The 121,896-nt window shown below is 43.6% G+C and overlaps 7 protein-coding genes and 1 long non-coding RNA gene across 10 annotated transcripts; 3 read left to right on the top strand and 5 right to left on the bottom strand.

Moving 5' to 3' along the window:
- Positions 1-16,961: 16,961 nt before the first annotated feature.
- Positions 16,962-25,558, bottom strand: LOC115599899. The gene is made up of 3 exons (XR_003988681.1): positions 25,492-25,558; positions 17,516-18,151; positions 16,962-17,103 (listed from the first exon to the last, which is right to left on the bottom strand). It is a non-coding gene; the product is annotated as an uncharacterized LOC115599899 (long non-coding RNA).
- A 5,541-nt stretch (positions 25,559-31,099) lies between these two features.
- LOC115599861 lies at positions 31,100-38,313 on the bottom strand. Its single transcript, XM_030466828.1, has 5 exons — positions 38,304-38,313; positions 36,702-37,280; positions 35,035-35,205; positions 33,213-33,337; positions 31,100-31,293 (listed from the first exon to the last, which is right to left on the bottom strand). Exons 1-5 carry the CDS (start codon positions 38,311-38,313, stop codon positions 31,246-31,248), a joined length of 933 nt encoding a protein of 310 aa, XP_030322688.1. The 3' UTR covers positions 31,100-31,245.
- A 1,363-nt stretch (positions 38,314-39,676) lies between these two features.
- LOC115599880 lies at positions 39,677-58,150 on the bottom strand. The gene is made up of 8 exons (XM_030466989.1): positions 58,029-58,150; positions 57,708-57,842; positions 53,441-53,595; positions 52,439-52,561; positions 48,852-48,934; positions 44,463-44,600; positions 42,326-42,518; positions 39,677-39,752 (listed from the first exon to the last, which is right to left on the bottom strand). The coding sequence occupies exons 3-8, from the start codon at positions 53,567-53,569 to the stop codon at positions 39,720-39,722; spliced, it is 699 nt and encodes a 232-aa protein (XP_030322849.1). The 5' UTR covers positions 53,570-53,595; positions 57,708-57,842; positions 58,029-58,150; the 3' UTR covers positions 39,677-39,719.
- Positions 58,151-58,216: 66 nt separating this feature from the next.
- LMAN1 (lectin, mannose binding 1) lies at positions 58,217-75,200 on the top strand. 2 transcript variants are annotated; one of them, XM_030466986.1, is made up of 13 exons: positions 58,217-58,524; positions 59,897-60,051; positions 60,154-60,261; positions 61,959-62,020; positions 62,721-62,820; positions 64,530-64,653; positions 65,012-65,070; positions 65,662-65,794; positions 66,759-66,955; positions 67,062-67,132; positions 70,289-70,442; positions 71,180-71,301; positions 72,250-75,200. In XM_030466986.1, exons 1-13 carry the CDS (start codon positions 58,314-58,316, stop codon positions 72,284-72,286), a joined length of 1,533 nt encoding a protein of 510 aa, XP_030322846.1. In that variant the 5' UTR covers positions 58,217-58,313; the 3' UTR covers positions 72,287-75,200. The 2 variants fall into 2 exon arrangements, with proteins under 2 accessions (XP_030322846.1, XP_030322847.1); XM_030466987.1 differs by having other exon boundaries at positions 66,762-66,955.
- A 2,169-nt stretch (positions 75,201-77,369) lies between these two features.
- Positions 77,370-88,574, top strand: CPLX4 (complexin 4). The gene is made up of 3 exons (XM_008502910.1): positions 77,370-77,536; positions 80,238-80,325; positions 88,347-88,574. The coding sequence occupies exons 1-3, from the start codon at positions 77,370-77,372 to the stop codon at positions 88,572-88,574; spliced, it is 483 nt and encodes a 160-aa protein (XP_008501132.1).
- A 7,084-nt stretch (positions 88,575-95,658) lies between these two features.
- RAX (retina and anterior neural fold homeobox) lies at positions 95,659-97,293 on the top strand. Its single transcript, XM_030467649.1, has 3 exons — positions 95,659-95,935; positions 96,054-96,283; positions 96,841-97,293. Exons 1-3 carry the CDS (start codon positions 95,659-95,661, stop codon positions 97,291-97,293), a joined length of 960 nt encoding a protein of 319 aa, XP_030323509.1.
- A 5,447-nt stretch (positions 97,294-102,740) lies between these two features.
- GRP (gastrin releasing peptide) lies at positions 102,741-106,947 on the bottom strand. Its single transcript, XM_030467686.1, has 3 exons — positions 106,803-106,947; positions 105,457-105,707; positions 102,741-102,949 (listed from the first exon to the last, which is right to left on the bottom strand). The coding sequence occupies exons 1-3, from the start codon at positions 106,945-106,947 to the stop codon at positions 102,896-102,898; spliced, it is 450 nt and encodes a 149-aa protein (XP_030323546.1). The 3' UTR covers positions 102,741-102,895.
- A 2,396-nt stretch (positions 106,948-109,343) lies between these two features.
- On the bottom strand, positions 109,344-117,841 carry SEC11C (SEC11 homolog C, signal peptidase complex subunit). Of its 2 annotated transcripts, XR_003988702.1 has the most exons (7): positions 117,672-117,809; positions 116,459-116,568; positions 115,108-115,257; positions 114,200-114,319; positions 113,650-113,707; positions 111,470-111,579; positions 109,344-109,906 (listed from the first exon to the last, which is right to left on the bottom strand). XR_003988702.1 is itself a non-coding variant. In XM_030467695.1 (6 exons), the coding sequence occupies exons 1-6, from the start codon at positions 117,711-117,713 to the stop codon at positions 113,181-113,183; spliced, it is 534 nt and encodes a 177-aa protein (XP_030323555.1). In that variant the 5' UTR covers positions 117,714-117,841; the 3' UTR covers positions 113,022-113,180. The 2 variants fall into 2 exon arrangements, 1 of the variants encoding a protein (XP_030323555.1); XM_030467695.1 differs by lacking the exons at positions 109,344-109,906; positions 111,470-111,579 and adding an exon at positions 113,022-113,234 and having other exon boundaries at positions 117,672-117,841.
- Positions 117,842-121,896: the final 4,055 nt, after the last annotated feature.

Genomic DNA, 121,896 nt, shown 5'->3' on the forward strand with positions numbered 1-121,896 from the left:
GAGACAAAAAAACCCAAATCAACAAAACAACAACAACAGAAACAAAAAAAGAAAACAAAACAACAACCAAACACAAAACCAAACACCACGTGCCACAGCATCTATTTCTTATGTACAGGCTTTCCCAGTCTTTCTCAATACTTTACAGAGTACCTGAAGAAACACCACAAAAGTTCCTCTCCACTTTCAGAAGTCAAAGAGTTGAAAGAATTTTCAGAACTTGAAAAGCACTTTTATTTAGCTGGAGAGGAGTGTGATATGTGACAACACTTAGTGAGAAGTTATTGCAAGGGCTTCTCGGACTCAAGCAGAGACTCAGGCAGCCTCAGATGTCTCCTCCAGGGCTCAGCAGACATTGATTTTTCTGCCCTCAGACATAAACTGGAGCCCAAATATTTCAGACCAAAGGCACTGTTCCATCACCAGAGCTGGGCAGAGCAGGGCAGGAATGGACAGGAAAGGAATGGACAGGAGGGAAAAAGAAAGGAGAAAAGGGAAAAGGGACAAGGGACAAGGGAAAAGGGAATGTGCAATAAAGAGAAAGTGCAGGAACGGGCAAGTGCAGGAACGGGCAAGTGCAGGAACGGGCAAGTGCAGGAACGGGCAAGTGCAGGAACGGGCAAGTGCAGGAACGGGCAAGTGCAGGAACGGGCAAGTGCAGGAACGGGCAAGTGCAGGAACGGGAAAGTGCAGGAACGGGAAAGTGCAGGAACGGGAAAGTGCAGGAACGGGAAAGTGCAGGAACGGGAAAGTGCAGGAACGGGAAAGTGCAGGAACGGAAAGAGGAAAGGGCAGGGAAGGAAAGTGCAGGGCAGGAATTGACAGGATGGGAGAGGACGGGACAGGACAGGGCAGAATGCTTTCAACACCTTGTTGAAAATGAGAAAAAAAAACCCAACAAGTACTAAAAGGAAAACCCACCAAACTTCTTGTCTTTAACTTTGCTTTTAACTTGATAGTTCGATGCAGGCCATGTTCCCTCCTAAACTGGCAGTATGGCAATGGGGCAGGAGCAGATGTGGCAAGAAGAGCTGGGGCAAGGTCACCTGTGTAGCAAAAGATGAACAGTTCAGGGGGAAGCAGCTTCGTGTGGAAATACACTGCGGGGCCGAAATGCACCAGCACAGAGTCCAGCACACATTTGACACGGTGCCCCCCTCATCTCTATCAATCGCCACAAGACTTTTGGCCTCCCCGGCCGACACCTAAGAGCATTTAAGACAGCTCCACGGTTCCTTCACATCACCAGAAATTTACTGCCAAAAGCAGACAAAACCGGCGAGCGGCAGCCCGTGACAGGACGGGGCTCAAACTCCCCGCCGGCTCCCCCCCCGCCGCTTCCGGGTTGGGGGGGTCGCTCCATCGCTCGCTCGCTCCCGGAGGCGGGCGGCGCGGCGGAGCGACCGCAGCCGGCGCCCCCCCGCCGGGCTGGAGTTCCGCGCCCTGCCCGCCGGCTCCGCCAACAGCGGCGGCAGAGGCGGCAGGAGCGGAGGCGGCGGCTCCGCACCCGGCGAGAGGCAACCGCGCGGCAGCAGCGCCGCCATCACCCCGGAAGCGGCGCGGCATCACGCCCCGGCAGTGACGATTCCCCAGCGCCCAAAGCGGCACCGCAGCCGCGCAGAGCCCCAGTGCCCGCGCTGTGCCCGCAGCCGCAGCCCCGCGCTCTGCACCCGGGAACGGCCGCGAGTCAACAGAGAGCTCGGCTCCGATGCCGGTGTCTCTGCCTCCCTGCCTGCCTGTGTGTGTGTGTGTGTGTGTGTGTGTGTGAATGCACACCCGAGGGCAGGGACCGCCGCGGTCCCGAGCTGTGTCCGCAGCGCACACACTGACTGTAAAACCCCTCCCGATTTGCACCCTGAAGAAGAGAGTGGATCAGGCCAAACTGTTTATGTGAATTACTTAATGAAAAATTAAGACTTGTAATATGTGCTAATGAATTTGTGTTCATAACTACTAATAATTCAGGGTTAAACTGAGAAAGAAGCTAACAAAGCAGCCGAGACATTTCACTTTCCCATACAAAGCAGCCGAGACATGTCATTTTTCTACTAGAACAATGTAACCAACACAAGGTCCTAACGGGATTAATTTCTAGCTTGCAAATAATTAAAGTGTAAGTCTTTTCTTCTGTAACTCTTTTCTTAAAACAAGTCTTGTTCTAAAAGCAAGGTACTGCCAAGGCCAGCTGGACACTAAAGGATGTGAACATCCGCACCAGAAGGCTATAAAGATATCATCACCAAGGGATAAGAAGAAATTATGGCTGGGGTCTTGTAACAATATTGCTTTGTAACAACCTAATGAAGTCAGCAAGAACTGAGAATGTAGTATTGTTGTAACCTCCCCCTTTTACTGTATAAATACCCTAACCCCTTTTCCCTTAACTCTTCAGAACTCTTTGTCCGGCCCAAGCAGGGGGTTCCCTGGATCCGAAAATAAATCCCTTTGCTGTTTAAAGACTCAAACTCTGTCTCTAAACAGTTTTGTTTGGCCTTTTCTGGCTTCACAGGGAAGGATAGTGCAGGGAAGGATAGTGCAGGGAAGGATAGTGCAGGGAAGGATAGTGCAGGGAAGGATAGTGCAGGGAAGGATAGTGCAGGGAAGGATAGTGCAGGGAAGGAAAGTGCAGGGAAGGAAAGTGCAGGGAAGGATAGTGCAGGGAAGGATAGTGCAGGGAAGGATAGTGCAGGGAAGGATAGTGCAGGGAAGGATAGTGCAGGGAAGGATAGTGCAGGGAAGGATAGTGCAGGGAAGGATAGTGCAGGGAAGGATAGTGCAGGGAAGGATAGTGCAGGGAAGGATAGTGCAGGGAAGGATAGTGCAGAAAGGATAGTGCAGGGAAGGATAGTGCAGGGAAGGATAGTGCAGGGAAGGATAGTGCAGGGAAGGATAGTGCAGGGAAGGAAAGTGCAGGGAAGGAAAGTGCAGGGAAGGAAAGTGCAGGGAAGGAAAGTGCAGGGAAGGAAAGTGCAGGGAAGGAAAGTGCACGAAAGTGTAGCGGGAGAAGCCATTCTTGCACCTGAAGCTCAACGAGCTGCTGGTCTCTTCCAGGACTCCAGCCACCACACAGCGCTTCCAGGGTAGAAGTGTGGTGGGAAGAGCCTTTCTTGCTCCAGAGGCTCGACAAGCTGCTGGCCTCTCCATGCCTAGCACCAGAGTGAGCTGAGCTGCCTTCTGTGGGTGTGTGTCCCACCTTTATTGGCCCCCTGGCCTTGCTCATGCCCAATAGGGGCCTGTCCTAACCAGGCACAGGTGGACTCACACCCACTCACTGGCAATTCGAGACACCTGGTTGACAATGTCTCTCTACAACAAAGGATAGTGCAAGAAAGTGCAAGGAAGGAAAGTGCAAGAAAGGACAGTGCAAGAAAGGATAGTGCAAGAAAGTGCAAGGAAGGAAAGTGCAAGAAAGGACAGTGCAAGAAAGGATAGTGCAAGAAAGTGCAAGGAAGGAAAGTGCAGGGAAGGATAGTGCAAGAAAGGATAGTACAATAAAGGATAGTGCAGGAAAGGATAGTGCAAGAAAGGGCAAGGAAGGATAGTGCAGGGAAGGATACTGCAAGAAACGATAGTGCAAGAAAGTGCAAGGAAGGAAAGTGCAAGAAAGAATAGTGCAAGAAAGGATAGTGCAAGAAATGATAGTGCAAGAAGAAAAGTGCAAGAAAGAATAGTGCAAGAAAGAATAGCGCAAGAAAGTGTAAGAAAAAATAGTGCAAGAAAGGATAGTGCAAGAAACAATAGTGCAAGAAAGGATAGTGCAAGGAAGTGCAAGAAAGGATAGTGCAAGAAGAAAAAGTGCAAGAAAGGATAGTGCAAGAAAGGATAGTGCAAGAAAGGATAGTGCAAGAAAGAATAGTGCAAGAAAGGAAAGTGCAAGAAAGGATAGTGCAAGAAAGGATAGTGCAAGAAAGAATAGTGCAAGAACGGATAGTGCAAGAAGGAAAGTGCAAGAAATGATAGTGCAAGAAAGAATAGTGCAAGAAAGTATAGTGCAAGAAAGGACAGTGCAAGAAAGAATAGTGCAAGAAACAATAGTGCAAGAAAGGATAGTACAAGGAAGTGCAAGAAAGGATAGTGCAAGAAGGAAAGTACAAGAAAGGATAGTGCAAGAAAGAATAGTGCAAGGAGGGATAGTGCAAGAAGGAAAGTGCAAGAAAGGATAGTGCAAGAAAGAATAGTGCAAGGAAGGATAGTGCAAGAAAGAATAGTGCAAGAAAGTATAGTGCAAGAAAGGACAGTGCAAGAAAGAATAGTGCAAGAAACAATAGTGCAAGAAAGGATAGTACAAGGAAGTGCAAGAAAGGATAGTGCAAGAAGGAAAGTACAAGAAAGGATAGTGCAAGGAAGAATAGTGCAAGGAAGGATAGTGCAAGAAAGAATAGTGCAAGAAAGAATAGTGCAAGAAAGGATAATGGAAGAAAGGATAGTGCAAGAAGGATAGTGCAAGAAAACGACAGGAAGGATAGTGCAAGAAAGGATAGTGAAAGAAGGGATTGTGCAAGAAATAATAGTGCAAGAAAGGATAGTGCAAGAAAACGACGGGAAGGATAGTGCAAGAAGGAAAGTGCAAGAAAGAATAGTGCAAGAAAGGATAGTGCAAGAAAGGATAGTGCAAGAAAGAATAGTGCAAGAAAGGATAGTGCAAGAAAGGATAGTGCAAGAAGGAAAGTGCAAGAAATAATAGTGCAAGAAATAAAAGTGCAAGGAAGTGCAAGAAAAGATTGTGCAAGAAGGAAAGTGCAAGAAGGGATAGTGCAAGGAAGTGCAAGAAAGGATAGTGCAAGAAGGAAAGTGCAAGAAAGAATAGTGCAAAAAAAGGATAGTGCAGGGAAGGATAGTGCAAGAAAGGATAGTGCAAGAAATAATAGTGCAAGAAAGGATAGTGCGAGAAGGAAATTGCAAGAAAGGATAATGCAAGGAAGAATAGTGCAAGAAAGAATAGTGCAAGAAGGGATAGTGAAAGAAATTATAGTGCAAGAAGGGATAGTGCCAGAAAGAATAGTGCAAGGAAGTGCAAGAAAGGATAGTGCAAGAAAGAATAGTGCAAGAAGGGATAGTGCAAGAAAGGATAGTGCAAGAAAGAATAGTGCAAGAAAGGATAGTGCAAGGAAGAATAGTGCAAGGAAGTGCAAGAAAGGATAGTGCAAGAAAGGATAGTGCAAGAAAGGATAGTGCAAGGAAGTGCAAGAAAGGATAGTGCAAGAAGGAAAGTGCAAGAAAGAATAGTGAAAGACAGAATAGTGCAAGAAAGAATAGTGCAAGAAGGGATAGTGTAAGAAAGAATAGTGCAAGAAACAATAGTGCAAGGAAGTGCAAGAAAGGATAGTGCAAGAAAGAATAGTGCAAGAAAGGAAAGTGCAAGAAAGGAAAGTGCAAGAAAGGATAGTGCAAGAACGGATAGTGCAAGAAAGAATAGTGCAAAAAAGAATAGTGCAAGAAACAATAGTGCAAGGAAGTGCAAGACAGGATAGTGCAAGAAGGAATAGTGTAAGAAAGGATAGTGCAAGGAAGAATAGTGCAAGGAACTGCAAGAAAGGATAGTGCAAGAAGGAATAGTGCAAAAAAGGATAGTGCAAGAAAGAATAGTGCAAGAAATAATAGTGCAAGGAAGAATAGTGCAAGGAACTGCAAGAAAGGATAGTGCAAGAAATAATAGTGCAAGGAAGTGCAAGAAAGGATAGTGCAAGAAAGGATAGTGCAAGAAAGAATAGTGCAAGGAAGTGCAAGAAAGCATAGTGCAAGAAGGTATAGTGCAAGAAAGGATAGTGCAAAGAAGTGCAAGAAAGGATAGTGCAAGAAAGGATAGTGCAAGAAACAATAGTGCAAGAACTGATAGTGCAAGAACTGATAGTGCAAGGAAGTGCAAGAAATGATAGTGCAAGAAGGAAAGTGCAAGAAAGGATAGTGCAAGAACGGATAGTGCAAGGAAGAATAGTGCAAGGAACTTCAAGAAAGGATAGTGCAAGAAAGGATAGTGCAAGGAAGTGCAAGAAAGGATAGTGCAAGAAAGGATAGTGCAAGGAAGTGCAAGAAAGGATAGTGCAAGAAAGGATAGTGCAAGAAAGGATAGTGCAAGGAAGCGCAAGAAAGGATAGTGCAAGAAGGAAAGTGCAAGAACGGATAGTGCAAGAAAGGATAGTGGAAGAAACAATAGTGCAAAAAAGAATAGTGCACGAAAGAATAGTGCAAGGAAGTGCAAGACAGGATAGTGCAAGAAGGAATAGTGTAAGAAAGGATAGTGCAAGGAAGAATAATGCAAGAAAGGATAGTACAAGGAAGTGCAAGAAAGGATAGTGCAAGAAAAGGATAGTGCCAGAAAGAATAGTGCAAGGAAGTGCAAGACAGGATAGTGGAAGATGGAATAGTGCAAGAAAGGATAGTGCAAAGAAGTGCAAGAAAGGATAGTGCAAGAAAGGATAGTGCAAGAAATAATAGTGCAAGAACTGATAGTGCAAGGAAGTGCAAGAACTGATAGTGCAAGAAGGAAAGTGCAAGAAAGGATAGTGCAAGAACGGATAGTGCAAGAAAGAATAGTGCAAGAAGGGAAAGTGCAAGAAAGGATAGTGCAAGAAAGAATAGTGCAAGGAAGTGCAAGACAGGATAGTGGAAGAAAGAATAGTGCAAGAAAGGATAGTGCAAAGAAGTGCAAGAAAGGATAGTGCAAGAAATAAAAGTGCAAGAACTGATAGTGCAAGAAATAATAGTGCAAGGAAGTGCAAGAAATGATAGTGCAAGAAGGAAAGTGCAAGAACGGATAGTGCAAGAAAGGATAGTGGAAGAAAGAATAGTGCAAAAAAGAATAGTGCAAGAAAGAATAGTGCAAGGAAGTGCAAGACAGGATAGTGCAAGAAGGAATAGTGTAAGAAAGGATAGTGCAAGGAAGAATAGTGCAAGGAACTGCAAGAAAGGATAGTGCAAGAAATAATACTGCAAGGAAGTGCAAGAAAGGATAGTGCAAGAAAGGATAGTGCAAGAAAGAATAGTGCAAGGAAGTGCAAGAAAGGATAGTGCAAGAAAGAATAGTGCAAGAAACAATAGTGCAAGGAAGTGCAAGAAAGGATAGTGCAAAAAAGAATAGTGCAAGAAAGAATAGTGCAAGAAGGGATAGTGCAAGAAAGAATAGTGCAATAAAGGATAGTGGAAGAAAGAATAGTGCAAGAAAGAATAGTGCAAGGAAGTGCAAGAAAGGATAGTGGAAGAAGGAATAGTGCAAGAAAGAATAGTGAAAGACAGAATAGTGCAAGAAAGGATAGTGCAAGAAGGGATAGTGCAAGGAAGAATAGTGCAAGAAAGGATAGTGCAAGGAAGTGCAAGAAAGGATAGTGCAAGAAGGAAAGTGCAAGAAACAATAGTGAAAGACAGAATAGTGCAAGAAAGGATAGTACAAAAAAGAATAGTGCAAGAAACAATAGTGCAAGGAAGCGCAAGAAAGGATAGTGAAAGAAAGGATAGTGCAAGGAAGTGCAAGACAGGATAGTGGAAGAAGGAATAGTGCAAGAAAGGATAGTGCAAAGAAGTGCAAGAAAGGATAGTGCAAGAAAGGATAGTGCAAGAAATAATAGTGCAAGAACTGATAGTGCAAGGAAGTGCAAGAACTGATTAGTTGCAAGAAAGGATAGCGCAAGAAAGAATAGTGCAAGAAACAATAGTGCAAGGACGTGCAGGAAAGGATAGTGCAAGAAAGGATAGTGCAAGAAAGAATAGTGCAAGGAAGTGCAAGACAGGATAGTGGAAGAAGGAATAGTGCAAGAAAGGATAGTGCAAGAAATAATAGTGCAAGAACTGATAGTGCAAGAACTGGTAGTGCAAGGAAGTGCAAGAAATGATAGTGCAAGAAGGAAAGTGCAAGAAAGGATAGTGCAAGAAAGAATAGTGAAAAAAGAATAGTGCAAGAAAGGATAGTGCAAGAAAGGATAGTGCAAGAAATAATAGTGCAAGAACTGATAGTGCAAGGAAGTGCAAGAAAGGATAGTGCAAGAAGGAAAGTGCAAGAACGGATAATGCAAGAAAGAATAGTGCAAGAAAGGATAGTGCAAGAAAGAATAGTGCAAGGAAGTGCAAGAAAAGGTAGTGTAAGAAAGGATAGTGCAAGAAAGAATAATGCAAGAAAGGATAGTGCAAGGAAGTGCAAGAAGGAAAGTGCAAGAAAGAATAGTGAAAGACAGAATAGTGCAAGAAGGGATAGTGTAAGAAAGAATAGTGCAAGAAACAATAGTGCAAGGAAGTGCAAGAAAGGATAGTGCAAGAAAGAATAGTGCAAGAAATAATAGTGCAAGGAAGTGCAAGAAAGGATAGTCCAAGAAAGGATAGTGCAAGGAAGTGCAAGAAACAATAGTGCAAGAAACAATAGTGCAAGGAAGTGCAAGACAGGATAGTGCAAGAAAGGATAGTGCAAGAAATAATAGTGAGAGAACTGATAGTGCAAGGAAGTGCAAGAAATGATAGTGCAAGAAGGAAAGTGCAAGAACGGATAGTGCAAGAAAGAATAGTGCAAGAAAGAATAGTGCAAGAAAGAATAGTGCAAGGAAGTGCAAGACAGGATAGTGGAAGAAGGAATAGTGCAAGAAAGGATAGTGCAAAGAAGTGCAAGAAAGGATAGTGCAAGAAAGGATAGTGCAAGAAACAATAGTGCAAGAACTGATAGTGCAAGAACTGATAGTGCAAGGAAGTGCAAGAAATGATAGTGCAAGAAGGAAAGTGCAAGAAAGGATAGTGCAAGAACGGATAGTGCAAGGAAGAATAGTGCAAGGAACTTCAAGAAAGGATAGTGCAAGAAAGGATAGTGCAAGGAAGTGCAAGAAAGGATAGTGCAAGAAATAATAGTGCAAGGAAGTGCAAGAAAAGGTAGTGTAGGAAAGGATAGTGCAAGAAAGAATAATGCAAGAAAGGATAGTGCAAGGAAGCGCAAGAAAGGATAGTGCAAGAAGGAAAGTGCAAGAACGGATAGTGCAAGAAAGGATAGTGGAAGAAACAATAGTGCAAAAAAGAATAGTGCACGAAAGAATAGTGCAAGGAAGTGCAAGACAGGATAGTGCAAGAAGGAATAGTGTAAGAAAGGATAGTGCAAGGAAGAATAATGCAAGAAAGGATAGTACAAGGAAGTGCAAGAAAGGATAGTGCAAGAAAGGATAGTGCCAGAAAGAATAGTGCAAGGAAGTGCAAGACAGGATAGTGGAAGATGGAATAGTGCAAGAAAGGATAGTGCAAAGAAGTGCAAGAAAGGATAGTGCAAGAAAGGATAGTGCAAGAAATAATAGTGCAAGAACTGATAGTGCAAGGAAGTGCAAGAACTGATAGTGCAAGAAGGAAAGTGCAAGAAAGGATAGTGCAAGAACGGATAGTGCAAGAAAGAATAGTGCAAGAAGGGAAAGTGCAAGAAAGGATAGTGCAAGAAAGAATAGTGCAAGGAAGTGCAAGACAGGATAGTGGAAGAAAGAATAGTGCAAGAAAGGATAGTGCAAAGAAGTGCAAGAAAGGATAGTGCAAGAAATAAAAGTGCAAGAACTGATAGTGCAAGAAATAATAGTGCAAGGAAGTGCAAGAAATGATAGTGCAAGAAGGAAAGTGCAAGAACGGATAGTGCAAGAAAGGATAGTGGAAGAAAGAATAGTGCAAGAAAGGATAGTGCAAGAAAGAATAGTGCAAGGAAGTGCAAGACAGGATAGTGCAAGAAAGGATAGTGCAAGAAAGGATAGTGCAAGACAGAACAGTGCAAGGAAGTGCAAGAAATAATAGTGCAAGGAAGTGCAAGAAAGGATTGTGCAAGAAGAAAAAGTGCAAGAAAGGATAGTGCAAGAAAGAATAGTGCAAGGAAGTGCAAGAAAGGATAGTGCAAGAAAGAATAGTGCAAGAAAGGATAGTGCAAGAAAGGATAGTGCAAGGAAGTGTAAGAAAGGATAGTGCAAGAAAGGATAGTGGCAAGAAAATAGTGCAAGAGGATGTGTAAGAAAGAATAGTGCAGAAGCAATAGTGCAAGGAAGTGCAAGAAAGGATAGTGCAAAAAAGAATAGTGCAAGAAAGAATAGTGCAAGAAGGGATAGTGCAAGAAAGGATAGTGCAAGAAGAAAAAGTGCAAGAAAGAATAGTGCAAGGAAGTGCAAGAAAGGATAGAGCAAGAAGGGATAGTGCAAGAAAGAATAATGCAAGAAGGGATAGTGCAAGAAAGGATAGTGCAAGAAAGGATAGTGCAAGGAAGTGCAAGAAAGGATAGTGCAAGGAAGTGCAAGAAAGGATAGTGCAAGAAGGAAAGTGCAAGAAACAATAGTGAAAGACAGAATAGTGCAAGAAGGATAGTACAAAAAAGAATAGTGCAAGAAACAATAGTGCAAGGAAGTGCAAGAAAGGATAGTGCAAGAAAGGATAGTGCAAGGAAGTGCAAGACAGGATAGTGCAAGAAGGAATAGTGCAAGAAAGGATAGTGCAAAGAAGTGCAAGAAAGGATAGTGCAAGAAAGGATAGTGCAAGAAATAATAGTGCAAGAACTGATAGTGCAAGGAAGTGCAAGAAAGGATAGTGCAAGAAAGGATAGTGCAAGAAAGAATAGTGCAAGGAAGTGCAAGAAATGATAGTGCAATGACGTGCAGGAAAGGATAGTGCAAGAAAGGATAGTGCAAGAAAGAATAGTGCAAGGAAGTGCAAGACAGGATAGTGGAAGAAGGAATAGTGCAAGAAAGGATAGTGCAAGAAATAATAGTGCAAGAAAGGTTAGTGCAAGAAAGGTAGTGCAAGGAAGTGCAAGAAATGATAGTGCAAGAAGGAAAGTGCAAGAAAGGATAGTGCAAGAAAGAATAGTGCAAGAAAGAATAGTGCAAGAAAGGATAGTGCAAGAAAGGATAGTGCAAGAAATAATAGTGCAAGAACTGATAGTGCAAGGAAGTGCAAGAAAGGATAGTGCAAGAAGGAAAGTGCAAGAACGGATAATGCAAGAAAGAATAGTGCAAGAAAGGATAGTGCAAGAAAGAATAGTGCAAGGAAGTGCAAGAAAGGATAGTGCAAGAAAGAATAGTGCAAGAAGGGATTGTGCAAGAAAGGATAGTGCAAGGAAGTGCAAGAAGGAAAGTGCAAGAAAGAATAGTGAAAGACAGAATAGTGCAAGAAGGGATAGTGTAAGAAAGAATAGTGCAAGAAACAATAGTGCAAGGAAGTGCAAGAAAGGATAGTGCAAGAAAGAATAGTGCAAGAAATAATAGTGCAAGGAAGTGCAAGAAAGGATAGTGCAAGAAAGGATAGTGCAAGGAAGTGCAAGAAACAATAGTGCAAGAAACAATAGTGCAAGGAAGTGCAAGACAGGATAGTGCAAGAAAGGATAGTGCAAGAAATAATAGTGAGAGAACTGATAGTGCAAGGAAAGTGCAAAAATGATAGTGCAAGAAGGAAAGTGCAAGAAAGGATAGTGCAAGAAAGAATAGTGCAAGAAAGAATAGTGCAAGAAAGAATAGTGCAAGGAAGTGCAAGACAGGATAGTGGAAGAAGGAATAGTGCAAGAAGGATAGTGCAAAGAAGTGCAAGAAAGGATAGTGCAAGAAAGGATAGTGCAAGAAACAATAGTGCAAGAACTGATAGTGCAAGAACTGATAGTGCAAGGAAGTGCAAGAAATGATAGTGCAAGAAGGAAAGTGCAAGAAAGGATAGTGCAAGAAAGGATAGTGCAAGGAAGAATAGTGCAAGGAAGTGCAAGAAGGATAGTGCAAGAAAGGGATAGTGCAAGGAAGTGCAAGAAAGGATAGTGCAAGAAATAATAGTGCAAGGAAGTGCAAGAAAAGGTAGTGTAGGAAAGGATAGTGCAAGAAAGAATAATGCAAGAAAGGATAGTGCAAGGAAGCGCAAGAAAGGATAGTGCAAGAAGGAAAGTGCAAGAACGGATAGTGCAAGAAAGGATAGTGCAAGAAAGGATAGTGCAAGAAAGAATAGTGCAAGGAAGTGCAAGACAGGATAGTGCAAGAAGGAATAGTGTAAGAAAGGATAGTGCAAGGAAGAATAATGCAAGAAAGGATAGTACAAGGAAGTGCAAGAAAGGATAGTGCAAGAAAGGATAGTGCCAGAAAGAATAGTGCAAGGAAGTGCAAGACAGGATAGTGGAAGAAGGTATAGTGCAAGAAAGGATAGTGCAAAGAAGTGCAAGAAGGAAAGTGCAAGAAAGGATAGTGCAAGAAATAATAGTGCAAGAACTGATAGTGCAAGGAAGTGCAAGAACTGATAGTGCAAGAAGGAAAGTGCAAGAAAGGATAGTGCAAGAAAGGATAGTGCAAGAAAGAATAGTGCAAGAAGGGAAAGTGCAAGAAAGGATAGTGCAAGAAGGGATAGTTCAAGAAAGAATAGTGCAAGAAAGGATAGTGCAAAGAAGTGCAAGAAAGGATAGTGCAAGAAATAAAAGTGCAAGAACTGATAGTGCAAGAAATAATAGTGCAAGGAAGTGCAAGAAATGATAGTGCAAGAAGGAAAGTGCAAGAACGGATAGTGCAAGAAAGGATAGTGGAAGAAAGAATAGTGCAAAAAAGAATAGTGCAAGAAAGAATAGTGCAAGGAAGTGCAAGACAGGATAGTGCAAGAAGGAATAGTGTAAGAAAGGATAGTGCAAGGAAGAATAGTGCAAGGAACTGCAAGAAAGGATAGTGCAAGAAATAATACTGCAAGGAAGTGCAAGAAAGGATAGTGCAAGAAAGGATAGTGCAAGAAAGAATAGTGCAAGGAAGTGCAAGAAAGGATAGTGCAAGAAAGAATAGTGCAAGAAAGGATAGTGCAAGAAAGGATAGTGCAAGGAAGTGTAAGAAAGGATAGTGCAAGAAAGGATAGTGCAAGAAAGAATAGTGCAAGAAGGGATAGTGTAAGAAAGAATAGTGCAAGAAGCAATAGTGCAAGGAAGTGCAAGAAAGGATAGTGCAAAAAAGAATAGTGCAAGAAAGAATAGTGCAAGAAGGGATAGTGCAAGAAAGAATAGTGCAATAAAGGATAGTGGAAGAAAGAATAGTGCAAGAAAGAATAGTGCAAGGAAGTGCAAGAAAGGATAGTGGAAGAAGGAATAGTGCAAGAAAGAATAGTGAAAGACAGAATAGTGCAAGAAAGGATAGTGCAAGAAGGGATAGTGCAAGGAAGAATAGTGCAAGAAAGGATAGTGCAAGGAAGTGCAAGAAAGGATAGTGCAAGAAGGAAAGTGCAAGAAACAATAGTGAAAGACAGAATAGTGCAAGAAAGGATAGTACAAAAAAGAATAGTGCAAGAAACAATAGTGCAAGGAAGCGCAAGAAAGGATAGTGCAAGAAAGGATAGTGCAAGGAAGTGCAAGACAGGATAGTGGAAGAAGGAATAGTGCAAGAAAGGATAGTGCAAAGAAGTGCAAGAAAGGATAGTGCAAGAAAGGATAGTGCAAGAAATAATAGTGCAAGAACTGATAGTGCAAGGAAGTGCAAGAACTGATAGTGCAAGAAAGGATAGCGCAAGAAAGAATAGTGCAAGAAACAATAGTGCAATGACGTGCAGGAAAGGATAGTGCAAGAAAGGATAGTGCAAGAAAGAATAGTGCAAGGAAGTGCAAGACAGGATAGTGGAAGAAGGAATAGTGCAAGAAAGGATAGTGCAAGAAATAATAGTGCAAGAACTGATAGTGCAAGAACTGGTAGTGCAAGGAAGTGCAAGAAATGATAGTGCAAGAAGGAAAGTGCAAGAAAGGATAGTGCAAGAAAGAATAGTGAAAAAAGAATAGTGCAAGAAAGGATAGTGCAAGAAAGGATAGTGCAAGAAATAATAGTGCAAGAACTGATAGTGCAAGGAAGTGCAAGAAAGGATAGTGCAAGAAAGGATAGTGCAAGAAAGTGCAGGGAAGGAGAGTGCAAGAAAGGATAGTGCAAGAAAGGATAGTGCAATGAAGAATAGTGTAAGAAAGGATAGTGCAAGAAAGTGCAAGAAAGGATAGTGCAAGAAAGAATAGTGCAAGAAGGGATAGTGTAGGGAAGGATAGTGCAGGGAAGGATAGTGCAGGGAAGGATAGTGCAGGGAAGGATAGTGCAAGGAAGTGCAAGAAAGGATAGTGCAAGAAAGGATAGTGCAAGAAGGGATAGTGCAAGAAGGGATAGTGCAAGAAGGGATAGTGCAAGAAAGTGCAGGGAAGGAGAGTGCAAGAAAGCATAGTGCAAGAAGGGATAGTGCAGGAAAGGATAGTGCAGGGAATGATAGTTCAAGAAAGGATAGTGCAAGAAAGGATAGTGCAGGGAAGGAAAGTGCACAAAAGGACAGTGCAGAAAAGGACAGTGGTGAAAAGGACAGTGGTGAAAAGTGCAGGGAAGGATAGTGCAGGGAAGGAAAGGGCAGGGAAGGAAAGGGCAAAAAAGTGCAAGAAATAAAAGTGCAAGAAAGTGCAGGGAAGGAAAGTGCAGGGAAGGATGATAGTGCAAGGAATAATCTGGCTACCACTTTTGTTTTTGTACCACTTACCTCCAATATCTGACCCCTCGGCCTCTCCCCTGATGTTTCACAGTGGGGCTCCAAAATTCACCCCTCCTCTCCTTCACTGTATTTACCTGGGATGAAGGAGCCTCACCTGCAACCCACCTGAGAACATCACACCCTAACCCTAAGCCCACCCCCTATCCCTCCCCACTCCCCCTGCCAAGAGCTGCAGTTTGACCCCTGGGGCTATGGAAAGACTCAGGCCACAGAGAACCAGAAAATGTTCACTAAAGCACATCAGAAATTTCCTGCAGTGGGATGGGGAAAGGAGCAGAGTAATATGGATTTCTTAAGGCTGAATCTAAGGTCACCTGCACCATGGATGGCCAAAATCAGAAAGGTGCAAATCCAATGGAGTGTCATACCTCCCCTGGCATGTCTATTTCAATCCCAAAGTCCCTGGAAACATATTTTTTTATACATTTTCTTGATTCCCAACCTTGTCCCCTCCATCCCACGAGCCCTCTCCCGCACCCATCCCTCTACTTGGCTTCCAGGAGGATGCAAGTCTCAACCCATGACCGGCACAAGGAATATTAAACAGAATATTAAAATACAAAATATTTAAACACCCCAAAATATCCCACAGAAAGCTGCTAACAGGAGAAAAAGATGAGGGCAAGAAACGCCCTTCTGACTGCAGACTGCTGACTCAGAGGCTCTTGCAGAAAGCTGATGCCTCTGTGTCCATGACCTCCCAAAAACACTGACCCAGTGAGCTGCAGAGCTGTCACAAACTGCAAGAACAGCAGAGTTCTGACCCCAGCACAGCACCAACACAGACTGAGAGCCCTGGGCAGATGTGGGGGGTTTATGTACCTCAGGCACCACCCACAGACTGTCCCACCACCATCTGGGGAAGGGGCAGTGCCAGGAATAAAGGGGCAGGAGGGCATACAGCTGGTTCTGTCAGCTGCTTCTGGGGACACAGTGGAATTAAGTGAAAAACACCTGAAAACTGAAAGGGTTTTGACATAGCATTATCAGTTGGAGTGTGTAGACCTCAGGCTGCAATTCAAATGAAATCGTAGCTGAACTCCTGTGATTTAGAGTTAGTGAGACTTTCACTCGTCCACTTAGAATAATAATGGCAGTTTGTAGACTGTAAATACTCAAAATAACCACGTACAGTGGGAGGATGCATTGACTGAGACTGAAGTTGGAACAATTGGACTTCTGAAGAATTATCCTGATGAGAAGTGGTTGATGGTGAATGGGGATTCGGGTAGAGGACAGACCCAATCATAAAAGGGAGGCCTCATCATCCTGGGAGATAACTGGATGGACAGTCACATGCATGTCGTGCAACCAACCTCGAAGCCACACTGAGCTCCAGCTGCAATAACCCAGTTCTGGGACAGAACTGAACCTCTCAGCTGCAATAAAGAGCAAAGCCCTCTCTTAAATCTTCATTTCTTTCTAGACAGCTCCTCTCAATGCTAATGCTTCGGGAAAGAGTCCAAACAAAACATGTCGAGATTTTAATCTCTAAATCAGGAGCAACTAAAAGCAATTCAGTGTTCCATTAGCACTGATAAAAAAATTCTCAGAGTAAATACGGCAGCTCCAGTGTAAAGCAGAGGGACAGCAGAGGGCTAAGGAGTGCTATGTGAGTGCTGCTGCCCTGTGGCTGAAAAGGGGCACTGCAGCTGGCACTGCTGCTTGGAGTCCACCCATGTGCACTGGCACAGACTGGCATTCCAGGTTTGCACACGCACAGTAGGACACACCAAATCCACGGCCCCCAGCCACATTTAAAGCCCATTTTAAAAGCCCTACTTGCAGCCCTTTCTGCCGGTACCTGGTCCTTCAAACTAGGTACTGTGGAATCTCACAACAAAAACAAAGTAGCCTTTGAAAATAAACTAAAGAAAAAAAAAGCAGAGAAAACTTAAAACATTTTACACAGTACAAGTTTTATTTTACACATCTGTATTGACACTGCTTTAGCAAAAAGGGCTCTTATTTAACAAAAGCACTCTGCAGAAGGCCACTCATCTGCTCTTCACACCCATTTGCACCACACCGCCCAGGCAAAGCCAGCTGCAGCCTCTGCCCTGCACCTGACCACGTCCAACAACAACTACCTGCCAAGAAACCAGCCCTGTTTGCAGCCTCCAACACCACAACGCTTCCCTGTTCTCCCCTGACACAAGCTCACACAACAAAGCCTTCACAGAGCCACCTGCTCCTCCTGCACAAGGGCTGCAGCAAACATCTACCTCAAGGCTCCTGCAACAACGGCCTCCGCCACCAACACTTCCTCTGTCTCCACAGGAGACTTCCCTAAGCTGCCTCCTGACAAACTCGCCCTGTCCTCACCAAAGACACACACCACTACAACAACAACAACAACAACGACAACAACAACAACAACTCCTGCCAAGACAGATTTGCATGTGTGGTGGGCGCAGGTGTGAGCTAATGCAGAGCTGGCCTTGGAAATGGCAGAGTGCACAGCCTGGGGGCTTTATCTAAGGTTTTATTGCATCATCTCCCTCCCCCCCCCACCAAACCCGTGGACGAATCCTCCTCTTCTTCATCCACTGCTGAAGGTCCCCCGACGTCCTCGTTCTTCTTCAGCCTCCGCTGGCAGGTCCCCCGACGTCCTCATCTTCTCCTCCCCGCCGTCTTCTGCTCCCAGGCTTTCTCCTTCGTGACCTGTCCAGAGAGATGCACAAGAGGTGAGCTCTACACCAACCCTCTGGTGCCGGCCCGTGGCCGAGTCCCAAGGCTGAAACCTCCCAACCGCCCCCCCTTGCCCTCTTCTTCCCTCCACTCCTCTCTGTACCCCAACCCTGCCCACTCCCAGCAGCTGAGCTGACCCCACACCAACAACAAGCCCGCTTTCCCCTTCCTCCCTCCCCTCCCAAGAGCCCAAACCTTACACCAGGCTCTTGCCCGGGCTGCACCCTTTGGTCTCTGCCCGTTGCTGCTGCCTTCTGGGGGGCCCGGGACACAAGGACACCCCTCTGAGCCATCTCTGCACCCTCCCCTCCAGCCACCCCTCCCACCTCCCGGCCCCCGAGAAGCCCAAAAGCCCAGGCAGCAGCCCCTGCTCCTCCCCACTCACCAGCCCCTGCTGCTGGACACCCCGTAAAGGGCCAGGGAACGTGCCTGTGGTGGCCAGATTGATCCCTAGCTTTAAGTGCCCTCCAGAAAAGCCCACTCCTTATCCGCTCTTGGCACCCTTTGCGCCACACCGCCCAGGCAAAGCCAGCTGCAGCCTCTGCCCTGCACCTGACCACGTCCAACAACAACTACCTGCCAAGAAGCCTCCAACACCACAACGCTTCCCTGTTCTCCCCTGACACAAGCTCACACAACAAAGCCTTCACAGAGCCACCTGCTCCTCCTGCACAAGGGCTGCAGCAAACATCTACCTCAAGGCTCCTGCAACAACGGCCTCCGCCACCAACACTTCCTCTGTCTCCACAGGAGACTTCCCTAAGCTGCCTCCTGACAAACTCGCCCTGTCCTCGCCAAAGACACACACCACTACAACAACAACAACAACAACAACAACAACAACAACAACAACAACTCCTGCCAAGACAGATTTGCGTGGGCAGTGGGCGGACCCCAGGTGTGGGCTAAGGCAGAGCTGGGCTTGGCAATGGAGGAGGGCACAGCCCGGGGGCTTTATCTAAGGTTTTATTGCATCATTCTTCTCTTCCCTGGCACCAGTGGATGGATCCGCTGGGGATGTCTGGAGGCATGAGAGAGAGAGAGAGAGAGAGAGGGAGTGCACTTTAGGAAGGACTGATCTTCCTCATGTGTAAGAGAAATTGTGGGGTTTTTTGCCATAATTTTTTAAGACTTTTTTCAGTACTCCACCTTTAAAAGGTTGGTAAAACACCACAGTCTAGTTTTTAAAGAATTTTTTTTAATAGATTAACAAGTATTTAGTATAGGTGTTCTTGATTGGGGCTGCAATATAATTATTTATTGATGTAAGGGTTAATATAAAATGTGTGCTAATAATATTCTTGTAATGATACTGACACCTGGTTTAAGCTAACACAGAATGCTTGTTTAAGAGAATCTAAGGAATTGTTTACATTGTCACTGTGATAATTTACATATAGTTATTTTTTTTTATTTAAGAAAAAAGGTGTGGGCCGATTATACCCATTACAAGAAATAACAATTAGAGGATATGTGGTCATGCCCGTTAACTCTGAGGACGTTAGAGAAGTTAAAAAAGAGATGAGAAATTTATTGGAAGATCCGTTAGGAGTAGCAGAATAGGTAGAATAATATTTAGGCTCCTATGTGTTTACCTGTGATGAGTTTACAGTCAGTTTTAAGAATGATCAGGAGGGCAGGAATGAGGATTTGGGATGAGCAACATCAGCAGGGTCCTGCAGCAGATATTAAGTGGCCCCTACAAAAGTCAGACTGGACTAACCATGATCCAGCACATAGGGGGCATATGTAGGAGCTGAGAACAATATTATTCAAGGTAAAAGAGAATCCGTCTCACACGGACAGAATATTAGTAAAACATTTTTTTATACAACATCAAAAGAAAGATGAAACTCCTACTGAGTGGTTAGAAAGGTAAAGAATGAATTTACAGATGTTCTCAGGGCTGGACCCCAGTACTCCAGTAGGAGAAGCTGTATTAAAAACTCAAGTTTGTGGCTAAATCTCAGAAGCATATTAGGAAAAAGCTGAAGAAATTAGAGAACTGGCAGGATAGGGGACTGGATGAATTGTTTAGGGAGGCTCGGAAAGTGCGAAGAAGGAAAGTGTATGTGCGAAGAGGTGAAGAGGCAGAGGAGCGAGCAGTGAAAATGATGGGTGCTGCTGCTGTGCGAGGGAGTCAGAGACCGGCAGGTCAAAGGCCAGTGGGGTGGGAGCTGGTTGAGCCCAAGGGACAGTATCAGAGGCCTGGTAAAGTTCCAGGGCCACTTGAAAGGACTAAGAATGTAGTAGTTTGCTATTACTGCAAAAAGAAGGGTCATATGAAGAGAGATTGTGGACAAAGGAAGAGGGATGAGAGGATGTTTGAGGAAAATTAGGGGCTTTACTTGCTAGGGACCAGAGAAACAAATGAGCCCTTTGATTAAGAAAAAAACAAAAAAAAGTTGGTTCCTAGCAACAGGAGGGAGAATTTTCAGTGGACTTGGGGGAGGATGGTAGACAGCTTGTAAATTGTGAGCTGTCTTGGGAATTTTACCGTTGTTGGGGGAACAGAACTGGCATTGTTTGTACTGGCTTAAGTATGCATATTATGTAGTACATATTTTTTGAAAAATTTTTTGAAAAAAGAGGCCTAATTAATTAACAAAGGAAGGGACTTATACACAGGTATTGCGAGCCCTGCGAGAACCAGCAGGAATAGCAGTAGTACATGTAAAAGGTCACTAGAGGGAGCTGGGTTTTATAATCAGGGATAATAACATAGCTGATCAGGAAGATAAAAGGATAGCCTTAATGACCATGTAGATGACTGACAGTCAATGCAATGAATTAGATACAAGTAATCAAAAGCTGTTAACCAGAAGATAAAATGTATTCATTTTTTTTTTTTAAGATTTAAAAATTAAACCTTATTTGTTACAATTAATGAGTAGGCAGGAACAATAGGGAGCTAAAGGGTTTAAGTAGTGCAACGACCACCATTGGGTTTAGTGATACATAGAATAAAGACTGGAGATAAAATATTAAGTCAAATCCTGGAAGGATTCCTCTTTGACTTCTCGCTGGGAAGTTTTTTTTTATTGTTTTGCTTACTACAGAGACAGACAGCCCAACTTCCAAATGAAGATGGATAGATGCCAGCCACGTCAGGGGACCAGTTAAAGTGGAGTGGAGGACCATTCCAGGAGCAGATCTTACAAAAGTCATCAAAAACTGATGTGAGATAGTTGATGAAACCTCTAGGCAAAGGGAAATAAAGAGTAAACACCATACTATAAGAATACTTAGACCTTCATTAAAAGACTTAGTAGGAACTGTAAATTGATGTACAAAAATTACATTTGCTATGCTTTACATGGCATCTAACCCAATTTTTTTGCCTAAAAGACCAATTGCAATATAAAATAAGCAGAATAAGGGGCTGATATTAGTATATATAAGGTAAATTTCTCCTAGGTGGCTACGGAGGTACACTTGTCAGAGTGAAATGCAGTGTTGTTTGTTTTAGTGATGTAATTGTGAGATACGTGTCTGATTTATTTTTTATTTTAGTAGCTGCTTAAAACTCACTTAATAAATAACCAAAACACAACTAGCCAGAAATGTTATTAGTGTAGTATTAGTGGGCAAAAGCTACTTTTTGTTATAATTGAAAACAATTATAAGATCTGTATGGACAAAGAAATAATTAGATAACACATTTAAGTTTGTTCTGTAGCAGAATTTTAAAGTAACCTTATTTTTCAGTTTCATTACACTCAGCCTTCAGATACTTTCAGAACGCTCTATTCCTTAAGAAAATCCTCAGCTGTGTTCTAGGCTCTTGCTCTTCCCTCATATGTAGTTAAAGGCTATCAGCAAGACTTTGCTGCCCAAAGGATGAAGACTAACAGGTTATCAATGTTTTCATCTTCACGTTTTTTTGCCCTTAATCTTTGAACATCCACAGTATGAAACATTCTGCACATCTGCCTAGGACTCTGCCTGCTCCATCCCCATCCTGTCTGACAGGTCATGATAGGAGCTGTCTCAGAGATGGAAATGAAGGCAGACAAGGTGGAACAGAGATTTTTGTTGTTAGAAGCTGTGACTTTTCTGAGCCTTTGTGTAAATTCATCTTCTAGTCTGGCTCCACCTAAAATCCAAATCAAACTTAGAAAGAGCCAGGACAGGGATTTAAACAAGTCCATGTCTGTCAGGAAATGCCCTTCCACTGTGAAGTGAATACTTTTAGCTCTTGTGGAAAGAACCTCTTTGGGATTGTTATAGATTCTGGTTGGATTTAAGCATGACAACCATCTCATTCTGTCTGACAAAGAATAGAGATTCATACTGCCATTAATTCAGGAAAGACTGCTTCTTTGCTCATTTGCCTCTCATTCTGCCAATGTGTTCACACTAGTATAGTATTTTAAAAACCTTCTTCCTAAATTTACTTTGGACTTGGAAAAGATCCTAGTGGGAAATAATTAAATTAGTCCTCTAACAGGGGAAAACGTCAGATTTAGGTCTGATCCAGTAATTAAACTGACCAACAAGTATGTCCATTGATAGCTTGTGGTATTTGAAGAGTTTGCTATTGACCAAAAATTCAATCCAGAACTTAAATCTTTTAAAAGCTTTCACAAAGGCTTTCACAACTCTCCAGAAGTCATTTAACAAAGGGCTGTAAAGAATTTTCTTTAAACTGCCAAGTGTTTTATAGCTATTATTGTCATTTCCATCCCAAACAGGTTATGAGCTGCATGGTGTGAAAAACCTACCAGAAGGACCAGCCATTCTTGTGTATTACCATGGAGCTATTCCTGTAGACTACCTTTACTTTTTGTCTAGGCTGTTTCTCTGGAAGAAAAGACTTTGTCTGTTGGTAGCCGATCATTTTGTCTTTCGTTTGCCAGGTAAAAACATATCCTCTTGTATTAAAATATCCTGGATGCACTCGACCTATCACTGCTTTTGGTGAAATTTACATTCATTACCCTTTCAAGACATCCTTTAAACTGAAAGACTGGTTTTAAACTTTTAAAGTAAAAGCTGGTAGATGCAGAAGGACAAACAGCATAGAATACCCTGTCTTTTAGGTGAAAGTTTAAAAATATTGGTAGGGTCTCCAGAGACAACAAACAGAAATTATATAATCCCTTTGGAATGAAATATCATGCCTTAGTGGAAAGTGCAGGGTAGGACTTTATTAATCACCCAGTCCTGGATGGTCATCTATTGTCTATAAGTGCAGAAGAGCTCAGTAAATGATAAGGTATCAATTACTTACTTGTTCTCTACATTGGGTAGCCATTATAGGATGGGATATGACATAAAATCTACCTTTTGATAAAAGGAGAGATTATTTACAGGCACCTTTCACCACTTACATAAAAAATTCTAAGAGGAAAGGAAGCTATGTACAAGTAGAAAGCCATTCTTCAGAAAAGGAAGTTGTGTCCATACACTGGAAACAAAGAGCACAGACTCAAGCAAGTTAGATTCATGAGCATATTAAAGCATCCCGGGAAAGATGATGAGGAAGAATTTGCTAGAAGCATACTTAGTAAATATTTTGTAGTACTAAACCCATCAAGAGATGATTAATGCTCATCAAGAGCTTATTGGCTTTTAAGACCCTATGAGGAGAGGCTGAGAGAGCTGGGGCTGTTCAGCCTGGAGAAGAGGAGACTCAGGGGAGACCTCATTGCTGTCTACAACTACCTGAAAGGAGGTTGTAACCGGGTGGACATTGGTCTCTTTTGCCAGAAGACTCTCAGCAAGACAAGAGGGCAGGGTCTCAAGTTGTGCCAGGGGAAATTTAGGTTAGATATTAGAAAGAATTTCTTTACGGAGAGAGTGATCCGGCATTGGAATGGGCTGCCCAGGGAAGTAGTGGATTCTACGTGTCTGGAGATATTTAAAAAGAGCCTGGATGTGGCACTCAGTGCCATGGTCTAGCAACCGCAACGGTGGTAAAAGGGTTGGACTCGATGATCTCTGAGGTCCCTTCCAACCCAGCCAATTCTATGATTCTATGAACTGTAAATAATAATAATAAAGTGTTACTAAAAAATATAGAACCCCCACATCCTCTGAAGAGCACTACCTGCTGCTGAGAAGAGACACTCCCAGCGCTTTTTGCAAAGAGGCGGCCGAGGCAAAGGCAGAGCAGTACGAGGTGTGAGGTGACATATAATGGGGAACCTAATATTAATTACCTTGATCACTTCAATCCTGCTGGCCGAAGGTTTAGGAAATGAACACCACCAACCCTTTGAATGGTCCCTGATATACCTTGAAAAGCTCACAGGTAACACCAGGGGCTCCAGATTTTATAGCCCCCTTATGTAATTTGATACAAATATCGGATCCTATGGCACCTTGTACTGAGCAAAAAGCATATTATTTTTGTCCTGCTCCTGGAAAATCTTCCTCCATGCCCAGATGACAATTAAAATACTATTTAATGAACTATAATATTTTTCTAATATACACAGATTGATTTTCTGGCATCCTGAAGAACCAGCAGGTGGCTAGGTAGCTTGTTGGGTCTGTCCTGCTTTGAACAGGAAGTGTGAAAAGCACAATGTGACAATTGTTAAAGCCAAAGCTTTATGCATGGGAATCAACAAACAGGTTCACATCAGGTAAAATAAATACGCACAACTTGTGTTATGTCTTTATTAGGAATTTTTACCTGCTAACAGATTTCTGAGCAAATAAGTGCATCTGTGCTTTTCAAAACAATGTGTGAGTTGCTCATGAGACCTTTTGTGAATATTCACTCTCAGTGATGCTTTCTCTGTAATGCCATATACGTAACATTCTCTTTCCAGAGTAACACTGCTTTTAGTTAGGAGCATTGCACAAACAGGTATTTTTTTCAGGCTTTCATGTGGTCATCTGAATATAAACATATATAAAATATATTTTTGTGTGAAAGTTATATTAAATCAATGTATAAATCCATGTGCACATCAATATGATTGTATGAAATCGTTTATTAGCAACTTGCACTCACTTTATATAGAGAAGCCTTGTTTACATCATCTTATCATGCAGGTGGCCTTGTACTCCAACCACACATACCATTCTCACGGGACCTTCTTCCCACATAATTATTTTCCTCTTCTGTTGCCAATTAAGTTATCTCTTTCCCATTAGCTTATTCTCAGGCCTCTAACTAGGCCTCAGTAAGTATTAACCCAATGTAGCCTAAGTTGAAGTAAGTCAGGATTGCTCACAACCTGGATATTTCTGAACTGTTTCCCCAACAATTTGTTTTAGGACTTACCTGTGGGCCTAGTATTTTCAATAAAGTAATTGCAGTAGTTAAGAGTCGTTTAGAAGCAGCCCATCTAATGCTTGTGCGTGCCAGATATGAACAAATACCTTCTAATAAATCTGAAATGGCAGAAGTTTTTGTATCACGCTGCCAAGAACTGCAACAGTTCAATGAACAAAATCCAAGATAAAAGAAAAGGGAGGATTGTAATAATTTACATAATAAAGTTATATTTGTTCATTTAACCTATGTAACTTTGTTCACAAAACAGAAGTATTAACAGCAAAGTTACATGCCAAAAACACAGTGGTACTGTAACAATTTGTAATAACTTATGTTTGTTCATTTATCCTAAGTAGAAAAGTTTTAGTGTATTTAGGCAAGACAGAAACAGCGAAAGGTAAGGATGTTAACTGCAGAATGTACTTGAGAAAGAAAAAGTGTATTGTGACAAAATGCTGTGTAATTATGTTTAAACGTTCTTATAGACAACCTCTGTAGAAAGGGGTTAACCAAAACACACGATGTGTCTACATAAGAATAATTATTGTAGAAAAGGGTTAACCAAACACAAGATGTGTTCAGAAGAAGAATTAGTATTGTTGGCTGTGTCTGCTCAAGAAGAGTTTGTATCTCGACACATTTTGAGCTTTCCCAGCAACATTGGGCTCACACGGCCATACAGGACTATAAATACCTAAGAAACTTTAAGGAAGCGGTGCTGTCCTGTCAGAGCAGAGACTCCCAAGCACCCAGCGCTGTTTTTGCTTGCTAATAAATTCTAATTGGTTTTCAATTAACGTGTCCTGGTCAATTTTTTGGACCCTCTTCTAATTTATAATTGTCGTCATCTTTTTAAAGGAAATATATTTGCTAAACTGAGAATTACAGTACCTTGAGTTAAGAAACAGAACATGGCTGAAGACTGAAGAAATGCACATCCCCAGAGAAGAAGAGGTGAAAAATTAACATCTAGAAAAATCTTTTTTTAATTTTTATTTCATACCCACATCCCTTTTGACCACTTCCAGGAGACACCAGGATTTCTCACAAAGTTCCTGCTATTCCTGGAACTGAGGTGCCCAGAACTGGAGACAATATTCCAGACGTTGCCTCACCATCCCACTTACCAGTACCTGCCTAGCCCTGAAGAGCAGCCTGGAAGCTGGGATGCAGAGCTACTGGTATCCTGAACCTAGGGGAGAAAAGAAGAGTATCAGTCTGAGCATTAACTGTACACCTGGAAAGAGCTGTGCCTAAAAACTTAAACATTTCAAAGTTTTAAAATAAACTTAACAAAAATTTTAAAAATAAAATTAATAAATGTTATTGCAAGATTAATTTTAAATTAATAAAAATTACTTCAAATAATTGTTTTAATGATGTAAGTTAATAATCAAACAAATACATCTACACTAAACTGTTCATCACATATACTTATTAATGTTTAATTCCATTATAAATAAGCATTGAAAACTAGAATAAAATTTAGTATTATTTTTGAAATTTAAATATCTTAAATGAAAAAAAATTATTTTAAAAATTTTATGCAAAAATACCATTTAAATCTTAGAAAATAAAAATCACATGATAAAAAGCTGGGATAGAAAATAAAACCTGGGAGTTAAAAATTTTTTAATAAAAAAAAATTAAAAATTAAGATTTTAAAAAGTAATTTTAAAAAATTTTACTTTTTATTGGAAATTTAAAAGTCCACGGTAAATATCAATAATTAGGTTTTAAATTTATCTGAAACTTAACCCATTTAATTAAAAGGTAATTTTAATTATTCGCAACAGTAAAAATATGTATCATTAAAAATATATATTAATTAAAAGTAAATTTTAATTTGAAATAAGGGTAATAATTTTTAAATATAAAAACTAAAATTAAATTAGCTATGTTTTAAATTTAAAAGAAAAAAATTTAAAACATTAGATTAGAAAATTAATATTTTAAGTAGAAATAAACATTACAAAAATGAGAAATTACAAATTAAGTCTAAAAATAAGGCTAAATTGTTAAAATCGAGTTAAAGATTTAAATTCGTTATATTTATTGTAAATAAGCACTGATAATTAAAATGAAAATTATTATTAAAATTGAATTATTTAAGCTAGAAAAAAAAATACTATTATATTTAAAATACTTCCTTTTTAAGATACAATTAAATCATACAAAGGTAAAAAAGCCATGACAATAACTTGGGGAATAAAATAAAACCAAAATGAGAAATTATGACAAACTTTAAAAAATTAAGCTAAATGTTAAAATAGTTAAAAGTATAGCTAAAATTTATTGTACTTGAGTAACATTTTAGTATTAGAAATGAAACATAAAAAATGTAAAAAACAATTAAAGTTAAAAGTAATTAAGAAAAAGCAAATAAAAATATCAATATTTTCTAAATATTTAAAATTACATTTTGAGCACTTAATGTTAAATAAATATTAAAACTATATTTATTATTTAATATTAATTATCAATAAGGTATTATATTATATACTTTTTTATTTTTATATTTTATAGATGAATTATTTATATTCGTATATTTATATAATATAGTATTTTTATGTATAACGTGTGTTTACATTAATTATTAATAATTTTATATAAATTATAAATATCTAACACTGATGTTAGTAATTATTAAAATATTAAATCTTAATATCGAAAATTTTAATTTCATACTAACATGTTAAAAACATTAAAAAATGAAAACTCATAAATGCAATTAAAAATATTTACGTTTAAACATAGATTCAGAAGTTACACATTGGAAATTCGATTTAAAATTTAATTAAATTTTAAAGATTTTTAAAAAGCAAAAATATTAAAACTATATTTATTATTGTTAATTATTAATATTAATAATTACATTTAAAATAAAATTATTTAAATAGCTAATAGAAATAGATATTTACATATTTGATTTATTATATTTTACATATTTTTATATGTAAGTTTTATTATGTTATATACTTAATATTTTTACATTTTATAGATGAATTACTTATATTCATATACTTACTTTTTATATTTATTTAGGTATAACGTAAGTTGTTTACATTAAATACTATTGACATTTAGTATTATATAAATTATAAACATTTAACACTGATGTTAGTAATTATTAAAATATTAAATCTTAATATCGAAAATTTTAATTTCATATTAACATCTTAAAAACATTAAAAAATCAAAACTTATAAATGCAATTAAAAAATATTCACGTTTAAACATAGATTCAAATATTACACATTGGGAATTCGATTTCAAATTTAATTAAGATTTTTAAAAAGCAACACGATCTTCTGGAAACAAAGCTGTCGGTTTCCTGTCAGAAGTTAAAAGTGATTAAAAAAGAAAAAGCAAATAAAAATATTTTCTAAATATTTAAAATTACATTTTAAGCCCTAATGTTAAATAAATAAATATTAAAACTATATTTATTCTTAAGTGTTAATTATTAATAATTACATTTAAAATAAAATTATTTAAATAGCTAATAGAAAAATATACTTTACATATTTTATTTTATATTTTTATTTGTAAGTTTTATTTTGATGTTATATACTTAATGTTTTTATATTTTAGAGATGAATTATTTATATTCATCTATTTACTTTGTATATTTATTTATATATAACGTAAGTTGTTTACATTAAATACGATTTATATTCAATATTATATAAATTATAAATATCTAACACTGATGTTAGTAATTATTAAAATATTAAATCTTAATATCGAAAATTTTAAATTAAAATATTAAATATAAATTATAAATATAATTATAAAATATAAATATAAACTAATATTAAAAATATTTACGTTTAAACATAGACTTAAAAAAGTTACACATTGGAAATTTGATTTAAAATTTAATTAAATTTTTAAGATTTTTAAAAAGCAACACGATCTTCTGAAAACAAAGCTGTCAGTTTCCTGTCAGAAGTTAAAAGTGATTAAAAAAGAAAAAGCAAATAAAAATATTATTTTCTAAATATTTAAAATTACATTTTAAGCACTTAGTGTTAAATAAATAAATATTAAAACTGTTTTTATTATTTAGTGTTATTTATTAATATTAATAATTACATTTAAAATAAAAATATTTAAATAGCTAATAGAAAAATTTACATATTTATTATATTTTACATATTTTTTATATGTAAGTTTTATTGTTATGTTATATTATATACTTAATATTTTTATATTTTAGATATGAAGTATTTATATTCATATATTTACTTTGTATATTTATGTATAACGTAAGTTGTTTACATTAAATACTATTGATATTTAGTATTGTGATAAATTATAATTATAAATATATATAATGTATTATAATTATATATATTATATATAATATACATAAGAATACATAACAAATAATACATAATATATAATATATAATATAATAGAAACAATTACTTTACATATTTAATTTATATTTTACATATTTTTATATGTAAGTTTTATTGTTATATACTTAATATTTTTATTTTATAGATGAAGTATTTATACTCATATATTTACTTTGTACATTTATAACGCAAGTTGTTTACATTAAATATTATTGATATTTAGTATTATTATAATTATAAATATATTTATTATAATTGTATATAAAATATATAATATATATAATGATATAATATATATTATATAATATATAATATATTATAATATAATATATATGATACATATTATAATACATAAAAATATATATGTAATCTAAAATACATAGTATATAATATAAATAATATATAATATACATAAAAATATATATAAAATAATATATTATAATTATAAATTTTTATAATTATAAATATTTAACACTGATGTTAGTAATTATTAAAATATTAAATCTTAATATCGAAAACTTTAATTTCATATTAACATATTAAAAACATTAAAAATTTAAAACTTATAAACGCATTTTAAAAAATATTTACGTTTAAACATAGATTTAAAAGTTACACATTGGAAATCGCATTTTAAATGTAATTACATTTTCACAAATCAACACGCTCTTCTGGACACAAAGCTTTCAGTTTCCTGTCACAGTGTAACAGGATCAGAGCCGCAGCCGCCATCTTGTCTCCCCCTTTCCCCCCCGAGCTTCGGTCCCGCCCCTCTTCTTTCCCTAAAATGGCGACCGCGCCATTTCCTCCCTCACCGCCTCAGCCACCCCTGACGAGCCTTGACGCCCGGGGGGGGGGGGGGCAGTCCGTCCACTCGGCTCCCGCCGCCATTTTAGGAACCTTCGCTTTTTTTTTTTTTTTTCCTCCCAAAACCAGCGTTTAAAATAGGTGATTTTTAATTGCATTAACGACACTTTTTAAAGAAAAACAGATCTGGGGGGAAACCACACGGTACAGACCAGATCGGATTAGTTAAAATATCAACAAGTCACTCAGAACACTTAAAGAGTACAAAGCAGACACAACTCCAACATCGGACAACCCATGCGCGCGGCCGCCAGCGATGCCGTGATCCAAACCCCCTTTCGCCCCCCCCCTCCCTCATCCGCACCCCAACCCCCGCTCGGTCTCTCGGACCCCTCCGGAACCACGCGGAAAAATCCGCGGGTCTGCACGCACAGCGTAGAAACTCCACCCCGCGCACTGGAACTTTTGGGCATTATTAACTGAGGAATAGTTTAACCGAACACGGGTGCGAATATTGAGGTAATTTTCAAGTTCCCTCTCACCATTTTCAGTATAAAATAGGACTGGAATTCCAGGAACCTCTTACTGAGGTGAGGACACCGCCTCAGAGCGCAGGAATGGATATTATTGCAAATTATTACTGCTCCGAGTGCGGTTTGGCCGATAGCAAACAGGGAACCGAAACCGAATTTGGGTCTTAGACGCAGCGACAACCCCCGCCCCCCCCCCCGAGTTACCTCAAGCCCCAGGCCCCGGCCGCCGCCTCCCTTCCCTTCCCTTCCCCTCCCCTCCCGCGTTCAACACTTACCTCATCACCTCAGAGCAGTCGCCTCACAGTTCGCGCCGTGCTGAGGGAACGCGAGGCAGCATGCCCTTTATACCCGTGCCAGCCAATCGCGTTCGAGCCCGCCGCCCGCTCCGCCCTCCTCCCCGTACCACTGGAGGACGTTCCTGTCCATCACCGGCACCGGTTCCCGCGCCTGCAGAGCACGTCACCGCCCAGCCTTTATCCCAGCCAATCAGCGCCCGAGCTGCCCTTAGCGCCACAGTCCCTGCAGTTCCGCCGAGCGGCCGCAGGGTGGCAGTGGCGCTCCGTAAATCCTAACCCTAATCGCACGGCCCGGCGTATGATCAGCTCCTGAGCATGGAAACACTGCCGGAGCCGCTTCGTTTGCTTCCAGGGTATTAACAGCCACCACGAGAAAGGCTTCCATCCATGAGCTGCTTTCTGCTGCCTGAAACACAATGAAATCCCTTTGCAGAACCGAAAAAAAGTGTGGAGACATCTGTTCAGACAGATGTGCGATTACAATTTTTTAATTAAACCAAGTCTTGTCTTTTTTGCATCAAATGGATAGATTCTTCATTTGAATTACTTGATAACACCATTTCTTAAAGAACACAGTTGCTTAGGTAGTCAACCATAAAATGAGGTAGAGAAACTTGCTGCTACTGTCTGCAACACAATAACCAGTCTTCATAAGCATCTGCTTGTGTATAAATATATATTTATTAACATTTCAGTTTCCTAATGCATTACACAGCCCTCTTGCCCTCATAGATGATACTTTACAGGATAATGTTTTCCTCTTTCCAGAATGAAGCAAAAGGGTGATACATAGAATATACAAATCGTGCTTCAAGATACATTTGATATATTGTAGCACACCTTGGACATACACTGATACCACATTTTCATTATCAGTTTTAGAATCTCAAGGGTGCATTCTCCAGTGCTCTTTGAAGTTCTGCTTCCTAGAAAAAGAAAAAAAATAGCAATTTCTTTTTTTTGTGGGGAAATTAAAACCCAAAACAACAACAAAACAAGCACATAAAAAATATCATCATTCCTCGCTGTCTCCAGGTAGATAGAGTGTCAAGCACTTCACACAGCTTTTCAGATGGCTGAGTTGCAGATTCCCTGTCCCCCCCCAAACCAGTCCCCCCGATCTTGTCAATCGACTCCCAAATGGTAAAACGTTTGGGCATTCAGCAGACATTTGGGCTATCACCACCTTTGACATTCAACAGGTCACCTACTCATATGGAAATTAACCCCCCCCTTCTTGCAGCCACAACTACACCATCCGAATTTCCACAGGAGGAAAACTTTGGGGGTTGGGGAGGCACAGAAGGGTGGAGGGGGGATGGAGGGGTGTTTATTTAAGGAAATTTCATCACACCAGTGCAGAGGCGAATTTGGACTCTGCGTTATTACAGAGGGGACCTCAAATTATTTAGTATTTTCCCCTTTCTCATTTAGGCAGCCTTACTGACACTAAATGCAGACCCCCTCCTCTGAAAAGGCCCTTTACAATGTAAAGCCAAGCCTGCCTTAAAAAGATACAACAGTACAAATGTGACATCAAAGACTGTCGGGGAGACAGTCTCCCAGTTAATGCTGCTTTTTTAAAGCGACATACTGCATCATGAGCCACGAACTGGAAAACAAATCACAAGCACCTCAGCTACCAGCTTGCTTACTCTCCTGAAATGCACCATTATAAAGGACTGAGACAAGATACACGGAGTCATAGAAGCACTGACCGATTTTATTCAGCCCTGGAGTTTAGCCACAACTTGATGAAAATTGATCACCTGGCACACATTGTGCTCTTGCGCTTGCAAAAGCCTCTGAAACAAGAGCTGCAAGCTGCGGAAGGAAAAATTCTTACTGCAAAACACACAAGTTTTTAGCCCATCAGAACCATTTACCAGACACTGGCTGATCTCTCAGAACTGGAGCCTCAACAACTCAGCACTGGATACCTCAGTGGTCAGACTCGTGTCATAACGCTGATGCTAAAAAGCCACAAACTTGTGGTTGAGACAAAAAAACCCAAATCAACAAAACAACAACAACAGAAACAAAAAAAGAAAACAAAACAACAACCAAACACAAAACCAAACACCACGTGCCACAGCATCTATTTCTTATGTACAGGCTTTCCCAGTCTTTCTCAATACTTTACAGAGTACCTGAAGAAACACCACAAAAGTTCCTCTCCACTTTCAGAAGTCAAAGAGTTGAAAGAGTTTTCAGAACTTGAAAAGCACTTTTATTTAGCTGGAGAGGAGTGTGATATGTGACAACACTTAGTGAGAAGTTATTGCAAGGGCTTCCCGGACTCAAGCAGAGACTCAGGCAGCCTCAGATGTCTCCTCCAGGGCTCAGCAGACATTGATTTTTCTGCCCTCAGACATAAACTGGAGCCCAAATATTTCAGACCAAAGGCACTGTTCCATCACCAGAGCTGGGCAGAGCAGGGCAGGAATGGACAGGAAAGGAATGGACAGGAGGGAAAAAGAAAGGAGAAAAGGGAAAAGGGACAAGGGACAAGGCAAAAGGGAAAACGGAATGTGCAATAAAGAGAAAGTGCAGGAACGGGCAAGTGCAGGAACGGGCAAGTGCAGGAACGGGCAAGTGCAGGAACGGGCAAGGGCAGGAACGGGCAAGGGCAGGAACGGGCAAGGGCAGGAACGGGCAAGGGCAGGAACGGGCAAGGGCAGGAACGGGCAAGGGCAGGAACGGAAAGAGGAAAGGGCAGGGAAGGAAAGTGCAGGGCAGGAATTGACAGGATGGGAGAGGACAGGACAGGACAGGGCAGAATGCTTTCAACACCTTGTTGAAAATGAGAAAAAAAAACCCAACAAGTACTAAAAGGAAAACCCACCAAACTTCTTGTCTTTAACTTTGCTTTTAACTTGATAGTTTGATGCAGGCCATGTTCCCTCCTAAACTGGCAGTATGGCAATGGGGCAGGAGCAGATGTGGCAAGAAGAGCTGGGGCAAGGTCACCTGTGTAGCAAAAGATGAACAGTTCAGGGGGAAGCAGCTTCGTGTGGAAATACACTGCGGGGCCGAAATGCACCAGCACAGAGTCCAGCACACATTTGACACGGTGCCCCCCTCATCTCTATCAATCGCCACAAGACTTTTGGCCTCCCCGGCCGACACCTAAGAGCATTTTAAGACAGCTCCACGGTTCCTTCACATCACCAGAAATTTACTGCCAAAAGCAGACAAAACCGGCGAGCGGCAGCCCGTGACAGGACGGGGCTCAAACTCCCCGCCGGCTCCCCCCCCGCCGCTTCCGGGTTGGGGGGGTCGCTCCATCGCTCGCTCCATCGCTCCCGGAGGCGGGCGGCGCGGCGGAGCGACCGCAGCCGGCGCCCCCCCGCCGGGCTGGAGTTCCGCGCCCTGCCCGCCGGCTCCGCCAACAGCGGCGGCAGAGGCGGCAGGAGCGGAGGCGGCGGCTCCGCACCCGGCGAGAGGCAACCGCGCGGCAGCAGCGCCGCCATCACCCCGGAAGCGGCGCGGCATCACGCGCCGGCAGTGACGATTCCCCAGCGCCCAAAGCGGCACCGCAGCCGCGCAGAGCCCCAGTGCCCGCGCTGTGCCCGCAGCCGCAGCCCCGCGCTCTGCACCCGGGAACGGCCGCGAGTCAACAGAGAGCTCGGCTCCGATGCCGGTGTCTCTGCCTCCCTGCCTGCCTGCCTGTCTGTCTGTCTGTGTGAATGCACACCCGAGGGCAGGGACCGCCGCGGTCCCGAGCTGTGTCCGCAGCGCACACACTGACTGTAAAACCCCTCCCGATTTGCACCCTGAAGAAGAGAGTGGATCAGGCCAAACTGTTTATGTGAATTACTTAATGAAAAATTAAGACTTGTAATATATGCTAATGAATTTGTGTTCATAACTACTAATAATTCAGGGTTAAACTGAGAAAGAAGCTTACAAAGCAGCGAGACATTTCACTTTCCCATACAAAGCAGCCGAGACATTTCACTTTCCCATACAAAGCAGCCGAGACATGTCATTTTTCTACTAGAACAATGTAACCAACACAAGGTCCTAACGGGATTAATTTCTAGCTTGCAAATAATTAAAGTGTAAGTCTTTTCTTCTGTAACTCTTTTCTTAAAACAAGTCTTGTTCTAAAAGCAAGGTACTGCCAAGGCCAGCTGGACACTGAAGGATGTGAACATCCGCACCAGAAGGCTATAAAGATATCATCACCAAGGGATAAGAAGAAATTATGGCTGGGGTCTTGTAACAATATTGCTTTGTAACAACCTAATGAAGTCAGCAAGAACTGAGAATGTAGTATTGTTGTAACCTCCCCCTTTTACTGTATAAATACCCTAACCCCTTTTCCCTTAACTCTTCGGAACTCTTTGTCCGGCCCAAGCAGGGGGTTCCCCGGATCCGAAAATAAATCCCTTTGCTGTTTAAAGACTCAAACTCTGTCTCTAAACAGTTTTGTTTGGCCTTTTCTGGCTTCACAGGGAAGGAAAGTGCAGGGAAGGATAGTGCAGGGAAGGAAATAGGAAAAGGAACAGGAAAAGGAAAGGGCAGGAGAGGAACGGGCAGGGGAGGAATGGGCAGGCATGGACAGGAGAATCCCCTCTGGGCTGGGCAGCAGCTGTGACAGCCCAAGCCCAGGCTCTCAGGGACAGCTCACGCCAGGCTCAGAGCAGCCAAGCAGCTCCTACCTGGGCATGCAGAAGGTGACCTGTCCTGGGCAGTGATGTTCGTGTGAGGGAAGGAACCCAGGAGCAGCGGCAGCAGAGCCTCAGCCTCTCTCAGCAGCCATGTTGTACTGAGCGCCATGAGCAGGAGCACTGTGATTGTTCCATGAGAACACTCGTGGGAACCACGGGGACCTGAGGGGACATCAGGACTGGGGGGAACAGAACGGCCACGGGTGAGCAGCAGGGAGAGCAAACACCTTTCACTGGGACATGGAAATGCAAAGCAGAAATAATCCATTGCAGTGAACAGTCATCCCTGTTTAAAACTCATGTATCCTCCTTGAACAAGCTGTGGTTTAAGGCCGAGTGATATTATTTCATATTCTATGACCTAAGAGAACACATTTATTTATGTGTGACTGTACAACTGTGTTATTTTTAGAAGTTACTTCATTGAAGTCGGTGACCTTTTTATGTCTCGTGTGTATTTCTTACACAGTCACAGAAAAACTGACTGTAAACCATTCCACATCAAAGCACCTCCTCTGAGGTCCCTCTCCTGGGCCTGCTGCCTCAGCTGAGCACCCAGCCTGAGCAGTGGCTGCTGCTGCACAGCCAGCAGAGCTGGGAAACTCCTCACCCTCTCGTCCTCTGCAGGAAAACGGGGCACCCCGTTTTACCTGGTACCAAGCTGCATAATGTTAGTAAAACTCAATCAAGATGTGCCTGTGATTTCCAAGTTAAAACTGCATCAAATCAGCTGCAGCAAGAGCAGGGGCTACGGGTGAGGATTTAGAGGGAAAAGACATTACAGTTTCCTGCCTGTGCCTGTGCCATACAGCTGTATTTTTCTTTACAGTCTCGAGCAAACCTCCTTAAGCAGAAATTATGGGTTTTACATATAAAAGCAACCACGTTCTTATAGCAATTATTTTAGCAAAAGACAACCAGTAAAAACTATTTATCTCAAGAATTTAAAACTTGCTTCTGCACGTTTCTGCAAGTTGTGCTCTTACCAAAAACGTGTGCTTTACTCAAATGTTATTGAATGTCTTAAGGCAAGGCTACCCGGTGGTTTCTTTCCCATCATGATAAAGATCATGAGAAGCTTAGCAAGTCTGATGAACAAAGGTAAATAACTCCCCAGGTGCTACTCGGTACTCATCCTCTTTGGATACCCTGATTTTCATTAAGGTGTCGATCGAGCACTGCAACCCCCAGCATCAGACCTCGATCTACGTGCAGTGCAAATACAGAATTACAGAACCTCCTCCTCCTCCCCCCCCCCCAGAGCCCCGCGCAGCAAGTTCCTCGCCTCGGAGGCACCGTCGAGCAGGAACCGGCACAGGACGGGGCTGCTCCCGCACCAGACCCGCAACTCCCCGCAACGAGCGTCCCGCTGCAGTACCGCCTTTTCACCGGGAGGCGCGACGAGAGACGGGAAAGAAAGAAAAAAAAAAAGAAAAAAAAAAGTTAAAAATAAAAGAGTAAAGGAGCGGCAGGGCTGGGGAGAAGGGGCTGGGGAGAAGGGGCGGGGGCACGGGGAATGGTCCCGGGGGTCGGGGAACAAAGAGAGGAACGCGGAGGTGGGAGGGGAGAGCCGCACAGGGGAAAGGGACACGAACGGAGGCGGCGGCGAAGGGCGAAATTACTCCAGTGCTGCCGAGCCACAAACAGCCTCGCCTCACCTCTCCGCTTAACATCTCCGCACCCGCGCAGAGGGCGGCCCCGCGCCCAGCACCGCTCTTCATTCATAATTCCTCCTGTTTCCCGCCGGGAGTGCTGCTCATGCGCAGTAGCGCCGCAAGAAGCCGAAGGGCACCCGGCTGCTGGGCAGCCCGCGTAAGCGCTGCTCCGAATGCCAGTAGTTGCTTCTGCGCATGTCCCGGAGGACCGAGACACCATAAAGATGAAACCTGGAGGACTGACGGGCTCCCTGGAGGGCCAAGCCACACCCGAGATGGCCGCTGCAGGACTGACTGAAGGACCCGGGCCAGCTGCCCCGCCGGGCACAAACGCCTTCACTTCCCCACTGACGCCGTGCCCCTCCAGTCCCCGATTAACCCCCACCGTCCCCGCCGCTCCCGCCCCAACAGCGGCGGAGGCGGGAGAAAGAGACGCCGCAGTTCCGTACGGGGCGAGCGGGCGCCGCCATGATTCCGTAACGGGAGCGGGTGCCCGCCTTTTAGTTCCCGGATGTCCGGCTTCGCCCGGCACTGGAGGACCAAACCACCATAGAGTAAGCCGCCGAAGGACTGAAAGGCTACCTAGAGGAGAACATAACCGAGTTCGGGAATAAAATACACACAGAAAAAAACCCAAACAAAAAAACCCACGAAAAGCAAACATCAAAATCAAACCACAAAGACAAAAAGAAAATGTAAACGCCTACCAGTTCCCCGAGTTAAAATGAGCAACACCCACTACAAAAAAGCTGCACGAGAATAAACAGAAAGAGCCTGGCAAGCAAATGCAAAGAGTGGCCACTGAAACCTGTGCTGGCCCGAACCCTCACATGGAACCCTGCCCACAGCACCACCAGCAATTGGGCTCCATCTTTGCTTTAGTACCAAAACCATCAAATGCTGGCCCCTCGGCAGCTGTCCTGCTGTATGACATTGCTCATTACCAGTTTTAGTATCTCAAGGGCCCATTGCTGCAGTGTTCTTTGAGGCTCTGCTTCCTGGGAAAACAAAAACACAGCAACTTCATTTTTCTGCGGGGAAAAAAAAGAAACCAAAACAACAAACAGCAACAACAACAACAAACATTAGGTTGTCTAACCTCCATTTAATGCTAGCAGATTTTTTTCATCTGATATTTCCCTGCTGACTGAAAAGAATCCATCTTTCGTGAACACAGTCGTATGGAAAACATCAAGCCTAAACTGCTCCCTAAGATGGTTTTCGAGATAAACAACTTCTAGCAACTACCAGAGAAGTAACGAAGTTATTTCCATTACATTTCCTCTTTAATACTGTAACAAACTGCTCCAAGTTCAGCGATGACCCCTTCACTGCAACACAGAAATGCAGGTTCCAAATATACCCAAATATAATTAAGACAGATGACAATTTCATAGCCTAAATCAAGCAGGCAGATAAAGAATACCATCATTGCTGGCTGTGTCCAGGTAGATGGAGTGTCAAGCGTTTCACACAGTTTTTCAGCTGGCTGAGTTGCAGATTGCGACTCAAAACCTGTAATTGTTGATGTAAGGAACTCTAGCAGAATGAGACAAAATACTGGAAAACCTTCAGTACTGTTTGCCTCCACCTCCCCCCCCAAACCATTCCCCATCTTGTCAATCGACTCCCAAATGGTAAAACGTTTGGGCATTCAGCAGACATTTGGGCTATCACCACCTTTGACATTCAACAGGTCACCTACTCATATGGAAATTAACCCCCCCCTTCTTGCAGCCACAGCTACACCATCCGAATTTCCACAGGAGGAAAACTTTGGGGGTTGGGGAGGCACAGAAGGGTGGAGGGGGTTTTTAAAGGAATTTCATCACTTGACACTTTGTCCCTGTCAGTTACCTCAGTGCTTCCTTTCCTTTCCTTTCCTTTCCTTTCCTTTCCTTTCCTTTCCTTTCCTTTCCTTTCCTTTCCTTTCTCCTTTCCTTCCTTTTCCCTTTCCTTTCCTTTCCTTTCCTTTCCTTTCCTTTCCTTTCCTTTCCTTTCCTTTCCTTTCCTTTCCTTTCCTTTCCTTTCCTTTCCTTTCCTTTCCTTTCCTTTCCTTTCTCCTTTCCTTTCCTTTCCCCTTTCCTTTCCCTTTCCTTTCCTTTCCCCTTTCCTTTCCTTTCCTTTCCTTTCCTTTCCTTTCCTTTCCTTTCCTTTCCTCTTTCCTTTCCTTTCCATCCCATCCCATCCCATCCCATCCCTTCCCATCCCATCCCATCCCTTTCCATCCCATCCCATCGCTCCCTTCCCTCTGCAGCCACACTCCAGCACAGGAGGGCACTCTGACACCACGCTCCCCCCGAGCCTTCCCATCCTCCTGCCTGCAGGGGCACTCGGGAGTGTCAGAGCTGTGCCGCTCATGGTTGACCAGCGGATGGTTTGTTCCCTGGTTTGCACCCGGCTGCCCGTGTTAAGAATGCTTCCTGATAAAGGGATGGCAAAGACAGGCTCCTCGGGTGTGTGTCCTTCCTTAAAGTTGCTTTAAACTGTTTCATACTCAGGGAGAGGCAAACATTCCCATCAGAATGATGCTGGATGTTGCAGAAATCCAGGTTTGACAGCATGAGTTACACTGAGAAACCTCCCTGGACCAGGACCTCGGTGTGGCACAGAGAAACACTTAGTATCTGGATAATGACTGGACCCATGCTACCTCTTCACAAGCCACCCACCTAGACCTAGAACAGAAACAGGACTTCATGGAACGTTCTCACTGTAAAATCTGCCAAACCCAGAGAGCTGGTCCAGCTGCTGGACCCCAGTGACTCCCACTGTGGAACTGCTGACACGAGTGCCAGTGCAGCTTGACCACTGCTGAGTTGTAATTAATGAGAGGGATTTGGTGCACCACAGAGCAAAACCACATGCTGGGAAGCATTGACAGTGGACCAGACAGATGAGACTGGATCACAGCTGTATCTTTGAACCCTTTGCAGCCTTCCTCTACATATTTTATGCTTCAAAACACATTATATACCTCAACACCACACTGCACAGCAGGCAATGAAACATGCTTCAAGCTTACAGCACTTGCTCTGTCCCAGGCATTCTAAGCTGGAAAAGCAAATATGCAAAATAAATTTAAAAAACCCCACAACAATCAACTGTGTCTTTGTGCATGCCTTAGGGCCAATGGTCCCTGCTTGAAACCCAGCAGTTACAATGAGGACATGTCCATCCTGCACTGCATGGACTCGTGGCAGAAGGCAGTCCTGGCACTATTTCATTTGCACTACAGGTATCACTGATGCATCATCTGAACTGAAAAGGCCAACCAAGCTGGTCCCAAAGTGCTGCAAAGAGTGGCAGCAGAAGAGACTTTTTCCATGGCAGTGCAGGCATCACAGCTTTCAGTTCCCTTCCTCAGCTACCAACAGCCATCCCAGACACATCCTCATTCCATCCAAAGTGAGACCTGAATGTGCATCCTCTCTGGGGAAAGGTAGCCTGAGACAGGTAACCTGCATGCTCTTACAATAGATTTACTGAATTATATTGTATCATTTAAATAACATAATAATTCTGTAACAACAGTAGATGTTAACATCGTAATAACAATAATGTATTATATGATTACCTGAGGAAAACCTCACTCTGGAGGTGGGTGAACACTGGAGCAGGGCCCAGAGAGCTTGTGGCATGCCCATTCACACTTGGAGAGTGTCAAGACTTAAAGGCCCAGGACAACTGGACAAGGCTGCAAGTAAGCTGATGTGACTGTGCCTTTTTAGAGCAGAGCCCTCCAGAGGTCCTGTGCCCCACATGTGACTGATTTTGGGCCTCTGTTAGCACTGTCACCACATGATAAATTACAATGTGCACATGCTAAGCAGACTGCAGGTTGCTTAAGTTCTCTGGTGGGTTGGACTCGACTACCTTTCGAGGTCCCTTCCAACCCCCAACATTCCGTGATTGACATAACTGCTTCTCCCATGCATCTCAGCTGTTTTGTGACATGAGTTGTAAATGGAAGGAGGGAGAAGAGAGGGAATTAAAGATCAAGAATCAGATGTTAAGTGCTGCCTGCTCTGCTGCTGGTATCAAACCAGTTTGTAACTGTGCATCCATCACTAACAGCAGACCTACTTTGTGTACCACTGTGCCCTGCAAGCAAATAATCAGAGTGGTCAAATGGGGCCAAGGTGATTTCTGTTTGATAATACATAGCACTTGGTAGTTCTTGCAAATAAAAGGCCTTGTCCTGCTGGGAATACACAGGCAAGCCTCCAGCTTCACTCCTGCATGGCTGCAGAGTGAAGGATGAGACCTGATGCTAGCAGTACTAACCCAGCAATGAGGTCAGTATAGGATAATGGGGAAAACTGAACTCTGCTACAACAAAACGTCACGTTGGTAAATGCAACTTCACCCATTTTTTTAAACAAAATTAAACTCAATTTGCCTCACAGTAGCTAAGGTGCTGTTAATTTAAACCCCACAGAATAACTCACTGGACACAGTTAATAGTCAGCAGACCACATAGGCCAGGCTTTGAAAGCATTTAATATTCACTGAAGTGCTGCTTGTATCCAATTATAACTCACTACTTGCCATCTTAATAATTTAAATCTGTCCACTCTTTAGAGAGAAAAAAATGCACTAATCAAAGACATGAATGCACCTTTTGCTTTTGACAGCATTAAATTAAAACTAAATGGTAGATCTTGAATGAGTTACTCTGCAAGAATAAAGGCACTAATGAGGTAATTTCATTATAGAGGCTCATCCAAGCCTATGTGAAAACAAGGGAAGTAAATGGAGAGGAAAGCCGCCGAGGAAATTAGGGTTCCTTCCACACTAATTAATGTTTTGGGGCATTTAGTACAGGCACCAAATTAACTGCTCCAAAGAACTCCATTGAAAAAAAAAATACATTGTTGCCCTGCCATGTAATTAGAAGACAGTACAAGCAGAACACTTAATGAGTATAAAGCCAGCCTTAAACTTATTCTGCCCAGCTTCTGAAAACAAGCCATTGTGGAGGCCTAAGTTTAAGGAAGCACCAGGCGTACAATATAGGATTGTTTAGGTCCTTCTGTTCGGTGAGCTGTAAACAGGTAGCCCTGAATGAGAGACTCTGAGACTCCTGGGAGGCCCGGCTTCCCAGAAAAAAAAAAAAAAGAAGAAGAAAGGCAAAAAGAAAAAGAAAAAAAAAGGAAAAAGAGACCAAGAAAAAGGAAAAAAGAAAAAAGAAAGGCAAAAAGAAAAAGAAGGAAAAAAATGAAAATAAAAAAGTAAAAAGAAAAAAGAAAAAGTCTTAAAAGCATCCAGAGACATAAAAAAAAAGGTGAATGGGCCCGGCACGCAGCGAATGCTCACCGCTGTCTTAAGTGATTACATGATGTTGTGCCACCCCCTCTCATTGAGTTATCTTTACACTGCTTTTGTCTTCTCTAATTGGAGCTGATGAGGTGCTAATTGGTTGCTTTTTTAAAAAAGCACTACTTAAGCCCCGACAAGCAGAGTAAGACAGCGTGAGTGGAGTTAATGAGGGCTTAGGAGAAAAAAAACCACAAAAACCAACAAACCAAACCCAAAAAACCCACCACACACACAAAAACCCCACAAACAACCCAAAACCCAGCACTCAACCAACCTCAAAACCCAAACCTGGAACAAGCCCCCACACGGGTGTGCAGCATCCGAAGGGATTTACCGGCACGACTTCCCCACGGCGAGGACCACGCTCCGGTGCCGGCCGTGGGTGCGGGGGTATCAGCCACCGGGCGAGGGCACCCGAACACGGCTTTGGCGGGCAGCCCGGTACCGGGGAGCCGTGCCAGGGCACACGGGACCCAGCGGGCTGCCTCACAACCCCTCCTGTGAAAGAGGCACAAGTGGGCCAGTGGCCCCGCTGGCCGGTCGGCATCCGGAGCAGTGAGGAGGGAGGGATGGAGGGATGGAGGGATGGAGGGAGGGATGGAAGGAAGGAGGGAGGGATGGAAGGAAGGAGGGAGGGATGGAAGGATGGAGGGATGGAGGGCACCTGCCCTGGGTGACACAGCCCCGACGGACACGAGGGAAGCAGCACTGGGGGACACTTCTGAACCACCGTGTTTTCAACAGACAGACTTGGATTAAATGAAGGAACCTGTAAAGTGTTACCTTTGCAAAGTTAAAACACTTACTCTTTGGTTGTTTTTTGTTTTGAAAATATTCTTAATATGGTTACTTAATTTGGACATGTAAATAATAACTTTGAGAATATTTTCAACAACTCAGATAGGGAAATACCCTGAATATGTTGATCCCCATGAAGAAAATTAAAATAGTTCGGGGCTTTAAAAATATTTTTCATGGTCTTAACAGGTTTTTGTTGTTGTTGTTGTTTTGGTTTTGGTTTGGTTTGGGATTTTTTGGCCAGCCTTATGTCAAGTACAGCTGTTACAGAGTTTAGTCTTAAGCCTGTCACTACAATTGCATCCAGGAGTCCTAGTTTTGCCACACCCACATACATTTCCTAAAAGAAAGGTTTAAGTAACATTGGATATCATATTCTATAGGGGACTTATACTGCCTCCTACATTTCTAGACCAATTCTGAACCTCCCGGTACTCAAAATACTCTGGGTCTTAAAGAAGTGCACAAGAAGTACCTGGTCTATTGCTGATGCCTGCCAATACACTAAAATCATTATGTAAGCTTTCTGAAACTGACACTGCAAGTGCCTATGTTAAGCACAGTCTTCTGCCCTTTCTGAATTTGTTTATAGGTTTGTTTTTCAGTAGCTGCAAGGCTGCATTTTCACAAGTGATAACTTTGGGGCTGCAGGGACAGGTTTCCCAATCTTGACAGGTTTGTCCTCTCTGTCACAGGCTCGGTACCACCAGGCAAGTCTCTAAATCCTTCAAAACTGCTGAGTGGTTTCATACTGGACAAAAAGAGGAACATGGAGTTGTAACTACAAAACCCAGGGTCAGCTCAAGAAGACAATGCACTTTCTAGTAAGACTCAGATGATCTATTGATACTGAAAAGAAACAGTCAGGGCCTCCCCCTTTCCTTACTTTTTCTTTTTTGCCTGTCTACAGCAGTAGTTAGAAAAAACCAATTAGTTTGCAAACAGCCAGTTACTTGAGTATGTTTTTATGCTTGTTAATTTGTACCCCTATTCACATTCTAAACCGGATTCTTTTCACTCTAATGCATGGTCACTTGCTTTTCTTTCTGTTGTCATGAAAAGGAGGGATTTCTTTCTGGCTGGTAGAAACTTCCTAGTGAACAAAATTACAACTCATTTCTCTAAAGATGTGTTCTTAGAGCCACCCATCTATAAAACAGGCAACAAAGCAGAGCTCCTTTGTTTAAGACTGAAAAGATGCAGAGCTGAAAAAAATCGTGGATCCCCTAAGGATAACTGAACAAATATCTTTTGGGGTTTTTTCCTTTTTGCCATCCATGCACTTGAAAATCTTGGTGTGTTTTGCAAGGCAGGTATGGTTGTGCCCACAGAGGTCTGTGCTCTCGTCACTGCTGCCTACTGTGTTCTCTCAGAATGCCTGCAGGAGGTAGTCCCTCAGGTTTCCTTTGTTTCCCATGGGATTAATAGCTTCTGGTTTACCACAAGCCAGTGTGACATGAATTGTGAAATTACACGCTGTGCATGCCAAGATGTAATCCTTGAACGTGTTCTATCCTCTTTCCACTTCCTCCTCCAGTTTGCTTTTTGCCTTGCTGCTGTTGGGAAAGATAGAAAGATACTATCCTGGCCCACTCCCTTCCTAATGAGCATGGCTAATTGTGCAACAATTTAAATAGGAATGACCTCCATTTTCTGAAGGTGAAGGTGATCCTATTCTTATGGGACAAAGAGGTGAGAGAGCGGGGGTCCTTGCCAAGCTCCTGGTGTTCCCAGTTGTGCTGAGCGATGGCTCCATGGCTCTGTTGCTTCAACAGCTGCAACCTGGGGGCACACACAGAGGATGAATGCAGCCCTACCACACAGAGGAGCTGGAAAAGAACCACTTACCTGAGCCTGGGGGATGGCATATTTCATCAGCTGCTACTAATCTCTTGCTCTGATAGGTTTGGATCTGGAAACCTTGATGTGGCCAACAGTTCAATGGTTGCAAAGTGCATGGGGTAGATGTCATGTGGCAAAGGCAAAATTACATTTGTAATTACTGTTGCACATGTTAGAACAGAAGCATCTTTTGATTCCTGCTTGGAGTAGCTCCTGACCACATTTTCAGGCCATCTCATCTGTGGGCCTGATGCAGAGGCTTCCACCATCAGTGGACAGACAATAAATCTCTCATCTTTGACCTTGGAGGGAACTTGGCAGCTACCCCTGCATGTGAGGTAGCAGATGGCAGTGTATGCTCAATACCGTGGCACAGCACCTAGTGTGAAAAGTGGGAAGCCTCAAAGACACTTGCCCACTGCTGCTGCCATCAATAATGTCCCCAGAGAAAGCAAGCAGCAGAGGGGAGGCAGGTAAGCAAAACCTCCCTGCCTTTCCCTGTTGTCTTTCCTGCTCATTTGTCTCATAGGGTCTGAAAATGGCTCTTCCTTGGTATCAATCACTGAAATGTTGGTTCAGCACACCTTGGGCTAATGTTTAATAGGTAAGACCTCTCAAAAGGAAGTAAAGCCTGTTTATGAACTTCACAAGAAGGGAAAAGGCACAAAGGGGCACAGCAAAGGCCTCTAACACAATCTCTGAAAGTAAAAAAATTGCTGTTTCCAAAGGAAGTACCTTAGAAGTATCACAGAAGGCTCTGGAAACACACAAAGGCTGGGAAGAATGCTCCCTAGGGAAGGGTGGGCAGGTCTTTACCCCCGCCCCTTCAGATGCCTCCTCTGTATAGGCTGTTGGTGAGCTGGCCCCCCAGGCTGTGCAGTGTGCTCTGAGGCACTGCGAGCAACTCAAAAAGCCACAGGACAGAGCCTGGTACCACAGGGAGCTGGGCCCTCTGTGTTTAGAGGAAGGCACATGAATTGCATTGCCTTAAATTGATGAGAGCCAAAGAAACAGCATACTGTCTGTAAGATTCAAAAGCAAAAGACATCTGATTTTTCAGGCTCCATCTTCTGTGCGTGCTCATGGAGGCACTGCTGTGTTTTCCAGAGCACAGGTAGCATCAGGCTACCTGTACAGCATCAGGCTGGGTGCTGCTGCTGGAGCCTGCTCCTTTGGTTTGTCATAACTGGAATCTAATGGGTATGCTATTAATGAGGACCAGACTTGGCAGCTCAGGGATGGGATGCTCAGGGATTCTATATGCACCACTAGTCACAAACTAGGCACTCTAGAAAAAGCTGCACCTCAGAGAGAGGCAAGAAGTGGCTCCTGTGATACAAGATTATCTTCAGTAAGATTATTCTAGCCAATAGAGAATAAAAAAGTGCAATGTGGGGAAATGCACATGATCTTTTTTTTTTTTTTTTTAAATTCTGAAAGAACCAAGAAATCTCTCCATCCTTGGGTAATGCTGGATGCTAAAAATATGAACTCTGTGAACCCATGCTGAAATCTTTGCCATGTGGGATGAAATAGGCTTTGTAAGGTTCAGGGTGCCTGAAGAAAGAGGTGGGAGACATACCAGGCCAGTGGCAATCAGCTGCAAATGGGCAATGTGAGGAAATCAGAAAAATTACACCCCAAGTCCAAGGAGGCTCAGCTGAACAGGGTTAGGGTGTACTAGTGTGGCTGGCCAGGGACAGTTGGGATGGGCTCAGGAATCCTCCTGTGGTGTCTCATGTGGTGACCCAGTGCAGCAATTAGGTGGGGCCAGGACAGCCCAGTCAGCTCTGCTGTGTGTTTGTGGTGTTGGGAGCACTTGGACCTGGCCAATTGTGTGACCAGGATGGTGTGAGTGTCTCTGTGAGTGTCCGTTTTCCTCTGAGTTCTGCACATTTCTTCCTTCTATTCAGGAGAGCTATTCTCTATAAAAATAAATGTAATTGGGCTTTTAACTGACAGGTTATTCCTTTGGATGCCAAAATAACTAAGAATTCTTTCCTGCTTGCCCACAGACATTTAAAAGAGAAAAATGCAGGTGTGCATGCTTGCACTGAAAACAACCTGGACAGTTCTCCACCCATCAGCTGGTGCTTTAGGGATCCTTATTAGGTCTTTCCCAGTGAGACTGGCAGTTGTGTTGCATTAGAGAAACAATGAAGTATCTGAAAATATGTCCAGCTGATGAGGACAGGTCTACTGTCAGAAGGCAGATAAATATAACAGAGAAAACAGGCAAGAAAAAGAAGGAAGGTGAGGTAAAATAAATAAAAGAACAAGTGTAGCAAAGATGAGGCTCAAAGTGTGGGGTAGAAATCTGACAAGTGAAAGGGATTCATAGACAGAAGAGAGGGAACAGAGAGAAAATGGGGAGGCTAAAGCAAGGCTCATATGAGGGTCATATGAGCAGTTCTCTGACAGGCCGCACTCAGGAAGCTGAAGTTCAAAGCCAGGGATGCTTCCATGTTTTTCATGGTTCACTTCCAGGTCATTTGATTGAAAAGATTCTAAATTTGACAGCTGCTAATGTTCAAAGAAGTTCGGATGTTTTTAAATCTGCCCAGCTCATCCCAGCTTGAGATAAACATGAATGGGTCAATTGTTCATTTTAATAAAATTTGACTCAAAAATAGCCATTCAGAGACACAGAAGGGTGTGTCAGGAGTGGGTTTCTTAATGAAGAGGAAAATGAGGATGCCCAGTTTTAAAAATGCTTAATAAAATCAGGCAACGGCTGAATGTTGTCACTCTGCAGTCCCAGAGCTGAGTAAAGCATAAAAGGAGGTAAGTGTGAAACAGAGGATGAATCACAGAATTCATCATATACATTCCCAAATTGGAAGGGATTCACAAGTATCATTGAGTTCAACTCCCTGGTCCTTGCAGGATTACCTAAAGCTAAACCATATGACTAAGAGGGTTGCCAGACCCTCCTTGAAATCTGACATCAGAGTTGGTGCCATGACCACTTCCCTAGAGAGCCTGTTCCCAGGACTGACCACCTGCTCAGTGAAGAACCTTTCCCCAATCTGAATTTCCCCCAGTGCAGCTTGATTTCATTTGCTTGTCTCCTATTGCTGGCCACCAGAGAGAGGAGGAGATCAGCACCTCCCCCTCTGCTGCCCCACTGGAGGAAGCTGTAGGCTGCAATGAGGTCACCCCTCAGTGATGGGGTCACCCTTTAGCTTTCTCTTCTCCAAGCTGAACCAGACAACTCAGCCTCTCCTCATGAATCTTTCTCTGGAGATCCTTCACCACCAAAGTTTCATGTCCTTATACTGGGGTACCCAAAACTGCACCCAGTTCTTGAGGTGGGGCCGTATCAGGGCAGTGCAGGGTGGGACAGTCCTCTCCTTGGGTGGGACAGTCCTCTCCTTTGACTAGATGTGCTTGATGCACTCCATATATCAATGCTGTGCTTGATGCACTCGATGACAGAGTTGGCTCTTTTGGGTGCCAGGGCTCACTGTTGACTCATATTTGTCTTGCCATCAACTCAACCCCCCAGATCTTTTTCTGCAGGGCTGCTCTCCAACCTCTCGTTCCGCAGTTTGTAGTTATAACCAGGATATCCCTCTCCCAGATGCAGAACCTGGTACTTGCTCCCGTTAAAAGTCACACCATTGGTGACTGCCCAGCTTTCCAGCCCATCCAGGTGTCTCTGTAAGGTCTCTCAAACCCTCGAGGGTGTCCACAGCTCCTCCTAGCTCAGTATAGTCAGTAAAGTTACTCAGTGTACTCTTGATTCCCGCATCCAGATAATTTATACAAACATCTAATAGAGATGGCCCTAAAACTGAGCCCTGGGGAACCCCACTGGTGACTGGCCACCAGCCTGATCTGACCCAGTTTACTATAACTCTTTGAGCCCAACCTGTCAGGCAGTTGCTCACCCCAGGTATGATGGACAGGCTTGTCCAGCTGTGTTCTGGGCATTTTACCCAGAAGGATGCTGTGAGAGACTATGTCAAGAGCTTTGCTAAAATCCCAAACCATCACACTTACTGGCTTCCTTTGGTCACCTAGGTGGGTGACCTCTCATAAAAGGAAATGAAGTTGGTTAAAGAGGACTCTCCCCTCTTGAACCCATGCTGGATAGAACTAATGACTGCCTTGTCTCGGGAGTTTTTTAATAACTCCCAAAATAACCCTCTCCATTATTTATCAGATACTGAAGTGAGACTGACAAACCTGTAATAACCAGGGTCTTCTTCCTTCTTTCCCTTCTTGAAAACTGGGATACAGTTGACTGGGATGTCTCCACATTCCCAAAGCTGTTAAAAAATAACAGAGAGAGTTCTTGCAATGACATCAGCCAGCTCTTTCAGTACCCCAGGATGAATCCATGAGCTGTTGTGCCACTCTATTTGCCCCTTGGGGATCTAAAGAAATTCTTTAGATGATGAGATACTTCCACCGATTTCTAGCAGACATTTACAAAAGCTAACATTACCAAAACAGTAATTGCTACCGTGGGGCTTCTGTAGTCCAGATAAGTAATTTCATTTTCCAAATATGTTAAGCTCTCAGAAGTTCATTTATTCATCTATTTGTGGATTTAGCCACCCAATGCAAGCATCCTTTTGAAATCTGGCCTCTTACTCTACGCAGACTGTAGAAGGACATATGCCTTTTATTAATTGGTGACTACACAGTACTTCTAGGATTTCATCTTGATCTAAGAATAAAAATTAGCAAAGTATCTCCTGGAAAAAAAATTTCTGTGATGGCATCCTCGAACTGGTGGCTGAGAAGCATGTGCCTAATTCATGTCATCTGGTTAACTGACCTGCTCTTTATTTTGGAAACTGGAACAAATATGATCATAAAGCCACCTGCACAGTGAAAATCATTTACTTCCTTTACTATGGAACACCAGCATCAGCAGTATATCCTTCAGGAAAGTGAAAAAAGAAGGCTGGAATTATTTAAGAAGTCAAGAGCCTGATAAACAATAACTGATACCTAAATGGAAGCTTAAGAGCCTCACCATAACCTGCACGTCACCACTTTGTGAATTAATCCCAGAGTTCATTTGTTACCCTTGGTAAAGTTTTGCTGGGTACATCTGCCAGATCAAACGCTGAATTGAGTCAAGTGAAGCTAAATATTTTCTTTATGTCTAAATTTGCAAATGGCATTGGGATTCTGAGACTAAATGCTCTAATATGACTTAAAGACAATAGGCACCAATATTACCTTCCAGCCTGAGCTCTGTTAAGTCAGGCAGCTTATTTTTATTTGCTCCATACCAAGACAAATTAATATCAGAGAATGTCCAAATGATTTCTGGCATAGCTGAAAGCTTTACTTGGCCTTGCTCAGCAGAGAACTGACATAAAAGAGGTATGCTACAGAACGTTTCCTGCAACAGCAAGAAAAAAGACTCACTGTACTCTTTGATTCAGGACACTTTATTCTAGAAATTTTGGTGTTAATCCAGACTGGGGGAACCATAGACCTGGTGTGATTGTTGGGTTTTCCAAGGTCTGGGTCAGCTTTTTATTGATTTGCTTTTTTGCTTTTTTTAATTGACTTTTACAGTTACTTTTGATTCTTTTCTATCAAAATAACCAGAAAAATTATGTTATTTGGCACTATCTGTACAGCATTGTCACAGGCAGACAAATTGTTGTTTCCAACACTGCTCAAGTCCTTCAACTGAAGTGGTAAAAACACTTGAGGAATTAAATATTATTGTGACTTATTTAGCCTGGAAATGAGAAATATGAAGAATAAAGCAGAGCGATACCTATCATGGGAAACAAGTGTCAAGGAAAGATGAAATTCTGAGAGATGATCTGTCCTGCCTAGCACCAGGCAGACACAGCAGCACAGAAGCTGCTCCTAAAAAAGCCTTCATGGAAATTCCATGGCCTCATCAGCACTCTCTCCAGCAGGAAAAAAGGAAAAATATCCACTAATATTTTGCATAGATTCTCTTGCCACTGTTTCAACCCATTCTTTACTTAAGGCCACATTTTTTACCAGCTACTGTGGAAACAGAAGGTAATTTTCCTTCTAATTTTTTTTGTCATTATTGTTGTGGGGTTTTTGGTGGGTCTTTAGGTTGGAATGGCTGTGTCTAAATTCCCCCAGGGCAAGCAGAGGTGGCCTAATGCAAAATGGCTTGTTTTTATGCCAAGGCTGCACATGAAAGAAAAAGAGATAAGGTGTTCTAATTTATATTTCCATAGTGGAAACACATTTCCAAAAAGCCTGTCACAAAGACAGAGGCACGTGTATTCCAGATGGAAGAATGGCTAGACTGTTACAGCATATTGCCTGACATTAATGTCATCTGCTTGTAGCAACTGTAGGGAATGCTTGTTCCAAAGAAAGCTTTGCAAAATGCCTGTGCAGTTCCCTCTCTCACAGATCACAAGGGACAGCCAGGGTACAAGTGAATTGAGAAAGCATTTAATACCTCGTGAGTTGTTCCTACTCTTTGTACTCTGTAATATTTCCATTATGCTGCTTTATAGCACAGTAATCTGATTCCCAAATGCTTCTTGCATTATGCAATGCCTGCATGGTAACAAAAAATGTTTAAGCCACTTCCACTGGAAATATTGCATATTTTACAGGAATAAAAGCTGATGACAAAAGGAATCTCTGAACTGGGGGGGGTGGTAATTTAAAATTAAACATAAATTTGAAAAATTCTCTGGACTTTAAAATAAAAGCACTGCTTTGTTTTCAACAGGTTAAACATATGAAATTTCTATCGTGTTTCTCTTGGTTAAGAAATAATATTAAAATCCTATATATATAGATTATACTGTATCAAAATGAAGCATACAAAAGCCAGAATACCCTATTTTGAAATAGAACAGTGTTAAGATAAAAGATGTTTTGCCACCTAGTGAAATAAGTCAGAATATTCTTCCCAGCATCTAAATTGTCTGAAATAAATACCTTAAAAAATACTCCGTTTTGACAGTACAACTTTTTTTCCACAGGAATCTTGTTTTGAAATGCTTTGATTATCTCCAGTCAAACATATTTTGCTTCCCCTATGTCTACTGCTGTGTTTGTATATAGGGTCACTGCTCCCTTGGCTTAGGTATCTTCAGAGACAGACTAGTCATAAGTATCAAAACCAAAAACTTGCATCCAACTTGGCAAGATGCACAGGCTTACAGGTCATCAGATGTCTTAGAGATAACTTCAACTCCCTGAAGAATCAGGTATGACTTCTGGGTAGGCCAGTGAGAGCTGCACCTGCTTTGATCAGCCCTGGAACTTGTTATTGTGGACTCCCCATTTGAAGGTGCACATCTGGGGGTGTTTAAATATAACAGGAAGAAAAATAGCAAATTTCTTCACAGTGCCAGGAATATGTCATCACCAAGTTACGGAAGAGCAACCTTTATTTATCAAGGCCTGCTGAGCTGTAGGGAGAGTGGATGGAGACAGCCTACCCACTGTTTATGAAGAATCAAAATCAAGGCTAGGAGATTTGCAGAAAAAATAAGAGAACAAACAAACAAACAAACAAAACCCAAAACAAAATAAACCCATGTCAGATTCCATTTTTAAAATATTAACATGTTTTAACAAATCAGCTTATGGTTGCTATGCATGAGCTGTGTGGACGTTTTAGCTGTGTCTGTGTGTTTGCCCTGTCAAACCCTCCATGAGATTAGCTCCCAGAGCCTACAGCTCTCAGGGAGGGTGTGTTATGTCCTGAGCTCTCAGCAGCCTGGTGCCTTGCTTTTCAGAGTGCTAAATCCATCAGGCTGATTTTATTCTGTCAGTGTTACACAGTTACTAACCTCTGTCAGGACAAACCTCAGGAAGAAATAAACGTCCAGCACGGCTTGGATGTGGTAGCAAGGGCAGCTTACGCAAACAGTGACAGCTCCACACTGAGAAGCCATGAAATCCATGAGTGATGTCTGAAGTAATTTTAGGAAAAAAAAAAAAAAAAGGAAAAGAAAAAGAAAAAAAGAAAAAAAGGAGAGGTTTGTCAAGCATCATTGTTTTGGACTTCTCCTGACCTCAGTTAGCAGAATGGTCCCACTGCCTGTAACCTTTGCCTCTGGTATTTTCAGTGATAACCAGCTTTGTAGGCATTTGTTTTCTAACATCAAATCATTAAATGGTTAGTTTAATGTCCCCAGTTCTAATACATTTTGCAGCCAGTAACCATTCCCAGTTCATTAACTGACTGACCTCAGCATTAACACCCCCTCTGCTAGGGTTGCCTTGGAAACAAAGCTTCCTGTGCGTAATCCAAGCTTATCTAGCTCTTTATCCTACATGTGACCCTTAATTACTTGCTAAATTAGAATGGTTTTCTGAAAATCACAAGAGGAGGTTAATATGTTCTTCCAGAGCTGGTCAAGCTAAGATGACACTAAATTCACAGGGAATTCAAATTACATGATCCCTGAAGACGTCTCTTTCAGAAGGAAGATGAACTTTCCCAATGGGAGGCAGTGTGCCATGATAATGCTCCTGTCACTCACTTTTCTTGCCCTGCTTGTCCAGCTACAGCTTAATCCAGTATGATCAATGTATCAAGTAAATAACAGGTTGATTAATTATGGTGCAAGATTCAGTAACCACTTGTCTTCTGCAATTAGCATTGTAATTGAAATTAAGTAATACACTTCATGCACAGATTTCTGGGCTCAGAGAAGGAACAAGGGAGCATCCTCAAGGCTGAAACAAGGAAATCAAGAAAATCATAACGGGTTAAAATTAATTTGCTCTGTAAAACTGCAGTATACTTTAAGAAAGTTTTCAGTTGAAAAGAAAAATCATGTTATTACATCCAGATGTCTTGCAGTTGAGATGAAATGGGGTTGGTCTGTCAAAATACTGCTGACAGTTTCTGACAATGCACCTTCACCGATTTCATAGATGGAAACTTTAAGAAAAGGTGATGTTCTCCAGGACATCCAGTGGTTTTCCTCTCCATTGTTTCCTGTGGCACAATATTTAAAGGAGGGTAAGTCTTTTGCTTCTCTGAGTGCCTATATAAAGCTGTGCTAAGGCTACAATGCAATTGCATGGTCTGAGCTGGACTCAGCTGTGGGCTGTGCCTGCTGAGCTGCTCCCAGGGTGACCACCCCGGGCAGGCACTCGCACTGGTGTCACGCACATGGCTGACGGGGCAAACATCTGTCTTGACAGACCAACACTGACTCGGGCAAAACAGCACTTATGAATTGTGTGCATGTCCTCTTTTATACATGTGGGTCACGAGGTGAATCTTGCATTGGTGTTATGCTGCTACCTAAATCCACAATTTTTGTCTTTACTGCCTTACACGTGCAGCACCATCATATCTTTGGACATAAATAGCCATGGATGTGTCTGTACTTTATCTCTCACCTCTAAGTGTGGTCTGGACCTCTGCCTGCTCTTAAGACACATGACCATTTACTTTGCTGATTTTAAGACAGCAAAGTTAATATTTCAAGCTGTTTCGGAAATCTCTTTGGGCAAAGCCCCTTAGGGGAGGACCCCAATCATCATCTGATGGTAACAGAGATGTGCCCTTTGGACAAACACAGTCTGTGCCTATGCCTATCTTGTGCCAACTTTTGTGCTGTGTGTTCAGAGGGCTATGCCAGGTCACTTGTTCACCACAATGGCCTTGTGGAAACAGCCTCTCTTGTGCAGGTCTCCTGGGAACAGCACAACAGCACTGTGCCTCAGATTCACAAAGCTCACTGGAACAACATGATTTAATGGTTCATTTTCACCTGACATACACACGGCCTCTCTCCTGAGCAGCAGCACACCTGCAGCCCTGCAAATCCACTTCCCCATATCAATGACAGAGAAAAGGAAGAGAAAGGCAGCTTGAGGTTGTCTTTAGGCATTCCAAAAGTTCATGCTTCTGAACATTACCTTTAGTGACAAGAAACCCCTGGATTCTGTGTTCTGCAGATGTCTACATCTACATAACTGATGCAGCACTTTCACCAGGAGTCTAATGCCTGGTTTAGCAGTTATGGGTTTCTCCTAGCTTGTCAGAGTTTCTTTCTCCACAGCATTTCATGCACTACAAATAAATGTAAGCACAGCCAATGCAAAAGCTACAGTCTGTTTCAGCATGCCCCTGTCCATTGTGAAATGTAAAATAATTTGGGTCTGTGTACAAATGCCTGCTTTCATGGATATACAGAATACTCATGGACTAATCATTAAGATGGGAGGAAACTAGACAGGTAAGTGCAGTCTGCCAGCTGTACTGCACGTTTCTCTTGTGTAAGAAGTATCTGTATTTTACACTTTAGTTACAGGTACAGTCACCTGCATTTCTGCTCAGAAATCCTTTGTTCAACACAAAACATGCTGTAAGTTTGTAAGCATGTGATGGTTCTCCCAAGTTATAAAAAAGACTTGACTGTGGCCTCATTTGCTTTCTCCCTTATCTTTCCTCTGCCCCCTTCCAATGTGGCCTTTTTAGTGTGTCAGAATGCTCACAACTGGGAGGCTGAAGGATAGATCCACAGGTACTCTGTACCCACAGGGTCTACAACTTCCATGCTGAAACCTCTTTTTCTAAGAATAATGGCAGTGAAATGTTACCTGCTTGGCAGGATCTGAGATAGTTAAGGTATTTATTATGATAACATGATAATACAGAATTTATTACCCTGACAATGGATCCCTGCCCAAGGAAGTATCTTATAAAAATGCATTCTAGGTGTGTGAGAGGGAGTAGCAAGTGTTAAGCAAAAACATATTCACATGCTCTTTGGTGTTTTTGCTGAAACCTCCAGCATGCATGAATGTGCATTTCCGAGTGAGCTTCTCCCCATGGCTGGTGGTGGCAAATGTTTTCTCAAGTAGAGAAAGGCATCAGTCCCCACTAATCCAAGTAAGTTTCAGGCTAGTAAGCCATTTTCCATCCTCTCTGAGGAACCATCATCTCCCTGTTACTGTATATGAATTAAAATATAATTTTCAGAAGAGACTTCAAGAAACTTGTAACAAATAGGAAACAGTTTTTGTTTCCTATAGGGAGCTCAAGTATTCAAAGCAGCTTGAAGGGGCAGTTCCCTGTCTCAACAGCTAAATTCTGTAATTTGTGAGACTCTAGATGTGTCTGTCACAGTGGATTGTAGAGGAGTTTTCTGTGCCTGGAAATAAGGAGGGTGAGTTTAAAAGGATGAATTTCCATTTTTAAATGAGATTTTAAAAATCCTCCCTGCACAATAACTGATGCAGCCAAGTGAAAATGAAAGTAGGGGTGATAGAGATGTCTGCTTCAGGGCCTTGCTTGCTCTACCATTGATAGGAGGAAACTGGCACCTTGTGACATCTTAAGATAGTCACAACAGAGATACATGCAGATACAGCTGTTTAAAAACTGAGGTGAGATTAATCTCTGTAACCAGACAAGCCACTTACTGCCTTCCTCAGGTTATGACCACACTCCAAAACTGTGACACATGATGATGGGGTCATGTCCTCAGCTAAGGGCTATACTGGGCCACCTTCCCACGTATGTGCAATTTTAATGTGCAGAACCTGCTTTTGCTAAGTTTATGCTGTTGAAGAAGGTGGCTTAAACACACTGGTAAGAGTCCTTTGTGCTGGTATGAGCAGTCCATAGTACTGCAAATTCCACAGAAAGGCCTGAAGGGCACCACATCTGCAGGCTTGGTACAGCCACAGGTCCACGTTAACAGAACTGCAACTGACAACAGCTGCAACGAGTACCCACAGAACTGGGCTGCTGAGAGACATCTCTGGCAAATATTATATTTTGTGAGGTAGAAGTTATCTCCATGAGGCCACAGTGATCCTGGCAGCAGGAACTGAAACCCACATGGGCTTTGGTGAAGAATTTTCATGCAGTTTGCACTGCTGGGTGACTTCTCAGAGTAGCTACATGATTCCAGATATGTTCCCGTGTGTGGGTCAAACTTCCTTGGCATTAACCAAACCTTCTTGGCATCAGAGGGATAAGATTTTAACAGTGTAAGTGTGCAGGCCATAAGGAGAAAAGATTAATAAAACTGGCAGAATTTCAGACCTGCTTAACTGTGTGGGTGAGTGGGTAATAGAGGGATTTGTTTCAAGGCTAGTGGTTTTCTAGTTGCTTTCAGTGTGGTTCAGTTATTTTCTTGGCATGGTAAGTTCCAAGATACTGCCAAATGTATGAAGTAGACAGGACAGGGCCTCACGCTGTTCTGTTTGGATCTCTGACGCATATACCACTTTATCCTCCTGAAGTAATTGCAGCATACTGTTATGTTCCAGTGCTCTAGAATTTAACCTGGAAAATTACTTTCCAGATCCTTAAAGAACAGACAACCAGCAGAGTTTTCTGTGTCTAGTAAGCTGGAGACTCCCAATTCCCTTAACGCCTCCCGCAGGTGTACTCCAATAAACCAAAATCTATTTTCCAATTATTTAGAGATATTTTAGAACACACTTGGATGGAAGACACTGTACAGAACGGAACAAAACAAAACACCAACTACTTCTTTGTCTATATTAACAAATACTAAGGTATCACAAATACTCAAGATATTTATATATCTTCTAAAATTTTTCTCATAAATATTTTGTCTGCATGTTTCATTCAATCAATATATTTGCTTACTCCTTTGTGTAACTGAAAATGTACCTTTTACTGTGAATATGTAACGTTTTACTTTCATCCATGCTGTAGTAGATGTGCACCATTTAAAAAAAACAACCTAATCTCTCTGAATGACTCCAAGGCCATCCTCCTTTTTAGCAGGCTCTGAACCTACTTACTGCCTCCTAAATTGCTCATACTCACAGATTAGGCAAGAGAAAATGAAGGGATGTCTGAAACAGTGATATGAAAAAGGCAGAACAAAACACAAGGGGCAGAAAGACAGTGAAAAACCCCACTACAGTAGGTGGCATGTAAGAATGCAAGTGAAGCTCTGTTGGTTCAGAGATCAATTTAGCAGCAGGACCACAGTGGTCAGGCAGACTGCCGCCCCAGGGAGGCAAAGCTCCTGCTCTGGGGTGCTGCAGTGACAAACAAACATCCCTACTTCTCACCTTAACTCTTGACACTCTCTGAAGGTGTGTGCCGACCTATAACGATTGTCACCACCGTCAGCTGGCATAGCCGAGGGTACGAGAGCCGCCCAAGGTTTGCTGGGCTCGCTTCCCGGGCAGGTTGGTTCCACACGTTGTGAGCCGCAGCACAGCGTTTTTCAGTATTTCCGACTGTTCTAAAATTAACGGACAGAGTTTGTGTGAGTGGGATCCTCGCTGCACAGATGAACGCATGCCCGCCCGAGGCTCCGCTAGGCCCGGCTGCCAGAGGGGGAGAAGGGGCCGGCCCGCCGGGCACCTGAGGGGACGGAGAAGGGCCGGGGCGGCGGCGCCGCGACCCCGGCGGATCACACGCACCCTCGGCTGCTCGGAGCCGCTGAGAACCCGCCTGCCCGCCGGGCGCTGACTCTCGGGCTCTCCGGACCCCTCCTCGCACACCGAGCGGCCGTCTCCCCCCGGCCGCTGCACCGGGGAGCGGAGAGCTCCCCACCCCGTCCCGTCCCGCCCCGTCCAGGAGCGGTGCCCTCCCGCCGCCCCGCAGAAGGCCTCGCCCGGCCCCTCGCCCGCCCCTCACCGGCCCCTCTCCCGGCCAATCGCGCAGCGCCCTGTTGGCTCTGCCGGGCACCCGCAGCTCGGCCCAAGATGGCGGCGCGCTGGCAGCGGGGCGGCCTGGCGTTGTCGCTCCTCGGCGGTGCGCTGTTGGCCTGGGGCAGCCTGCCGATCGCCCTCGGGGAGGCGGCGGAAGGCTCGGCGGCAGCTCAGCCGCACCGCCGGTTTGAGTACAAGTACAGCTTCAAGGGGCCGCACCTGGTGCAGGCGGACGGGACGGTGCCGTTCTGGGTGCACACGGGCAGTAAGTGCCGGGCGGGGGGCGGCGGGGCGCGAGCAGAGCCGGACCGGACCGGACCGGACCGCGCCACGTTACTGAGGGCGGGCAGCTGTGGCGGCGCCGCGGGAGTCTCGTAACTCGCGATACCCGCGGGGAAGGCGCGGGAAGGAGCCGCTGCAGGTCGGGGCGCGGCCCCCTGAGGTTGGGCTCCGGGGGTCGCCAGGGTGATGGCGGGGGGGGCTCCAGTGCTCTGCAGCTGCCGGAGGGAGCAGCTCCGGGCTCGCCCCATCACTCCCCGTGCCCCTCGGCACCGCCCGCCGCGGGCAGGTGACACCGAGCCCCCCCGGTGCCCCGCCCGTCGGTCCCGGTCCCGCCGGGTACCACCTCTCTCCGGGGACCGGGAGGCACCGCGACCCAGTGCTCCGGAGCCGCCGTGGCCGTTCTGGTGCTGCGGCGGCGGCCGGGGCGGTGCGGGGCAGTGGTGATGTGTCACTTACCCGGCACCCCGGGGGGACAGGAGCCCTCCTGGAACCCGGAGCATCAAACCTGGAATTGGCGATTGGACCTGGGCCAGTCGGAGTTTATTGGACGCAGATGATGCAGTTGATGTGCCCTCTGTAGCAGGGGCTGAGGATTCAATTGTACTCACACTCTGGTCCTCCGTAACCCCCTCCATGTAAATTGTATTTATATTTACTGTATGCAGTGCTCTTTCTACCTTTGTATAGTTTGTCTGCAGAGACTTCTGCTGTGTTGGTTTGTTTTATTGTGTGGGGGGGGCTTTTTTTGTTTGTTTTTGGGTTTCTTTTGATAGACAAGTTTATATTGCTTAGTTCATTAGTGTTAATTTTCAAATCTTACTTGGCATACTACAAGTGGTATGAAGGAATCTGGCCATAGGTGAGATATTTTCGTGCATTTTTAAAACAGATAATCACAAAAATAAATGTTATTTAATACAGATGAATGAATGTAAAAATTTATGAATTTATGCCTATTCTTTTAAACTATTACACAGAAAACTCAGCTATTTTTAAAAAGCAGAATGGAAATTTGTGATTTGTGAGAAGTCATGTGGAATAGAGCAGAAAGCTGAACCCGTTTTGGTTTTGATTAGTTGATTTAGTATCTATCTTTGCAGCAAGGCCAATGATCTATTTAAGTTTGTGTGGTGGTCTGGAATGTAATGCACTAGTAATTGAGTTGTTCAGAGTAAAGGTGTGGGGGTTTGGGGATTTTCCTCCTCTAAGGTGTCTGAGTATTAAAAGGATATTTTGAAAGGTGTTCTCTGGTTGAGAAGACCAGAAAATTTTGTGGGTTTAGAAGGCTTGTTAAGTTCCTAGTTAATCACTTGCAATACTTAAGTATATTCAGTGTTGGTTCCTTTCCTTTCTAGATGCCATACCAAGTGCAGATCAGATTCGTATAACAACATCTTTGAAGAGCCAAAGAGGATCAGTGTGGACAAAAAACAAATCAATATTTGAATACTGGGAAGTTGAAGTTACCTTCAGAGTTACAGGGAGAGGCCGCATCGGAGCCGATGGATTGGTATGAAGAGTCTGATCTACCTGAAAAAGAAAAAAAATTAAAAATAGATATGCTTTGAAAAATGAATCTCAACTTATGACTCTTTCTTGCTTTCTGTAACAGGCAATCTGGTTTACAGAAGAGCAAGGCTTGGAAGGTCCTGTGTTTGGGGCAGCTGATAAATGGAATGGCGTTGGAATTTTCTTTGATTCCTTTGACAATGATGGGAAGGTTAGTTGGAAACAAACTCTTCTAGCAAATAAATAACTTTCCTGCCTGTTTTGTACATACAACTGTGCAGAAGAAAGTCAGATGTTATTTTCCTATTCTCCCTTCACTTTGAAACAAAAAATAAAAATGGCAAAGTTTCCCATACAGAATTTTTACCAGGCTTTTTCACACTTTTTTTTAAGTTTGAAAGTTGATGCGTAACATAATCAGTGACCACTGAACATCAGTTCATTTGTTAGGTTTGGAGGGAAAATAACCATACATAAATGTACAAGCTGACACTTGGAACGTCTGTGCACAATTTGAAATGTTGATATATCTGAGGATGGGTGCTTTGGAAGACGTATATTCTACCAAAGCACAGCCCTGTGGAAACACGCATTTCCATGTCTGACTTGCTCTTTTTCTTGGAAAAAATATGCTGTAGTTCAGCAGCAAAAATTCTGCAGCAAAGAGGGGTGACACGCTGCTCCAGTTTTCCAGTCCAGAATGAATTTCCAGTTTTCCAGTCCAGAATGATCCTGGGAAGCTTTTAACAATTCACAGTAGGTCTGGTTTGCCTTTTTTTTTCCTTTTCCTTTCTTACATCAATTTGGCTTGCTTTTAGTTGTTTTAAATATATTATTGTAGGTGTACAATTTTTTTTCCTAGTCCTTTTACCAACTTCATAATATATAAAAGTTGAAAGACTGAAGGTGGCATTTATTTTTGTGATCTTCAAAGTCATAGAATTACGGGGTGTTAAAACTTCATAGGTACTTTTTTTTTTCCTAACTACTTGCATCAATATGGACACTGGCACTGGAGATACCATCTACCAAAAAGTGCATTTGGACAATACCATTTGCCTGAACTTTGATAGCTCTGGGGTTCTGATCTTGACAAGTTTAGTCAGTTGGGTGTGAAACCTTTTTGTCAAAAGCAGTGATGTGTCACTTCTCATCAAAATGAAAGGTCTGTGTCATGCCTGTGTTGGTCTGACACTCAAACACTGGAGTTTGTCAGACTCCCTTTAATGACAGCCTGCTGTCTTCTTCATTCCCAGTGTGGAGGAATTCTTCCTGTTGCTGTTCCATTGTGTTCACAGGAATAAGTTTGGTGCTGTAGCTGGTCTTCAGATGAATATACTAGCATTCAGAGCCAGACTTCATCTAGTACTGCAAACTGAAAGCACTCTGATTATGATGCTAATTTTAAAACTCTAAGTGCTTTTCTTCTCATTCTTCTAAGGCTGTAGGTTATACTGGAGTTGAATTTTTATTTCTCTGTAAAAGTAGTGACAGAATGACAACACAGTGTCTCTTTGGAAGTTTTTTCCAGTGTTACATAGCCAAAGTTGGATGTATTAAGTCATCAATTAATTTCAAGGTCTGTATTTTCACTCTCTATCAATTTGTCCTATCTGTGGCTTCCATATTTCTGGATTTGACAAGTGATGATCATTGGTAGTATATTCAGGAACTGAAGTGTCTGGTTTTTTTTCACCCCTAACTAAGCAAAGCACAACACAGTACTGCTCAGTCATTTTGCCTCTCTAATCCTGAAGTACAGAAAGAAATTAAAAAAGAAAAACATCTGTAGTGTATCTGTCATGTAATGACTTTAGATGCTTTATTGTAGAAAGGCTTCTGGTGATGATAATTACTGTTTCACTTTAAATTAAACTATTCCATTTGTTTGTTATTTCTTTTTTCCAGAAAAACAATCCTGGAGTGATTGTTGTAGGCAACAATGGAAAACTTCTGTATGACCATCAGAAGTAAGTTTACTTTGTGTTTGTGATGGATGTTTGGTTTTGTCTGATGAAGTCCTGCATTACACCCACAAAGGTTTCTTTCGTATGGAACTTGGTTGTTTCCTTCACATTTGCATTTCTCTATTGGCTAAAACACCATTTACAGTAACAGGACAGAAACTGACAAGTGATGGATATTTAAATGGCACATGTCCTTGGGGATGGGTGACCTCAGAAAAATGGAGGTACAGAATTTTTGTCTCTGTCACTTCTGGATATCATTCACAGTAAATAACTGACAGAAGTGGCTGATGGAAAGATAGTTGCCTGTTACTAAAATCAATTTGTTTAATTTTTATTTCCAATTGTTTATTGTCAGCAGCAAAACTGACATTTTTTGATTTATTCTCTGAGGAGACTGGTGTCCAGCTTAGTTGATGCAGCCTGGACTTCAGGCTATTTCCATCTCAGTTCACAGGTGGGGAATACATTTTAGGAACAAACTGACTGCCCTGTTATTGCATTCTGTCTCTATTGTGTCCCATAGAAAGCATCTATTACTGTTAATCCCAGGCTTCAGGAACCTCTGCTCTTGTGAGAGAGGTTTTGAAAAACTTGAATTTTGAAAAACTCTTAATGATGTTACTGAGTGATACATTGGCACTTTTTGTCTCAGTTGATCAAGCATAAGATATAGATTTATGCAAGTTGTCTTCTTGCATAGTGATGGTTCCACTCAAGCATTGGCATCCTGTCAGAGGGACTTCCGTAACAAGCCCTATCCTGTTCGAGTCAAGATAACATACTACCAAAAAACACTGACTGTAAGTACTCTGAAATGACATCATTACTTGTGTACTTGTGTTTATCAGCTTTTTAAGAGTGGTGCAACTATTTGAAAACCTAAAGGCCCCATATGTAAATTCCAATATACTTGAAAATGCTGAGCTCAGTAACTGAAGTTGGAAGGAGGTGCAGTATGTTCAAACGTCAGATGAGTTTTTAGCTATATTAGTGCTTTTGTAGCTTCCTGGGCTGACTCAAGCAGGTACTGCTGATTTGTCTGGTACACAGGAGTTGGTAATGCTAATGGTACTCATAGGGGCTTTGCCTCTTCTGTTGCTGTTGACTTGCTTGTAGAGGTGTCCCAGCCAGTGTCTGTTCCTCAGCTGCTGAGTGGCTGAGCAGCTCCTTAACTTGAATCCTATTTCTCACGCTGCTCTCAGAGCTCCAAAGGGTTTTGCAGCTGATTGTGAGAGGTTCTTGAAATGTGACTAAAAAACCAAAGCTTGCTCTTTGACATTAGATTTAGATTTGCTGCTTGAGGATTCAGTAGTGCTTTGAAGATTAAGATAGAAAACACTGGTATAGAGAAGTCTTCAAGACTTCTTAAATACTATTCATGTGACTGTGAATTCCTCCTAGATAAGGTGAGAAAAATACTGGTGTGGTGCTGGGTTCCAACAGCTGTGAAGTGTGTATTTCTTGGCTTCTGATTTGTCTCGAAAAGGTGCTGTTCACAGATATTAGCCATGAAAGACACAGCTGTCATTTTGTAGTGAAAGTTGCTTTAAAATTAACCTTAACACAAATGCCTCTAAAAGAGGGTGGACCTTGTACTGTCTTGTAATGGTAACAGCATTACTCTTGAATGAAAATTAAATTTCAGACTTCAAGGCTGCTGTGTACCTGGTCCCTGATGGTTCTTTACCTAGGAACTCCTCTGGCCCAAATGTTGCTGCTAACCTTAGCCATTCTGCAGGTGCATCAGTGGAGGAAGAGTGACTCACTCTAAGCTTAGAATTAACTTAAGGATGGTAAGGGATGACTTTTCTGGATCAGACCAAAAATTTGTGTTGCCCACAAACTTACTGGGATTTATCCTTTTGATACGCTGGCCTTTAACGTAATCACTGAATCAGGGATTTCTTGAACCAGTTGGCATTATTATGCCATCATCAGTTTTAAAATACAGTAATTCCAGTTTGGAAGGGACCTACAACAATTATCTGGTCCAGTTGCCTGACCCTGCTGATCAGAAGTTAAAGCATGTTATTAAGGGCCTAGTCCAGACACCTCAAACACTGCCAGGCACCGACCCCCTCTCCAGGAAGCCTGTGCCAGGGTTTGACCACCTTCTTGGTAAAGAAATGCTTCTTCATATCCAGTCTCAATCCCTTGTTCTGCCAAGCTGGTTGTCTACCCCTCTTGCTTGACTTCAGACAGTGGCACTGCCTGCTCTTCTGCAGCATTCTTATAACTGAAATTAATAACTGCTATATGTGTCTGAATTCTGTGCAGTATAGATGTGACATATAGAAAATGCTGAATTCTCTCTATGCTGTGCTTTGAATCAGACCTTTTTTTTTAAATAGAAAGCTTAAACATTTTCTTTGTAAAAAGTGTCTTTCAGAAGAGAAATATGTTTTGGTTTTTAGTATCAGACACTGACTTATCTGATAAATTGTATTTGTGACCATTACTGTAAAAAAAAAACATATATATGTGGTAAAAATTGTGTTTGTCCTTTTAGGTATTAATTAATAATGGCTTTACTCCAGATAAAGAAGACTATGAATTTTGTGCGAAAGTGGAAGAGATGGTGTTGCCATCACACGGATATTTTGGAATATCTGCAGCAACAGGGGGACTTGCAGGTAGCAAATATTAAAAATAGTGGGACTTGCAGAAGAGGTATTGGGGTTTGTTGGTTTTGCTTTTTTACTGCTAGCATTGATTCTTTTTTTAATTGTGATGAAGTAATTAATCCTCTCCCCTTCCCAAGTTACTGACACACTTAGGCCTTTTCCTGGCTAGAGCAGAAGGACTTTGCACCCTGTCTTTGTCAGGACAAACTGAGTCTCATTTCTCACTGCATAAACTCTTGGGAGGACTGGGCAGATTCTGCTGCATGGAGATGTTTTGCAAGTGCAAGGCTGACCTGGGAAGTACTGGGACTTTTAACGTGGGGCAGCAGGGCTGTAACAGTGGTTTTTCTTTGTTTGTTGAGTACAGATGACCATGATGTCCTATCATTTCTGACCTTCCAGTTGACTGAGCCTGGGAAGGAAGTAGTAAGTATCTTTACACCTGATGAGTAAAATATGCTATTGTATGTTTTATATGTTGCACCAGATTATGGCATCTCCTCTGACGTCATGCTTGGCATCCCTCTTTCAGGATTATGGCGTGCAGCTGTGTGGTCATCTGGTTTAGAAAAACAACTAATACTGTAATGTTTCAGTAACACTTTAACATATTCAAGACACAACACTGAATCAACAGAAATCCTAATGTTAAAGCAAGACATGCAGAGAAAACAAACAAATAAGTACACTTTGTTTGAAAAGTGGACAAAAGAATCTGTTCTTGCTTTCAGCTTCCCATACCTCCAGAAAACTTCTCTATTGCTAAGCAGCATTTACCCTTGTGAAACCCAATTTCTTTTTAATCACAGGAAGTACACATGTAGTGGGGAAAACAGCTATGGGTTTCCATAGGAATGTCTGATTTCTTACTTAAGCTTAATATATTAATGTGCAGCACTAACTGTGTTACGTTTTCGTATCTGAAATCTGAACAGCCTCGCAGGAGGGATGTTACACAGTGGTGGATAACATGGAAAAAATCTCCCCTTCTGCCCCTCCTTTGATAATGTTTTACAGCCAACACCAGATGCAGAAATTCCTCAGAAAGATAAAGAAAAGTATCAAGAAGAGTTTGAACACTTTCAACAAGAATTGGATAAAAAGAAAGAAGAATTTCAAAAGGAACATCCTGATGTGCAAGGACAGCCAGGCAAGTTATTTGAGCAATTATTCAGTGTCAAGGAAAATGCTTGCTTTCTGGGATGATGAGAAGTAGGGCCTGATCTCTGACTGGTCTTGCTCAGCTCCTGCTAATGATGTCTACTGTAAGAATCCTTAGTCTTGTATTTGTAAAGTATCTTCTGGAATATAAGGTCCCTTCTATCATGCCAGGACTGAGAACAAAACAAAGGAACAGAAACATGATGGGAATGATGAGAACCTGCATAGAACAGTAGAAGGGGGAGAACCCCACGCATCCGTCTGTGAAGTGGGTGATGAAGGGAGCAAGGCCTTTTTGGTTATTTGAAAATGTACTTGAATGGTTGTCTTTTTGGTTGCTTCTACACATTCCTAACAAACATTCCTTTTCCATCTTACTTTATGGATGGTCATTCAAGATGGGCTAGTGGATATGCTGGAACATGTGTTTACTTGAAGAAAGCTTTTTAATGCTTTCCTGATGTTTGGCAGGTATTGAGTTCTGCTACTTGCAGCACCTCAGCATTAGCTGCCATTCAAAGTTAAATTTGGGTTGGCTAATAATCAAATTTCCAGCTTAATTTGTGGGCTTTTATTATTTAAGTTTGGCTGGGTAAAGTAAAATGGCCCTTTCCACTACTGATACCACACATCCACAGCTCTTAGCAAGTATTGACTTAAAGGTACTTCAGGCTAAACAGCATTTTGCTACTGTTTTGAAATTATATTTAGTTTAGGGAAATTATAATGACTCTTGGCCACTTTTTTGAGTGCTTTGATTTTGATTGTTTTGCTGTGGAATGTGGGTATTTTGTGAATTTGCTTGGGTTGGGTTTTTTTTTGTTTGTTTTTTTTTTGGAGCTGGGCAAACCTGAATGTGTGTATTTGAAAATATAATGTAAGCCAGTTTGTTTCTTACTTTAATGCTTATAGGGAATGAAATACGTAAGAACTACCCGTGCTTTTTTTTTTAGCAGCAGATGATCTTTTTGAAACTGAAAGTGATCGTGAACTGAGGCAAATCTTTGAGGGGCAGAATCGAATCCATCTTGAAATCAAACAGCTGAACAGGCAGTTGGACATGATTCTGGATGAGCAGAGGAAATACGTCTCTGCAGTCACAGATGAGATTGCTAAAAGAGGAGCTGGTTTTCCAGGTCAACAAGGACAGGTAAAAAAGGACCACAATGACTGATATCTTGGGATTATTTCATCCACACAGTCAATTTGGTTTTTTCCAAGATAATGATCTTTTTTTCCCCCACTTCCCCTGCTAGGTTACCCAGCAAGGGACTGAGACACTTGTGAAGACTCAAGAAGAGGTCATTAGACAAATAAGTGAAATGAGGTAAATGCTTTCAAAATACTAAGGCTATGTTCTGATTTGTAGTGTTTTCCACCTCTTAAATCCTAATTATTATTTCAGTAGCAGAGACAAACTTGAAATTTGTGTCAGTTCCTTAGTAAGTATTCTCTGCATACATTTGATTTCTCTAATAAAGTAAGTTCATGTGCCTAGGGTGGCTAGGTTTTTTCTTTTGTTAGAGGACTATCTGGCAATGAACTTCCTCAGGAGACTTCTGTATCTGCAAGGATACTTGCAAGTTCCCGAGTGTTTAATAACTTTGCTTTTTAAGATACAGTTTTGAAAGTCAATCGAGAGGAATGCTGTACCTTTTTAAAAGGCATTACCACTTGAAGTAAAAATCTTACCTTCAAGGTGCTATACTGCTCAGATGGGTTAGAGAGAATTATGGTGTTTGATAGGGATGTGTGTGCACTACTTCTTCAGTAGTGAGAAGTGTGATTTTATGATTGCTGTCATAAAGTGATTTTGACTTGAATGTCAAATTGAAGGTGATTTTATGGTTGCTGTCTTTAGCAGGAATGGCTGCAAGATGCTTTAACCCTTCATTTAGAGTAGTTAAAACATTAAAACATCCTTACCTTGGTCTTAGGAAAAGGAAAAAAATTCCTATAGCTGTGTGTTTTTAGTGTGTATTAGTTCAAGGGCAGCTCTTGTGATAGATTTATCCAAGTAGGTCAGTTTTTTGTAGAATGAAGATTAAAGTGCTTCCATTTTTGCACTTGTTCTTCCACGAAAGCTTTTATGTTAATATTCTTGACAAATCTTTATATCTTACAGGCAAATTAGATTTTCTTGTTAACATTGGCAGTCTGCCATTTTAGCCACTGCTTGTTAGGTATGAGTTTGTGTAACATAATATTTTCTTAGATTAAAGAAATGTTTTTATTTATAGACAGAAATAAACAGCCCGCTGTTGCGTTGCTGGTCATCCCGGAGGAAAAGGACTTACTGTCTAAGCAATTTTCTTGTCAAGATTTGCGGATTTCTTAATCATCTGATTACAAGAGAATCTTCCATGTTCATACAATACAAACTATCAGCATGGTATTGTTCATGCAGAAGCAAATGTAAATTAAATTTGATACAGACCATGTCTGTTTAGGGAAGTTATTTTCCTCTTAACAAACAATAGATCAGTCTGGGGGAAGCTGGGTGTGCAGATTTCTGCTAAATACGTAGGGATGGTGGTAGTAGGAGGGAAAGAGGACCAAAATGTGTCACATTTGTGTTCTAGCACTGAGAACAGTGAGGCAAGATGGGCAAGGTGGTGGATGTGGATAGACAGAATTACTATCAGAATTCGTTACACAGTGGTTGTGATGATGGTAGTATGGGTTTGCATGGGTTATTTAAGAAAAGTCTTCCAGCCAAATCTAAAATAGGTTATTACAACCCTATTGCAAAGTAGGGGTAACTATTAATCAATTTAGTTTAAATAATCTATACAATGACAATACAAAAAATAATTCTTGGTAACATGTGATAATTTAAGTTAGGACAGATGAGGTAGGTTTTGCATTCATTTTCTGTGTTTAGGTTCCAAGTTAGAACGAGAGAAGGTGAGAGTTGCTTTGATTAGTTCTGTTTGCAGTGGCTCAAAGAAGCAAACAGTTTTTGGTAACTCCCTTGATAACTTTGCAATATTAAAAATGTGCCTGTTGAGGCTCAGTGAGAATGTTGCAGAAATCCATGGCTTAAGTGCAGTACATTGTCTGTAATAACTGGAAATGTTACTGTGGAACATGATTGGTCTTCTAACAGCTGCTGGAAGTGGGATTGAGATTGTTTTATGTGTGTTTCCTGAATTGCAATGGCAATTGATAAAATTGATATAAACTGATACAAATTGATACAACTGATAACAAGCTCAGAGATGGGCAGCAGCTTTATGACGATCACTGGTAAACTTTTTTTTTCCTCAGTGCTTAACTTGCTGTTTTCACAGTTACTTTGAGCTGTTAAAAAATCAGCAATATAATTCTGTATAACACAAATATAATTATATGTTGTTCCTGCCAGCTTATTGAAGTAATGGTATTCAAGTCAGTTTTAGTTTTGCTTTTTTTTTTCTTATATGAGAGTTAAAATTGAAAGTGTTGAAGGCCAAGTTGGATGTGTCTTTGGGTCTAGTGGAAGGTGTCCCTGCCCACGGCAAGGGGGTTGGACCGGGTGATCTTTAAAGGTCCCTTCCAACCCAAACCATTTAATCATACTCTGATAAATTGCTGACCACTGTACAAAGAGCTATGACTGCACCCTGAAGGCATCAAACTAAGCTCTCATCTGAAAAAATGTCAAGTTTTAAGTAAATTAAAAAGAAATCCAAAGACATACATTTTGATTGCTTAAATAATGAAGAGATTAACGTTCACATGATAAATATTTTAGCTGTGGAATAATCCTCTTTGCAACTGAAAAGAGACATCACAGCAGGGGAAAATTATATAAGCATATTGATTAGAGATAAAGTATTTTTCTCTCATTGACTAGTTTACCTCAAATAAAATTAGTTATGGAACCTCAAGTTTGTACAGATTTGATTTGTTGTAGCAGCAAAATGAATTCAGATTAAGACAGTATTATTAAGTATTATGACAATGCATATGGGAAATGAGTTTCTCGTATAAATGATAATCATGAAACAAGAATGTACCTAAATCTTTTCTTATCCTTAAAGCTTCTTCCTTATTTTTATTTCTTACATGACTGCTTTTATTTATTTATTTTTCAAACAGCTTTCAGTTTTCTTCAAAGATTGCATTAAACTCTGCTTATCCTAAAGCCTTGGCAAGAGCCTCAGATAAAACACTTGGTTCAGACTTCATCAGTCAGGCAAAGCAGATGTCTGGCAATGGAATATTTGCCAGATCTTGTGTTCAGCCTACTTTGGGATGTGGTGCACTGTACAAATTGAAACTGTTTGTGGAATTAAATACTGTAAACAATCATAGTTTGATGAAGAAACTATTTCTTTAAAGGCATTTTTGGAAGCTAGAAAAAAACTAGAAGTTGTCCTCTTGGGACAGCTGTGTATTTGAGACTAATTTAAATGGACTAAAAGGGGTCTGGAATAATTGGTGTTCCTAGAAAAGCTGCTCTGTGTTGAAAGATGTTCTGTTGTTTGTCTTGTTTCAGAAATTCCATGGCTGATACTCTGAGGTTGATCACTGGAGTTCAACATCCTGGCTCTGCTGCAGGAGTCTATGAAACAACTCAGCACTTCAATGACATCAAAGAACACCTTCATGTAGTAAAGAGGGACATAGAGCACTTAGTACAACGAAATACGGTAATTTATGTGCTGATAGTGTAAAGCATGACTGTAATAATTCTTTATTTGGCTCTTAGTGAAAAGCTAGGATGAGCCAGCATTCCATTTACGGAGCAATTAATCCTTCGTTAAGCTGCTTCGTGAAAACTGCAGTGCCTTGACCTAACTGCATGATCTGTGTCTTGATGAGAAGTTTTGCACAAAGACCATGATTTTTTAGCCTAATTTCCTGTGGAAACAAGGTCAAGCAATTAGGTTTTCTGGGTGTTTGTTTTGTGGGTTTTTTGTGTTTGTCACCCTGGTTAACAGCTCTGTACAGAGGAGATTCTTTATTGCTTCTGCACAGAAGGGAGAGCTTTAATCAGGGGAAACTCAGGCAGGCTCCATTTAAGGTTTGGAAGTGTGAAAGATGACTGTGTTCAGAATCAGGAGCACCTTCATCTAGCCTAGGTATCAATTAAGCTGAATTAGTCTAAGATCCCATTGAAGGTTTTTGACCTCTGTGTTAATTTATCAGAGGTTTATTCTTTCCCCTGTAGTTCTCAAATTAACATCATCTGAGAAACAAAGGTGAATGGAGAAAGCGTGGAGCATGATTATGATTTTTCAGAGTGGTTTTGTGTCTCTTTGCTGCTTGTGTTCTGATTTTTAGATCATGTTGCAAAGACCTGGTTTTGTTTCTTGAATGTAACAGTTCTTCACTGGCATGTCTTGTTTGCTTTTTATATTAAAATAAGTTTTTTCTTGGTTTTTAGGCATCTAGTGAGAAACCGAAGTGTCCAGACTTGCCACCATTTCCATCATGCTTATCTACAGTGCACTTCTTCATATTTGTAGTGGTGCAAACAGTGTTGTTCATTGGTTATATCATGTATAGGTAAGTATGTTTTTGTTTAAAGACAACAGGGCAAGTGATTGTAGAACCTGTGACTGGAAATGCAATTGCAACGATATGATGATGTTAATCTTCTTTAAGACAAGCAGTCAGTCCAGTTGGAGGTGACCACCTTCTCAAAGCAGGACTGACACTGAATACTGACCAGGTTGCTTAAGTGTTGAACCTGGTCAGGTCTTAAAAACCTTCAGGAAAGGAAACCTCACTGCTGTTACGGACTCCATTGGAAATGTTTAATTATCATAATGAAGTTTGGTTTATTATCCCCTCATCCCCAGGGTATATCTAGAGGGAACATATCCTCTCAGAGTTTGTGTTGTGTCTTAGTCTTACAATGTGCATCTCTGTGAAGAACCCGTCCCTGTCTCATCAGTAGCATCTTGTGGGTATTAGAAAGCTGCCTTTGAAGCCTTCTTTTGTCCAGGATGAGCACGTCCTGTTCCCTCCCTCTTCTCTTGAGGAATGTGCTCCTGGCACCATCCTTGTGGTCCTCTGCTGGATACTAATGGTCCATTAATATTCATTCAAAAATACCATTTCATGTGAAGGAAATCCCGCTTCAACTAAATTCTTCCACTGTTTAGTTGCATGTATTTCCTTTTCTGTGATGATCTTCAGGCCAATCAGATACTGAGAAGATTTGGAAAATTTTAATTAAAATGTTGTAAAAATAATTTCAAATGATCCTTCGGAGTTTCTGGCTTCTGTTGTCTGATGCAAAATTGGAACTATAGCAATGCTTCCAGTGTCTTTGCAAATAGAAAAAAGTATATCCTATTTTTGTGATAGGACTTATGTTTGATTTCCCTAAGTATCTGTTGGGAAGGAATGGAATATTTTGATTTCCCCAAAACCAAAATTTTTATTTACACCCATTGTATTTTAATACTGTAAGTACTTAATGAACTCTCTTCTGCTTTTTCCTCTCAGGACTCAACAAGAAGCAGCAGCCAAAAAGTTCTTTTGATGACCCGTTCCTTTGTGTGTACATGGCAGCAGTGTGTACACACAGCAAACTATACACTTCTGTAAATGAGGGAAATTTTAGTGTTTGATATACTTCAATACTGTAAATTATTGAATTTTGTTAAATGAAAGGACTTCTCACTTAAACTGTTAATGCTAAAGTTAAAAACAGACTGGGGAGAAACAGAGCAAATGCTGGATAGGGGGAGACTGCAGAGCCTGTCTAGGTCTTAGTTTTCATTTAACTTTCTCATAAATACTGTCAGGCAAACGTCCACAATGCCTCTTCTTTTGTCACAGTTCAGAGCAGGGACCTGAAACACCTTGTTGTTGATCATGAGAATTGAGAATTGTAGATGGATGATTTGTGCAGAAAGCTTTCCACTAAGTGTCCTGACATATCACTTAAAAACCCCTAGACAATAACAAACAAAATACAAGCACACACCCACCAACAACCCCTCTGTTTTGTGTTTTTTTGTGTTTGTGTTTGTTTTTTTGGGGGGGGGGCTGTGTGTGTAAAAAAAAATTATGAACATGTCATTTCTCTTTACCATTTGGATTTAGCAGTTTAAGATTTTTTTAATTAATTGTAATGCTTCATGAAATATAAACACTTTTTTGTATGTGGACACAAAGACAGACCTGTTATCAGCCTGACTGTTGATACCTGATACAGATATCAAACTATACAGAAGAAGCAAATAAAATCTTATTTCCTTATTTTGGGTTTTGGTTTAGGCAGTGAGAGAAAACATGATAAAGTAATTTCCTCTAATGTATTGTCGGACTGATTTATGTTTTTGTAGTTTCAAGTCTGTGATTTTGTCTGGAAATTTGTGGAACTTTCCCAGAAAATATACCATTGCTTTTATACCTCTTCAAATATGATTTCATTAAGGGTGTGTTTAGTTTATGAATATGTCTTTATATTGTAAAGCTGTCACGTGTCTTTCACTATCAAATACAGATGCTTTGATTGAAATCTTGACAAGTATTCTAAACTACAGGTATTGAGTGTTAGCCCATTTCTTCACAAGCTGTTGCCTCAGATGCATTTGTTAATCCAGCAGCTGTTGTAGGAGTATGATGTGATGATTGCTGCTTTAATATCAAAAGCATAAGACTAAACAGGTGTTTCTGATACTGCTTATCAGGTGAACATTAGCTTCGGAAACAAAGCAGAAAGCCCAAACTAGGAATGTGAAATGAATTAATTTTGTCTTGTTTACATATCTGTGGTAATTTTGTCCTTGAGTTGTCTGTGTGTAGAGTTAGAATAGGAGTTCTTGGTTGTTTAAAATTCCATAGTATGCATGAATGTATCAGACAGTTTCACTTTTAATTATTAATCTTTTTGTCTGAATCTGCAAAAATTACCTGGAATCTAGCATACTACTACTGCATTCCTACAGTTAACTCCCCTGGAGTGCAACACATGCTGCCAAATTTGCTGTAATGAAGAACACTTCAGTATTGTGCCTTTCAGTTTGGAGAGATGATAAATCTATGCAATACATTTTGTTACATAAAATAGTGTCCAAAAAGTGAATGTCTGTACTGTATCAATAAAATGATAGTACCTACAGACCTATTTACATAGCTACAGTACGTAGTGTACCATAAGTGGTACAGCTTTATGGATTGATTTCTAAATTTTAGAAGATTTTGCTGTACTAATTGGAGAAACTACTGCCTCAAGCTAATCTTGCTGGGTAGATCAATGAAACAACAACTTCAGATAATCCAGAATAACACATAGGAATTTATCCATTCAGTTAACACCAGCAAATATTTACAGGTGCCTTGAGTCTAAGCTATTCCACCCCTGACTCTTAAATTGTTCTGAAAATTTACAGTGCTGTTCCTTTCCATTGCAAGCCTTTCTGCATCAGTGTGACACCTAAATAGAGTTCCCCCCACTCTCAGTTGGCTTTGCAAGACCCTTTCTTTATGATGAAATGATAGCAATTGTATTTCGATAGGCAGGAGCATGTATCTGGCATAATGAGGAACAGATCTGATAGATCAGTTGGAGGAAGACTGTATTCCTTGTTACTCTGAATTTACCCAACCATAACTTTGTTTTCAAGCTGGAGCAGCCCATATGTTTGTATCTTCTGTTAGAAAGAACACTGGGGATGATGTCTAGGGGAAAACTTGACCCTACAAGTCTGTCTTCACTATGAGGCTCAGCATGTGTGCTCATGCTATTAACAGACCTGCCAGACCTCCCATGTGCAACTAGGAAACCCTTGTCCAGGGGAGCAGGTCAAAAGCATAAGCTCAAAAAAAAAAGTAACCTGGCTTCATTTCACAGTTGTCTCTTTGGAACTTCCAGAATTACTTCGTCACCCACTGGATCAGAGGAGAGCTCTCAGTTGCCCAGCTCAGATTTTGTCTGGTTTGTTCCTCAAGTGATAGCAGCAAGTTTGGACTTCAAGAAACATTTGACAGTGTAGCCACCTGTTATGTCTGGCTACTAGAAGTTTCAGCACTGACAGCATGTTTGATTCTTATTAGTACGATTTCAGGACTAGAAGGAGAAAGAAACTTGGAAATCAGTCTGACAATCAATCAGTCTAATCAATCTGTTAGAACAAGTCTAACAATTATATTTGAAGTGTGGATGATAAGCAAATATTTGGCAGTGACAGAGTCTCACTGTATGGGTCAGTGTATACATGGTCAAACCTGAATCTTTCAGAAGTGAAATTACGGTTTGTAAATGACTGAGCTTCCTGTTTAAAGAAAATTTGGCATTTATCAATGCATCAGTTACTGTAACACTGAAGACTGCCTACTGTTTCTTTTTAAATTCAAACAGCTGACATTTTCATGTTTGTTTCTAATGTAAATTGACACTTGGAGTTCAGAAATAACCTTATTTGAATAAAGATGCATATTTTTAGTAAGCTTTTTTCTTTTAATTTGGTACACATCCATGAAATCCAAGCAGGTGTGTCTGAAGCAGCCTTTGCCCTCTTCTTCAGAGGGTTTGAATGTTTGGAGATCTGGGTTTGGTCCTGCCTGGTACTGCAGAGTTAACAGAGCTGAGAGGCCGAGGCTCCGCCTGTGCTGCAGACCCAGCCTCTGCTCAGCCTGTGCCCAGGGATTATGTCCTGGGTGTCGCAGCCTAAAGCAAGGGTGACTTAACCAAGAGTCCTACTCCCTCGAAAGCTTGTGCTGAAAGTCAGACTTGCCTGGAGTATCAGACACAGCTGGTGAAGTACTGTGTGTGTCATCATCTTAACTTCTAATGGCAGGTCGAGGTGAGGTGCTTGCTGGCTGCTTTGAGTACACCAAGTACTTCGTTTTTCTGATCTGAAGATTGCCTCGCTCTCTCAAGTTCTTTCCTCAGATTCCCCACACTGCTGTCACCTGGTGCTCTGTTCCTCTTTGCTGCAATACATGCCTACTCAAAATAAAGCAGTCTGTGTCTCTTCGGGGGTGGTGGGTTTTTACTGTTCTATTAAACTGTGAAGTAACTCAAAATACTTGTGTCAATTTAATGCTGCATTTGTATTTCTTAATTTTTTCCAGAAAACACATTTTATTTAGGTTTATGCATTCAACTTCAGGCTGCTGTATGCTCAAGTTTAGCATTCTTTGCTTGAATTGTGATTAGCTATCATAACCTCTGTGACCTCAGCTCTCTCAGCCATTTGGGCATGTACAGCACAGTTTTAGTAATCATAAGTCAGAGCTGGTCAGATGTGATTTACAGGTCGTTCTGCAAGCACATACTTATTATAAAAAATCAATTTCAATTTATGAGAAATGCTTTCCCGGTATCTGTAGTCTATAAAAAGTAGTTTTGTTGTGATTTGTAATTTTTGCTTCTGAGTGATATTCTATTTAAAAAAAAAATTTAAAGATTCTTGTTTAATCACTAATAATCCAGGATTATGAATATCCTGCTTTTTTTTTTTTTTAATAGTAACAGGTCTGCTTTAATTAGAAAGGCTCAAATACAGATTAAAGCATTAGGCAAACTGGAATCCTCCCATCTCAGTGAAATGATGAGAGTGCTGGGAGAGCCATTTAGATAATCAAAATGACAGAATGTTTCAGTAAGGCATGCGCAGTCAGGCGTAGTAGGATAAATGCTCAGAACCCAAAATGAGTTTTTGAGACGTATAAGATATGTTTCTTCCCAAAATAGTCAATGATGTTAGGTAGCAGATCCTGTGAGTCCTCACCTGAAGATGGAAGGCTAATGAAGTGAACAGCAGTTGTAAAGATAAGGTCCTCCAATCCACAAACAAAAGATACCAAGGCTGTATTAAGAAATCAGTCAGATTAATTTTCCCTTTACTGACAATTGAGATTAAAATCAGTAGGTCTCTGTGCAACACAAGTCAAGGTGGTGCTATGGATGAAGACAGCCTGAGGCAGAGTTAAAACAAACAGTACGGGATAGAAAATGGAAAGATGTGATTTGATTTTTTTTGTGATTACCTTCTTGAAAAAGAAGTATTGATAGTAATCTGTGAGATGAAGCAACCACAAGAAAAGTGGAGAAAACAGTTCAACACACTCTGTTAAGTGATATTGGGACTTGGGCTTTTGCTCAATGAAGAATTCCAGTTTTCAAATCTCATCTGATTGTGTAAATTCAAAAGAGTTTTCTGCACAGTAGCACCAGTTTTATGATTTTACTGTGTTCATTTAGTCAACCAGGTTTTTAATTCAGATCTAATGTGGTCCAGGGAATGTTTTAATCTCTATAAGTGGGAGTCTCAAGACTGAAGAATTCAAAATGCTGTTGCACACTACAATCGATTTTCATGTGTATGTAAAATTAGCTTAAGGTATTAATATAAAAAGTAGGTAGCTGCATCTAATGATTTTTTTGGAGTAATCTGAACCATCTGCCTCTAGATATTAAAGAGTTCACTCTTTAATCCAGATTATGGCTGACAAACTGGTTTTGGCATTCACGTTTCACTAGCACTGTGCCCTTGAAGAGCTGATGTGGCTGTAGAAACTCTCTTGCTTACAATCGTTGGTTTTGAAAACATTTTTGCTTTGGTTTGGCTTTCTTGTAGTTGTTTGCTTGTAACTCCTTTTTTCTTGAGAAGATGGCCTTTCTAATGAAAAGTATGTTGAGCAACCAGGTAAAGAATTTGGGACTTGGAGGTGGAGGGGAAGAAAGCAAAGAAGATAGCACTCCTTCTGACCCAGCAGCAGCTGCAGGAATGACCAGAGAGGAGTATGAGGAATATCAAAAGCAAATGGTTGAGGAGAAGTGAGTACCTGTTCTGTTATTACCAGTATGGGGCTGTTTCTTGATAACTTTGTGCAGATAAAAATAACCCAAGAAAAAGCCACAAATTCATCTCTCTTCCTTTTTCTAAAGCAGACAAATCTTTGCTACAGACATTTTTCCCAAATAAAAGTGCACCAACTGGAAATTATAAAATATGCTTGCCCCACTTCCCCCCCCATCCTGCAACTCTCTCCTACACTTTCCTGTCGTCTCCACACCTTGATATGCTGGATTCATTCCTAGCTGATGTTATTTTATCAAAATTTTCCATAGGTACAAAGCTGTTTGTAGTGCAAGAGTTAATTCTAAAATGTGTGTGATTTGTTCTCTTACAACTCCACGTGGTGTAGGCTTTCAGCACATCATCTTTTCTTTGTCCATATTATGGCAGACATGAAAAAATAACAAGTGCTACGTTGAATGGAAAATACTTATTTATCTAGAGAGACGTTTTAAGAGGGTAATTTTTTGTAGTTGCATTTTTAATTATTTTTTTCTAAAACCTACTAAATAAAGCAGAACTTTTCAAATGATTAAATCTCAGCTTTGTCTGTAGTTATAATCTTTACCACTTGCTGAGTTTAAATATGAAAGAAGTAAGATAGAGTACTTAATGTGTAGGAGTTCAAGCCATGCATAATTATAAATAAAACAATTGACTTTTACATCTCAAATGCATCTGTTCTTCTAATGGTCAATTACATAATGGTTGTGTAAATCCTTGGTGTAAGATGATTATAGGTGAAAGGTTAATGACTGATGGAATTTGAGGTATCCACATACGTACTTAGCAGCAGCCATTTCTATTATAAAACCCTGAACTGGTACAATTTGCTTTAGAATAAAATACACAATGCTTTGCTAGGCATTTTGTCAAGGGATATTTAAAAGCAAAATAACCCCCTGCTGGCTGGAAGATACTTTACTGAGAAGTAAAAATGGGATTCCTGAGACAGGAAGAATGTCTGGAAAAATGATCTGTATGATCTTTTCACATGTGGAGTGTGTCTCATACATGCTGAACTGTGCTGAGGAATCAGGGCAGGAGTACTGAGCGTACAGTTTGCAACAGTAATAGGAACATCTGAAGTACTTTCAAAGAGAACAAGTTAGCTCAGGACGGTGCACTGGGGTGGCTGTGTAAATGTTTCAGAAATCTCTGCTGTGAGCAGAGCACCTCTTTCAGGGCCTGCTGGACTTTATCCAGTTTCCAGCTGTACAAGAGTAGCCACCAGAGAAGTAGAAGTGCCCTGCAGGAGTTATATGCACTCAGAGTTTGGCTTTTGATGCATGGCCATCCTGGCTCTGGGCTCTTCTCAGGGTTTGAGGGATTCTTTCAGTGATTAAACACACAAAAATGCACAGGTCGGAGTTTCTCAGGAAAACATGTAATATGCAGGAACAAACAAGTGGCTTGTGCTGGCAGTCTCCAGCACAGTCATGCAGAACCTGCACCACAAGAGTTGAAGCAAGAGGGAACCACCAGTCCGTGCTGTACATCACAGGCTCTGCACTCCTGTACCTGTTGCCTATTTTCACAAAGCTCCATGGTCCATGGCATAGTGAGATACTCCAGGACAAAGCAGTGTAAGATCAGGCTTAGGGCCCAGGCAGTGGTAAGAGACTGGCTGCGTTCTGCCAGGCCTTCCTGCAGTGTCAGCACAGTTGGGAAGCTCAAACAGATCTGTGCAGAAAATCCCCTCCTGCCCCTCAGCCTCACTGAACACCAGCAAGGACATGCTGGGATATGTCCCAACAGTGGCTGTGGCTACTAACAGTTCCCCTGCAGAGGGGTGGGCAACAGAACAGGGAGGTTGAGAAAAAAGGGAAAATATACCAGAGAGCTCAAAAAATCTCTTCCCAATCTTCTCATCAATGACTGGCTCAAAGAAATTTAAGTAGCCTTTCAGTTGGTGTGAACCATTTTTTTAAGAGAGAGAAAACTCAAAAAATTCATTTGTAGAAGCAGTGAAAAGGTAATATTTCATCCTCATCAGTAGCCTTCATGTGACAAAATACCTACACTGGAACAAAATTAATTTTGCTATAGAATTTCCATGACAGTGCTTCTAGGGAAAACGTAAAGAGAGAGGGGAGAAGGTGAATGTTATCAAATGTTAGCAAAAATATTTGAGGAGACACATTTTGCAAATAAATGCGTAAGTAATGTAACAAAAAATAATGCTAAATGGTTCTGAAAATCTAATGAAAGCATTTTATAAAATCACAGATGAAAGAAGTACTTTTCCACGAAGGGAAGTTGTGCAATTCGTTGCTGTAGGAAGTTCTGAAACAATAAATGGATGCTAAAGAGACCAGATGCAGATGTGCCACTGCAAGTGCCCCAGTAGAATAAGGATTAACAACTTTTCTGTTCTGCCTATTGGAAATGTTCACTGTTACCTGAGCAGTGACAGCTGTGCAGGTGCAACCTCCTGACAAGTGGTACTGACTTATCCCACCTTCTTCACAAGACTCAAGGGAACTGTTCTGAGAACACACTCAGGGTACAAGAGGTCTGGCCTCTCAGCATCACTGTATTGGTTATCACTCCTTATGTGGCATTGGGACAGTGACACAACTTTGGGAACAACTCCTGTGCACAGCCAAGCAACTGGTTGTGTAAAAGACTGTATTTTACTAGTATTGTGAAGAAACATTTTTTTTTTCTGAATTCCAGGATGGAAAGAGATGCAGCATTTGCACAGAAAAAAGCAGAGCGAGCCTGTCTGAGGGTTCACCTGAGAGAAAAGTACAGACTCCCTAAGGTAAGCCTGAAGGATCTCATCCAGTTCAGTGGCCAACTTTAAAACACACAGACTGCCACAGTAGCAAATTGCCTTCATCAGCAGGATCCCCACTGCAGCTCAGTACAGGAATGGAGGAGGTGAGAGCCACGTTTTTGCCTAGTGACTGCTCCTTTTAGACCCTTTCCTCTCCCCTCAGTATCCCAATCTAATGGAAATAGTCCTGTAACCCCTCTCTGTCCTGTCAGATCTGAAACAGGTGGCTAGGCAAACTGAGTATCTGTCCAGCTCCTGTCTCACAGATGTGAGACACACATGTGTGTGTTTGTATGTTCTTAAAGTAGAAACATGTAACAGTTAAAAAAAAACCAAACAAACAAATAAGAGGCAAAGAAACATGAAGCAAATGGCCCATTAGTCTTCTTCTATTGTCCTAACACTGTCAGATATTCCCAGGAAAACCAAAACATAAACAGAAGTAGGGAGGTTTGATAAAAGCAGGCAACAGCTCCAACAGCTTCTGGATGATGACAGAAGGCATGGTTGGCATCTAGGTGGATAGTATTTTCCTGCCATAAAAGCCCATGGATACAAAGGTAACTCTAGTGTATCTGAAGTCTTTTCCTGGCTTAGAGGGAAGACTTGCTGGCTTTTCAAGTAGATTATTTAAACCCATTACATGTTCCCACTATCTTCAAGGACTCATCCTTGACTTTACAGCTACCTTTACACACACACCACCTCTGCTACCTCCTCCCACTGTGCTGAACCTTTTCAGCCAGCTCCTCCAGTCACCCCTTTTCCTTTTTCTCAAAGTAAATTAATTAAAAAATAGAGGATTTGTTCAATCACTACATCCAAATCTGTGGGGACACTTTTTTGTTTGGCTGTCTATGAGCAGTGGGCTTACTGGTTCCACTTGTCCCCTTTCCTCTCAGGGCCTTTTGCTGGAGCTTCTGGCCCTGGACTGGTACAATCCTCCAGCCTGGCAGGAGGAATCAGCCATGAAGGCTTCCTTGTGGAGAATGCATTTCAAGACGGGTTACCCTTTGCCAGGGGAAGATTTTTTTGACAGTTCCCTCAGTAGTCTGTGAATCTAGTGCTTAATCTAAACTCCAGTTAGATTAACTAAACTCCCAGTGCTGGGGCATGCTCTCCATGTTGGAGTTCCACCACCCTTGTCATTAAACTACCTGATGGTCCCTAACACAATTCCGACCCAGCTGGCCCCTTAGGTTCCATTGCCTGGCATGACTTGGGAGCAAATGCAAACATGACTGAGGAGTTTTAAAACTGACCTTGGGATCCACAGGCAATGGAATTAAATATTTGTGTATGCTCTGTGGCAAGCACAACTAAATACTCAAACATTTCCAACCATCTCTGCTGAACTGTGTAAAGGATTTCCCACTGAGACATCAGAAGGAGAGGACCCAGCCGTCAAGCATTTTAAAATAAACAGTCTCCTAGGTTCAGGAGGTGATTACACCATGTAAACACAAATTGTAAATCCCGTTTTTTCTGCGATGTTACTTTGCTGCCGTTTCTAACCCTGAGCCGCCAAAGGCCCTCTAGTGCCATGTTCACCAAATTGCACTGCGCTGAAAACAATCTCTTGCTCGAACCCTCAAAGCAAATTACAACTTGGATAAAAAGTCAATCAACCTTGTGACTTAAGTAAAACTATACCATCTGTATGTAACCAGTTGGGCAGGCTTCATTCATTATCAGGGACGAAAAATGTATTTTTCTCTAACTTTAAAAACATGGGTTTTGCAACCACAACCTTCCTTACTTCCCAAGAAAGAGAAGTGCTGTCTAAGTATGGCAGACGGTTTTGAGAGAGGTACCTCTACTGCCCTCCCAATGTGTCAGTGTTGAGTAAAGCTTTCACAAGCAAATTTGAAGTTAATACAGTTCTATTTAACAACTCATTTCAGATCAACAAGCTGCTTGTAAGGACATTTTTTACTTTAAAGCTACCTGAAGGCACAGTTTGTCACCTTCAAAAATGAAGGCATATTACTACAGTTACACGTTCTCATTCAAACAGCCCCTAGAATGAAAAGTATTATTAGCCCTAAGGCTTCCGCAGATGGTTATAAACCCCACACACTTACCTGAACTTGAACTCCAGTTTCTTTTTCACTCCCTTGAGGCATTGCTATTACAGCTCTGGGTCTCACTGCTGAAACATGTGTGTCTACACCCTGTAGCCTAATGTTTCCAGTATCTCCTGCAAACTGCACAGAGTACCTGCAGTGCATCCTGCTTGCCTGGGATGAAGTGAGGGTGGGGAGCTCTTTCAGCTCAGCAGTGCAGTCCCTGGTGAGACAGGTGACAGAGCCCTGTGGTCAGGATCTGCTCCAGTGGTGTGAGGCTGAGACTTGGTGACACAGTAGATGTGCCAGGGAACTGTTAGCGCTCGCTCACAGCTACAGCCTGGCATCAAAAAGACTAGAGAAATGCACCGTGTGTTCAGATTCACCTGAAAAACAAAGGGGAGAATCACAGATGTCAGGTAGTTCATGACCAGTGTCAGATTCTGGAGTGGAGAGAGCCCGGGGGGATTATCCACCCTGCTCTTCCGTGTTCATCACCTGCAACATCCTATTTGTTCTGGGACATAGGTGCTCAGCAACACTGACAAGAAGGAGGAAAACGTATACTGAGGGCAACTTTAATTACAGAAAGATTAATTATGAAAAAAAAATTAAGTACAAGATTTTAAGTGGTTGATTGGATTGTAGGACTAAATCTCTAAACACTGGCATTTTAATTAGCAGCTGAGTAGTAAAATATCATTAGGCTTTGCTGGCCTTTTGGAGGCACATATTGAGCCAGCCACTGAATTTTCCCCATGGCCTTGCCATGCTCTATGTGGACCCAGCTTTAAACCCCAAGAAGATCTTGTTCCAAAGCCCTCAGGACACTTGTAAGCCCAGCTCTCAATTAAAGTCTGTGGAACTGGGTGCCTTTTTGTGATTTTGTAAGTTTCCCATCCACAGTGCCTTTTCCAGCTCAGAGATGGTGTCAGGTCTTGACCTCTGACAAGAGCTCTGCCCCCTTACAGCACCCACAAGCACATTGTGGGGACCTGCCCCATCTCCTGCAGGATCTTGACTCTGCTGTTTCAATCATAACAGCAAAAGGCTTGCCTCCAAAGGAGGACAGTAGCTCTAAGCCAGGAGAGAAGATACTCAGCATATACTCAGCTTTGCTGATTTCTGGAGGTTGAGAGTAAATTTTGCTTGATCTGCTTTTCTGTATGTCTCTACCTATACAGAATTTTTTGGCTGAAGGTCTGCTTTCTTTTCATCAGCCCTTAGGAAAACATATTTTCTACCAGGAAGAAAATGAAATTATGACTTGCATGCTATATGTCCCTGAAAAAAAAATCATCTCCAGGATACATCATTGTGGCAGCAAAATGCTTTCAGACCTATGATAATGCATTAATTATTCTGAAAAATGAAAGTCGTATCAGGTTGTATGGAATAGAAACCTTGAATATTACCAGTATAAGTCATTAGCACACATTGTAAATGAAAGCACGAAATTCAGGACTAAGCAGGGCCCCCTTTTCAGTGCAAAATCTAAAGCTCCATGCTATCTAGGCCAGATTTATAAGAGAAAGCAGTCCCTTAATGAACCTAATCCTATTAACAGAATTGTCAACTTAGGTTTGTCATCAGAAAGATGTTTTTTAGCCATGGGACATTTGATCTATGGACAATTTTTTCATCTTCAGAGTATTTAATGCATCACCTCCATATAAAACATTTTTTAAAAATTATACAAATACATAACTAAACATTTTAATTAAAAGAACCCAAGCCAAGCTCTTTTATTCACATATTGCCATTTTCCTAAACTTGTATTCAGTAATTAGCTTCTGCAAAATCTACGTGCAAGGGCCTGAGGTGCCTGATGGAGGCAACAAACACCTGACCACACACCCAACACCTTCTCTGCAGCACAGCACCCCCTCCCCATGGGCACCACCACCACTTCCACAGCGCTGATCACCACGGACCCACTCATCTCCTCAAATCCACTGCTCTCTGTAAAAATATTGCCAGATCCGTGCAGTTTTTCTGCCCAAGTGCTGGGGACGGTGTGGTGAGTTTCCAGAACCTCCGGACGGGTCTGTGCCACCTGCTCCAAGCAGGCGGTCCCTGCCCCTTTCAAAGCACTTGTGCGGGCACAGCTCTACAACACTCAGTCAGGGAACAGCAGGATGTTTTTGGTTTGCTGATGTTTAGGAGGAAAGAGGAATATTCAGATGCAATCAGGTGTCTTTTCTGTTAAGAAGTGAAGCTAAAGATATTACAAATGAAAGCTGCTCGCTATGAAAGGGGCTTGCAGTCACATAATCTCAAACAGCTCTTGCTCTATTCTGCTATGACGGGAACCTTGGTAAGACTTGATTTAATGAACAGTGCCATTCCAGAATTAAAAGAATTTTTAACTTCCGCGCAGCTGGTACCTCAGCGCTAGTTGTGCTGTGGGGGACACATACTGACTGAGCAGAAAGAGAAACTTACCTCAGGAGCGGCTCTTCAGTGCAGGCAGGCTTTACAGAAATGCCTAAACCCAAGCATCTGCTAAGCCTGAAGAATTCTTTTGCTGCTCTGCGTGTTTTCCGAACAGGCCCCAGCACCTCACCCGCGGTGCAGTCATGGCGGCGGGCGGGCTGCACTGAGGCGGTGAGGCAGGGCTGCTACGGGGGCGCCCAGGCCGGGCCGAGGGGTCTGCACAGGTGCTTCCCGCCCCGCAGCCCCAGGGTCCCGCCGCGGCCGGTGCCGGTTCTGCAGTCGCCCGGTGCCGGTCCGGGCACATTCCGGAAGACGCCCTCAGAAGTCGGGCGGGTGGCAGGACCTGTGCCCGGGGGCTGTTCACGGGCCCGCAGTGGGCGATGGCGTCAGGGTGCCTGGCAAGCCCGGAGCGCGGTGTGGGGCAGCCTCCCCTCGCCCTTCCGAGCTCTGGACCCCGGTCCCTGCCTGGGGATGGCGCCGGGGGGGCGTGGGTGGTGGTCCCAACCCGTGGCTCCTGGAGCTTTCTGGTGAGGGGCCCACAGCCCTGCTGGTGCCTAACCGGTTCGGTATGGGCGATGGATCACAGGATGGGGTCTGGATTCACCCGGCTAAGAATCTCTGCCCATTGGCATATTTTATGTCACAGTAGGTTAGACAGGAGGAAAGCAGTACATCACACAGACACGATGGAAAACATTTTGGCTCCCCTGTGGATCAGTCTGCGAGCTTTTGTTCTGAATGAGATGTTCAGACTGATCCCCATTTCCACTTGCGTATCCTCTATCTATAAAGAACTATTACATTGCACCTGTAGCAAAGCAGATCTGAATCTCCCTACATCAGCTGCATAATCTGGGTCAAAGAATATTGCCAGGCACTAGGACTCTATCACCCACACTGTTGAATTGTCAGAATAGTGTCTGACCCAGTTTGGCCTGGGCACTCTCCCAAGCAGTTCCCAGGGACACTTTGGGAGCTGGTGCAGGCATTCCCAGTTCGATGGGACCACCCTGATTGGTAGGGTGAGAGAGTTCAATAGCATCCAAGTGGGCTGCCCCAGGCCAGCTGGCCTGGGGGCAAGAAACCAGTGCCAGGCATATTGAATTTACTCCTGTGTTCTCAGAGATCTTAAAAGGGTAGCTGAGCACTTGCAGAGACCTGGAGTCTGTGGAGGTTAAGGTCATCAGGAGAGAGACCATCCAGCCTGGTGCAGGTTTGCCAGGGTCCAGAGGGGCTCATGCTGGGACAGCAGGGATCCACGCACCCTGCTCACACTCCGACTGCAAGCTGCTGACACGAACAGACACGATGCTTTTACAGCACCATATTTCTGATCCTGACTGTCAGAAGGCTCACTGTGTATCTGGACACTCACAGTGATAGCCTGACTTTAAGAATATTCTGTGGGAAAATCTCCTCGTCTCTCCTCATGAGAAAACAAGCTTTACTCATTTCCTCCAGACTTAACCAGAAAAAACAAAAACAAACTGAAAAAAACCCCAAATCAACAAGTAAAATTAGAAACTTAATCCTGCATTCCCATTTCAAACCACAGAACCAGACAGAAGAGAGAGAAGAGGCCATACACATCTCATGTTCTCAGCTTGCCACTGAGTGACCCTACCCTGCTGAAGCTCAGAGTAGGTCTGTTCAAGAACAGGCTAAAAGCCAGGTGGGTAGAAGCAGGTGACTTGGGCAAAACTGTACTGCTTTAGATTATATATGAATACATTCTTCTTTGGTCAGAGAACACTTTGAACTCCCAAACTGTGTTTACACCACATCTCAGATTTCAGCAGGACAGGGGGATTTGGTGCAAGAACATGCATAACAATTGCATTGCCAAAGTGGCATTTGTATCTGCTGTCTGGGCATTTCTCCACATAATAGGCAGTACTGTCCAGTGAGGATGTCTTAAGTTATAAACAGTTCTAAAGAAAAGAACATCTGTGACTGTCTGCTTAGGGTGACTTTTTTGGTAATTAATCCAGTATTTTTTTTATCATCCTCTACTGCTGCTTGGGAGGATTTCAAAAGGGCTAACTCCTCCAATAGCCAGCACTTGCTGATTAAAAGCTTAACACATCTTTTCCTGCTACACAACCAATAAAGAATTCTTCTGCCAATTGGTCTAATTTTTATAGATCCCACAGATCTGATGGCAGCAGCCTTTACCCAACAGGGTCAAGAGATGTTCTCACTCATTTTAGCCACACAGTACTAATCATCAGGATACACCCCTCCTTCTTTTCATAAGAGATGAAGGGAGAAATCAGGTTAAAGGAAAGTACAGTTATTGCTAATAATACAAAGCCTGCAAATACATGTGAGAGTAAACAGTTGGCTGTGCAGTCAATCATCCCAGACTGCCAGTCCTTGCTAAGGCCTGAAACCACACAGACATTGCTCAATATATGTCCTTCCATTCATTCCTGCATTCACTCATTCATGCAAGCCCAAGACCCCTCTCACTCTCAAAAACACCTCCTGCTGACAGCATTGCTGCTTATTCATATCAGGCCTTTGCTGCTGTCATGCTTCATTTTTGAGATGTAATGAGGCATTAATGCTTATCTTTGATGTGTGAACTGTGTCAAAATATCCTGTTCTTCTGAGCTCTGGATCCACCAGAACCCACCATAAAATGTGAACAAAATCTCCATTGTCTGAAGGATAGATGTAGCCCCACTGACACAGCTTTTCAGCAGGCAGGCAGGAAGCAAGCGTGTGTAGTGCCTACATCTCAGACCTTCTAATTGCTTAACCAGTTCCTTCTCCTGTCTCCTTTTGCTTTTTCAGACTCACATCCAACCTCCATCCCCTCTTTTGTTGTCTAAGTCCTCCTATTATAAGTCCCCTTACCAGCACTGCAGTGCTGCTCTGATTATGTGCCAGGCAGCCCCTGCTCTTCATCATAACTCAGAGATGACCACCAAAGACCTAGCTATAGTTTATATATGGCCTGAGAAAGACAAAACCTCTTTTTCCTGTAATTCCTTCCTAAGTTTAATGCTTCTTCCTTCAGGAAGGCTTCCATTCAGTGCTGACACCTACAAATACCCACCAACAAATGAGCAGTGCAGTGGTAGCTTCACAGTTTTTCCAAAGCTGTTGCTTCATCACCCAAATTGCACGATAGCTGACAGCCTGGGCACTTTGGTGCAGCATGTCTTTTGTGGACACAAATAACTTGGTGTGGATTTCCAGCAATTTCAGCATGTTACCAAGGTTTATACATAGGGCTAAGATGTCTAAAATGGTGAGTGGCTTCAATTTTGACACTATTCAAACTCTTCAAAGAAATGTAATTGACATTATCTCAAAAATCTTAGCACTTGTATGGGGTCTGACTGAGCCCCTGAATTCACAAGTGGCATCTAAGAAGTTTGTTTTGGTTGTCCCTAAAACAAACTAACAAATGAACAGAAAAGAGACTCATTGGTAGATCCTGGAACATCAGAAATACTCTCATGTACTGTTGTTATTTTCTGCTTTTTGCATCAGAGTGAACTGGATGAGAATCAAATACAGATGGCTGGAGATGATGTGGGTTTGCCAGAAGACTTGGCAAAAATGGTGGCAGAAGATCAAGTGGAGGAAGAGGACAAGGACTCTATCCTGGGACAGCTGCAGAACATCCAGAATATGGACATGGATGCAATCAAAGAAAAGGCACAAGCCACCTTCACTGAAATGAAACAGGCTGCTGAGCAGAAATGTTCTGTGATGTAGAAGAGACACCACTACCCACAGGTTGCAAAAGCAGGGGCTGCAGAGTGAGGGCAGACAGGGGAATGCACTTAGCTCTATAGCATTAAATGTAAATATAGAAAAGTAAGACAGAGAGACAGAGACTTCAAAACCCCAAGGGGGATCAAAATTTCCATTCTGTGACTGCTTAGTACAAAGACAGAACTGATCTTCATTTTTTTAACATAACATTTTTCCCCATGGAAAAAATGGCTGTAAAAAAAGACAATATTGGGGAAAAAATGTGCCTTTTTCAAAGTAATCTAAATGCCAGTAAATGTGTATTTTAGCAAAATTGTGCTTCTTATGCATAACATGAGCTAACCACTCATTTAATACTGCTTTCAGAAATAAAGGCATGTATTTCTAATAAAAATACGTCGGTTTCAAACATTTTGAAACAAACCAATTATATCAATGTTGACATATTCTGCAAAAAAAACTTAAAAAGATGTTTTTGACCATTACCATACTAAATATAGCAAAAAGCAAAAAGTGAAGCATGTAACTCTTCAGCTTGGGATTAAAAAGGCATAATGTACAGACCTAAGCAGGGACATGCATGAAACCAAGGCTCGGTAGCTATCAGGCATCCCTGGTCAGTCTGCAGCTTCTCCAGGCTGCTTTAATTTCACAGCCTCTCGGTCTCCAAATGCCGTTCAGACATCAAGTGACAGCAGTGGCCTCTGCTTGGCTGGTGTGTGCCAAATTCTGGAGCTTTGGTACCAGCAAATAACCTGTACAGGTTAAAACGAGCTCACCATGTTTATTCTAGAAGTTATCTCCATGCTAAACAGAAATCTGCCCTCCCTGGAAGGTGATTACCTAAACCCTGAGAAAAACCACAGCTTGCACTAGTGCTAAATCTGAGTCTGTGGGACAGGCAGGATCCAGTTCAATGGTTTTGTGGTCAGGAGCAAGCAAGATTCTCTTTGCTGTTGTTCAGAGTTTTGTTCTTGGGAAAACCTGAGTAGGTGGTGGCTTGATTGCCTCTGGATTGCAAGTGGAGCCAATGGAGCTCATGGCTCGGGGAGAGCTGCCCCATATGGAGCTGGCTGGTGGAGGGCTGGCTGCTGGCTGCAGGGCTGCCTTAGCCACCAGTACCAGAGCCCCCGCAGCCTGGTGGGGCCAGCAGAGGCCATCTCCACCAGCCCTGTGGAGCAGTGTCTATGACCAAGGCAGATGGATCCATCAATCTCTCTGCACTTGCACAGCCACAGGCATTATGGTGCAGGATAACACAGGCAAAAGCCACACAGCCCTTGCAGGTGGGTGATGGATACTGGGCTGCCCCTGAGGGGCTCAGGTATTGTAGGAAACAAAGGACAACCTAAGTCCTCCAAGAGCTAGCCTGTGAATTAAATTTGCAAATTAATATATGTGGCACCTTCCTACAGGTTTGTAAGTCTCTCTGTCTCTGTCTCCACCCAATCAAGTAAAAATACTAATTTTGAATTAATAAATACACCGAGTATGGTTTGTCTCTTCTTTTTCTCTCTCCCCCTTCCTTCCTCCTCCTCTCCTACCTTTCTTCCTTTTCTCCTTCTGTCTTCTCCCTCTTTTGTCTCTCTCTCTTCTTTTCTCCCCTTTCTTCCAACTCTTCTCTCTCTAAACACTCCTCCCACACATATGTTGAAATGCTCTTACTTGTGGCAATGCATCCAGGTGATAGGAGCGCAGATCCAGAGCAAATTGTTACTGGAATCTTTGTACCCTGGGATACATGACCTCATGCTTATTGTCACTGCGTGTGGGACCATCTGCTGCAAAGCCACTGAGGGAAGAACCATGCACATCCAGCTCCTCTCTGGCCAGGAGGCACCTGAAGGGAATCACCTCAGCATTTCTGGGGAATTGGCACGGTGAAAAACACTGGCCCAGGTCTGTCAGACATGTGGTTCACTGCCATCACCTGGTGCACTGAGGTGGAGAGCTCTGGGCAAAGCCCTGCTCTGGGCTGGCAGTAGGAGACTGAGGTAGATGGTTTCTCCTTTCCCTGAACGCAGACAGCTTGCTAAGGGGAGTGACTTTCCCCCCCTGGGACTGTGCAGGGGGTTGTACTGTAACTGTTCATTTCTCTAGTGGAGAAGAATAATCTCCAGTATGTTCAGCAAGGCTAGAAAGTGCTAACTCAGCCTCAAAAACAGCCTAGAATCATGAAGACTTCTGATCCAGTTTCTGTCTCTTGGGATTCTTCTCTCACGTGTCACCAGAAAATTTAATTATCGGTATGGAAAGACAAGTGTGCTCCTCTTAGAGATCTTCATGGTTAAAATGTCACTGACTCAGTTCAGATGGCCTTTGGTTTGTGAGGATCAGTCCATTCCCCTTTGTATTTGTATAGACCTGGTGGGTGTCTCCAAACTGTTCTGTCACTTTACAGACTGAGTTGTCCTATCTATAACACACTAAGGTAAAGAAGCCTAAGGTTTTGGACCTTTGAATTAAAATGTGCCCGGGACATCCTGAAAATCTCACTGAAAACATCTGGTGATTTAAAGGAGCTAATTAAATTTGTCAGCACATATAAGATCAGCATTTTCACGGTTTAAAGGGTCAGAGAAGAAAGTACAGTCAGAATCACCAAACAAGCGATTAATGAGATTCCAAAAAAATGTCAGGGCTGGCAGAGGTGAGGGGGATGGGGAGGAGGCTGTGAGCTGTGCAGAACAGACCCTTCCCTCCTGCAGCATGGGATGCTCCTGCCACAGCTAGAGCCTGCTGGGAGGGGAGGGGGCTGTCTGAGCCAACACCTTTAGAGCCAGAGACTTAAAAACTGGGTCTAGACTGGCAGAGCACGGGTTTCTGCAGAGATGGATTTTCCTTGGGGTGCCAGGGCCAGGGTTTGCACCCACCCTAGGGCTGGCATCAGGTCTTTCTCCAACATTTTGCTCTAACAACCTTTCTCCTAAGGCTGCTGGAACCTGAAGAGGCATGTGCTGCATGTGTGTGTTTGTGTGTGTGTGTGTGTGTGTGTGCACATCTATGCGTGCCTGCAGGGATGCCCTCGTGTGCCTGGGTGTGCACAAATGCATGTGCACCTTTCTGGGCACTTGTGCACAGGTGTGCATGCTTGTGCGTGTGTGTGTGTGTGTGTGTGTGTGTGTGTGTGAGCTGCACAGAAAAGAAGCAGATTAAGGCATTCGGTCACATGGGAGCTACTGCTGGACAGACCCTACCTGGGATTTGGGTTCTTATAGCTAATAGGATCGCTAGAGCTCAAGGCCGTCATCCCATCAAGATAAATGTCTCTAGTGCCCACTTTTAAAGCAATCCGAATTCAATTAGGCTAATTGGAAAACAAGTAAAGAAGGATTGCATTAGTATAGCTTTATAGCATGAACCTCCTCTCCCTCCCTCCCTGCGGCTGAGGGCAGTGAGCCCAAATGTGGGAGCCCTGACAGCACATGGGTGCTGCTCGCACCCCAGGGGCTGCCCCTGCCCTCAGCCAGGACAGCACTGGGGCCACGCTCCATGGCAGCCCCAGCACACCAAAAAGCACCTTGACTGTGGTGGAAGAAACACAACCAGCTCTCCTAAGGGGCAGATCAAGAATAATCTCACCAGGAAAAAAGCAGGAGGGGACAGTCAAGGTATGAGTGATGCAAGGATGGGAGGAGGTGGCAGCGTCCTCATACATTGTGCTTTCAAGAGGTTCTTAAACTGCAGTTATGAACTTCTGGGGAGCAAAAAAGCAAATTTTTTTTTTTTTTTTTTAACAATCTGTTAGAAGATACAGAGTATGCAAACTGCAGCAGGGTACAGGTTCCTGCTGGGTGAATATTTCCCCCTTCTCCTTGCCCTTCCCCATTCCCTTGTCCATTTGCTGTCTGACCTTGAAATTCCTGTTTTTGTTTTGGGAAGGTGCTCTCTGCTGCACATCACTGGTCTGGAGTGATGTCCCACCTGCAGAGTGACTTCAGCTTCAAATGTCTGTTTTACAAAGCTGCAATTACTTCAGCTTGACATGAAGAAAATATGGGAGGAAAGGAAGCAACTTATGCAGCATTTTATGGTGCTTATTTCATTGTGTGAAGCTATGTAGGTGTGTCTCAACAGCAGCAACAGGGTCAAAACTACTTCCATTTGGTCCTCACTGTGCAGGCACAGGAAGGAGGTACACCAGGCAGATGTGCTTCAGAGGTTGTCCATCTTGAGAATTTTTGGTAGCTTCCAAACATAATTTTAACTGTTGCAATAACACATTGCAAAGGAAAAAAAACCCTATAAAAGTTGATGGAATGGGAGCTGTCTTTTGGAACAGCAAGTAACAAATCCCACCTACTTCATCCCCTAATGAATATTTTCCAATGTGATCCTGATTGCCCCTGTAAATTTCCAATGGAAACTGGCCTTTACAAACCTGTGATGTACCACAGTTATCACTGAGGCTTCATACTCATATCAGATACATCTAGACCAGTACAGTAAGCCCAAAGGCAAATACTCAGTTACCTTGCTTTGCTCTCTTAAACTTTTCATTAGTCTCTGATTATCATAGGAACTGTTATGCCTCATGTGTGAGTCAGGGCACCAGAGTCTGTGCCTGAATCATGGCAATTCTGGAGCTGCTCTCAGCTCTTCTACAGGGTGAGTGGTTTGGTTTGTTTGGTGGATTTTTTTGAGTTTTAGAGATTGTGACCAAGGCAGTTGCTTCCTCTTTGAACATCTCAGCTCTTCTCCTGCAAGAAGGATGCTATAGTGACAAGTGCAGCTCCATAAGGCAAATACAACTCAAATCCACTAGAAGGAAAGAGGACCCTTCTCTGTCAGGGAGGAAAGGTCTCTTACATGCTGTGTGGGATGTGAGCACTGCTTTGGCAGTGGAAGGTTTTTTTAGCTATGTATTTGCATTGTGATTAACAGCAAAAATTTGAATCTTCTCCCTTTATTTGACAATTGTGAAAGGTACCCTAAGAGCAGCATCTCTGCCAGGACTCAGTGCCCTTTGTGGTACTTACTTCCAGATCAGAACCCAGCTAAAAGGGTTTTTGCTCCTTCATTTCACCTTGCTATCTTTTTTTGCTACAACAAAATTAAATAATTCCCCTGTTTGCCCAGGGCTTCAGGAGGGACAGGCACTGGTAGTGAGTGCCATAAAAAAACAGCTCAAAATTAGAAGAAATTAGGGACATTGCATAGTTCATTCATCTTAACTAATGGAGTTCTTGGGAGACACACATGTAGATTAAAGGAACACAATGGCCCCTGGCTGATTGCTTTGAGTACCCTCCAATGCCCCCATAATGGTATTGACTTGCTTTTCATATGGTGCACAAAAGCCACACTAACCTTTTCTTGTCTCTTCTGTTGGCCTCTTCCCTCTTTGCCAACGGATGCATGAGTGCTTTTGGCTCCCTCCCCCCTCAGCTCCAGCAGCAGACAGTGAAGGCAAACCTCACCTGGAACTAGCAGGAAAAGCTGAGCACTTATATAAGAAATCACCTTTTGGATATCACAAGCCTTAAAAAGGTGTGGGCATCAGCAGGGGCAAGCACAACCAATCTTTGTTTTGAAGTGATTCCCCTGGAAATACCTTCACAAAATACATCCTCTTGGGGCTGTCGGCGAAAGCAAAAATGAAGATTTGTTGAGAGAAGCCATACCTTTTATTAGACTAGATAATATATCTGGAAGAAGCAGCAGCAGTTGTGTTTTTCATTCACATAAACTCCTCAGGCTTGAACTGGAAGCATTTTCAAAGCCAACTGCAGGCTGAAAACCACTCTGAGTGTTACTGTGTCCCTTAAACTAGGTGGGATAAAAGACAAGACTGCTGGTGCCTCAGAAGAACTGGCAAGTGCTAACCAAAAACAAAAACCAAAAAAACCCAAACCAAACCAAACAAAACCGAAAAGTGATAAAGTAACAGAAAGAGAAAAGCAGGAAAAAAATTGATGCAGGAGGAGGCAGTATTCAGGAAGCTGGAGACATGCTGCCGCTGCCTCGTCAGTACTGTTCTGATGACATGTCCTCCACCAAGCCGACCGCTAAGTCAGCTGAGGGGGCTGCTCCAACAAGCGTTCGGCAGCTCTCCCCTGGAGCGGTGCCCGCTCCTCCAGCCCCCTCTTGCCACACCGCCGGGTCACAAAACCAGCTCTTTGCGCAGGGTCTGTCTGTACCAACATCTTGGAAAACTTCCTCAGAAATAGTGCCTAGCGCTCTCCTCACTCTTGTGAAGGCTGCGAGGCTGAGCCCGCTCCTTTTTTCCCCGCCCCAGAGCCCATTCTACTATCCAAAAACCTGCACGCGCTTCCCTTGCTGTTTGAGCCCGGCTCTCAAGGCAGCCAGGCCCAGGGCAAGTATCGTGACAGGGGACCGAGCGGTCAGCTTTTACACCCAGTGCCTTTTACCCCGTGCGTTTGTCACCGAATAGTGCCGCGACATCGTCCCGCACGTCACCTGTTAGCGGCGACCCAGGAAAACCGCGGACGCGGAGACCGCCCGGGGCAGGAGAGATTCGGGGAGGCTCCGAGCGCCAGAAGCACGGCGCAGGGCAGGGCTGGGAACCCCCCGTCCTCCGGCCCGGCCACACCGAGGTTCCCGCCCCTCCCCAGCCCTCCACCGAGCCCCTCTCCCGGCAACCGGCTCCGTCGACCCCCGGTCATTCCGGGCGCACCGGCAGCCGCCGCTCTTACGACGATTCCCGACGGCGCCCGGCCCCGAGGCTCAGCCTTCCGCGCTCGGCGGGGCGCGGGGCCTTCGCCAGCCCCCGTCAGCGGCAGCGCCGGTGGGGCCTCCCCGCCCGGCGGGGCCCGAATGGCATCTCCCTGCTCTGTCTGGGGCCGGGGCCGGGGCCAGGGCCGGGGCCGGCGGGGCGGGGCGGGGCGGGGGAAGGGGCGGGGGGGCAGCGGGTGCCGCCGGCGGGGCCTGGGGATGCCCTGCCTCCCCCGCCATGCCCGAGAGGCGCGGGAGCCTCGCCTTCCTTCTCGCCCACCGCCCCCCGGCCCCCCGCCCTCGTCCCAAGGAGGTCAGGCCGCCGGGAGACTCCGTGCAGAGCTGCCCGCGCCGCCCCGGGGCCGGGCGGGACCGCAGCACCGCGCCGGGGCCCCTGTCCGGCCGCCCAATGCACCCGCCCGGCGCCCTGCTCACCATGGCCGAGGGCGCTTTCTCTCTGTCCGCACCCGCGGCGCGAAGCCCCGGGGGGAACCCGTCGAGGCTGCACAGCATCGAAGCCATCCTGGGCTTCACCAAGGAGGACGCGCTTCTGGGCCCCTTCCCGCCCGACGGCAGCGGCGGCAGCACCAAGGCGGCGGAGCGGCGGGGTGCCCGGCACTGCCTGCCCAAGGGGCCTGCGGAGCCGCCGCCGGCCGAGCCCCAGGGCCGCGCCGAGCGCTTCCAAGGTGAGCGCGGCGGGCAGGAGGTGGCGGCTCCCGGAGGGGCGGCTGGCTGTGCCCCGCGCCTCGGGCGGGCCCGCGGGGGGATCGCCCTCCCGGTGACCCGCCCGTCTCCCACTTGCAGAGCCGTACTGCCCCGGCAGCGCCAGCCCCGAGTTGCCCGCCGGCAGCAGCGGCGAGGGGAAGCCGTCGGACGAGGAGCAGCCCAAGAAGAAGCACCGGCGGAACCGAACCACCTTCACCACATACCAACTGCACGAGCTGGAGCGCGCCTTCGAGAAGTCCCACTACCCCGACGTGTACAGCCGGGAGGAGCTCGCCATGAAGGTCAACCTCCCTGAGGTCCGCGTGCAGGTAACGCCCGGCCCGCCCCGCCGCCGGCAGCACCGGGAACCCCCGCGCAGCACGGCGCGGCGCAGCCCCGGGTTCCGGCACCGGCAGCTCCTGGCCCGGCGCAGACCCTCACTCCCCGCCTGCCTGTGACCCAGCGCGGTCCTGGCTGGTGTGTGGCCGAGTGAGGCACCGCTGGAGAGGCGGGCGGGACATCGCGGAGCCCCGGCGCGCTTTTTCGGTTTGCAGCCGCAGGTCGGCCCAGCCCGGCCTAGCCGCTGCCCATTGACTGGCGTGTCCCGGCCCGGGACAGCCCAAGCCGCAGTGCGCCGGTACGGCGGCGAGCGGTGGCCGAGCGGGCAGGCAGGGCGGGCAGGCAGACAGGGCCTCTCGCTCCTTCACCGGCTCTCTGCTTGCTGCCTCCAGCGCTGCCCCGCTTCTGCCGAACCCACTCCTGTATGAGTGCTCCGCCGGCGGCTGCTCCGTCCAATTCCACTCGCTCCATTTTGTGCTGCCAGGGGGGAGCCGCTGCCCTCGGTGCGGTACCGCCGTTGGCCCGGCTAACTTGGCTGTGTTCGCAGGTGTGGTTTCAGAACAGACGGGCCAAGTGGAGGCGGCAGGAGAAGCTGGAGGTGACCTCCATGAAACTGCAGGACTCTCCCATCCTCTCCTTCAACCGCTCGCCACAGGCAACACCCATGGGTCCTCTCAGCAGCAACCTGCCCCTGGAGACATGGCTGAGCTCGCCGGTGCCCAGCAGCACGGCCCTGCAGACCCTGCCTGGCTTCGTGGCCTCTCCGCAGAGCCTGCCGAGCAGCTACACACCACCGCCTTTCCTGAACTCTCCAGCAGTGACCCATGCACTGCAACCCCTGGGGGCCATGGGGCCACCACCGCCTTACCAGTGTGGGGCCACCTTTGTGGACAAGTTCCCCTTGGATGAGGCAGACCCGCGCAACACCAGCATTGCTGCCTTGCGGATGAAGGCCAAGGAGCACATCCAGTCCATCGGCAAACCCTGGCAGACAATCTGAACTCCCTCTTCAGCACCTGGGAGGAACTCACGGGGGCAGCTGGTCCTGGGACCACCAAGGGATGCCCTTGCCCTGCTCCAGCTCCCCTGAACAGCCTGGCAAGGGAGGGCTGTTCTTTGCACCAGCCTTTCCCCCAGGACTTGACTTGCTTTGTCTTTTGTGATCCTTTTAATTCCCTTTTCCACATGCCCTGCAGAGTTAGGGGCCTGACCATAGCTTAGGAAAAAAAATATCTTTTGCTGTCCCTCCTTGGCTGGACGCTTTAGTTGCAATAAAAGCTGCAGTAGGGCGAAGAGCTGTGTAAGATGGCTGGGAACTGAGGCCTGTATTGCCTGGGGAAGGTTTTCTGCTTTGCACCATTAAATAGCACAACCTTTGTGAAAGCTGTGCATCGTATTTCTGCACCCAGACGGGGGGCTGCTTAGGCTGCACCCTTGGCTGCCAGTGACACAGAGGGGGAGAACAGACCTAGCTGAGGGCGCTCCTCCTTCCCCCTCTCGGAGCAGGACCCTGCCCAAACTGGCTGTGAGCCATGGGGGCTGCAGCCTCACAGCAGTGAGTGTACCCAGCTCAGGGCTTCCCCTCAGCCAGGGGTGTCCTTGGGCTGGGCACAGCAGTTTCTTGTGGGCCAGCCACAGGTTCAGTGATCTTTGCCCACCCCAGCAGGCTGGGGTCTGTGCTTGTCTCCTGGCCCCTGCTGTCTCCTCAGAGAAGGGTCCTGGCAGGTGCTGCTGCCCCATGTCCCCGCTGTCTGCAGAAAGAGATGGGCTGTAGTTGAGGCACTGGGCACCTGGTTGGGTGGCTGGAGCTATCGGTGGATGCTGCCTACATCCTGCCTGGTGCAGCCCCTAGAGGTTGGCACCATGCTGGGCCATGCTCACTCTCCCACCCACCCACTGCCTATCACCAAGCTGCCGAAACTAAAACTGCGGCGTCTTTATTTTCCATTATCTCTGTTACTGCCTGTAATGGGGCTGAGAAGCTGTAATGAAACACCCCTTCTCCTCCACTGGGCACGGGGTGCTCTACACACTCTGGAGGTTGTGGCAATTAACGTTTCTCATTAGGGAAGAGAGAAGGATGCACAAGTGCCCTCATTGTGTCCTGGGGATGATTCAATGCAGACTGGGAGACCTCTCCTTTCACCATTTCCCACTCGTTGTGGCCAGACAAAGGCTGGCGTCTAATTATATTTTCACAATCTGTGCGTATCTTTTAAAGAGTCCTGTCAGAAACAAGTATGTCAGCTTTGTTCAGCTTCACTTCAGAGAGCTTTTTAACCTTAGACAGCAGTTTCTAAACATCCCTTCAGAGCAGCTCCCATCTATTGTCTGGAGAGCTTCTTTTACAGATAATAATAGGAATCCCTCTATTTTGAAACGTCTTCTCCTCGCTCTCCGGCCTCCCTGCACATCCAACCTGTCTCTCTGGACCAGAGCACATGCTGTGCCCTGCCCCCAGGCCTCTCTTCCCTGAGCTGTGCCGCTCTGGGGGTTGCAGCGAGGGAGGTCCCTGCTGAATTGAGAGGGGTGCAGCCCTGCAGGGGCCAGACCCCCCCATTGGGCTCTGGGCCTGCCAGTGCTGCTGTGCATGTGCCGCAGTGGTGCCCAGGCTGCATGGCACACAGCTCTCTGCCTTCCTCTCGAAGTGCTGTGCTGCCAGGAAACAAAGTATTGTCACTGTTGGGACCAGGGAAGTATTTTGCTGACTTCTAGTAAGGAGACATGAGAAAAATTCTGTGAGGAAAAGGGGAGAATATAAAATGCATTGCTTCGGCTTTTTGGTTGTAGTGCAGTGCTGTCACAGGTGAGCTTTGTTCTTGTCACCAAGGATGGGATGCTGGGCTTGCAAGAAGGCAAATCTCCTCTGGCAGCTGTGAGGGAAGGGTGCCTCCATGGGCTCAAGAAGTGCCCACACACCCTGGGCTGTGTCAGGACCGGGTACACACCCACAAAGTGCCCAGGCTCTGCGCACCCTTCCCTCTCAGGGATGGGAACAGTCCCACTTGTCAGCGCTTGGCTACGGTCCAGCTGCCGCTCTGATGCTGGAAACCCTTCCGCATGTGGGCAGTTACCTGCTGCCCAGAAGCTCTAACTTGTACTTGTTGATTAACAAGCAGTTCCCCAAGAGTTCAGTGATGCTTTTCCAAATTTTGGCACCACTACCTCCCTCCTGCTCCCAGTTCCCCTCTATCCTATAGAGCCACTGGAAAGACCCCCCCGGACCTTCTGATCATGTTGTAACTAGCAATGACTCTGGGTTGCTTGAGATAACTTAAGAGTATATAAAGATGCAATAAGAGTATATTAAGATAAAGATGCAATGACAGAACAGCAGAAATAGCAGCTGGCAACACCTGTCCACTTTTGCTAAGCTCCTGATCCAACACCCACAAACAAAAAATGGAAGATTACAGCAAGCTATGGTGATTGGTCTTTCATTGACATTAAGCAGGTTGTTTGTTGCTGCATTGTACACATGAACCCTTTTAATGGATAAACCATGAGCTGTCATGTCTTTCAAGGAAAGCAATGAGTGTATTGCTAAAAATTGGTGTTTTAACCAGCTAAACATAAATGGGCACAGATAGATAAATAGTTTTCCAACAAATAAAGGGACAGAGGCATATGCAAACTCGTATCTTTCTTGTGCCTTGTCCAGTTTTCTGTGTTCTTACACTTTCTTTCAAATTGTCCCATTCCATTTTAAAAGCTCATTTGTTCATTTTGTTGTAAATATCTTCTCCTTCTTAATTGGGTGCTGAGTCTAATAATCCTGCCTCGGCTTGTTAACTGTACAATAGCAGTCAGAGTTAATGACCCATTAGTGATTAATTCCTTAAACAGCATCTAATTGCTCACTGTAAAACCTTTTCTTAAAACTGGATTAAATCATCTAGATCCTTAACCACTTCTTTACTCTAACTTTGCTAAGGCTATTAGCCTTGCCTTTTCTGAGTGATCTAGTTCTTCTTTTCCTTAAACTGTATTAACAAGATAGTATTTTTAGTGTCTGTATTTGATTTTGCAACATCTGAAGTCCTAAGGAAGAATAATACCAATAGAAGACTGCCAGTAAAAATATCAATATATTTACTCCTTTGCACTGAGACAACTGCAAGCAGTGAATGTTGTTACACTGACCATGGCACTGACCTTTTGGGAGAGGTGGACTTGTAGGACAGAACTTGTCAACCATGGCTCCTACTCCTGGGAACGTGTGGACTTTGGCAGATGAAGCTGTAAACAGCTTTTAGGGTTTTACAGCTATGAAAAGTTAGTGTTGGAGTAACTCCTGGTTACTCCAAAAACCAGGAGTAATTTGGTCTTCTTTGCTCAGTGTCTGGACTACAGAGCAAGCGAGATGGTGAGATGAAGGATCTTCTTTCTATCTGCCTCAGGTACATATGACAGGGGTTTCAGGTAAAAGCATTTAGTAGTAACATTTACTACTGAAAAATCTCAAGTATCTGCTCAAAACACTTGGTTGCACCTTTTATCAGTTCACTCTGTTGGGATGTCTTAAAGTCCAACTCCATCAGACATTGATTCAAGGGGCTTGCTGTCAGATTTTTGGGGCTGGATACTCAGGTTCCTTTTCCATGCAGCCAGCATCTTCCTGTGTCACTGGTGCCAGGGATTATAAACCTGTGGACTTTATCAGCTTCCTTCAGTAGTTTCTCAGCCACAGACTACCCATTTACAAAATTCTATTATAGGAGAAAATGGTGGAATAAAACAAAGGAAAGACAGAAGAATGAAAAGCTGGATAGACCAAGTCACTGGTCACTCTGAGAACATTACCAGTTTTTCTGGTAGAATGAATATCGTGTCTCCTCTCTCTGAGCATCTCTGTTCTGCCGATGCATGATGTGAAAACTGGCTGACATTTGGCAGTCATCCCTCTGTCATATGACATTTCTGCCCCACTAAGAACTGTGAAATCAGCTCTGAAAGGCTTAGTTCTGTGTAGAAATGCAGTTAAAGCCAGCTAGGCAAGACACTCAGGAGAAAGTTTAAATGAGACAGCAGGAACCAGGATGGAGATAAGAAGTATAGCTTTGGCCAGTGACAGAATTTGGGGCAAATAAATAACGAGGATGGTGTTCCAGGTGCTGTCCAGGCAGGTCAGGTGGACCTTCTTTGACTCCTTGTGAAAGAGACAGATACAGAGAGTGAAGGACAGGACTCTGGGCAAATCCAGAATGTCAAGGAGGGAATGCTAGCTCTAAGCGATGCTTTTATACCACCGGCACCTCCAGAAGACTGGCTGACCGGCAGCTTGTCTTTTCCCAAATGCCTCTGCTCGGTGCCTCACACCCAGGACAGCTCGATGGGCAGGCAAGCTGCAGCTGAGCTCGGCTGCAGAGTTTATGGTGAGCCACTCACAAACACACGGCTCCCTCATCCCTTCTCACAAACACCTGCTCACAAAAATGCCCTTCCCGTTTGTTTGTCCGCTGCCTCGGGCGGATGAGGGAGCCCCGGTTTACACGCAGGGAAACTGAGGCACAGAGGGACACGACTGACCCAGCTCCGGCAGGGCTGTCGGGGCCCGGTGAGCAGCCCAGCTGCCCCCGCAGCTCCGGCCACCGGCACCGCGCGGGTGACACCGCGACAGGCGGGGCGGACCCGGGGCCTGGCAGCGGCGGGGGCCGAGGCCCCGCACGGGACCCGGGCTGTGCGGCTCTTCCCGTCCGCGGGCCGCGGCCGCCGCCTGCCGGGGGAGGCTGGAGCTGCCCCGCGGCCCCAGCGCCCGTGCGGGAGGAGCCTGGCCCGGCCCGGGCAGCCTCTGCACAGCCGCATCTCCTGGGTTGGGCCTTCGGGGCTGGGGCCGTCGAGCCCAGTCCGCGGCCGCACTGTGCGGTAGCCCCGCAGCAGGTGCCAGGAGCTTGTTCTCCCGGCCCGCAGTGTTTCCCCGTAGTCCCATGCGGGCACACAATGGCACCAAACCCGCTAACGCCTGGTGAGGAGTGTACTGGGAGCAAGCTGAGCTCCTGCCACCTCCCCGCACCTCGGGGAGGCAGAGAAGCTCGCAGCAGCCCTGCCTGCCCGGGGTGCCGGGGCAGCGCCTGCTCTGTGCCTGGCCCATCCACACCTTGGGAAGGCAGCACCGGCTTTCCTCGGCTGAGAAAAGCACAGGGAGCAACTCCAGATGGAGAAGAGCTTCGGTGGAAAATTAATAATTCTGTTGTTTCTCACTGTTCCTAGCTGTGGCACAGCCCATTTTCCATTTTATTAACTAAAATAAAATTAGAAATTCAGCCTCTTTATTAGTACTATTTATTGCAAGTGTTGAAATGTCATATAGTTTTGAAGAGATAAACTGATTAGATAGGTAAGTCATATACTTAATTGGAAGACCCTTCCGTGACAATTATATATATATCAAAGCCATTCAAGTGAGAAAATACAGCCTTGAAAATGAAGTAGACACTTTAGTCATTGCTGAACCATACAAGAATATGTGCATTTGGATATTTTACACAAAGAAAATCTCGTTTACAGAAAAGAGACCTTGTTGATTATCTGATACAATCAAGTGCCAGTGAAATATAGTCTCTTACAGAAAGTATTCAATTCCTTCATGATTTAGCCTTCTTTCAGCTTGGTGTGCTCTCTTTCATATTCATAACTTGAAGCAGATAGTCCATCATCTAATAAAAAAAGAAAAATATTATTTATAGACCTGTCCTGAAAAAAAAAAAAGTAATTCACTAAGTTAATAGGCCAAATATATATATATATATATATATGTGCTCTGTGTATTCACATAACAAACACACTCCTAATAATCTTTCCAAAACAGAGATCATTTGTCTTGGTTAGTGTAATAACCAACTGCCAGAGTACGAGGGGAGTCATTCTCCCAAATAATGCTGCCTGCCATCTCATTTATATACTGTCTCATTATTGATAAGAAGCCAAGTCATGAAAAAATTTAAAGCTTATTTTTCAACTTACTTGTACACCAAGGTCAGCCTGTAGGAGAGATTTCCCTTCTAATCTTTAACTAATTTAACTGTAATTTGTTCACAGAATAAAGTGCAGGCAAGATCTTCATCTACCTGGTGTTAACTGAAAACAGAAGGAAATAACTCAGCCCACAGTCAGTCCGGGAGAACTGCAGTCCCCCTCGATGCAATGTGGCCTGGGGACAGCTATTCCATCATCTGACAGTAGGGTACACGATTTACCTTTTTTTTCCAGCCAAATCACTACCTCAGGTGGTTTCAGTACCACAGGCAATAGTAGCTCCCTGTAAATACACCTCAAACAAAGGTTGTGCAACGTGGAACCCCTCATCTCCAGAAGAATCCACAGAATCAAAACACAAAAGTCATTTATGCTTTTGTATCACTGTGAATACGAATGACTGAATTCCATATGTATGTCAGAATTCCATCTTTACTAATAAACCTTTATTAAAGATAACTATTCTTGTTATTTAAATTTTTAGGAAACTATCACAGCTCTCAAAAAAGTAAAGCACATTCCTTTAAGTCTTCAGGTCTTCTTCATCTGAAAGGCAGATCTAAAAGAAGATACATAGCTTAACCTTCAGGTGCTGGGCTTTTACTTTCTAAAGTCAAGGGGAAAAAATGCAGCAGGAAAGTGCAGCTTACATACTACTTTCATTACTATGTTTTACTTCAAGATGCAGACAAAGTAACTGCTGAATGCTGGAAATCAATGGTTCAATGGCAAAATTAGGTTTTGCAGGTTGTCTTATACCTTAGTCATATGAAAGACATGTGACACTTTTTAAAATTAATATAATTCAAGAAATCTGGATATTTAGAGCAACAACCTCATTATCCCATATATATGTTCAATACAAGATCACAAAAATGTGGAGATTAATCTAGGATAAAAGTACACACATACAGCTATGATTCAACTTACCAGAGGCAACTTCCCACCTTCACGAGTAGGAGTTATTGCCAGATATTTTTGGAAGTCAAAACATTTCCCTCTTTACATAGCATAATGGAATTTGTTCACCTAATTTGATCACAAAGCTGCACAATGCAGAGCTGAGGTTGAGATAAATAGTTATTGTAAGCTTCACTGTCGTAAAGCCGTAGACAGAAAGGAACCTATAAACAGTGTTCACATCAGGGGTCCAAGAGATTAAATCATGGGTTAATTTAGTGGGTAATTTTTTACCCATATTCAAGTAAAACTCAAAGTATTTGCTGACTTCACAGCACCAGCATTTCAGGAGAGAGACTAGACCAGGAATATTAATCACATCATATTGCAGTAGAATTGGGGAAGAATAAAAAAATCTTCCCCTTAATGTCTTTAAGGGGTTGTATTAACTTTTTAATTCTATTTTATTGCTACCTAAGAGAATAATGCAGATATATCGCCACTACCAGACATGATGCATGCTAAAGAAAGTAGTTTTCTACTAATACCTGCAGTTAATGTTACATTATTTAGACCTGGATTACTTTCAGTAAAACTTCACTGATATCCCTCCAAGCATATTTTACAGGGTTTTCCAAAATAATAGGGTGACTCTTCCAAAGCTCTGTTATCCTGAGAAACAGAGCTAGCAAGTACATGAACTGGAGGAAAGAAGTGGTGGGTGTTAGTCACACACTGCAGCTCGTCGGTAGCCACAGACTCATTTTGCAAGACTACAAATGACCACAGTGGCAGCCAGCACCATCAGCTAGGGGGTGAAGCTGGGGAGAAACTCCCCAGCCCAGCTGCTCTACCAGCTGATGGGATAACAACTGGAGCAGCAGCTGAGGGGGACAGTCCATTGGCCCTGGCTTTGCCATCTTCCAGCCCTCAAGAGTCACCCGTTTCTCACAGCAGTTTGGTTTGGTACTTGGTATTAATATGTTCACCTGAGCATGAACTGCTAGACATGGAGAGAATGAAACGAACCAGCAACCTGAAAGGAATCCAGATACTAAAATCTGCTGAATGATCACTGAGTTTATGTCCAGTAGCAAATTAATTAATAAAAAAATACAGTCTGTGAGTGACAATCTATTATGAAGTGTAAAACCTTACTTTACTGAATGGCTAGTGCAGGAGATTAATTTCTGCTACTTTTCTGGACAACCCATGAGTTAGAGGCAGCAGTCACTGCAAAACGAAATTTGAATATGTGGAGTATTTTTACAGGTTTTATCACACTTACATCTTTCCAGCTGCTATTGTCATCTGTCTCCCAGGTGTTCCTGGTATACCAGGGAAGCCCTCCTTTTAAAAAGTGAGCACTTTTATTTTCATTCCCTTCCAGCAGCCATAGCAAATATTTGGAGATTTCTTCCCACTGCAGGTAGTCTTCAAGCTGCTTGATATTTTCAGGCAGAGCTGACAATGGTGTCTTGCTTTCTTCTTCATAGATGTAGGGAAAATCTCCAGTGCTCTTTTTCCCCATTAGATGTCCTGTAACAATGACAGTAACACAAAAATAACCGTAACAGGTACAGGTACGGATGTGATAGTTCAAACATCATCTGGAAGTCGTTATTGGCTGATAGGACAGAGGGAAGGGGTTAGATGATGTTAAAGCTGAAACACAACTGGGACTGCAGATTTTGTCAGTGTGGCAGATAATTTCCTCTGTCTCTTACGCTACCCTGTCAGAGAAAATATTGCTAAGAACGGGGCAGTGATAACCAAGCATTTTGCCTGGGGCGAAGGGGAGGCACCTGCTCAGATTACCTGTAGTAACAAGTGGATGGGGAAGCTGTAGGCTTCAGACTTTCTCTGTCTTGACATGGGAGGTGGGGATTCCAGAGTAAGCCCATGTTGCAGAGCCTTTCTAGGAGCTAAATTTGAGGATGTACTCTTCATACATCCTAGTTTACTACCATGAAAACGAAATCGCAGCTGGATTCGGGCTGCAAAGGAGGTGACTGTGAAGGGGAATGGTCGCACCGGTGGGGACCTGGGGTCCCCAGAGACTGCCTGCGGGCTCGGGGCTGGGTCCCTGCACCTCTGAGGAAGGGCGGCGGCACGCACAGCAGCAGCAGGGAAGCACGTCGAAGGTAGCGGGGAAAGCCGCGTGTCTCCAGCACACAGGCGAGGGTGCCGGGAGGCGAGACGGCTCCGGGCTGGGCTGGCTGCGGCGGCTCTCGGGGAGCGCCGGTCCCGCGGAACCGGGAAGCGCCCGTCGGGGCCGCGCTGCCGCCGGCAGAACGAGACCCGCCGTGGAGCTGGGCAGGAGCGAGGGGAGCCCAGCACCGGGAGGCAGCCTGGCTGCGGGCCGGGGGCGGCAGCGGCCGCTGCTCCTCCCTCCCCGGTGTGAGTGCGAGTGGGAGTGCGAGTGCCACCGCCCCGTCCCGGAACCGGGACCGCTGCCGGCTGCAGCCCGCCGCGACAACGGCGGGGACGGCCCCGGAGTCCCGGTTGGATTCGGGGCTGCAATCCTGTCCTCCCAGGCACGGAGCGCCGTCGGGCCGGTACGGCGGCTGGGCGGCCAAGCGAACCGGGCAAGGGGCCGGCGGCCGGGAATTGCCGGGCTAGCCGGAGACTTACCCACAGCCCAGTGGCTGCCGCGGGGGTAGATCTTGGTAAGCGCGGGGGAGCCGCCGGGCTGCAGCGGGGCTGCCCCGCCCTGAGCCGCCAGCAGCGCCAGCGCCAGAAGCGGCAGCACCCCGGGACGCCGCGGGCCGCCCCCCATCCTGCCGCTGCGGGGACGCTGCCGGTGCCACCGATCCGCCCTCTGCCGCGGGCCGGCTCCGGCTCCGTCTAAGCGAAGCACTGGTGCCGCCGCCGCCTCCGCCACCGCCCATTTATACAGAGCCGGGACCGGGTGCGAGCGGAGCTCCCGCGCCTGACGCCTCCTCACGGGGCTGGGGCTGAGGCCGCCCCCGGACCCCCCCCGCCTCCCCGCTCTTGCGGCCCAGGGCTCGTCCCTTCGCTCCGCCGTGCTGCCCCCCGCCCGCTCCGCCCCGCACCCCCACTCCTCCTCCCCCCCAGCCCCACCTGCACAGGACGGGCCCGGGGGGTTGTCACGGTCCGTTCCTGTGCGCTCTCGTGCTTTCGGAGAGCCCGTCCAGCCTTGGGGGTCGTTTTCTCCATCACGCTGGAGAAACAGGAACGTCTCAGAAGTTTGTTCCTCCGCACCTCCCAGCGTGGCGTGGTTGGGTGCTCCGAGGTGTCCGGGCGCTGTGAGGGACCCCAGAGCGGGATGGATGGTGCAGGATCCAGAGCAGGACCCTCTCCCTTGGGCCCCTCCTGCAGGAGGGTGGCAGAGGGGTGGCCCCACCAGCAGCATCTCTCCCCCAGGCCCTGGTGGCCCTGCGGCGGAGCGGGTGATGTGCGAGAGGACACCAGGGGCTTTGGCATCGGCAGGGGGTGAGGGCATGCTGGTGACACTGTGGGTGTGTACACGTCTGTGGCTTTACCTGGTGGAAAGGGTTTCGGGCTGCTGCCCGGCCAGGAGCCGGGGTGGCTCGGGTATGTGTCTGTTACAGGAACTGTTTTCTAGATAGTTTCAGTCAAAACGAGACTATCTTCACAGAAAGCGTGACAGCAGTCGCACAAACGGTTTGCTGCTCTAGACTAAAATGACTGAACAGGTGGAAAAACTTTTACGAGAGCTTATGGGGAAAAAAAGCTCAAGCATGTTTTTAAGCAGAAGGAATGGCTGTAAAACAGCCAAACTCTAAGCAAAATGTCACTTCAAATGTTCTGCAAAGAGGTTCTTTTAATTTCCGATGTCACATAAATTTACTATCCAGGTGTCAGTAACATGGCTCTGACTTACAGCCCTTTCTTCTTTCCTTGCACAGACTCTGTAAACTTTTCCAGCACCCTAAGGAAACGGAACTGGCAAACTTTGTAATAGTTAATGGATGGAAAGCTTTCCATCCTGGAGAGGCAGTGCAGACGACAGGATGGGTGAATCACCAGAGAAGACCATGCATGGCTGGGGAGGCCATGGGGAAGGGGAGGCTTAAGGTCACACAGCTTCAGGCATGTCAGCAGCTTCACCGAGATGCAGGTGGGCGAGTAGCAGGGGGACAGCAAGTCCTGATGTGCTGTTTGTCCCAGAGGAGAACAAAGTCAGAGATGGAGTCACGTGAACTTAGTTTATGTGATGATTTAAAGAACAACATCAGGATTTAGGATGCACAGTTAGCAAATCTGACTGCAGGGGACTTGCCAGGTCCTTCAGCTAACTCAGCATGACTAGAAGTGAACTATATCCCATGGAAACTACCAAGGATGTGAATTAACATAATTATGGGGCAAACTACCTCCTGCAATCCTTTTTGAAGTCAATTGTCTAGCTTACTGTATGAGCTAAATTGTTCCTTGTTTGGTCTTTGTTTATTACATCTTCTTTTACTGATTAATGTGATTCATTCTTTTATTTTGGTTATTAATTATGCATCCTTGTTTAATTTACAATAGTATTCTTCCACCTCAACCCCGAGTTTCACTGCGCATCCTGCAGCACAGCTACAGCCAGCATGTGCTCTGAACTGAGTGACAGATGATCAAACACAATACTTCCATTCCTGGGAAATTCTAATTGTTCACTGCAATTCAAGGCAGGAAACTGACAATTCAGGAAACTGTAAATTTCCAGAAAAACAAACCAAGAGCACAATATTTGGCTTTCCTAAGGTACAGGGTCTGCACTGGGAGCCCTCTGCCCGTCCTTCCCTGTGCTGCTCACAAGCTTGGGCAAGGCTCCCAGGGCTCCTGGAGTTTGAACCACACGTAGCCTGATGGTGCCTTGTCCATGCTCATCAGGTTATTCGGGTGCTGGGCAGGCAGGGAAAGCAGGCATGGGCCCAAAGACCTGTCCTTGTTCTTTGGTCTCTTCACCTCTCCCTCGACCCAGCTGAGGATCCAGACCTTTGAATACAGTTGTGCGTTATTAGCACTTCTTCATTTACTTGTTCATAAGGTAAAAAAAGGTCATATTAATAAAAATAATAATAAGAATTAGAATAAATCAGTAAGTAATCATTTCATAATATACAGAAATAATATACTGGATGGCCCCCAACAGGAAAGGTACAATAAACACACATTATTGAATGTGAGTAACTCTTTACTGGAGATAACCTTTCTGAAAGAAGAAAACTACTTACATAAATTTGTGTTTGAACATCAAGCAGCAGCTCTCTCCATTTTAAAATACCTTTCTGCTTTTCACATATTCCATAGCAAAGTGAACTATTGTTGTGCTCAATGGCAGGAAGACATTAGTGGGTTTCAAATGCCATTACCACAATAACACTCTTTAATTTGTTTCCTTCACATTTTAGACAACTGTGATTGTTTTATCAGCAAGGCAGATTTTACGGAAATAAAAAGGGATAAAAGAAAAATGGTGTGCCTTTCATCATTTTCTTTGTAGTGATCCTGACGTTAGTGACAGCTATAATATATGTACAGAACAAACAATGGCTTAAGTGTATCAGCAATGTAATAACAGGGCACCATCACTAAGGAATACTTTGTAAATGTTGAAGATGCTGCATAGACTAATCTCCAGCACTCCAGACCTGCAGCCAGGGCAGACATTCTGCAAACAACATGAAAATGGACTTCCCGTGGTAACAGTTCCCTGAAGAACTGAAGACATTTTTCAGAAAGAGAGCTCCACAACTTTAAAGAGGCTGAAAAATATGAAATGATAAACATTTATTGGTAAGCCATGGTCCCCACCAAAAGCCTGGGTGTGGGGAGTGCTGAGGGAGCAGGGTTAGCATGGAGGTTGTGCTGAGGGACAGACAGCTCTTGGTGCCTACAGGCCAAGCTCTTTCAGTGGGATTCCTATGTGAGCTGGGGCTGAGACAGAGCAGGGACCTTCCTTAGTTTGCAACTAAATCTGTGGAAAATAAACACCAAGGGAAAGTAAAACTACAAGTTCTCTTTCCTAAATGCCCATTTTCTTCCAAATATCACTGCTGATGCTGGATTTATACACATCGTATGTACTGGAGAAAATGAGCTGTGCAACCTGCATGACACGAGCCCAGAGCCTGACAAGGCACAGAGCAGGACAAGGGCAGGTGACAGAAAGGACAGGCATTAGCAAACCATGTGGCTCCCAGGTGGCCCCAGACTCCTGTCAGAAGTGTGAAAGGGACACAGCCCCACATCCAGCAGGAAGGCCACTGCCCCTTGGCATCCAGGAGCCACCATGGCCAGCCCCTGGGTACCCCAACACACCCTGGCTGTGCTGTGATCACAGCTGCTTCCTTTGTAAAGCTCAAGTCCAGAAAAGTTCAAACAGCTTCAAAATTTAGGTGATGGTTACATCCATGTCATTCCATATGCCTACATATGGATACAGACCATGTATGCATAGCTGCTGGCTGATAGCATATTCACACAGAAATGACAGAAAAGCAGAGTTGGTTGCATTGTACTGGAACATAAAGGATGACTCTTCAGTGTTGACCACCCTCTCAACATTCTTGTGACATTTTAAACACAGTTACCAGTCATATCTAGCAGGTCACTGCTCTCAGAGCCTCAGCCTGTTCCTGCTCCTTTCCCTCTGTCGTGTTCCTGCTTTTTCCCCCATGTGCTCTGCTGAGGCTGCTCAACTCACAAACCCAGCAGAGAACTGCTAACTTCTGCCTGCCTTCACAACTTGTATTGGCTCCACTGCACACGGGAGCTTAGGCAAAGAGAGACACACGTTGTCTGCAGCAAGAGGAACATCAGACCTTAGCCAGAGACAACAGGCAAGTCCAGTGCCAACACCTCAAGTTACCTTCACACTTGTTCTCAACAGGGCTAGCAGGAAAAGCTGGTGACATTCAGCTACAAAATACCAAACACCAAACTGCTTCTCTTCGCTGCAAACACTAATAGTACTTAGCAGACATTAGATCATTCAAGCACCCTCAAAGCAGCAGAAAAGCGTTCTTCCATGTGCTTCACTGCTTGCCAGCCTAAGAATGAAAAGATTCTGTACTGATCCCCACTGGAAGGAAAGGGTTTAAACCAGAAATTTAGATTCTGGACAAAACTTCTGACACTTCCTTCCCTGACTTCTACTCTAAGGAAATCAATAAGCAACACTATCTATCTAGAAATGGAAATCTTTGGCTTAGACTATGCAAGATTTATCACTAGAGCATCTGTTCCTACTAGCTGAAAAGGAAAAAAAAAAAAAGCAATAAACCCACAAAACCCTAGTGTTTAGCACAAAAGGGAAAGCAGATTACCTAGGTGGCTAAACAAGCCAGTGTTGGTGGCTGCTTTGGTGGATGCAACCAGCAGAGCTCAAGGCATCCAGCTAAAACCAGGCAGGTTTCTCTCCATTGTGCAGCCTGTTCTGCAGGGTAAGATTTATCAAGAAGAGTTAAAAGAGACACAGGAAATCATACCCAGAAAATACAGTATTTTTTTCTGAGCATGACCCTGCATATTTAGATATTACCCTTGCACCTTTTTACTAATCCATGCCCTCTCAACAAAAGAATATATTCCCATGATAATATGTTGAATTTGTCATTTGTGTTATGTCCAAAACCCCACTCTCAAAGTTAAGAGCCAGCTGTGAATGCACTGGGGTAGATGGATACAAATAAATTCTCATCTCAGTATTACTGGGGGGAAAAAAAAAAAAAGAAAATAAAAATCTTACTAAATATACACTGTTTCCAAAAATTAAATTATTTTTTCTTAACTGTGAAGGTACACCTTCAGGAAGACTGCATTAAGGATACCTAAATTATCCTGATATGCCATTTATTATACTCAATTTTATTTCTACACAATCTGACACAATATAAGACATGAAAACTTCTTAGGAGGACACAAAAGAAGTAATATTACTTGGAAAAATTCAGCAGTTGTCTGCCTTTCGGCACTAGCCACTACAACAGAAGCAGTGCCATTATTCTATAATTGTATATTTCTGTAGAGGTAAGGGATTACAGGAGAAACAGAACTGCAGAAAAAACCCATCACGCTGTTCCTTATGAAAGCTACAAAGGCAAAGCAAGCGAGGAAAACAAGTTCTGCTTTGTTGAAGGTATAACAGTGACATTTGAAGCCAAGAGAAAAATCCAGAATTTCATATAAAACAGTTATCAGTTAAGTTTTAAACTGAAAAATCGATTTTATGTGTATTATTATTGAGGTACCATAGGACAGGAGAGAACAATACATCCTCACCACCAGCACAGGAGTCATGTCTCACCCTTACAGGTCATGCTACTGAAGTACACCACTGTGCTGTTTTGTTTATTCAGTAACCTACAAGGGTTAGTAAAGCCCCACACAACCTTTTTGCCAGGTTTGTTTTACAGCTTGGAAGGTAAGGGCAGGTGGGTTAACAGCCTGGGTTCTGGAAAGATGCACTGTCCCTAAAAATTGGGTCACTGGGTTTCCCATCCCTACACCACAAAGGAGCAATTTCTCAATGCTTAATCAGAATGAAGACCCTTTTGTGTGTGTTCTGGTCAGCCATATCTAGACAACTTCCTTTAGGCCTCAGTCTGACTGAACCCCTGCAGCTCACCCTGTTCCAGCTCACATGCTGTGTCCTCACACATGTGGTCATGAAAAGAGAGGGTGCTGACAGATTAAAAATAATAGTAATAAAAAAAATATCAGGAGGGAGAAAGCAGGTCCAGATGCAGTAAAACAACACAGCACCTCCAGGAGTGCCACATGCTGCTTTAGCACTTCAAAGTCAATGTCTGCCACACAAGCAAAATCCTGACAGGAAGCAGTGTCTATTTCAGATACTAACCAACAGCCAAAAGCTTTACTCATTGTTGTACAGTTTATTTAGACAAGAGAAAAGCCTGCACAGTTTTGTAACTGTACACAGAAATGAAAACATCTGAAACATATCTGGTTTTTCCCCCTGAATATGTAACTTTGTAGTCTGTTCTTGGAAAAGTGGCTGGGTTTATATGGGTTGTTTTAGGATTCTCGTTTCAGCAGCACATATGCTCCCATTACTGCCAGAAGAGCTAACTGCAAAAGAAAACATTATAAAGACTGATTATAATTTCTCTCTGTAGAAGCTCTAAATCTACAAATAGTTAAATGTGTGCCCTCTCCAACACTACACCTCTTAGATGAGTACACAGTTACAGTTGTCTTCCTACAGAACCACAGGAACTGTTTAATGTGATCATATTAATCATAAGCAGGCATCACCACTGTATACACTTATGAAATTCCTATAAATTAAATGTTTTCAAATTATTGCACATACTAAGTTCCTCTGAACAACAGACAAGCTAAACTGAGCAAGAAAAAAGATTTCACTTAATATGAGGTACCCCACCACAACACGTATTTATTAACACGTATTCTTATATGCAAGACTCTTACTACCTTTAAGTACTATTCTACAGTTTTGCATTCAAAATGTGTGTATACATACCTTGAATTTTGGATAGTCATTCATTATTATAGTTACCATGCCAACATAAGGCAAAAATCTGTAATTCACAAGAGATTAAAGCAAAATTAACCCTCAAATGTTGTATGGAAATGTGTCAGTGTTACTCAGTTTAAATATTTTAGTGCAAAACAATCATCTACACTTGTCACTAACAAATATCTGAATGGGAAATAAAATGTATTAATTTTTTCCTTGGATAAAAATGTAATCAAGTTATTTGATAATCTTAAGAGATTTCATCTTTGCTAAGGAAGGGGACAAAGCTCAAACCTTATGTAAGATTCCTGAAGAATGTGGAAATTATTTCCTAGTGATTTCTAGCAATTACAAGGGTAACTTGGTTAATTTTCTATTTACAGGTAAATTATCTGTTAAACGTGCTGGCTTATGAAAAAATAATTCCACTCACAAAAAGTATTTTTTCCAGGTAGTTTTTAAATTACCACTTAAGAAATTAAAAAATACCATACCAGATCTACATTGTACCGACAGCTGTCTAATTAAAAAGCACGCAGTTTGCATTACTTACCCTCTTGCTCTTCCAACAACATCCTTCTTCTCTAACCAGTTCTGACCTTCTATGTACAAGCCTCTATCATCAACTTCGTTATTATCCCCTTTAGTCAGAAATTTGATGTTCCCATTTTCTCTAGAAGGCAACCAGGTAGTAACTAAATACCACTTGAATAAAAAACCTCAATTAACATTTACCAAGCACAATGAAGATGAAAAGTGCTACAAGATTAGATAACAATGTTTACTTCCAGTCCTGCTTGTGCTGCTTATTTAACAAACACCACTAAATCATTAACATGACAGACTTTACTGACAGTCAACAGATTTTAACACAAAATGTTTTTTAAACTGCTCCTAGATTGTCATCGGATGTGGGCAATTACACAGTGGACATGAAAGGCATATTGTCCACTCAGGGCAGGCACTAGACTTATTCAACAAAAGCAGCATGTACCTATCTGTAAAATAAAAGCCAAATTCCAACCCTCTGCATTTTCAATGGAACAGAAATTTAACTCTGAAATCACATACTAAATAACATATACATATATCTATAATACAGATGACGTAGACCCTTTAGATCTTTAGGAAGTTGTATAATAATACAATGCTTTATGCATTTTTGAGTTCTCTGCACTTGTATTAACTCTTAGTAATCGTATTTATGTCAAAATAAAACTTTGTCCTTCTTTTGATGGGAACAAATTAGAAGACCACCTACAGTAGCTGCAAGTCTGCATCAAATTCAGTATTTTGTCACTAATGCTGCAATACACTTTTGGGTCACTCAATAACCTTCACCATCTTGCAGATATTTGCTTTTAAAAGCATCTTCTTCATGAAATAATGCCAAATTAATACACGAGAGTCATGGTGAAAGAAACTATATTTAGAAATAAGGAAAGTGCTAAGTTGCATTACTTTTCATGTATTTTGATTACTCTGTGAACTATTGGAATGTCTCTGCCTTCAACTTTAAAAACAACTATTTCACCAGCTCTGATCGGGTCGTCATGGAAATTTGTTAAGAACAAGAGGTCTCCTCTGTGGAAAGCTGGTTCCATGCTGCCACTACAAACAAAAAGAGAGAGCTTGCTAGTGTCATGGTGAATGGAAGAACCATGAAAACATTTAATTAGAAGATTAAAGAACACTTAACTCCTACAAATAAGCTCACAAACTTAAATGAAATCTGCACATTCACCCATTCCATGTGACATTACTTAACACAATCCAAACCTCAGTCTGAGCCAGCCCATACAGACTCCCTCACTGCCTCTGTGAAAGCAAGCAAGCAGCTCTACAGAAACTGACAGTAGCTGTGGTGGAGGAGCAAAACGAGCCATGCTGGTTAAGGAAACTGTAAGTGAAAAGCAAAAACATGTTCCCAGTACAACAGGAAGTACTTCTCCACATAGAAAGAGTTCAATTAACATGAGTAAGTGTTCCAGATCCCATAACTAGTAACAGAGACAATTCCCATTAAAACACTGTTATTTACTGTGTATTCCTTGATTACACACTCAGTTTCTGTAGGGCTGACTCTTCTATGAACATGCACTTATCTGAGGAACACTCAGGGGCTCTTTCTATACCTGAAGTAAGATAGCACAGAGACAGAGCAACACACCAGTACATCGTGCTCATAAAAGAACTTCTACTGTGATATAGTTTTGAAAGAAATACCCATATGGTAAGGAACAACAACAACAAAAAGAAATTAACAAATAGGCTGTAGAGTGTTCAATGGCTTCAGAGAGTGCAACACATTTACTTATTTTCTTCAGGAGATAACCAGAGCTTCACAGGATTACATCCACTTCTATTACAGGGGACTAATTTCTTTGGAATCCTAGCAACTATCCAGGGATTAATATCCCTGCTGCAATATATATATATATATACATATACACACACACACACATATGTGTATATATATATATACACACATACACACACATATATATATATCTGTAATCTTGAGTAGTTTATCTATTACTTTTCAAAGGTTTTAGGTAAGGTTTTTCTAAGATAAGGTTTTCTAAGGTGTGTCACATATCTCCTGCTTCTACAGACTTTAATGAAAACAAAACTACAATCACAAAAGCAGTCCTTGCTATTTGTCCAAAAAACAGTTAGAAGAAAATAAGTGTTTAAGTACTACTCCTATTAGGTGAGATTTCAAGCTCCAAATCTATCTGAGGGGGAAGGTGAGGAGACAAAGACAAAGCAGTATTTGGCCTTTAACAAAAAAGCCTTTACATTGACTTACCTGAGCACCACAACAATGGGGCTTTCACTCCCAGTGATGACGATCAGCCCTTTCCATATCATAAGGGCAGAGGACACAATCATAGCAAAATTTAAGACTTGGTAATACAGCTATATGAGACAAGAAAATCGATTTAAAAAGTTACTGTGTTGCACTGAGAAGCACAACGTGAAATTTCAAGCCAAATGCACCACAGAATAGCAATCCAGACACATGGATGTTCATATTCCAGCAGAAACCCCATGGCACAGGTTGCTATATGGGCCACCCAACCACACAAACAGCCTTCCAGAGTAAAGTTTTTTGCCTCAATCTTGGCTTATCCCATTGGTGCAATTTGTTAGTGCTAGGAGCTCCTGAACTTGCTAGCAAAGTCTTCTAAAAGATAGGAAGTTACAAAGTAAATGATCAAATCCATTTTGATCTCGTGTCACCTGAGCTCCTAGGTACTCAACACATACATAAGAAGTACTACAAGATGAGTAATAACAGACTTTGTACTTTTAACAGCTGTTTTGGTTTAAAAAGAGGAGCTGTGGGGTGGGACAAGTGAGATGACAAAAGGATCTACTCCTGAGGCCAGGCAGAAATTTCCTACGGGGAATATCTTTGATTGACTGGACTAACTTGGAGCCCAAAACTTCTACACGACACACTGCCTTCACAACATTCCTTTTTTGTTTTTTTTTCCTTAACAGCACAGGGAGATCCTCTGCTGGAGGGGGACCCTGCCCATCTCCTCTTAGGGCTACCACCCCCTATGGCAGGGACCTGGAGCCAGAGAAGTCTCGGGTCCCTTCCACCCCCAAGCAGCCTGTGGCTCCTGACCCACCCCGGGGCTCACTGCTGTCAGACACGGAGCCAGAACCTCCCACACGGTTCCGGTCTCAAGGCACACACGGTGGGACAGGTGCCCCCTCCCTCATCGCCGGTCAGGCTCCACTATCAGCTCTGAAGCTTGCTGGGTTTTGTGTTGGTTTTTAAAAATGACTGGCGCTAAAAAACCCCAGGACAGAACCCAGCGCAAGGGACTTCCACAGCCCGCAGGTCGTGCTTGCCCAAGGCCTCACACGGTCCCTTCCAGACGCTGTCTGCCCGCTGACAGGGCTCAGAGGGCAGCCCCTGCCCCGCTCCCCATGCCCACCCCCGGTGCCGAGCTGGGCGCTGACACCGCTGCACACCGCCGGGTTACCGGCCCCGGCCCGGCCGCTACCTGCCGCTTGTTCATGCGCCGCAGGTCCCCGAAGAGATCCATGGCGGCCCGGGCCGGCGGGACACGGCTCCCAGCGGCTCCCAGCGGCTCCCGGCGCTCGGCTCCTCTGAGGGAGCCCGGGAAGACGCTGCACCCCGAGGCCCGCGCTGCCCCCAGGTACCGCCGGCCCGAGGCCGCTGGCAGCCCCTCTGCTCCCCGGGAGTTGTAGTCTTTCTCCTCCCGCCGCCCCCCTCACACACGGCAGGCGTCAGCAGCCAGGCGAACTACAACTCCCAGCATGCACCGAAGCAGAGGGCCCAGAGGGAGCTGCCGCTCGCCTTCTGCCGTTGCAGATGCCCGACAAATTTGCTTTCCGCGGGGTCTTCCGGTGGGCGCTGAGACCCCACGAATCGGTAGAATCAACCGAACTCGTCCGTGGAGCAGCGGACCAGAAGCAGCGGCCTCCTGAGACATCTTTTTTGGGTCAGGCGGCTGCAGGGCAACTCTGTCTGGGGCAGCCGCTGCGTGTGAGCTGCTCATTGGCGGGCAGGATGGGGCGGGGCCGGGAGAGGAGAGCGGGGCGGGAGCGGTAGGGGGCGCTGCGCTGAGGGGAAGGTTCCCGGCGGCCATCTTGGGTGCTGTTGAGGGGAATGTTCGGGGTCGCGGTTCGGGGCTCCGGGCTCAGGGCATGGGCTGCCGGTGTTGAGCGGTGAGACCTCGGCCCTTCTGCCAGGGCAGGGATCGGTGCCTGAAACGGGATCTCCCTCAGAAAGCACTCGAGGCCAATGGACAGCAGTCTGCCTCACCAGCTGGGGCTCGAAGTCATCTCAGCACTGAGCTGCCACCTCAGTGTTTGCTCAGGGTCCGCTACACAACAGCTGTTGAAAGAAGCAAACTAGAAAGGCCTATAGAAAGCTTATTTTTTGTGTGGCAGCTGCTGCTCAGTTCTTTCTGCGGACCTGTCCAGTGACAGGAGTGAGTTTGTGCTGTCAGAAGATGGCTGGCAGCAGCTCCAGTCATCTGAGGTAGGACAAGGAGGGTTTACACAGACAGCTGTCAAAGGCTGGCTTCCCTTTGGCCTTTATCACACAGGGACTGATGTCTGTAAAAACAGGACCTCGAGGAACGTGGTGGGGACGTGGCTGACAGATGTCCCTGGAGCCTCCACAAAATGCGTCATTATCCCACCTTGAGCAGATGCAATATTCAGAAGTAATTACTAAGACAGACATGGAGAAGGAGAATACACAGGAGCAAACTCAAAGGTGTCTAGAAGACTTCCGACTTTTTGGGTGTGTAATTAAGATTTTAATTAAAAAGATGTGGAACAAAGGTACCTGTTCTTCAATAGTGGGATCTGACCCCTGAAATGATTGATAGATTCTTGCCCAGCAAAAGATTTTCTGCAGTTCCTCTTAGGTTTTCATACCATGCTACTTAAATTTTTATTTTCTTATTAAATAGGGTTTTCTCCTTTCTGTACAAATCCACTTGTTTTTTTAAATTACAAAGATTAAAAAGGGTGGTTGGGCCAAAATAATAAAAAAGTGGAAGCAATATAAGGGAGACAAATCACAGTCCCTTGTGGGTGAGTGTGTCCACAAGATTTCAAGCTACATACTGGTTTTCATGCATCTTCTATGCCATACTGGGTCCTTTTGCAGAGTTTACGGAGCTGTCCCTATATGATAGATAAAAGGAACAATAAAGGTAATAGATCAGTAAAGCTTTAGGAAAGTTGGTTACCTTCTGCCAGTGACACAAACTACACAAATGTGAGTTCTTACTGCAAGAGGTTTGTCATTCAGGCTTCTGATTTTCATTTGTTCCTCTGAGAGCAGCTAATTGCTGATTCTCCTAAAGAACTCAGAATGTCTCACATGTTCTGTTTCAAATGAGTCTCTTCATGATGAATAAACTGTCAGTTGCTTCTGTACTGCTGTCAGATGCATACTGTGGTGATGATTTAGAACCCATGTAAACCTTTCCAGTGCTAAATCCTTCTTTTCAGTGTCTGCCTGCTCCCATAAGTGCATTTCCCATGTCTGATATTTATACAACTGGGAAATGATGAGATGATCTCAAAACTACTAATGAAAATATGTAGCACATAAGCTACCCATTGTCTAATTGAATTTCTCTCCCAGAAGATTGTGCCTTTCAAGTAAAAAAAGGCCAAGAAATAGTTGTACACGGAGTAAATATAAAAACCTCCTGGAAGATACCACTAATTTACACTACAGTAGCAGGGCTGAGTTTTGACTAGTAACTCATAGGCAACTGTAAGCAATCTGACAATTAAATCTTTGTTTCATTTGCTTTGCCACTGGAATAAAATCTTAGTGTTATTTCTTGTGGTTACAGATGTCTGTTTCACTTCAGCCATTAAAATAATTAATTATATTACTGTAGAGTCTCGTATTTGCCAGAACATATTAAAAATCAAACACAACAAACCAGCTTTTGTTCCAAAATACTAAATTACCAAAAATACCAAGTTCCTACTGGAGTAAATGTAAACCTTACTTTGTATTTAATTATGTTTCCATTTAATGATAAATATTTGACACCTTTCTTTTTATTATCCAGTTCTTCTAAGCAAGTTCATAACCTTGTTTGCAAGGTTGTGATGTTCAAAGTAGTTCTGGTTGATTAACAGTATCTCCCCTAATAAACTCTTTCAGGCTGTTTTTCCTGGTGGAACAACTGAGGGCTGCAGTACCATGCTGCAGGATTGTCACCCATCTCTACAGCTGCAAACATGCTCTTCATTCATCAGTGCTGCTGTGGTGTGACAAAGGGACAGGACAGGTACAAGAAGGCACAGCTGGTAAGTCTTTGGGCTGTCTGATGCACTGCTGTACTCTCCTGGGGCTGCTGCACCCCAGACTGTTTTGAGACAAGGAGGACAGGGAGATTTTGGATGCTCCTCTGTTTCTGCATTTCCCTGCAAACCTCTCTGCACAGTCTGACCGTGGTTACAGAGTCACAAGGTGAATGGCTGAAGGTGCAATGAATTTGCACCCCAGAGTTACCGTGCTGCATCACAGCATGGAGGCAAATGGCTGTGAGAGGAGAAGGATCTCTGGGTATTTTTTGCAGGTTGTGTTTTAATTTTCAGAATAGGCAGATGATGATTCTTGCCTATCATGAGGTAGGAATACCTTTGTTCTGAGGTTGAAAGGCAAGCTGTCAGTAGGGAAATGGCAGTATCCTAGAGAAAGTAAATGACAGTGTTAGAACAGTCCCTTGCAGTCATTCCTGACTGAGAGAATTAAACGATTATAACATCTGATCTTGCAGCAGGCTGAGGGAAAAAGCAGAGGTAGTGTATAAAGGATTTAGAAAAGGGAGAATATTATTCACAAAGTTGCAACATTCTTTTGTGGGAGGCACAAACCCAAATTCTGACACCACAGTATCTTCTGGTATCTTTGCCTGTCAATGTTCTACCGGTTAGAGTTTTGAAGCTCAGAAAACACTTTTATTCACCGACTGTTCATGGTGAGTCAAGGAAAACATATTAGGAACGTGCTTTTCTTCCTTTTCCATAGATGCCAAGAGTCACCCACACTTCTGTTGGAGCTTTGTTATTTTACCATCTGGATGATTTAGATTATTAAAGGTTGCATGTATTTTGAGATCTTCCCATAGTCTGGATGTTTGACTTCAATATTTGTACAGTAGATCTTTCGGAGCTCTGCAGCTAGAAAATTATGTTAATTTTTTAGTACATGGAAAAAAAGTAGCTCTTGACATTCTGGCTGGTTTGCCAGACCTTTGGAAACATCCAGGCTTTGTGTTACCTGTAGATATAATATTTGAATTACAGCTCTTTGTTTGCAAAGCGATTGGTGATGGACAAATAATGAACACCTTGCACCCGAGCTGAAAAATATAGGTTAATAGGCAAAGCCATCCAACTCCATCTGCAGCCACTCAGAGTAGAGCACAGGAGAAGTGCAGTAACTGGCTCCCCCAGTGAGCATCCTCTTGTTCACACACATCTGGAACTATTCTGCTTCCCCTTCCTGTTGTGGAACAAAGCTGAAGGGGACTCCACACTAGACCCAGTGTCTGCTTCTCTTCAGTTTCTCAGAAAAATCTGTCTCTGAACATTATACCTGAACTCTGAGCCACAAAGCTGAGATGACATCAGTCTCATTCACCTTCACACAGCTCTTAATTTCTTTTCACCTCAGTATCCTGAACTAATTACGACTTCTCCACAGTCTCTTCTCTCTTC

Source organism: Calypte anna, chromosome Z (assembly GCF_003957555.1).
Source record: "Calypte anna isolate BGI_N300 chromosome Z, bCalAnn1_v1.p, whole genome shotgun sequence".
In the NCBI taxonomy this organism is placed as follows: Eukaryota; Metazoa; Chordata; class Aves; order Apodiformes; family Trochilidae; genus Calypte; species Calypte anna.

Coding starts and splice junctions, on each gene's coding strand:
- LOC115599861 (XM_030466828.1), bottom strand. Junction 35,206..36,701: donor CGGAGATGTTAAGCGGAGAG/GTGAGGCGAGGC, acceptor ATGTCCCCTCAG/GTCCCCGTGGTTCCCACGAG. Junction 33,338..35,034: donor GTCACCTTCTGCATGCCCAG/GTAGGAGCTGCT, acceptor TTTGCTACACAG/GTGACCTTGCCCCAGCTCTT.
- LOC115599880 (XM_030466989.1), bottom strand. CDS start 53,569: ATGTCCTGGAGAACATCACCTTTTCTTAAAGTTTCCATCTATGAAATC. Junction 52,562..53,440: donor CAACTGCAAGACATCTGGAT/GTAATAACATGA, acceptor AAATTACTTCAG/ACATCACTCATGGATTTCAT. Junction 42,519..44,462: donor TTCACCTTCAGAAAATGGAG/GTCATTCCTATT, acceptor CCTCTTTCACAG/GAGGGGTTGTGAGGCAGCCC.
- LMAN1 (XM_030466986.1), top strand. CDS start 58,314: ATGGCGGCGCGCTGGCAGCGGGGCGGCCTGGCGTTGTCGCTCCTCGGC. Junction 60,262..61,958: donor CCTTTGACAATGATGGGAAG/GTTAGTTGGAAA, acceptor TCTTTTTTCCAG/AAAAACAATCCTGGAGTGAT. Junction 65,071..65,661: donor CTGAGCCTGGGAAGGAAGTA/GTAAGTATCTTT, acceptor AATGTTTTACAG/CCAACACCAGATGCAGAAAT.
- CPLX4 (XM_008502910.1), top strand. CDS start 77,370: ATGGCCTTTCTAATGAAAAGTATGTTGAGCAACCAGGTAAAGAATTTG. Junction 77,537..80,237: donor AAGCAAATGGTTGAGGAGAA/GTGAGTACCTGT, acceptor TCTGAATTCCAG/GATGGAAAGAGATGCAGCAT. Junction 80,326..88,346: donor AAAAGTACAGACTCCCTAAG/GTAAGCCTGAAG, acceptor TTTTTGCATCAG/AGTGAACTGGATGAGAATCA.
- RAX (XM_030467649.1), top strand. CDS start 95,659: ATGCACCCGCCCGGCGCCCTGCTCACCATGGCCGAGGGCGCTTTCTCT. Junction 95,936..96,053: donor CCGCGCCGAGCGCTTCCAAG/GTGAGCGCGGCG, acceptor TCCCACTTGCAG/AGCCGTACTGCCCCGGCAGC. Junction 96,284..96,840: donor TCCCTGAGGTCCGCGTGCAG/GTAACGCCCGGC, acceptor CTGTGTTCGCAG/GTGTGGTTTCAGAACAGACG.
- GRP (XM_030467686.1), bottom strand. CDS start 106,947: ATGGGGGGCGGCCCGCGGCGTCCCGGGGTGCTGCCGCTTCTGGCGCTG. Junction 105,708..106,802: donor CGGCAGCCACTGGGCTGTGG/GTAAGTCTCCGG, acceptor TCATTGTTACAG/GACATCTAATGGGGAAAAAG. Junction 102,950..105,456: donor ACAATAGCAGCTGGAAAGAT/GTAAGTGTGATA, acceptor TTTTTTTATTAG/ATGATGGACTATCTGCTTCA.
- SEC11C (XM_030467695.1), bottom strand. CDS start 117,713: ATGGATCTCTTCGGGGACCTGCGGCGCATGAACAAGCGGCAG. Junction 116,569..117,671: donor GGCGCATGAACAAGCGGCAG/GTAGCGGCCGGG, acceptor TGTCTCATATAG/CTGTATTACCAAGTCTTAAA. Junction 113,708..114,199: donor GTTGTTGGAAGAGCAAGAGG/GTAAGTAATGCA, acceptor TGTGAATTACAG/ATTTTTGCCTTATGTTGGCA.